The 141,096-nt window shown below is 53.1% G+C and overlaps 3 protein-coding genes and 1 non-coding gene across 9 annotated transcripts; 1 reads left to right on the forward strand and 3 right to left on the reverse strand.

The window, feature by feature from the left end:
* Window positions 1–7,013: 7,013 nt before the first annotated feature.
* Window positions 7,014–32,277, reverse strand: DNAI2 (dynein axonemal intermediate chain 2). Its single transcript, XM_067714370.1, is given in 14 exon segments — window positions 7,014–7,784; window positions 7,786–7,845; window positions 8,421–8,648; window positions 9,463–9,609; window positions 10,283–10,418; window positions 11,890–12,113; window positions 15,258–15,380; window positions 16,501–16,640; window positions 20,470–20,583; window positions 21,583–21,725; window positions 23,851–23,972; window positions 24,955–25,116; window positions 26,614–26,807; window positions 32,202–32,277. Coding segments are annotated over 13 exon segments (1,899 nt in total). The 5' UTR covers window positions 26,797–26,807; window positions 32,202–32,277; the 3' UTR covers window positions 7,014–7,667.
* Window positions 32,278–36,609: 4,332 nt separating this feature from the next.
* On the reverse strand, window positions 36,610–76,554 carry TTYH2 (tweety family member 2). Of its 5 annotated transcripts, none has more exons than XM_067717122.1 (14): window positions 76,359–76,554; window positions 68,870–69,042; window positions 63,439–63,550; window positions 57,976–58,196; window positions 53,015–53,110; window positions 52,453–52,525; window positions 48,003–48,072; window positions 47,678–47,733; window positions 47,109–47,201; window positions 46,799–46,891; window positions 44,865–45,007; window positions 44,038–44,220; window positions 43,513–43,591; window positions 36,610–38,417 (listed from the first exon to the last, which is right to left on the reverse strand). In XM_067717122.1, exons 1-14 carry the CDS (start codon window positions 76,485–76,487, stop codon window positions 38,337–38,339), a joined length of 1,602 nt encoding a protein of 533 aa, XP_067573223.1. In that variant the 5' UTR covers window positions 76,488–76,554; the 3' UTR covers window positions 36,610–38,336. The 5 variants fall into 5 exon arrangements, with proteins under 5 accessions (XP_067573223.1, XP_067573225.1, XP_067573226.1 ...); XM_067717123.1 differs by lacking the exon at window positions 36,610–38,417 and adding an exon at window positions 39,529–40,693; XM_067717124.1 differs by lacking the exon at window positions 68,870–69,042 and having other exon boundaries at window positions 76,359–76,525.
* Window positions 39,084–39,211, forward strand: LOC137213748 (small nucleolar RNA SNORA35). The gene has a single exon (XR_010938369.1). It is a non-coding gene; the product is annotated as a small nucleolar RNA SNORA35 (small nucleolar RNA).
* Window positions 76,555–81,509: 4,955 nt separating the features above from the next.
* RPL38 (ribosomal protein L38) lies at window positions 81,510–85,925 on the reverse strand. Of its 2 annotated transcripts, none has more exons than XM_067714021.1 (5): window positions 85,826–85,925; window positions 85,581–85,614; window positions 85,358–85,418; window positions 82,328–82,450; window positions 81,510–81,584 (listed from the first exon to the last, which is right to left on the reverse strand). In XM_067714021.1, exons 2-5 carry the CDS (start codon window positions 85,581–85,583, stop codon window positions 81,559–81,561), a joined length of 213 nt encoding a protein of 70 aa, XP_067570122.1. In that variant the 5' UTR covers window positions 85,584–85,614; window positions 85,826–85,925; the 3' UTR covers window positions 81,510–81,558. The 2 variants fall into 2 exon arrangements, with proteins under 2 accessions (XP_067570122.1, XP_067570123.1); XM_067714022.1 differs by lacking the exon at window positions 85,826–85,925 and adding an exon at window positions 85,732–85,756.
* Window positions 85,926–141,096: the final 55,171 nt, after the last annotated feature.

A 141,096-nucleotide genomic window follows, 5' to 3' on the forward strand; every position in this document is an offset into this window, starting at 1 on the left:
GACCCCAAGGAGCTCGTGTTAGGTATAGTTATTAATAAACAGTGGCAGAAAGCCGCCGGTGGCTTTGGATTTGATAAATAGGTAAACCCAGTAAAGCTCGGTGGAAACCCAACACTCCAGCATGGGCTCCCAACGTTTTGTCCCGTTCTGTGGCCCAGGCTGCTCTGCGCACGGAGGCTGGCCAGTTTGCAAATGGGCGAGCTGCATGGAGAAGCAGGTAAGTTTGAAGATGTGTCATTTGGGTTGAAAACACCCTCCAGGGAATTCCCTGGAGATCCAGTGGTTAGGACCCTGTGCTTTCGTTGCCGAGGGCCTGGTTGGATCCCTGGTCGGGGAACTAAGATCCCACAAGCCTTGCGGTGAGGCAAAAAAAAAGAGAAAGAAAATCCAAAATTTGTTAAGAAAGGAAGGAAAGAAAACACCCTCCAGGCTTGCATTTCAGACCCCCGAGGCTGATCCATTTGGATCAACACACGAGGCCTCCAATCAATTACACTATAGCTAATTTTCTCTCTCTTTTCTGTTCCTCCTCATGCATAAATCCCACTCAGGATGGCCCATGGTGGTAAAAATAAGAGGACCTTCTAAGCGGGTGGTCCCAGCCCATATTACTTAGATTCTGACTCATCACAAAGTCATCTCTATTCTCAAACGTCCCCCACTTGACTCCAGTGCTTCTGTCAATGACACCCCCGTCCTTAGAGCCCCACACCTCTAAGTCATCTTTGACTTCCCCTCTCCATGTTCCAGTCCTGGCGGTTCTACTTCTGCAAGTGCATCTCCTCTTCCATGTCTCCTGGCCATCCCTGCCCCGGCCTGGCCCCGGGCTCCAGCTTTTACCTCTTCTCACCTGGGCAGCATCATGGCCCCTTGTGCCCCCTGCCTGCGGTCTCCTCCACTTCTGAAAGCTGCAGCTCTGACCTGGACGTAGAAGCCGGTACCTCGCTCACCACTACCCCCTTTTCAGGCCCCCAGCCCCCGCACCCCCCGCCAACCCACACACTGGTCTGCATCCCCCCGTCCTGACTGCTCGTTTGCTATCAAACACATGCTGGTGCTGGGTCCTACCTTGCTCATGCTGGTCTCTCTGCCTGCTACGCCCTTTCCAACTTCTGTTCAATTTGTTTGTCCTCCATATTAGAGCCCTCCTCTCCTGCTCCACAAATCTCCTTTCCATGCCCTCAAAGAGTCGTCAAAGGAGGCTCCCTCAGGGCAGGGGCCCGGGCACTGGGTGAGCGCGTAGTACATGCCCTCCCCGTACTGGAATCCATACACCCTGGGGTCTGATCGCTCATCCAGTCCTGCTGCTTCTGCCCCTCCTCTGCATCCCCACTGCCACTGCCCGCAGGCTGGGACCTCAGAGTGTCCCATCTGGGTGGCCGCAGCAACCTGCCTGCTCTACCTCCAGCTCTGCTCTCTTCCCATCCACTCCCAGCATCATTGTTCTAAGAGACAGATCAGTATCATCAGCTCACTTGAGATCCCGCCATGGCTCCCTATTGCCTTCCACACGGCCTCGGCCCGTTACCCTGGAGTCCCGGCCTTGCCCGCACCGTCTCTGGCCTGTCCCCTCCTCCTGCCCCTGCTCTGGCCGTGCTCGACCACGGGGAGTATCCTGGATGTGCCGCGCTCTTCAATCACCCCTGGGCTTTGTTCCTGCCTTTCTGTCCTGGCTGTCCCTCTTCCATGTATTTTTCTGGCTAACTCCGCCTTCAAAACTCATCTCACGGGGCCCCTCCCCCTTTTCTGGCTTTTCTGAGCTCATTGAGGTCTTGAGTCCTTCACCTGAAGTTTCCAGTGGGCAGAAGCTCCCTCACTGCATAAAAGGCCATCGCCGCCCTCCTGAGTACTGACGCTGGCAATGACTATTATTTGCACGGAGCAACGGTATTTTCTTTCTTTCTTTCTTTTTTCATTTTTTAGCTTGCAGATCTCAGTTCCCCGACCGGAGATCAAACCCGTGCCCTTGGCAGTGAAAGAGCGGAGTCCTAACCCCTGGGCCGCCAGGGAATTCGCACGACGGTATTTTCAATCAGAGGTATGTGACGTTCTCCACTGTCCTCCAAACCCACCCCCGTTGGAACCCGCTGGTTGCAATGAGCCCTGAGCACTTTCTAAAGCCCTGTCACCCTCGAGGGCCCAAGGGATCAAAGTCCCCCCTGCCTGTGAGCTGGACGAGGGTACTTATAGCTTGGGAGGGGACATGAAGGAGAGTCATTGGGAAAGGAAGCACCCATTGAGGATTTGTCTCTTAGGAAGAAGCCCCAGCATCCTCTTCCAGGTTTGGGGTTCAGCTGCTGACGGGATTCCGACAAACCATTTCCACACGTCGTCCTAGTAGGTTCTCTTATTGACCTAGAACTTGCTGCCCATGGCGAAGGCTGCCACCAGAGTCTTCTAAACGGGAGGGGTAATAGACACTAATGGAGCGTTCACGGTGAACCCAGCTGTGGTGTTATGTGGACGTGTTATTTCATTGACTCCCCCAGATAACCAGGTAGGCAACAGAGATACAGAGAGGTAAGCAAGTCTATAGCCGTCGCCTCGCTCCAAGGTGCGACCTTCTCTCACCGGACACCTTGATATCCTCCAACCAGGGTCCAGGCCACCTCCCTCCCGGCATCATCCGTGAGCAGCCCAGTGATTTTGTAAAAATACAAATCTGGGGCTTCCCTGGTGGCGCAGTGGTTGAGAGTCCGCCTGCCGATGCAGGGGATATGGGTTCGTGCCCCGGTCCGGGAAGATCCCACATGCCGCAGAGCGGCTGGGCCCGTGAGCCATGGCCGCTGAGCCTGCGCGTCCGGAGCCTGTGCTCCGCAACGGGAGAGGCCACGACAGTGAGAGGCCCGCGTACCGCAAAAAAAAACAAAAACAAAAACAAAAAAACCAAATCCAATCACACCACTCCCCCGCTTCTCAGATACTAGGAGAAAGGTCAGAATCCTTCCCGGGACCGTCAGGGTCCTGGCCGCCCGCGCGTCCTCCAGGCTCTCTCCCCGTCTCTTCAGCCCTTGCTCACCGCACTTCCGCAACAGCGACTTCTGCCTGCTGGCCAGACAGCAGCTCCAGCAACTTCTCTCCTCGGCCCGACTGCCCCCTCCATCGTACACCTCCACCATCACGCGTGTGTGTCTACGGGCACACGGATGCACCCACACCCGCGCACGCCCTGCCTGGCCGCCTCACGCGCGTCCTGGGTCTCGGCTTCGCTGTCACTTTCTCACGGAGGCCTTGCTGACGGTGCTTTCCCCCCCACCCCCCAGAATCTAGGTTAGTCCCTCCCATTATCCCTCTCATAGGGCCCTGTCACTTTGCACAGCTGTCATTCTACATTTATCTGTGTATTTGTCAGGGCTCCATTTCTCCCACTGCTGTACCAGCTCCGGGAGGGCAGGGTCTGTATCTGGCTTCTTTGCTTTTGCTGCCCTGTGGCCGGGGCCGGGCGCGATGCGGAGCAGAGTCGGCGTCACCCAGACAGCAAGCGCCTCAGCTGGAGGCAGGCTCCAAAGCCCAGACGTCGCGCCTGCCTCTGAGCCCCACACAGCCCTGCTCCTGTCCGCCATTCTCATTCCTATCCTGAGGGTATAACCACCAGGCCCTCAGCACGCCGGTGCTGGGCCTCTGGTTCTGGGAGACAGAGAAGAGCCGAAAGGGGGTGCTGACCTGACCCTGCTGGGTTACCAGCAGCCGCCTTCGCCTCCCCCGGGGGGCAGTGGCATCCCAGGGGCCTCTGGACCCCAGGGAGCACTTTCTTTTGTTTCTAATGAAGGGCAAAGGGGGTTCCTTCTTCAGAGTCCTGCCCTGGGGCCCACGGTATCTGGTTGCCACACAGAAGGGAACGTGGGACAGTGATTCCCCTGCAGCGCATGGGGCTGTCGCAGCTGCAACGGAAGTGTCATCGGTAAGCGGCATCGTAGCCAGTGAAGGCAGCCGAGTGGAACAGGTCCGAGGGGAGCAGCACACTCTCCCCTGGGTGTGCGTGGACGGGGGGGCGGGGCTTAACTGTGCTGTGGAGGCTTGGGTCCGGCCACTGCTTCAGCCACTTTCCGACCCTGCTTGGATGTGTCCCCACATCCAGGCCCTGTCATCCACGTTCCACATTCCACGCCCACGTGCTGGGTCTTTCCAGCAGCGTCTGCGTCTCCAGTGATGCATTATGGTTTTGTTTTGTTCCTTGCTGGGAAAGCCTAGGCAACAGGCGCCAGAGGAGGCTGGTGAACGAGGAGGGGACGGTCGTCGGTGAGGATGGGCAGCGATGGGCATCGCGTTCGCAGAGCTCACGCCGCCCTTTGCCCCGCGATGTCCGAGGGGCCCTCCCCGCCTCTCCCACGCCCATTCCTCAAATGCCATCCGGCACAGTGGCACCCTCTGCACTACAGCGAAGGGTTTGAGGCCCCAGAGGTGGCCCAACCCCTGCCAGCAGGAGCCAAAGGCCCAAATTCTAGTAAAGCAAAAGAATGTTCTCCCTTGGGGCTCATCAGCCCGGCATCTCACCCAGGGGTCCATGGGTGTGCCCGGGGCTAGTGCAGGGAGCTCTGACTTTCTCCAGGACGTTTCATTGAATAGACATTTTTTCTCTAAGTCATGGTGTCTTCACCTCTGCACTGCTGACGTCATGGGCCGGATAATTCACTATGGGGGGGACTGTCTTGTGCACCATAGGATTTTTAGCAGCATCCTTGGCTTCTACCCACGGGATGCCAGTTGCACCCTCCAACCAGTTTCGTCAATCCAAAACGTCCCCAGACATTGCCAAGCGTCCCGCTGGAGACAACAACCACCCCCAGTAGAAACCACTGTTCTTCAGGCAGGACCGGGGCTCCCTGTGTCCTCCCACAGTGAGGGGCCTTATCACAGGAGATCCTACAAAGCAGGAGGCGGGATGTGCCGGCACCCTCTGCCTGGATGCAACCCCGGACGGGGAGTGGAGCCGGGCCGGCCCACTTCCCTTCCTGGGGCACCTGAGAGTGGGGTGCAGATGGGCATAAGCTCCAAGGCCAGACGGTGGGCTGAAGTCCCAGCTGTGCCGCTTGCTCCCATGAGACTTCGCCAATTCCCTCCCTCTCTCTGTGTCTTGCTTGGCACACTGTGACTCAGGGATTGTAGGTGGTGATATCACTCCTTCTGGGGTTAATGCAAAGATCAAGTGCTCGGTCAGTGTGCCCTGCGATGACTGTTTTATCAAGGTCTAGCCACAGTGGCCACTGGATTCTTTTTCCCTTTGGGAACAAGGGGTGGCTGACCCTGTGTCCTTCCCCAGTAAGATTCTTAACACAGTCATTTTTTATTTTTTAAAGAGCGCTTTCAGGACTTCCCTGGTGGTCCAGTGGGTAAGACTCCACACTCCCAATGCAGGGGGCCCGGGTTTGATCCCTGGTCAGGGGACTAGATCCTGCATGTGTGCCGCAACTAAGGGTACACATGCCACAGCTAGGAAGTCTGCAAGCCGCAACTAAGACCCTGAGCAGCCTAAATAAATACACAAATAAATAAATATTTAAAAATGAAGAGTACTTTCGGTCACTGTGGGGGTCACCTGACACCCACAGAATGCACGGCGGTCAGGGATTTCTCCTGGTGCAAAGCTGCCTCTGAATTGCCCTCTTGCCCTACCAACGTTTCTGGTCACCAAACGCTCTGCTTTGCTGTGGTTTCAGGGCGTCCCACTGCCCATGCTGGAGCCCCCTCGGGCCCTGCACAGTGTCAGGAGTGAGCTGCCTGGGCTCCTGTCCCCGTGCTGCCCCTCATGAGTCCGGTGACCCGGGTAAGTCCCCACATGTCTCCCAGAACCTGTTTCTTCCTCTACCGAGGAAGGATAATCAGAGGGGAAACCTTCCAGGGACTTTATCAAAAGAGTGACACGAGATAACATGAAAAGCTCTTAGTGCGGGAGGCATAACAAGCACTAACCATTAGCACTATTATTATTAATTTAATTTTACAAGAATGAAGGAAGACGTCTTAGAAGTGGACAGACTTTCTGTTCCCCAGTCATGTATGGGTGCGGAAGGTCAGTAAGGGAGAAGGAGAGACCGCTTCCCGCACCCACAGGCCTTCCCGAGGCCCGGCCACGGCCACGGCAAGCCCAGCGGAGGTTTTGCGAGCTTGTGAAGGAAGACGCTTGTCGGGAAAGCCCTTGCAAAGCTCAATCCAAGGGAACAGGGAGGGCCGGGGGACCTGGGTGAGGTTGGCTGCGGTGTGGCTGAGACCAGGGGACCAGCTCGGGATTGAACCCTGCCCCTTCCCTCCCTCCGAGGGGTCTCTTGGGGCTGGGCTCAGGGAGTCACCGGGGACCGGGGATCTGTGGGGCATGGGGGCTGGGTTGGGGCCCCTTTGCTCCTCCAGCCCTCCCTTACCCCGGAGACCCTTTAAGGGAGGGCGTCAGCACCCCGACTTGTAAAACCAGGGCAGTGCCGAGAGGTGGGAAGCGGGCACGTGTGTGAGCGGGGCTCCGATCAAGGCTGGCCTTCCAAGGTTGGACTCTCTTCACCGTCTCTTTCTTCCTCCCCTTGTTCCTCTCCCTCCACCTCATCTTCTGTCTGCAGACTTGGTAGTTTCAGCTATGGAAAGACAGCATAGACTTGTTGGTGGAGGGCAGGCCTCCCTGCACCCGGGAGGTTAACCCCTGAGTCTGGGTTGCGGGCACCCAGGAGACCACGCTGCCAGCACCACGGCCGTGAGAGCCTAGCGGGCGCTCGACACCTGCGGGTACGGATGGTGGGCACGGCCTCGGGCACCTGCCGCTTGCTGCCTGGGCCACCTCGAGCTAGTTCCTCCTGAGTCTCCTTGGTCCCCTCCCCTGTAAAGGGGACATGACTCCCTGCAGGGCTGTGGCTGGGATTAGAGATAATGGATGTAAGGACCCAGCAGTGCCTTCTTAGCTCTGACCCCAGAATGTCTGGCCAACTGCGGAGACGCAGAGACAGGCAGGAAGCGTGTGGTGGGCAGAAGGAGGGGGCCAGGTTCTGTAGCTTAACCCCTGAGGATCAGCTTCTCCATCCAGTGTTCACGCTGCTGTGCGGAGCACATCTGGGGCTGTCCAGCAGCAGACACGGAGTCAGTGGCCACATTGCACGGTGTCAGCATCACCTGCTGGAGGGCTGGAGGGCCCGGGGGGATGGGTGGGAGGAGCCCGCGCTGTGGGTCAGAAAGGCAGGACTCCAGCCTCGCCTCAGCCCCACTGTACCACCAGATGGTGTGAGAATAGAGCCGCTCAGATCCGAGTACTCCCAAATGCAAAATGCGCCCAAAGAAACCACAGCCTGTCTCTAGACCCAGCGGGAGAGAGCCAGAAATGGTGAGTAGTCACGGGATGGAGCCGGTGGGCTGCTCTGTGCTCACCCACCTTCTGTCCCCCTGTCTCTCCATCGGTGCCCGAGAACTGGACACACGGGCCGGCTTCATGGGCCGGCGCCCTGAGCGGCCACGCGGCCTTTGCTGACCAGGGCTCCACGCTTGCTTTAGTGTCTGCTGCCACTGTCTTGAACTTCTCAACATTTTTTTTTTTTTTTGGCCAGGAGGCCTGAGGGATCTTAGTTCCGTGACCAGGGATCGAACCCGCACCCCCCTGCAGTGGAAGCGCGGAGTCTTAACCACTGGACCGCCAGGGAAGTCCCTTGAACTTCTCAATACTTTTGAACTGGGGGCCCCATGATTTCCTTCCTTCCCTAACTAGGCAGCCAATCTTGCTTACAAGGGCAGACGCTGGCCCACGCTCGCTTGTTCTTTTCCCTTCTGTGTTGTGCTTTCACTCTTTCACATCTTAGCGTCTTATCTGTGGGCCCCTAAAGACAATGGCCCAGACAGACCATGCCTTTTTCTTCGTCCCCTGGTACCTAAGAGGGCCTGGAAGGTGACACTACCTTTATCACTCCATCTCCTCAGTTTCCAGATGAAAATTAAGGAACCAGGAAGTGAAGTGATGGGCCCGGGCGATACAGCTAGAAGGTGCTTTGGAGCCGGGGCCATGGATGGCTGAGCTCAGGACAAATTCCCCCCCCCGATGCCAGGAGGGGTCATCACGGATCTCACTGCCCCCTCCTCCCGGGGCCTCCAGGCTCCCTCATCTCTGATGGCTCACGTAGCCCGGGTCACATGCACGTTCAAGGTCCCCATCGTGGTGGGGAGAGGATTTCAAGCAGCCCAGGGTACGGCTCCTGCGCTCAGGGAGGGTGTTTGGAGACTCAGGATTTTGGGGTGTTTGGTGTTTGGAGACTCAGGATTCCTCTGGAGGAAGGGTGTTTGGAGACTCAGGATTCCTCTGGAGGAAGGGGGTAATTCCTCCCACTTGCCAGATGCACAAATGAAGGTCCACCCAGTGAGGCCACTTGCTCGCGGTCGCCCGAGGTCAGCAAGCAGGCAGCCCGGGGGCCGCGGCTCCCTCCCGGCCACGCCACCCCGAGCCCGCGCAAGGCCCCTACAGGCTTGGGCTTCTCCTTCATGGCTTCCGCCTCCCTCCTCTTCAGCTCCGTGAAGATAACATTGAAGAACTCCTCCTCGGCCTCGGTGACCAGCTGCTCCGGGCTCAAGGCAGGCTTCTCTTCGCTCGGGTAGCTTTCCCTGCCCTCCGCCTTGCTCTTCTTCTTCAGTCGCATCTCACGGTGCCTGGTCTCCATGATCTTCTCCCGCCGGGTCTCACGCTCAAATATCTGTGCACAGGGACAAAGAGGCCGTGGGAGGGGCGGGCAGGCAGCGCTGGCTCCCAGCACGGGCGCCAGGTGGGTTCTCCTTGCTTGACTCCAAGCAGCCCACACAGAGGCCTGTACTCCAGGCTAATGGCGAGAAAGGGGGGCTAAATATGGGGCTTGGGAGGCAGGAGCAGGGGTGCCAAGTTACTCAGTTCCAAGGAATTCCAAGAACACGGATGCAGGCGTGAAGAACAACCTCTGGGGCTGCGCAACATGGCGGCCTGGGCCCACAGAGGACGAGTTCATGGGTGGGACCACAATCTCAGGCAGGGCCAGGAGGGTCTCCCAGGGTCTCGGCACCAGGGGTTTTCAATTTCTCTGTGTGCCCCACGGTTCTGGGGAGGCACCTCCAGGGTGGATGGCTCTCAGCCCCCAGGGCCCCTTCCCCAGGACGGTCCCCTTCCAGCTGTCTTCTCTACAGGCATTCTGCTAAGCCTTCCTTGGACAGGTTCTGCTGCCCCAAAGGTATGTTGTTTGAAACTAGACAAACGGACCGAGTCAAACCACTTGGATTCGCAGCTGAAAAAAACTGAAGCTTGGAGAGGTAAAGTGACTTGCCCAGGGCCACTTGGCTACTGAGTAGTGAAGCCAGGGTGGATTCAGACATTCCCAACATCCATTTCTCGGGCTCATTTCCTGATCCACCCCCAAATATCCATCCATTTCCCAGGAGGTGACAGAAAAGGGCATCTGTTCTTCCCTGACTGGCCCACTCGGCCAGGGGGCCAGGTCAGAACAGGAGCTGGTGCGCACCTCACCCAGGGCCCGCACCTACCGAGGAAACCATGTTCTTCTCGTTCCTCTGCAGGGTGCACAGCCCATTCGAGACCTCCAGCAGCGTGGTTGTCCCCAGCTGGGAGCCACAGGCAATGCAACATCCATTGTCCTGTACCCGGAGGCAGAAGAGGGCCTCGTCACACACCTGTTGGAGGGTCAGGCAGACCCGGGTGAGGGAGGAGAGTGGAGCAATGTCACCCTTTGTTGGTCTGATTATCTGGCTCCTGGGGAGACTTAGCCAAGCAGCCCCATTCAGACGCCCTTGGTGACTCCCCCCATTGAGGGGGACCCCAGCCTCAACCCACAGGATGAAGTTCACACTCTACGACTGGCTGTAAAACCCTTCACCCCCAGCCTCATCTTCCGTCTCAGCCTGCCCCCCCCCCACCCACCCCTTCAGTCCAGCCCCACTTTCTTTCTTTCTTTTTTTCTTTGCTGTACTGTTGGGCACGTGAGATCTTAGTTCCCTGACCAGGGATCGAACCCGTGGCCCCTGCATTGGGAGCGTGGAGTCTTAACCACTGGACCTCCAGGGAAGTCCCTTCAACCCCACTTTCATTCTGCAGTTTCCCCAGCCCCGCGCTTTTCCACGGCCCTAGCCTGCAGGTCTCTGCTCTGGCTTTGCTGATAGGATAACGTTAGCTCAGGCTGGAAGGGGTCAGCTGCCAGAAGCCTGCGCCCTGGCTTCTGAAGGAACAGGCCTGGCGGGAGGAAAGGCCGGGCATCTGCTTTTCTCCTTTTTTAATTCCCCTCAGGTGATTCTGCTGTGCCAACAGAGTCTGAGGGCCTGGGTGCATGGGGAGGCAGGTGCACGTGACCTTCAGGCTGAGGGCGGGGTCACATTGCTTGAACACAAAGTCCCAGATGTCCAAGGTCCCGTCCATCTTGGTGGTGAAGAAAACCGCTGGCCTCACCGGGCTCCAGGCACCATCAGTGAGATAAGCCATGTGGTACCTGTTGGGAGCCGGGTGCCGCCGGTCAGGGACCTCTGTGGTTGGGAGGGATGGAGAGCCGCAGCCCTACTCATCCAGCCCCGCCCCGGCTCCAGGGTTTCATTGCTGGGCAGGAAGTTCTTTCTTGTGTCTGACTTCTAGCCACGCCAGCCTCGCCACCCACAGCTCACAGTTTGCACTATAAAGGGTTTTGGGTGGGGTCCTTCCCAGGGGCTGGTCACTGGCATTTTCCATAGCCAACTCCAGGGCACAGGCTTGGGCCCAGTCCCCCAGCCGTGAGACTCACTTGAGAGGAGTCGGAGGAAAGAAAAGTTGCCCAGAAAAGTTCATGCTACTGAGATGAAGAGAGTGTTATACTTCCTACTTGGTTTAACCTAGATTTTCAATGATTTCTGCAGTGAAGAATGAAATTGGACCCTTATCTTATACTGTGGACAAAAATCAACTCGAAATGAATTAAAGGCTAAAACATATGACCTGAAACCATAAAACTTCTAGAAGAAGATGTAGTGGAAAAGTTCCTTGACATTGGCCTTGGCAATGACCTTGGCAATGACCTTTTGGGTATGGCACCAAAAGCACGAGCAACAAAAGCAAAAACAAACACGTGGGATTACATCAACCTAAAAAGCTTCTGCCCAGCAAAGGAAACAGTCAACGAAATGAAAAGGCAACTAACACAACATTGTAAATCAACTCTACGCCATTAAACATTTTAAAATAAATAAATTAATTAATTAAAAAATAAATTTAAAAAATGCAGAGGCAACCTAAGGAAAATATTTGCAAGCCATATATCCGATGAGGGGTTAATATCCCAAATATATAAGGAACTCATACAATTCAATAGCAGAAAACCAAATAACCCGATTAAAAAAATGGGCAAAGGACCCAGACATATGGGTCTTCAAAGAAGACATACAGATGGCCAACAGGTATGCGAAAAGGTGCTCAACATCACTAATCACCAGAGGAATGCAATCAAAACCACAATGAGATATCACCTCACAACTGTGAGGATGGCTAAATTATTAGAAAAACAAAAGATGAGAGCTGGAGAGGGTGTGGAGAAAAGGGAACCCTCGTGCACTGTTAGTGGGAGTGTACATTGGTGCAGCCGCTATGGAGAACAGTGTGGAGGGTCCTCAATCCCATTTCTGGGTCTTTAGCCGAAGGAATTGAAATCAGGATCTCGAAGAGATACCTGCCCGCCCATGTCCACTGCAGCACTATTCACAATAGCCAACATGGAAACAACCTAAATGTCCATCGACAGATGAACGTGCAGTTTGAAGCACCTTCCTTTGGGAAGGGGCTGAATCAAGCCACTTCCCAGCGTAAGCTTGGCTGTTCGTGGAGAAGTGTTTTCTCCATTTTATGGGTGGACACAGAGAGGCTCAGAGCACTCCTGGGTTGGGCTGGGCCCCCTCTGTCCCCTCCAACCCCCACATCCCTCTCCCGTCCCCCCTTACTTGGTCCACATGATGGACGACTCCCGGCTGTCTTCTGACCAGATGCGGGCGGTCCAGTCGCCGACGGTCAGAAAGTTCTTCGGGTAAAACGGGTTTCGCTGCAGGGCATAGATGGGGCCATGGTGGCCCGAGAAGGTGCACACGATCTTCTCAGCCGGTGTCTTGGCCTTGCGGTTGCAGGAGATGACGATGCCTTGCTCCGTGCCCACCATGAACTTGGTCGGCTGTGGAGGGGGTGACACGTGAGCGAAAGGCTCCCTGGAACATCAGCTCAGGGTTTAGCTGGCAAGGCGAGCGAGTGGTTTCCTGGAGTCAGGGTGGTGGAGCGGCAGGACAGCTGGGGGTCCAAAGGTGCTGAACGTGCCTTCAGTTTAAGCCTCTGCTCGCGGTGTGCCCCGCCCCCTTCTAGGTAGCTGCGCCCACTCTTGCGCTGGATCAGATCCCACACTTCTTTAAACCTGCCCAAGGGCCCCACAAATAATGAAGCCCCCCCCCGACTCTTCTGGTCCCTGGAGAATCTCATCACCAGCCCTCTTCGTGGAGCCTCACTGTGTCCACTAAGCATTTTGCCATAAAGATCCTGAATGTTTATACATAAAGTAAATGATTGAATCAATAACGTAAAACATGGATCGAGAAGAGCTCCCTCCAGCCTCCAACTACTACTCCCGGCAAAGCTGGTCTACATTGTACACCCGTGTCCATAGCATCTTTATTCACAACACCCAAGTGTCATCGACATGTGAGCGGCATGTGGTCTCTGCCCGTACAATGCAATATTATTTGGCCTCAGAAAGGAAGGAAGTTCTGCCACGTGCTACAGTGCGGATAAACCTAGAGGACATTGTACTAAGTGAAAAAAGCTCATCACAAAAAGACAAACGCAGGAAGTGTTCACTAAAATGAGGTACCCGGAGGAGGTAAATTCATAGACACAGAAAGTTGAAGGGGCTGAAGGGAGGGGGAAATGGGGAGTTTGTTGATTAAAAGGTACAGAGTGTCAGTTCTGTAAGATGAAAAAGCTCGGGAGAGCCCACAATGTAAGTATATTTAACAATGGTTAAGATGGTACATTTTACATTATGTGTATTTTGTTTTTGTTTTTACTACAATTAAAAAGAACAACTGGGCTACAAATTGGAGGGTCAAAGGAAAGTGAAGACCCTTCTACACTGTTGGTGGGAATGTAAATTGGTACAATCATTGTGGGGAACAGTATGGAGGTTCCTTAAAAAACTAAATATAGAACTACCATATGATCCAGCAATCCCACTTCTGGGCATATATTCGAAAAGATACATGCACCCCAATGTTTACTACAGCACTATTTACAATAGCCAAGACATGGAAGTAACCTAAATACCCATCAACAGAGGAATGGATAAAGAAGATGCGATACATATATACGATGGAATATTACTCAGCCGTTAAAAAGAATGTAATAATACCATTTGCAGCAACATGGATGGACCCAGAGATGATCATACCAAGTGAAGTAAGTCAGACAAGGGCAAATATTCTATGATATCACTTATATGTGGAATCTAATTAAAAAATGATACGAATGAACCTATTTAGGGAGACTGTGTGCTCACAGTGCAGGGGGCCCAGGTTCGATCCCTGGTCAGGAACTAGATCCCACGTGCATGCCGCAACTAAAAGTCCTCATGCTGCAACTAAGAAGGTCGCATGCCGCAACTAAAGATCCCACCTGCCGCAACTAAGACCCGGCGTAGCCTAAATAAATAAATATTTAAAGACAAAACAAAACAAAGAAAACCCAAATGAATCTATTTATAAACAGAAACAGACTCACAGATATCGAAATGAAACTTATGGTTACCAAGGAGGAAAGGTGTGGGGAAGTGATAAATTAGGAGTTTGGGATTAATGTATACATACTACTATATACAAAATAGATAACAAGGACCTTCTGTGTAGCACGGGGAGCTCACTCAATGCTCTGGAATGACATACATGGGAAAAGAATCTAAAAAAGAGTAGACATATGTATTATGTATAACTGATTCACTTTGCTGTAGAGCAGAAACTAACACAACATTGCAAATCAACTATACTCCAATAAAAATTAAACAAACAAACAAAAAAACAAAACAAAAAAGGAAAAGAAAGAGACACAGCTCGAGAGTCCCAGAAAAGTAAGGAATAAAGTCAACTCCAGGGCTTCTGCAAGCTAGTAAGGGAGATAAACTGCCCAGGTCCCGGTGGTCCATCATGCCTCAGACTCCTTGGCGGGGCACGGGGTGGAGAGCCTGGGCCTTGGGGTCAGAGCCCTCGGTTTGAGCCCCAGCATCCCCGTGTTCTAGAGCATGGGACTTACCTCCCTAAGATGAAGTTGTTTATCTGCAAAGTAGGGATAATCACATCACCTCACAAGACGGTCGTGGGTGATCACACAAGCTCATCACGTAAGGCAGTGACAAGGGTCCAGCACACAGTGTGGGAGAGGTGAGGGCTAGTGGCACTGAGGTCATTGCACCTAGCACTTGGACTAAATCTCTGATTCGAGGACAGAATGTTTTTCTGAGTCCTCCCCACTGTGACTCCATGCCCAGGGCTGAGGGGGTCAGTAAAACTGTCTTCCACCTCATCCACCACATTGATCCCCCAGCCTGGGGGGTGGGTGGGGGGACTCCCAGGGCAGGGGTGAGGCCAGCACACCTCCACCTCCTAAGGGCCTGGGAATGATGTCACACGGCCTGGAAGCAAACCAGTGACGATCCCAAGGGGGAGCCAGGCCAAGAGCCATCTGGAAAGGTCGTTTTCTTGCTTTGGAGGGAGTCTTCATTTGCAGCTTCTAGAAGCTTCCCTCCTCAGACACAAACACATTACCACTTTGATAGTTCTTTACTGTTCCTTCTCAGTTACTAAATGCCATCATAGGCCCGTGCTCTGGTTTGCCAAGGAGCCTCCTCTGATCTCATTTTCCTCTCCAACACCTCTTCTTTCCCCACGGAAGTGAAGCCACCGGCCCAGGGTCCCACGTGAGGCAGGGACAGAGCTGGAGCCTGGCCTGTGAATGCTGGTTGTGGACAGGGCTCTTCTCATAGAACGGGGCCTCTCTGGAATCCTGTCCTTTCAGAAAGCTTGCCTTCAGATCAGCCTGGACACTAGCCAAATGGCGACTCTTGAGTGAATTAGAATGGCCTCCTTCCTCTGCTCTGCTGCCCCCTGCTGGAAAGTGGTTGTAAAGACCACACAGGTCTAGGAGGACCACAGGAGGATGGTCCAGTGCCCAAGGTGAGAAGCAGCCTCAGGGTCCATCTGACACAGTAGCCACGGGTCTGCCCTTGGCTTTGGCTGCCCTGGCAGTGGAAGTCAGGGAAGGGAGAGGAAGGGACACCCACCAGAGTAGCCTCAAACTCCAGGGCGGTGGCCCCCAAGGCACGCTCCAACAGTTCCTTTTTGGTGATGTCCATGATGACGACCTCGGTGGGCTCGCTCATCTTCCGGACGTCCCACCACATGACCTGATGGGAGGAGGGGCCAACTCTGAGGCCTGAGGTCCCGCAATTCTCCTGACTTTTGCCTTCTCTACCCCCTCCCCCTTTTTGGGGCCAGTCACTGGGGCCAAAGGGGTGTCTGACAGAGACTACCAGCAACCCGAGGGGACAAACATGCTTTGAGAATCACTCCTTTTGGCCACAGTCCCAAGCCTGGCTAATTATCAGCGTCATGAGCAAGCTTCCTAAAATCCAGATGCCAGGGCCTCACCCCAGACCTCCTGAAGGAGAATTGCCAGATGTGGGCCCTGGAGTCTGTATTCTTAAAGTCTCCTCACAGCAGGGCAATATATAGCCACATTCAAAATGCACACATGCTTTGACCCAGAAATCCCACCGCCAGGAACGTATACTTCACATGTGTGCGGTAATCTATATACAAACACACTCTCTGCCACCTTTTCTGGTAACTACAAAATATTAAAATCCACTTAAACAAATTACAGCATACCCATAATTTATTAAGTCCTTAGCAGGCATGGGGCAGCGCTTTACGATATAGGAAATCATCTTCAAGACATGCTAAATGAAAAACGTCAGGGCTTCCCTGGTGGCGCAGTGGTTGGGAGTCCGCCTGCCGATGCAGGGGACACAGGTTCGTGCCCCGGTCTGGGAAGATCCCACATGCCGCAGAGCGGCTGGGCCCATGAGCCATGGACGCTGAGCCTGCGCGTCCGGAGCCTGTGCTCCGCAACGGGAGAGGCCACAACAGTGAGAGGCCCATGTACCGCAAAAAAAAACAAAAACAAACAAAAAAAACGTCAAGTGCAGATGAACGTGCAAGGTGTACAGAAAGAGAGCGAAGACAGACACGCTTGCTTCCGTGTGCAGACGCGGAGCCTGGAGGCTGATGTGGGTGGGCGCCTACAGGGAGGGGGACTGGGAGGCTTGAAGGTAGAGGTGGGAGGAAGGCGTTCACTGTCTGCCCTTTTGTACCTTTGGGATCTTGCTCCATGTGCATGTATTACTTATTATTCAATTTAAAAATGGAATGAAAAGGAAACATGCTTAGGTAATTCAGTGGGAGGCCGGGCAACTGCTCTGATCCCCACCCCCTCGCCCCCCACAGCGCCTGGCTGGTGGGTACCTGCCCGTCCGTGGACGCTGAGAAGCACTCGGTGCCCGTCTTCGACTGCAGCCAGATGGTGCCGTAAACAGGGTCTCGGTGGCTGAACTCAATGGTGGACAGCTCTGCCACCAGGCTGCCCTTCCGGGTGTCCCAACAGGCTGGCGGGGAAAAACATGAAGGGGCTGTGATGGGGGCACAGGCTTCCTTTCTCAGTGCAGGGAGCACGGGATAGAAGGATGCTGCTTGTCTTGGTCTGGCAGGTATGTGGCTTTTTAGAAGCGGGGCTAAGTTCAAACCCGCCTGAATTTCCTACCAGCCCCCGAAGCGTGCTTCATCCATTCCACGGAGCCCCTAACATGTGTTGAGCATCACACTGGGCACTGGGGAAGCCACTGGGATTCAGACAGCCACAGTCCCTGGGAGACAGGAAGGGAAATCTGCAAGTACAGCCCGTGCTGTGATTGCTCCAGGAGGAGACACATGGAGGCAGTCAGGGAAGGCTTCCTGGAGGAAGTGAGAAGGAACTAAGACCGAGGAGGAGCCTCGGGTTGGAGTGAGCCAGGCAAAGGGAGAAGAGCACCTCCACCCCAGGGAAAGGCTCTGGGGAGTAAAAACATCTATGCAAATCGCTCCTGCTGCATCCACTCATTCCCTTTTCGCCTCTGTACCTTTGCTGCATCTGATCGGAAAGAAACACAGAGGGACATTTATCCTTTCTTCTGATCCATAATTAGTACGTCGCTTCTTCTGTTTTACCAAGAAAGACTCGAAGCTTACCTATTATTTTGTCCCAGTGGATTCTGTTTTCATTTTCCCACGAGTGTATAGCGAGGACCCACCCTATTACTCAGAGCTGTTTCTAGCAAAGCTGGTTTTGTAAAGCAACAACAAAAGTCCACGATCCATAAGTCTTGATTTATGGAATCCAAGTCCAAGGCATTTGACCCTGGACCCGTCTGGCCCAGAACCAGGTTTTCTCAGCTAAGCTCGCTCTGCTTGGGCAAAGCAGTACTCCAGGGTGGGTCCCACCATGTCTTTCTTACAGACAGCAGAGCCCTAGAGCCTGGGCTGGTCTGAGCTGGCATGAAGAACCACTGAAAGGGGTTACGAATGATGAGCGAGGCAGGGCTCCTGAATAAATCGTGGCCAAGTGGCTTTGCTTCAGTCTTTTAGGGCCTGGGCACCCAGATAAATTTGCAGGAGGTTTATGGGAGCCCACGTCTATTTCATAACCCAGGAGCTCCCCTGGAGAGGAGGCAGCAGGTCTAAGAGGGAGATCAGAGGCCTCAGGAGGCTAGGAGGCCAGGAGGCAGCCTGGCCACAGAGAGGTGCTGGGAGGAGTCCCAGCCATTCCGGCCCCTACTCCTGGAGTGAGAGGGGAACATAGGAGAGCTCGTGAAGACAGGAGGGAAGGGGAGCCCTTTTCATGTCTGGCTGAGTCTGGCCTGGGATGCAGACAGGAGGAATAATTGTTTGGTTACTTCAAGGCCAGAGGTGAAGGGCAGGCAGAAACCTTCAGTGCCCACGTGGGCAGGTTTCTTCTGAGCTCACCAGGGATACCGACATCAGTTTTCTGGGTGTCCCACCAGCGAAAACGGCAGAGTAAAGACCTCTGAGAATTCTCTCCTCCATAAAGGCCAAGAGAACCTTGGCAAAAATGGTCAGAATCAACTTTTTCAGAACTCTGGAAATTAGCCAAAGGCTGGCAGCAAATCAGAGTGTTTATCTGAGAAAAACGTCTGAATCCTGGTAAGAACAGTAAGTTCTGTTGCATTTTGATGTGCCCTAGTTAGGATCCTATACTCTCCGGTTCTATGGTAGCCTTGAAAAATAACATTCTGCCTCCCTGGTAAGAAACCACTAGCCTGACAGCCAAGGGATGGAGCAGAATGGAGCTGGAGCTCTTTCAAAGTCTCCTATTCCAAGAATTGTCATTATTTGACCTGTCTGTCTGATGGTTCCCTGGAAGACCCCCCCGCTACTTGCAAGGTTGTCTATATTCACCTTGACTTGGAGCTTGGCCAGTGAAAAAGATCTGTTTAAGAAGGCAATTTTGAAAATAATTATGATTGCAGACAACTGATTAACTCTGCAGTGTCCCACAGTGGTGGATAACAAGTGGAGCAAACAATAAGCTAACCGAAAAGCTTGAAAGGAGAAGCTGGAGAAAGTCCATAGGAGTTTTGAAAAGCTCCTGGAACCTAGAAGGTCACATGCATGGGTATGGCTGTGTGCATTCCCAGGGCTGCACACGTACTTAGGAAAGAACTGAGAAGGCCCTAAGCTTTCACCTCTGGCTGGCCTTAAGGCTCGGTGCGGCGGATAAGGCAGAGTTGACAGCTATGCCTGGCTGAGTGTTGAAGGTGTGCACACAGAGCTTCCCAGCAAAGTCTGGGAGATTTATTGGTTCCAGATGACAACAGGCAGAAAACATTCATCTCAAGCGCACAGGGAACATTCTCCAAGATAGACCACACATTAGGCCATAAAACAGGTCTCAATAGATTTTAAAGATTGAAATCATGCAAGGTATCTTTTCTTCCCATAACAGAATAAAACTAGAAGCCAATAACTGAAGGAAAACTGGAAAATTCACAAACATAGAGAAATTAAACAACATACCTCTAAACAATCCATGGGTCAAAGAAGAAGTCAAAGGGAAATTAGAAAATACCTTGAAATGAATGAACATGAGAAGACAACATACTAAAACTTAGGTGTGGCTAAAGCCGTGTTTAGAGGTAAATGTATAACTGTAAATATCTGTATTTTTAAAAACCTCAAACCAATAATCAAACCTTCCACTTTAAGAAATTTAGAAAAAGAAGAGCAAAATAAACCCAAAGCAAGCAGAAGAAAGGACATAATAAGGATTAGAGTGGAAATAAATGAAATGGAGAGTTTAAAAACTGAGAAAAATCAATAAAATAAAAAGTCGGTTCTTTGAAAATAAAACAAGGTTTACCAACCTCTAGCTAGACTGAGCAAGTGAAAAAGAGAGAACACTCAAATTACTAAAACTGGGAAAGACATAGGAGGTGTTACTACCAACCTTACAGAAATGAAATGATTGTAAGAGAATGAACAACTGTGTCAACAAATTAGATTACCTAGATGAAAAGGAAAAATTCTAGAAAAACACAAACTATCAAGACTGATTCAAGAAGAAATAGAAAACGTGAGAAGACCTGTAACAAATAAAGAGGTTGAATTTTCAACTTTAAAACTACCAATAAGAAAAATTCCCGGACCAGATGGCTTCATTGGTGAATTCTACCAAATATTTAAAGAAGAATGGCTATCAACTGTCCACAAACTCTTCCAAAAAAAACCAGAAGAGGAGTAACACTTCCCCATTCATTCTTTTTTATTTTTTAATGTATGAAGGTTTATTTAACTTATTAATGAAAGAACAAGCAAGATGGTAAACTGGTTTTAAACAAGTTTTGATAGAATCAGTTTCTAAACTGAATGAATGCCCCTGTAAATGGTCTTCATACCTCTTGTTTTAGTTCTATAATTCTTTTTTTTTTCCTTTCCCCCCCCGACTCACTCTATATAGCTGGTATTACTTACACCCATTACCGTGTAGGTTGCCCCGACTGCATCTCCTGAGATGGAGCTCCCCAGTTGTCTCATAACCCCTTTGCCTCTAGCTAACCTAGCCTAGCTCAGGGTAGGCATACAGTAAATGTTTCTTGACTTTACGTGGCCCATAATTTTCTTAACTTTTTATTGTGAACTCATTTTAGCCTCACTTGAACTTCTACAACTGAAGACACGGCTGAGGTATCAGCAAAACCTGTCTCACCTTGACGTCTGGAAGCTGCAGGGAGTCCCCACCCCATTTTGTCCTCCATGGCAAGCCTGGCCCGGCAGGTGGGCCCTGGCCAGACAGCAGCAGGGGCCAAGCTGCCTGAGAGCCTGCAGGGGACTCGGGCTGACTCCTGGTTAAGTGCCGGGCTTGGGGGGGGGGTCCCTCCTTACCGATCTGCCCATTGTAGCAGCCTGCCAGGAGCACGTGGGAATCTTTGGGGTTGTATTCCAAGGTGACAAGAGGAGAAGACGGCTTTAGGACAATTTCTGGCCTGTTGGGGTTTTCTACAAAGCAAAACAACAACAACAACTATATATATATATATATATTCTACCAGACCTGGAAAAAAAAGGACAGGGTCAAACACTTTAACCCCTTTTACAGGTGGGCGGTGGCAGGGGGAAGCCTGGAAGCCCCTCTCCAGGCTGTAAGCTCTGGTCCTCAGTGGCCAGCATCTAGCCCTGGAGGCTCTTCTACTGGTTTTATTTTTGGGAATCAGGATTGTGTGTGTGTGATTGTCATTCTAGTCCATTTTCCAGGTTCGGTATTAAATGAGGTTTAAGGCTTTTACAAAAAGTCAACTCTCCCCTGACTTGTGTGAACCAGCTGTCCTGTCTGTACAGCAGGGGTAATGATGGAGTCCAGCCCACGGGGCGGCGCTAAGAGCTCACTGAGCTCCTCAGGAGTGTAAAGTGCTCAGTCCTGTGCGTGGCACCTACACCTGCTAATAAAGGCTAACGTTTATTTTCACAACGACAGCAACGAGGGACGTCTGAGAGCATGGATGGAGACCACAATCACCTGCTACCTGCCGGACTCTGCCCTTGGAGCGAGCCCTTCTGTCAACAGTGGTCCGTCCTCCCGAATGGACACACTGCCCCTACTGGCCATGAATCAGGGGAAAGTGCTAGGACGGGTGGGACAGAGGTGAGTCCCTGCGTCCCTGTGAGGACCCCTTGGGTCACTTCTCAGTCTGCTGGGGACTCTTTCTGATATGCTCTTCAGGGACCCAGAGTTGGGTCTCCATGTGGTCTGGTCTCGAATGCCCTGGGATCTGGAAATGAAGGGAGTTCCTGCTTCTGGTCTGGCTCCGCGTGGCCGCACCTGAACCCAGATAGCAAAGGGATGAGACAGTGGCTTCCTCCTGGGTCCCTGGACATCCCAGTGAGGGACCAGCCCCACGAGAGTCCCGCTGCTTCTACCTTCCTCCCCCCGGGTTTTCACAGGTCTCTGCCGCACTCCCTCATCCTTCCCTGTGGCTACCAGACCCCTCTACTTCTCACCCAGGTCCCAGATGTACGATTCGTTGCTCATGCCCTCAGGTGCCCGTTGAAAATTCAAGCAAGAGTACGCCACTGCCAACTTCCTGTTGCCATCGGGGTGCAAGGAGATGTGTGTGGCTGGCCGCTTAATTTCCTGGGGATCCCTTTAGGGGAGGGAGAGAGGGCAGAAGACTGAAATCCCAGGCTCCCTAAATTTCGTATTTGCTAAAGTTTTTCTTAAAAGAATTCATACATATTTAAACATTCGCTCAGATAAATTTATTTTAAAAACAAAGCTGACAGGACTCCCTTAATTGGAAAACTGATCTCACCAGCCATAAATAAAAACTAATAAACTTTAAGACAATGAAAATAAAAGATTAAATTTCAGCCTGATGTCTTCGTTTGCTGAAAGTTCCGAGCCTGAGGCTTGATTTCTCATTAATATTAAACCATGAGGGAGGGTGAAGAATTCAGCCATTATGCTCCTTGGTATTTGCCCAATTGAGTTGAAAACGTACGTCCACACAAAAACCTGAACACAGAGGTTTACGGCAGGTTTATTGATAATTCCCAAAACTTGGAACCAACCAAGACGCCCTTCGGTAGATGAATGGATAAACTGTGGTACATCCAGACATCATTATTATTCAGCATTAAAAAGAAATGAGCTATCAAGCCATGAAGAGACATGGTGGAAACTTAATGCACATTGCTAAGTGAAAGAAACCAATCTAAAAAGGCTACATGTTGTACGATTCCAACTATATGACATTCTGGGAAAGGCAAAACCATGGAGACAGTGCAAAGATCAGTCGTTGGCAAGGGTTTGGGGGCAGGGAGGGATACATAGGTAAAGTATAGGGGATTTTTGGACAGTGAAAGTATTCTGTATAATACATTTGGAACGTATGACACCAAGAGTGAAACCTAATGTAAACTATAAACTTTGGGTGTGCTGTAGGCATCCCCCCAAACTTCATATGTTGAAGCCTCATCTCCAATGGGCTGGTATTAGGAGGTGGGGCCTTTGGGAGGTGATTAGGTCATGAGGGTAGAGCCCTAATGAATGGGATTAGTGCCCTTATAAAAGAGGGTCCACAGAGATCCCTCACCCCTTCTGCCATGTGAGTTCACAGCAAGCAGACGGCTGTCTCTGAGTTAGAAAGTGAGTCCTGGGAATTCCCTGGAGGTCCAGTGGTTAGGACTCAGCACTTTCACTGCAGGGGGGTCTGGTGAGTCCTCACCAGACACAGAACTTGACATTGCTGGCACGCTGATCTCAGACTTTCAGCCTCCAGATGGGTAAGGGATAAATTTCTGTTGTTTATAAGCTATGCGACTTGAAACGAGTCCTTACTGGTCATGCTGGGGCTGGGTAAACACTTCCCTGGACCCTCAGTGGGTCACGGTGGCAAAATGAACCCTCCAGAGCTGGCATTTGAGGCTAGTCACGTCTGAAATCACAGGCATTCTCTGCATCTATGAGCGCACACACACACGCACACACGCGCACACATATACACACATATACATGTATACGTGCACACACATGCATATATATACATACACACGTCTACACGTATGCATACACACATGCACACATGCATATAGGTGTATTTTAAACAAAAAGTAGTGCTCTCTGCACACTGTTCTGCCCCTTGTTTTGCTTTGGTTTCACACAGTAAATCTTGGAAACTCTCTATAGGCACATAAGGAGCTGCCTCATTCATTCTGATGGCTGCGTGGTATTCAACAGTGTGGGCGTACCAGAATTGCTGGAACCAGCCCCCTACCGATGGGTTTAGCTTCCTTCCAGTCTTTGGCTAGCACACACCCTGCCGCAGTGAATATGCAGTGACTTCACACATGTGTCTGTGGGATAGATTTCTTTTGTCAAATTTCTGCTGTCCTTGGAGGTTATTCCAGGCACACTCCTGAGAGCTTGGGACAAGGGTCTTGTTTACTCACAGTGCAGCCGGATCACTGACGTTTGGTACTTGATACATTCTCTACAGCGTATGAATCAACCACACTTGTACACAGCTTTGCAAATTTGCTTTAGTCTTTCCCCAGACTCTGTCCTCCTTTTCCACCAACAAGGCCTGCCCTCAGGGTAGGTACCACTTGTCTGCTGGGCGTTTTATTTTGCTCTGTCCCTTATTAAGCTCGGATCACAGATGGCATTGTACCCATGGCATGGAGTGACTGGCAAGGGGTCACCTTTGGAAGCACCCACACATAGGGCTGAGAGAAATTGGCCAGCCACCTGCCTGGCTATAGAGGTACCTGAAAACACTGACGGTTTTAGCTGAAGGGGCCTCTTCCATCACCTCCACCGCATCCTCGTCATCAAAATACTCCTGGTAGATGTCAATGGCATTATTCTGCTTGATGCAGTGCTCCACGACCTGAGGAGGATACAGCGGGAGTTCTTAGCAGTAAAGGGAGGTCCTTTCAGCCTGACCAGGGCTGAGATGGAGTCTGGGAGGGACGAGAAATATCTAGTAGTCTTTTCCCATCCTTCCAGCCCATGCATTTTCAATGCGGGCAACATCTACCCCCCAAAAGGGTGGAAATTGGTTCTTGGGGGTAAAATATTATTACTTTTTTATACAAAGTACAGATATACATCCAGTACATAAATATATAGTACACCTACGGTATTACATTTTCATTGGGGTGGGGCGATGTCTAAAAAGGCTTCTTGGGGGACAACAATGAAAAAAAGGTGAAGAAACACCACTGCTCCAGGCAAACAGAATTAGTAACTACCCCATATATGGCATCCATCTCCTGTTTCCTCCACCCAGAAGGCCATTCCCCATTATTCCAAATGTCCAACAAGGAAAAGCTCAAGATCAAGTGCCACCTCTTCCAGGAAGACTCCCGTGATTCCTTCAGCAGGAAATCAACTCTCCCTCCTTATGGGGCAAATGGCAGAGCATCTTTTCTCTTACAGCCGTTCTTTCTACATTATACAGTGATACCTCTGTATTTGTTTTTGGCCCCCAATGGATTATAAACTCTTTGGGGCAGAATATATGTGAATTTCATTTTTGCAATCTCTACTGCACCTGGCAGAGACTAGAAGCTCCATGCAAATGTGTCGAATGAATGAATGATCCCTACTGGCAGGTAGCTGCTGGGTGGGCTTCCTTGGGGTTCTCTTTGCCCAGAGGATTTCCCGCTTTTCGGATTCCTCTTAAAGCCCGTTCAGTCCTTGGACCTTCTGGTCTGCTGTGTGGACCTGCCTGCCTGCTCCCAGACAGAAGGTTCCATAACGTAGCTGGTGTCCTTCCCCGAGGAGCCACAGTTGCTGAGCTTGACACGCAGCTGGGGAAGCAGAGTGATGGCTGAGGCCCTGACCACTGGCGCTGAAGGAAGCCTTACCGAGCCCAGCTGCATGATGGTGTTGACGTAGTTCTCATCTTTCTCCACCTTCTTCCGGAAGCGGATCGTCTGCTCCAGTTCCAGGGGGTTCACATCCTTGGGCCAGCCCCCCTCGATGTGATTAACCCCCCGGGTCTCCATTTCAAACCGCTCTGTGTTGGCCTAAACGGAGAGCCACAGGTGAGAAGACGCCTGGCCCCGGTGGAAGCATCCGACCACTTCTGCAAACCAGTGTCCCAGGGCTCCCGGGTCCCTGGGCTCTGAGTGCTCAGGGATGGACCCGTGAGGTGCCCCTGGCCAAAGCCACTATATTTTCAGGTCCAGCAAGGAACTTTCTGGTCCTCAGGTGGTCACAGGCCGCCACAAAAGTGTCACCCCTGTGGAGTTAGCAGCTTTGCAGATGCTGCCAGTGGCTATGGAAAATCCAGTTCTGACCTGATCTCACCCCTAAAGGTCCGGAGGAGCCCACCCATCGGTTCTGTGAGATCCCAAAGGAAACCGTGACTAAGCTTTCTCCACCCTACCATTCACAATGTCACAGGGATCGAAACATAAAAACGATTAAGAGTGTGGACTTGCTTTGCCCCTTCTCTGTTGTAGGGAGGTTGGCATAGATGTAGTTTGACCCCTTAAACTTACCTCTTTTCCTCCTTCCCAGTTTTCCCCCATCGTTTAAATTGTGGTAAAATACACATGACATAAAATCTACCATTTTGACTAAAATGTACAAGTTAGTAGCATTAAGAAGGGTCACAATGTTGCACAATCATGATCACTATCTAATTCCAGGACTTTCTCATCACCCCAGATGGAGTCTGCATACCCACTGAGCGGTCACTCCCCTTCTCCTTTTCCTTTTTAAGCCAGTTCTCACAAAAGCTAAAAGTTTCAACAGGGTGGAGCTGCTGACAGAGGAGACCCCGACGTGGTGTGGTCTTCATGGCCGCCATCTTGTTTAGGTGGCTACACCATGAACAAAACCACCCTGGTCCCCATGACAGTAGCTTGCCCTGGGAAAGCAAGAAACTCAGTCTGTTTGAACTGTGAGCTAGTGGAGCCGTCCACAAAGTGGATGGCCAAAGCGGTGTGACTTTCACTCCGTTGACTCGGGGACATGACAGTTGTGTTAACCCCTTCGGTCTAATCTTCTCCCAGCAGTTCTTGACATAATCAGGAGCGGATCACTTGGTTCAGACAGACCAGGAGAAACCTGGGAGCTTGGACAGCGACATGACCCTCAGTTCCTTTATCCTGGAGGCACTCTGACCGGCACTTTCTATGGGACCCTTTCCTTTTCCCAAGCTAAGCAGGTCCTATAGGTGTGAATCCCTGGCTCCCTCAGATACCTCTCCCAGATGCACCCAATGCCTAAAACAACTCTAGTAAGAGTCTTAGAGGTGAGGCCAGATTCCCTGGGAGAGAGAACATCTTGATTTACATCCACCCGGCCCAGGGGGTGGTTGGTACCGGGCCTTGTCCTGACCCTGGGCACCCAGGTGGGTCTGGGAGCGATTCTGCCCTCGTACTTCCAGCATCTTCACTGGTCCACTCTAACTGGCTTCCAGGGGGATGGAGTCACCCAGTCCCACTTGCCTACCTTGGCCAGCCACCCTGCCGGACCACACCTCCACTGGCCCGGCCCCTGGGGCAGGGACCCACCTCGTGTTCCGACATGCTAATAGAGCACTGGATGCCCGTGTCCACGGGGTTCCGCTCCACGAATTGCTTGGCCAGCTCAGGGTTGGGCGGTATGTCGATGTTCAGCTCTGCCTGGCGGTCGGAGAAGTTGCAATGCTTCCCGAACTCGCTGCGCTTCTTGACATATACGTACACAATCTCCATGGTACCAGCTGCTGCAGGAACAGAGGGAGGGCGTGTGGTGAGGGGTCCCACCTGGCTGCTTCCCGGTCCCCACGGACCCTACCACCGGGGGCAGCTCCAGGTTCCCAATCTGGTTGCGGGGAGGGTTCCTAACGGATTTATCCAGATGCTGCATCTGCATTTGAAAAAATAATTTATGGAGTGATGACTACAGGCTAAGCATCATCTTGTTCAGTTCTTACTGTTGCCCTCTGAAGTGGACAATAAAATCACCGTTTTACTTTGGAGGAATCCGATATTTGGAGATACCCAGAATGCCTTGCCCAGGATCACATAGCTCACATGTGGTACAGCTGGTCTACCTGACTCCAGAGCTCTTACTCACCAAATGATACAGTTTCTGCTGAGCTAGTATGCTTATGGCGAGGCAGGAAGAAATACTAATGGCGATTATGTTGAACTTAATTCCCTGCCACACACTGGACCTGATCATACAGCATATAGATTTGAGCCCCAGGCCTCTCTGGAAACCCTCCCATCCAACCACGTGATTGCCAGAAAGGCTCACCCACTAGGTTACTGGATTCTACCCTCCATCACCCTGTGGGAGCCCCACTGGAACCTCTTCCCCCTCCACGTCACTCCAACGGGGACAGGGCTGGGAGTCCAGCTGAGAAGGACGGAGGGTCAGACCCCTTCCCAAGCAGGCAGAAGAGTTAGACCTTTGGGAAACCTTCTGACTTGTGCTACTGGTCGTGAAAAGCACAGTGGGAAGTTGAAAAGCAGGCTGGGTTGGACCCTGACTTCAAGTTCTGGCCCTGCCACTCACCAGCTGCTTGACCTTGGCTGGGCCACCCAGTCATTCCAAGACTTGACACACTTAGGATGCCGAGAAGGTGAAATGCAGGATCTCGGGCAGCAGCAGAGCCGGGGTTCACATGCAACGCTAGGCAATGCTTTCTTACTCTGCTAACTGGAAGTCTCAGACAGGCCGTGGGCCCTTCCCACGAATTGCTCTCGACTTGCCCCAAAAGACAAGATTAAGAAAATAAAGAGAGGGCTTCCCTGGTGGTACAGTGGTTAGAAATCCGCCTGCCCATGCAGGGGACACGGGTTCGAGCCCTGGTCCGGGAAGATCCCACATGCCGTGGAGCAACTAAGCCCGTGTGCCACAACTACTGAGCCTGTGCTCTAGAGCCTGTGAGCCGCAACTACTGAGCCCGCGTGCCACAACTACTGAAGCCCGCGCGCCTAGAGCCCGTGCTCCACAACGAAGAGAAGCCACCACAATGAGAAACCCGCACACTGCAACGAACAGTAGCCCCCGCTCGCCGCAACTAGAGAAAGCCCGCGTGCAGCAATGAAGACCCAGTGCAGCCAAAAATAAAAAAGTAATAATAAAATAAAATAAATAAATTTATTTTTTAAAAAAAAGAAAATAAAGAGATAAGCTATAGACTTGGAGAAAATATTTGCAAATCATATATCTGAGGAAGGACTGTGTCCAGAATAAAGACCTACCAGTTCCCAGGTGCTATGAACAGCACTTACAGGCACTCTCATTGCATGCCCACTACAACACCCCAAAGAGGTATCACAATTCTCATTCTACAGGTAAGGAAAATGATGTTCAGAAAGTACCTGGTCAAAGGTCAAAGTTCTTAAGTCTAAACAGAGCCAGGACCCACACACATCTGGCTCCGAAGCAATGATTCTCAACCCTGGCTACCCACTTAGAAACACCTGGAGGGCTCTGTAAACATCACAGTGCTTCGGGTGAACTGCAGATTAACTAAATCAGCATCTCTCAGCAGTATTTTTACAAACGGCCCACGTAACTCCAGCCTGCAGCCAAGGGTGAGAACCACCGATGTAAAGTGAGGGCTCTTACCGCAGTGAGAAGCCCGCGCACCACGCAAGAGTAGCCCCCGCTCGCCGCAAGTAGAGAAAGCCCGCGTGCAGCAGCAAAGACCCAACGCAGCCAAAAGTAAACAAATAAATTAATTTAAAAAATAAAAAAAAATAGGGCCTTCCCTGGTGGCGCGGTGATTGAGAGTCTGCCTGCTAATGCAGGGGACACGGGTTCGAGCCCTGGTCTGGGAGGATCCCACATGCCGCGGAGCAACTGGGCCCGTGAGCCACAACTACTGAGCCTGTGCATCTGGAGCCTGTGCTCCGCAACAGGAGGGGCCGTGACAGTGAGAGGCCCGCGGACCGCGGTGAAGAGTGGCCCCCGCTTGCCGCAACTAGAGAAGGCCCTCGCACGGAAACGAAGACCCAACACAGCAAAAATAAATTAATTAATGAATAAACTCCTACTCCCAACATCCAAAAAAAAATAAAAAATAAAAAAAAAATTAAATAAATAAATAAATAAAGTGAGGGCTCTTAATCTCTCAACCAACGTTTCTCGCCTCTGGGATGTCCATTCAAAACATAGGGATTCCCAGGCCCCCCCCTGCAAACACTGATTTACATGTGTGGGAGGAGGCCTAGCGACGTGTGTTTTACACAGTCACCCCAGAGGACTGTTAGGGCCAGGTATGTGTCTGACTCCACCTCCAGGGCCTCAAAGGACCAGAAAGGTGGGTCCCGGCTGCCCCCTGAGATGCAGGGCCAAGAGCTGTGTGACAGCCTAGAAGCACGTGCCTGGGACCAGGCCTCAGGGCGACGAGGGTGGGAGGTTAACCCCTAGGTCCCTTTGCATCCACCTATGTTGTTCCTTGAAGACAATACCACCCTCCGAACTGCCCAGTCCCAGCCCCAGAACAACTCAAACTGCACCAGACTCAGAGAGCAGTATTTCCTGCTCTTTCTTGTGGTTTGGAAACTCTTCTGCCCAGGGAAGGGTTAAAACAATGGCTTGGAGAACAGAGGGTGGGGACGGAAGCACAAGTCACAGTAGGCTGCCCTCGTGGGTTATTTGACATGGACAAGATAGAGCCCCGTGGAAAAGGATGCACATCCAATTAGCTTCTTCCTGTCTGCCAGCACACTGCTGCAGTACGACAGGGCTGCACCTGCGCCCCCTCCCTCCCCCCCGCCCCCTCCCCCAAGGACTGCCAGACGTGGGCAATTACAGGCTGCCTGTCTCTCCCTCTGTTAAAAGATAATTGCTACGAGGCAGCTAGCTCCTAGGGGACACGAGGGGTCTTAAGAGCACGAGGAAACCCCGGGAAGACAAAAATATCCTTTTAGCCCAGGTCGTATCTTAACAGCTTTATTTCCTTCTTGGTGCTTCCTAAGGCCAAGCTAGGAGCGAGAACAGAGGCATTGTTTTCTATCTGGAGGCAGACAGAGAGGACATTTAAAGGCTGGCTGGGTGATGGGAAGACAGCACATTCAAGGACCCAGAGCGGGCTTTTTCTTGCAAGCTGGTGGAGCGCGAACATGAATGGTGAGGTCAGAGCTGGGGGTCTCAGGAGGTCTCTTCCTGCCCTGGTGAGACGAGTCTCAGAGGCTGGGCGGCCCCAAGCAGCGCCTGAACGGGGGTGTCTGCAGAGGGGGCTTCCAAGGAAGGCGGGAGCAGCAGCGCTGCCCTCTGAGAGTGCAGGGGAGGAGATCGCCCACCCGTGGGAACCTCAGACCCACAGGCATCTCAAACACAAGAACGCACAGAATCGGAGACGTGCCGATCTGAATGTCAAATATGCATCCTGGGGCAGTCAGATCAGAACCTTAACCAAACATAGAAACAAAACTAGTCTTGTGCAGTGATAGCGAGCAAAGTAATTCCTGGAAAAGAACTTCCTTTGGCTTAAGAGAACGTGTGTTTCCCAAGCAAGGAGACGAGGGAGTGGAGGGTGGCTCAGAAGTTCAGTGCAGGGTTTTCACAGGCAGGCAGGTGGGGGGTGGCACCTTCCCTCACCACGGGACTCACTGGTGGTACAAAGGAAACAAGGTCTCCTCTTCCTCGTGTCCCTGGGGCAGCCCCCAGTCTTTGTGCTGTGTCTGGCTGGACAAAGGACTGCAGGGGGAGGGGCTTCCTGCCCTCTTTCTTCTGTCTGTTCTCCTTCTGGAATTTGCGGTCCTAAGGGACTCACTCGCCTTCAAAAGAGGCTGATCTCCCTGAATCCCTTCCTCTGTTTCACACTGGGTCGACCAGCAGTGAGCTCCAAGAGGTGGAGGATAGGGCTTCCCTGGTGGCACAGTGGTTAAGAATCTGTCTGCCAATGCAGGGACACGGGTTCGAGCCCGGGTCCGGGAAGATCTCACATACATGCTGCGGAGCAACTAAGCCCGTGCACCACAACTACTGAGCCTGCGCTTTAGAGCCTGCGAGCCACAACTACTGAGCCCACGTGCCACAACTAGTGAAGCCCACGTGCCTAGAGCCCGTGCTCTGCAACAAGAGAAGCCACGACAATGAGAAGCCCGCCCACCGCAATGTAGAGTAGCTCCCGCTCGCTGCAACTAGAGAAAGCTCGCGCACGGCAACGAAGACTGAACACAGCCAAAAATAAAAACAAATAAATAAATACATTTATTACAAAAAAAAAAAAAGAGGTGGAGGATGAGGATAGCCAGAAGTGGGAGGAGGTCCCCAGAACCGGAGGGTGATGCGGGACTCTGTCTACATCCTCTGCCCACCACAGTGTTGGCCCCTTGAATGAAGACTGAGGTCTTTTATTCATCACTATCCCCAGTGCCTGGTGCAGAGAGGGGCTCCCTACTCCGTGTGTCACATGCTGAATGTGTGATGTGACCCCGATCCCCCAGGCCTCTCCCCTAGAGCTCTTCTCCCTCCACTCCTCTTGCGGCTTGAAAAGCAAAGCACAGCAAGGGTAACCGTTTAAGAGAGGAAAGCACCGGTTCTGAAAGCTGCGAGAAGAGTGCGCTTCTGCGGTTCAAGGGACCACGATGAAGTCTGAACCTGTTGCAGGAAGAAGGAACTAACGGTGTGACCTTGAGCGTGATACCCTAAGGGGCATAAGTATGCCCACTCCCGGGTTGAGGAATAAACTGATACAGAGGGCCTGTCCCCTAGTAGGGGCTCAGTCACTATAATTCCCTGTCTTCTGTTCTTATCAGAAAGCTCTCCTCTTCACGGGCTTAGCCTCCCGGCACCCCAGCCCCAGGCTGTATTTTCTATCCATTCAGCTGTAAACCCTTCAGAGGTCTCCCGTCCCCTCCAGGAGGCAGATCACATCAGGACCCGACTGGCAGCTAGGGGTGCAGGAGGCAGGGTGTTTAGAACTTGCTGGGTCCCGTGACTCGGGAAGCATCGAGGGCAGCGAGGACTGATGGGGCGGGAGACCCTAGGAGAGCTAGTCCAGGAATCCACCATCCGGCAGAGCTAGCCCCGAAGGACGCCCCACGAGGAGTTTCTTGCACTAGCGGTGGTTCTCACACTTGGGGACTCCCCCTCCCATTCACTCTCCACTCTCCTGTTCAGCCGCGGACGTCCTCCTCGCACCCGCCCTTACCCTCGGTCCGTTCCTGTTGCCTCTGGGCCGCTGGGGAAGCACCCGAGCGGCGGTGCCGGCTTCCCGGCTTCTCAAACGGCTCTGGAGTCTTGGAGTTTACCCGTTGCCTAGCAACCCTGGCTGGCCCCGGGCGTGGGGCGGTGCGGCGCAGCGCTGCGCGGAAGGCGAGCCGGAGCACGTGACCCCCGCCATCCCGCTATGTTGGAAGCGCCAAGCGGTCCCTCCCAAGTTAGTCAAGCACCGGTAATGATAAACGTGTGTAGAGTCTTTGCCAAGGCGCTTATCCGAGTCTACAAATATGCATTTGGCAAGATCCTGAGAAAATGCAAATTGTTCTCAGCGCGCCTCCGGGTCCTGCGCCCTGGTTGGGGCTCTGCTATTTATTTGCTCGTAATCCGGCGGGTCGTTTTACCACTCCTTCCTTCAGGTCCTCGTCTACTAAATGGGAATTATAATCCCCAGCCTCCTTTCTGCTACCATATTCCCTGCACATTGTATAATAATCTTAAGTCTGACTACAGCACCAGAATGGAAACTCCTGGAAAGTAGGGACTGGGTGTTTCCACAGCTTAGCTCTTGGTTGCCACGTTGTAAACATGTACTGTTTCTCGAATGGATGAATGAATGAATAAAATGAATTTCTCATGGTTTAAGGCAATGAGGGGAAATAATGTAAACTAAAAGAAGGGGATTTGGGGCTAGAAAATATGGGTTTAAATCCCAGTTTGGCCATTTACTAATCGCATGACCTTGGGCTAGTTGCTTTCCTTTTCTGACTCAGCCATCCTCGTTGGCAAAGGGAGGGGACAGTGGCAGTACTTAGGATAATTGGGAGGGCCAGCTGAGCTGACGCGGCAGGGTGCCCAGGCTGGAGCTGACCGCAGAGCCGGCATCTGAAGGGAGGCCAGCTCTGTACCTCCGACGGCAAGGAATCTAATCGGAGTTCAGGGATGGGCGCTGGAGATTTGGAGTGGGGCGGACCATGTGTCATCCAAGAAGTAGCATTTGAGGTTGGAGCCAAGCCTTGAAAAACGGTTATGAGCTGCAGGGGAGAAAAAGTGGGGAGAGGATTCCAGATTGGGGGGAGGGCGGGGCTGGTGTGAGCAAAGGAGGGGCTGTTGTCATGAAAGAAAGGCATTTGGGGGGCTGGAGTCCCTGCAGGGGGACAATGAGAGATGAATTTGCAAAGGTCAGCTGGGGCCAGTTTGTGGGAGATCCGAGAGGCAGTCTAAGGCGCCTGGCCAGCTTCCCGGGGGTTTTGTGAAAGTACAGGAAGAAAAGCAAACATTCCCTCCCTCAGGCTCCCCAGCTCCTCCATAAATGTGCTCTCACCACTACTGGGCAGGTGCAACAAAATTGCCATTGAGACGGCACTTTGCCCAACCGCACTAACCAAAGGCGAGCCCAGAAGTGACTGCTGACATCAACCGCCCCTCCCCTCGACTCCCGCCACCAGTTTCTCTGAGTCAAGGAGTCCCTCAGGGTGGATGCCGAGGGGGGTGATGGGGGCTGGGTGCTGGAGCATCTGAAAGCCCCACTGAACCGGCTTTGTGTGGTCAGATGTGAATCAGACCCGGACAAAACGTCAAGACTGGCTCCACCTTGGAGCCCTGGCTGGTTGGGACTGTGGTCCCAGGTGCCCTCCTCACCCCACCCCCAGCCTTGGGAAGCTGAGGCTCCCTACACACACGTTATGCCCCGGGCAGGGAAGTGAGGCAGAGGTGGAAAAGGGGGAAATGGGAAAAGTTGAAAGGAAAACTGCCCCCTCCTTTCTCCTATTATTGCAATGATTTATTACAGGCTCCCGATCTGCGCCCCCCCCCGCCGCCCCCCCGCAGAAAGCCTGCATGCTGCCAACCACCAACATGCGGCTGTGTTCACTGGGAAGACAGGTGGCACCCACGTGCAAGCCCGTCTCAGCCACCCTGGGAAGCCAGCAATAGAGCATATAATTAGAAGTAGGCACAAGGATCCAGTTTAAAAAATGCATGGTCTCTCAGATCTCTGCTCAATCACAGCAGAACTGGCAACCGAAATTCTTTGCTGAGAGCGGCCCCTGGCCCTGGACATCCCCAAGGCCAGTCCGCAATCCACTGCACTGCTGTCCCCTCAACCTCTTTTTCCAAGTTTTTATTGTGGTCAAGTACTCATAAAATCTACCACCTTAACCATTTTTAAGTGCACTGTTCAGTGTTATGCAGCTGTCACCACCGTCCATCTCCAGAGCTGTTTTCATCATGCAAATCTGAGACTCTACTCCCGTTAAACAATAAGACCCCACGGCCCCCCTCCAGCCCCAGGCAAGCACAATCCTACTTTCTGTCTCTATGATTTCGACTGGTCTAAGTGGAATCACACAGTATTTGTTCCTTTTTTGTAATTGGCTTATTTCACTTGGGCTTAATGTCTTCAAGGTTCATTCACGTTGTAGCAAGTGTCAGGATTTCCTTCCTTTTTGAGACTGAGTGATATTCCGTTGTATGGATAGAGTACGTTTTGCTTACCCATTCGTCTATTGACCCTAAGGTTGCTTCCACGTTTTACTATTATGACTAATGGTGCTATGAACGTGGGGGTATAAATATTGAGACCATGCTTTCAATTCTTTTGGGAAATGGAATTGCTGGATCATATGGTAATTCTACTTACTTAATAGAATTTATCCATTTTTAATTTTTTAAAAAAGTTATTATTTATTTATTTTTATTTTTGGCTGCGTTGGGTCTTTGTGGCTGCCCGCGGGCTTTCTCTAGTTGCGGCGAGTGGGGGCTACTCTTCGTTGCGGTGCGCGGGCTTCTCATTGCGGTGGCTTCTCTTGTTGCAGAGCACGGTCTCTAGGTGCATAGACTTCAGTAGTTGTGGCACGTGGGCTCAATAGTTGTGGCTCGCTGGCTCTAGAGCGCAGGCTCAGTAGTCGTGGCGCATGGGCTTAGCTGCTGCTCCGCGGCATGTGGGATCTTCCCGGACCAGGGCTCGTACCCGTGTCCCCTGACTTGGCAGGCGGATTCTTAACTGCGCCATCAGCGAAGTCCCAAGTTTTAATTTTTCTGAAGAACCTTCATACTGTTATCCACAGCAGCTGTACCATTCCACATTCCTGCCAAGAGTGCACAAGGGACCACTCCGTCTGCCGCTCCATAGGGATAAGTGTGAACGACAGCCTCAAACACACGCCTGTTCCCGGCAAAGGCTTGAAACACGGTCGATTCTGGGAGCACAGCTGCTGCATGGAAGTCAACAGTAGCTGAGGACCATGGGCGGGAAGCTGGGGTCGGCCTGCCCAGCCCTCCCAGGCTGGCCCAGGTGTTCAGCGGACAAATGAGATGCTGCAAAGAAAGCTGGAAAGACGCTGTGCATCCCCGGCGCCCAGGCCCATAGCAGCACCCCGTGGAGGTGAAGAGTTTAGGAGGAGAAGGCAGCAGGGACCCGCTGCAAAGCTGGGAGAGGTGGCCCGCCGCACGACACCCGCCCCAAGCCCATGTAATGGCACAGAGGTGCCCAGCCGGGGCTCTGGGTTACACACTCCCGGCTCTGACACTCTGTTCTCGACCAGGGTTCTTGGACTTACCTGACCAATAGAAATTGATTAGAGGTCAGACAAGAAATTCAGGCCAGGTTTTATTGGGGCCCCTGCTGCAGCAGGAGAGAGCGAAAACAAGTAACAGGTTCCCTTGCTTGCTCCCCGAAAAGGGGGGAGCTGAGCTGTTTCCTTATATGGGGTGAGGGTGGGGGTGTGTCCGGGGGTCCAGCTGGAAGGGTGGCTTAGGTGGTCTCCGCCCACCCCACTGGTGGTGCTGTGCGCAGGGGGCATGCGCAGTGCCCTGCTTTTGCTCCCAGCTCTTCAGAAGTGGCGGTTGGGTTTTGGGGGTCTTTTTGTCCAGAGTTTGCCCCAACTGCACACGCATGCAGTTATTTTTAGTCCCTTATAGTTTCTTTGTGTTTTGTTGCTTGAGGAGATGTGTGTCCAGGTGTAAGCACTGCAGCAAAGGGCCCCAGGTCCCAGCCTGTCTCAGCTCCAACTAAGTCCTTACTCTCTCTCTGCACCTTTGTTCTTTTATTTACAAAACGACCTCATAAGGTTATTACGAGGTTTAACAATTAATGTGAATACTTGGGACAGTCCTTGGTACACTGGAGATACTCAATAAACGCCACTCGTTATCAGCAACCTTAGAAGCAATGACCTTTAAAGGGAACTTTGGAGACTCGAGCAGGAAGGCCTGTCCTAGGTCCTGAAGAGCAGCAAGGTCACCGCCGCCAGAGAGGCCCTGGGACATTCATTCAATAGCCCTGTCTTTCAATCCTTGATACTGAGACCCGCTCTGGAGCACTCCCGGCGCATAACCCAGCCAGAAGGCGCTGTTAGGTACCCTCGTCATTCCCAAAGTTGAGGAAGCTGGACACGGTGTGCATTTTAGTACCAGTGGTTTATTTCTCCCCCAGGTGAGGGCACACGTGTGTCAAGCAGAGGTGTGCCCACACGGCCCCTTCAGGAACCACCCAAGGGATTCTAGTTTAGTTTACATGCATTAAAAACAACTCTAGTCGCCAACGAGTGTTAAGAAGCACCACCTTGATGTCGCCAAGTCCTGTCTGCACGTGACGGGCCTCACGAAGGTGGCTTCACGGTGCACATATGTACAGGTGAATGGGGGAGACAGAGTCCCAGAGGCCCCGTGGCCCCGCTGTCGTGGGGGCTTGGCTGGGGGCTGAGAACCACTCTGCTGACAGTGTTCTGACCAGGAGGTGGTGCTTCCAAAATGGAAATGGAGCCCCTGTCCACAGCTACACGACCCTGGCGCCCCTGCTGCGGTGTGCCGGGCTGCGGAGGCTCCCGGGCCGTGTGCTCTTCGGCGGCAGGAGGTTGGAAGCACCAAAGACCCTAACCCTGGATCCTCAGCGGGAAGGGTGGTGGGTCATTATTTTCTCCTGGTCCACAAGCTCCTTCTCACCCAGCAGGTGTAGGTCAGGGGCTGGGGGACAAGGGGGTGGGGACGGGATGGTGGGAGAGGTAGGGATGACACCTATCTTCACATCAGGACACAGTCAGCCCATTCTGCTAAAACCTTTTATGACAAACTTTCCTGAAGACAAAAGCGGGGGGTGGGGGGGGTGGGGGCGGGGAGAGCTGACCTGGGCATTGAGCCAGTCTCCTGGACCAGACTCTGTTCCTGTTCAGACTTGCCTCTTAGAGACTTCGTTCTCTCAAAATGCCTCCCTCGGGGTGGGATGAACCCACAACCCCATCAATCAGCATCTTGGGACAGGATGTCTCACTGATCTTTATTTTAGTAGACAAATCAGGTGGGGGGGATGAACCCCACATCTATAGTAAAAACCGGCTGTGCTGTGAGTTTCAATTCTTTGGATAATCAAAACTCTTTAAAACACTGGCAAAAAAGAGAATTGCTTTCCAAGTGTCTGTGAATACCTGAGACTGTCCCTATCCGCGGTGAGCAAACTCACAGCAGCGATTCTGGAATGGAGGTGAGGCGACAGAGGGTTGCAGAAAGACAGGCCCACCCCTGCCACCTGGAAGCCCACCAGGCACGAGGCTCTGGTCCCCCAGCCTCCTATGCAGAGCCTGCCAGTACCTTCCCCTGGTGGCACAGGAAGAGTCCACCTGGCCCCGGGAGACGGATTTGGACAGTGTCTGGTCTCATCAGGGTTGTCATCTCCTGATCCGCCCTTCCACCTTTACCTGTGGGGAAATGGCACCCATCCGAGCAGCCAGGAGGAGGCACAGTCCAGGCAAGGGGACCCTCAAGCCTGAGCCGGTCCTCCTCACTGTCATTCACCACCTGGTGAGGGTGGGGCGCAGGCGCAAACTGAACCAGGCTCCCCCAGCTGAGGGACGGCCAAGCCCCTGGAGGGCATTTCCGGTGTGGAGAGGAGGTCAAAGGAGGGAGAGGCTGGTCCGAGTCATGGGTCTTCTGTCTGCCTGGGAATCTCAGCCAACCCCAGGCCGAATCTCCCTGAATCTCAGCCACTCCCTTGCGCCAGCAGGAGCCTTCCAATCCTGCAGGTCCACGCACAGTCTCTAGGTGCCTTTGGTTTCTATGAAAGAAACACGCTTGCATTTGCCTTAGTTAAAAACCAAAATGCATCAAGGAGGCAGGAACTCCCGAAAGCGTGTTAGGCTGGAAACTCATTCCCATAGTGCCTCAGGTGTTCATCTGCCACGGACAGGTAGGTGGCCCTCATGCTGGGAGAGTACTGTGGGAGAGAGGGGAGGGGACAGTCAGAACAGGGTCACACATCACCCGTTAAACCAGACACCGTACTAGCAAAAATGCTGGAACTTCTGAGGAAGCGCGAGCTGGGCCAGCCACAGTGGCCGGGCGCCAAGTTTCAATGTCAAGGCCTCGTGGCGATTATCAGAGGATCGTCGAGTGGCCTGGGCAGGCTTCGTGTTTGCTGATGCTTCCAACCCTGGGGCCATCAGGACGTCTGGGTCCCAGCCTCGAACTCAAGATGCACACACCGACCAGCCACCCTAATGCAGCAGTGTGCCTAGAAGCCCGCCTAGTGAGCAGGCCGGGGGCACAAGCCCACTGACGCAGAGAGCCAGGCTCAAATCCCAGCTGTGCACCTTACTCATCCCTGACCTCGGCGGAGGCTCTCCAGTCACTCCAAGCCTCCGTTTCCCCACCTGCACGATGGCCCTAAGAACACTCAGCTCTTCCGCTGAAAGGATGGAGTGACATAAAGCAGGCAAGACCCCTGACACGGGGGTTCTCAAACTTGGCTGGGTATCAGAGACACTGCGGGGGCAGGGGTGGGTCTAAAAGCATCCTGAAACCTAGGCCACACCCACCAGTATTGTTTTTTATGTGATAAAACACACATAACATAAAATTAAGCCTTTTAAAGTACCACCAGCAGCACTGGCCGGTGACCCACGAGGCTCCTCCCTGACCAACTGGCATCGAGTAGTGCAAAAGCAAATCCCTCCATAAAGCTGGGAGAGTCACGCTGTGGGCTACACCTGCATGCAGCTGGGTACATATCTCCTGGGTCCTGGGACCCTGCCTAAGGAAAGTGAGGAGGTGGAGAGCAAGTCAAGCAGCTCAGTATCTGCTACTACTAGATAAAAGTGACTTGGGGCTTCCCTGGTGGCGCAGTGGTTGAGAGTCCGCCTGCCGATGCAGGGGACACGGGTTCGTGCCCCGGTCCGGGAAGACCTCACATGCCGCGGAGCGGCTGGGCCCATGAGCCATGGCCACTGAGCCTGCGCGTCCGGAGCCTGTGCTCCGCAACGGGAGAGGCCACGGCAGTGAGAGGCCCGTGTATCGCAAAAAAAACCACAAAAGTGACTATGTCTGAATCAGCTTAATAGTAGGTGCTCAATAAATGTTATCACTATTATTGCTTATTATCATCATTATTACTAGCTGCGTAGCTCTTAGCAATTCACATTAATCCTCTTAGACTCAGTGTCCTAGTTCGTAAAACAAGCTTGACAACTACTGGAATGATCTAAGATCGTCATGGTGATTATATCACAAGATAAACTCATTTAAATTCGCTGGCAAATTGCTCATTAAGGGTTAGGACAGGAGAGATAAGTTGTTTTCTCCTTTTCATGTGAGAAAAATAAGACTATAATTATCTTACAGAAAAAAATAAAATAAAATGCCACGAATATTTTTCTGTAAGTTCTTCCTAGTGCGGCCAAGTTGGAGAAACACAAAGTTTAAGCATTCATTCACAGATGTTAGCCGGCCTCTGCTCGGAAGTAGAGATGCGGCTTCTTAGGTTAGCACATCTCACATCACACGTAGGACCTGAGATTCTGCATTTCTAACAAGCTCCAGGTGCTGCTGGGCAGCTAACTCCAAGTAGCAGTGGTCCACAGGACCCTGACTGTCTCCTAGCGCCAGGGATGTTTCCGGGGTCCAGGTCTAGGCCGTTCACACCAGAGATGGACGAAGGCTTCCTGCTGGGGGGCAGGGAGTACGGGCCTGAGACCCCTTAAGCCAGTGGGTCTCAACCAGGGGCAATTTTGCCCCTGCCCAGGGACATCTGGTAATGTCTGGAGGCGTTTTCAGCTGTCATGGCTGGGGGCTATGGAGTGGGGATGCTACTGGCATCGCGTGGGTGGAGGCCAGGGATGCAGCTAAACCTCTGACAGTGCACAGGACGGCTCCCGTGACACCAACGCTCTGGCTCAAAGTGTTGGTACGCCGAGTGAGGAAGCCTGTCCCCGAGCAGCCTTCAGGCTTTACCTGGGAACAGGTTAGAAATGCAAATCCCCGAGCCCCACCCCAGATATTCTGAATCTGAAGCAGGGTGGGCCCAGCGGCCTGTGCTGTAATGAGTCCCCCAGGTGATGGATGTTCAAGAGTGAGACCCTCCTCCTTGAAGCAGTATTTTCCAAACTTGCTTGACGACGAGGTTCACCCGGGCTACGTCTTCAGTGAAGTCCCTGGACTGGTATTTTTAAACAAGTGCCTGGGTCATTTTTGTCCATCGGGCCCAGGATACGGTGCCTGGAAAGACAGGAGGTGATTCCTAGAAAGCAGAGCTAAGGGAAAACACATTTCTAGCCGAGGGAAGAGGCTGTAGGTTCCGATGGCCTGGCTTGATATCACCCACCTTAGTGAAATCCCCAATGTCCCAGAGATGGGGCTGGCAGGGGGAGGGATTTTCCGTGCACCAAATGCACTGGGTACCGATGAATAATATTTAGAGCAGGTGCAGGGGGAGAGTGGGGAGCGGTCAGCTGTGTCCTCTTTACTGGGGCTCACGTCCGTATCCTCCACGCTGTGGCTTCCTTGGTCAGCAGGCTCAGCCGTCTCTTCATGCCTCTTGCATGTCAGGAGGGGAGGGGGCTCATCTCTGGGGCAGGCTGAGCTGGGCAGGGCAGGGCAGTCAACTCTGCCAAAGCAACTGGAGTTTCTGGGCTGGTCTCAGTTATAGCGGGGGAAGGTTTAGTCCGTCCTTGTCCTTGCAAATAAGGTCAGTTCTTGATCATCTCTGCTAATGTCAGGGAGAGTGGCCTGGATCTTTCAGAGCAGAAGGTAATCCGAAATTCATTTTTATTTGGCATCCCAGTGCCTCGAGTAATTTATTTTTCACAGCAGCGGATCTCCCCTAATTATGTTGTACTGAGATTAATATTAAAAATCAATCTGCATTCCTGGGGCCACAGCAGCTGGCGGGAGGAAAAAAGGAACCCCAGAGGCTTCTGGTTTAGAGAGAAGCCAGCTTGGGATTTCAAAGGTGCCAACTCTGGAAGCAGGCTTGGACCAGCCGCTCTCCCTGCCTCAGGCCCCCAGGGAGCGAGTAAGGCCTGGGTCTAGTGCTGTTTGTAAAAGGACAGCAGGGAGGCGCTCTGGGCAAAAAGCAGCAAGGTGGGGAGAGCCAGACGGTCGGTCTGGGCACGACACTGCACACATTTGGGGCCGGTCATCCTGCGTGGTGGGCGGTGCCCTGTGCTCAGCAGCTCCCCTGGCCTCCACCCACTAGATGCCAGTACCAGCGACCCCCCAGGTGTGACAACCAAAGATGCCTCCAGACGTGGCCAAATGTCCCGCGGGGGAGCAAGCTCCCTCCTGGGTGAGACCCAGTGCTCCAAGGTAAGGCTCAAATGTCACCTCCTTAGACCCCGAAGGAGCAGTTCCTCCCTCTAGTCCTAAAGCACCACACGGCACTTATTACAACAGCCTTCTGAGTCTCTCCCCTCCCCCCCCCCGCCCCTGCAGGCTATCCATGTCCTGAAGATGGGCCTGGGTCCCCATCTCTCCTTCCGGGGTCCGGCACTGTGGTTTTCCCCAGACACACTCGCTGGATTCCCTGAGCGCACGTGAACGTTGCGGTTCTCGGGGCCAAGGTCTATTTCATTAGTCCCCCGTCCTTGGGGCTCCAGGGCTGCTATTTCACCAACTAGACGGCTCCTTCCAAACTACCTGGATGGGGCAGGTGAAACACCTCGCCCAGCCCAGTGAAGGCAGGGGCTCCTTCCCAGACAGACCCCTGGCTCAAGAATGCAGACTTCAACCTGGTCTTAGAGCCCCCTGCTTTCTTACATAGGCCACGCCTCCGTGGAGGAGGTGGGGTGGGAGGAAGCTTGAGTGACAGCAGGAGACGGTGAAATAAACAGGTGGCTCAGTGTCACAGCACTTACTGCGTCACACAAACACGCTTCTGTAAGGATCAGTTTCTCCAATGCTCCAACCACCTATGTGCTGTGCGATTACATCCCCATTCTACAGATGGGGACACTGAGGCACAGAAAGGTAATGTACTCGCCCAAGGCCACAGAGGTCATAAGCAGTGAGCTGGCAATGGAGCCCAGGCATTTGGTACTGGAGTCTGTTTTTTTTTTCTCTTTTGGCCATGCCACGATGCTTGCAGGATCTTAGCTCCCCGACCAGGGATGCAACCTGGGCCGCGGCAGTGAAAGAGTTGAGCCTGTGTTTCTGACCTCAGCTGTCTCTATTCGCAGCTCTGTCTCAGCCAGTAGTATGAGGTGACCCTCATACTTCTCCAGGGGCAGACAGCTGGCACACCCCTCACACCCCGATGTTGCGTCTAGGTCCCCTGGCCGGGGTGGAGGGTGGGTGGGAAGGGCGGACCCCACTTGGGCACAGCCTGGGGACGTCAGGAGCTGCGGCGGTGGGGGGCGGTTTGGAGCAGGCAGGTCTGGTATTAGCCCTCCCAGACCTGCCACCACAGGGGCCCCTGACCCTCTAGCCTAGGGTGTCAAGGTAAACGTAAATTCAAAAAGAAAAAATTTCCCTGGTGCAAAAAGGGAAAGAAATGCTTCTTTGAACAGCATTTCCTTTAGAAAGCTGATCATCATAAATTACTCCTCTGTCCCTCTGAGAGGTGTGTAAAGCTTTTTAAAGGCCAACAAAGGCTCTCAGCAGTTTTACAATCCAGGAACGTTTTCTTCCGGGGCTGGGAGCCATCTCTGAAATGGTAGCATCAGGGAGACTGTCCCCCATCTCCCCGGCACTTAGTGAGCCCTGATGGCCACACGATTAGCAGGTGGATTTAGGATGAACCAGTGTGACAAATGGTGCTGCCGAGTCCTCTTGCTGGCGGACAGGAATCGCTTATCTTGAGGACGGGTACGGAATGCGGTGCCTCTATCTGCCTGGCTGTGTAGGATGAGCTCTGTCTTTACAGTCCAGATAGCCTGCGATGTGCATGGCAGTCTGGTTTAATGCTTATCTGGTAACAAAACTGTTTCATTCTTTTCTACCTCTGTGGCGGGGAGTCACTGGGTCCGCAGGAGGTTTTCTCTTCAATTATTCCCCCCCCCCCACAAGGGCAGTGCCCTTGCCCCGGGAGACCAGGTTACCGTGGGTGGAGGGGAGCCTCTTCCAATGAGCGGCACATTCTCGTAGCGTGGGTTCCCACCGAAGAGCAGAGCTTGGTTCCTGCAGGGCCGAAAGGAGCGGGGAGTGCTCAGGCTGGGGAGGCCGGGTTGGGGGGTGTCTGCTCAGATTTCTACAGGAGGGTCCCGGGGGTGTGCAGATGGGAGATGGAAAAGGACCACGGATAGACGGGAGGGAGTGAGGGCAGGAAGACAGGGAGGCCTGGGGAGGAGCAGATGGGGTGATGGCGCCGGGAGCAGTGTGGCCTGGAGAAATGCAGCTTCTCGGGCTTTCAACCTGCCCTGCAAGCTTGAGGCAAAAGACCTGACGCCTGCAGGGGCTCTTCCTCCAGCACGAGATGCTCCCCGGGGGCCTTCCCACCTGGCATCCTGGCGCTGGCCTCGGATGCCTCCTCCCCACCCGGCTCTCTGGACCCAAACGTGCTGCCCGCAGATCCAGCCCGATGTGTCGGGGGAGGTACCGGGGAGGCCCTGGGAGCCCTGCCGTACATGTACTCCGAGACGGGGGCATTGGAGATCGTCTGGGCCGGGGGCTGCAGGCTGGTCTGGCTGCCCAGGCCGCTGCTGTAGCTGCAGAAGCTGCGAAGCTGCCCGCGAGGGGGGTTGTGGGCAGCGATGCGCCGGGCCTGGGGGTTGAAGGGGTCATCGTCGATGTCGTCGTAGTCTCTGTCCCTAGAATGACACGTAGGATATGGCCAGCTGTGAGGGGCGAGGGAGGCTCCAGGCAGTGCGGCCCCGGCCTGCTTCCCTATCTTTCCTCCCAGGACTCTCCCTCTGGCCACAGGTGTTTCCTTGAGGTTCTTTGATATCACTCTGCTCCATTCCCAACTGCACATCCACCTCCTCCAGGCAGTCCACCATGCTGACCACAGGCACACGGACCCTCCCTACCCTGCTTCCTTTTCTGATCTACTCTGAAGACACTGAAATACCATCTTGTCTCTGTCTATCTCCTCAATGAGACTATAGGTGCCCTGGTGCTACAATATGTCCTTCTGGTATTCCGAGGCACCCCTCCCAGCAGCAGCATCACACCACAAAGTCCTGCAGAGGAAGAGGGGATAAGCAAAGGATGCCAGGCTGTGGCACGACGTTGTCACCATTCTTGACCCTGCTCCTGCCCTGGCCCCCTCCAACCTCCTTTTGGGGTTCTGTCTGGACTTTCAGGGGCGCTTGGGCAGAAATCCAGCCAGCCTCTTGGGGCTGAATGCCTGGCCCCCCTGCTGCCCTTCTCCATCTCAGGTTATCAGCTCTTGGTTCAGTCACAGAGCTGAGCCTCCTGCCTCCTCCCCCAGGAAGCCGCCCAGGCAGCCCACCTGGTGGCAAAGTGCTTCCAGGCCCCTGGCCCCATGCAGATCATGGTGGAGAAGGCGAGGGCAGCCAGGAGGGAGAAGAGGCCGAGGTACAGCAGGCCCTCGAGGCCGTCGTAGCAGATGCCAGCGAGGGCGTCCAGGTAGTCCTGGAAGAGGAAGAGGGACACACAGTTGGAGGGGGAGTGGGACACAGCCTGGGGTTTGCGCTGGTCTCTGAAAGCCCCTCTCCCCCAGCCTGGACTCGGGATCTCTGCCCCTCCCCCATCCCAAGCACCTTGAACAGTCCACGCTCGGGACCCCGACACAATGGGGCGTCTCGGGCTCTCTCTACAAGCCTTTGCTGAATACCTACTGTGTGCTGGGCTCTGAACAGGGCAGATGAGCTTGCAGGGTAGGGGAGCCAGGGGACAGGGGGCATTCAATCTGAGGCCAGGACGGCAAGGAGTGGAGTGTGCCTTGAGCAGCTGAGGCAGAGCAGACAAGCTCGGTGTGTTCAGGAAAGAGGAAGAAGGCCAGCAGGGGACAGGTGAGAGGGCACCAGGTCATGCTGGGCCTCGCAGGACAGGCGAGGAGTTTGAATTTTACACAAGGTGATGGGAAGACATGGGCAGGTTTGGGGATGGAAGGGATGTGATCCTATTCATTTTTTTTTTTTTTTTTTGCGGTACGCAGGCCTCTCACTGCTGCGGCCTCTCCCGTTGCGGAGCACAGGCTCCGGACGCGCAGGCTCAGCAGCCATGGCTCACGGGCCCAGCCGCTCCGCGGCATGTGGGATCTTCCCGGACCGGGGCACGAACCCGCGTCCCCTGCATCGGCAGGCGGACTCTCAACCACTGCGCCACCGGGGAAGCCCGATCCTATTCATTTTTAAAAGACCGCTCTGGCTGCCTGGCTGCCATATATGAAAGGTAAGGGGACGGGAGAAAGTGGGGACCGGCTAGGAGGTCACAGTTGTCACCCAGGGGAGCGGGATGGTGCTCGGACCAAGGCGGGAGCTGTGGAGGGAGAGAGAAGTGGACGGAGCAGGATATATTTGAGAGTATAGCTGTGAGGACTTGCTGAGGGATTGGATGTGGAAGGGGAGGAAGGGTACTGGGGCGACTCCCATGTTCTCAGCTCTGAAGTCAGACTGCTGGGGTCGGAAACCCAAGGCCTTGCATTGATAGCTCTGGGATCTTCAGTAAGCTACTTTTTAGATATACATACAGATAGGTAGGTAGGTAGATAGATACATCTGTCTATCTACCTATCTATATCTATCCATCCACATACATAGACACACACACACATGTTGCTTATCTATAAAATTTCCCATAAAATAACATGTATCTCACAGTAAAACTGTGAGGACTCAATGACATGTTGGATATAAACTGCACAGAACAAGGCTGAACACAGAACCAAGGACTCAGTAAACCGCAGCTGTGAACGTTATTACGAATATTTGCTTGAATTCCACATGGGATGTGAAACATCGACATGCACTGGCTTTCCGCTCTGGGGGAGAGAGGGCCTCACATACTCCCAGTGTGTTCCCTGCACGATTGTCCGACATTCCAAACTCCTAGAGATGACCCTGGCAATGAGAATGGGATGTCCACTTGCAATTCAGGAATTGGTCAGGTGGACCAGATGGCTGGGAGTCTGGGCAATGGGGAACAGCCACCCTCATATAGCTCAGGGCCCCCCAGCGTTCTAGAGGTAAACGGATCCAACTCTCCTACCTGCACCCCCGGGTACCTTTCACTGAGGCTCCCCGGCTCAGCTACTGGAGAGAATCCAGAAACCAGGCACCTCTTCCACCCCATTCCCTGGCCTGAAGGGAGCCCAGGTAATCACTCTCCCAGCCTCTGCAGCCTTGTCTCTGGGAAGATGTGGCCTGCTGGGGTGCCCCCCGCCCCCGCCTTCCACCCGCGCCCCCAGGGCCACCCCGGCACCTTGTGCAGCCCCCGGCAATCCAACATGGCCATCAGCTGGTGGAGGCTGGACTCAGATGAATTCAACAGGAGCTGGATTCTGAGCAGATCTTTCTGAAGCAGGAAGAAAGAAAGAGACAAACATGCAGACAGACAGAGAGGCAGAGAATGAGCGCTGGGGGGAGGGCTTGTGGATAAAACCGCAAACCGCAGCTTGTGCAGAGAAGCCTTTAAAGCCAAAGGAAGCGGCTAGGCTGCCGGGAGGGAACACTTTCTTTCCACAGCCTGGTCTCCGAAGCCCGGCCCTGTGGGAGGTGGCCGGCCACCTTACCTCTGCTGTGGGGAAGAGCGGGACAGCAAACTGCAGCAGTCCCGTCACCTGGATGTGCATGGTGGTCAGCGAGCGCTGGAAGATGGTCAGTGCCTGGGCCAGGAGAGACCGAGGTCCCGCATGAGCTTCGATTCCCAGGAGACCCCCGCAGCTGCCTGATTCCCCTCCCCCGTGTGCAGCTGCAGGGGCTTCCCTGATCATGGCCCTTCCTGCTTACAGGAGGTCTTCCCCTCAGCCCTCAGGCTTCTTGAGAGCTGCCCCATTCTCTTGCTTCCTGCTACTCTAAATGTCCTGCTGGGACAACCTTGCCCGGGGGTGGCGCTTGTGAGAAATGCAGAATCTTGGGCCCCAACCCAGACCTACTGCACAGCCTCTGCATGGTAACCAGCATCCAGGGTGGTGGATGGGCGTGCACGCTGACCGAGAGCACTGTCCCCTGCACAGGACCCCAAAGAACACCCAGCCACTGCCACCCTATTGGTCAGTGCTGGGGCTTGGGGACAAGAGGGAGCGAGCTGACCACCAAGGGGGCTGGGGGCAGCGTGAGGGCTGGGCTGGGCGGGCCGTACCTGCTGGAAGGGGCTGCTTGCACTCTGACTGCAATACAGGTAGTAACGGGTCACCTCTGCAAGGCAAAGACACTGGGTCAGGCAGGAGCTCACACGTGACCAGGTGCTCATTCACCCTCAGCGGCCAAGCCGGTACCCGAGCTCCCGAAGGAGGTAACTTCTCAGAAATGACCCAGTGGTCCAGCTGGACCTGAAGTACAGGGGTGGGGAGGCGATGGGTGACTACCGTGCTGAAAGGGGTAAGTAGAGGCACAGCCTGGCTGACCACGGGCCTGCACTGAGCATCCTGAGTGGCTCTGACCACAGAGGCCCGAGAGCTTGTTACCTGTGCGGAGCTGGCCCTCCGTGATGTTGAGGATGAAGGCGTCGGGAGCCGCGCAGAAGTCGCCGGTGCCCTGAGCCGGGGAGAGACGGGAGGGGTGGAGGAAAGTCACACACCGGGGCCCTGGGAGGAACCGGGTGCCCTTGGCCCCAGGCACGGGGACCCCGCAGCTCAGACCCAGGTGGGCAAAAACAGTCAACAGCCATCCTCCCTGCACTCGAATCCTGGCTCTGCCCCTGCCCAGCTCTGTAACTTTACAGACAAATGCCTTACCCCGTGTCTCAGCGGCCTCCTCAGTCACATGGAGAGAAAAACGCTATTCATCTAATGAATTAATCTACATAAAGTACTCAGAAAAGTGGCCAACAGCAGGCACTACGATCCGTTAACTCTTATTTCCAAATGCCTCTTCTGGGATGGACCTGGGTCAAGGGTAAGCTGCGGGACGTGTCTTGGAGAGTTATTTGCACCATGACCTCGTTCGCTCATCTCTGTTTTATTTTTTGTCTTGCAGTTACCAAGTCCATCCCCGCTCTGGGGCTGTCCATCTATGAAGCCTCCCTCAGACTCTCTTTCTAAAGAACTACATTGGTGCTGAATCCATCTTCGAGCTTTTGGGTGCAGGTCCTGTCATGATGAGATGGGGGAGCAGGAAGCGCACGGGCTGAGAGGACACGGGTTCCGGGCTCTGCCACTGCTGCGTTGGGGGACTGGGACACCGCAGCGCAGCCTGGCTAGGTGACCACCAAAGGCCCACAGGGCTGAGTGCAAGCATGTCTGGGCCCTGGAAGAGGCAGCAGCAAGGATGCCATCCTGAGCCAGGCCCTCGCCAGATCTGGCCTGGGGGGTGCAGTGGGACACTGGTAGAGGGGGACTTCCACATTTCAGAGCAGCCAGGGGAAGCTCTGTTCCTCTGGCCTGTTCCAAGGGGCACCCCTGCTCCAGTGCACGCTCTCCAAGCCGGGGACTCCTCTCCATGGCCCTTTCCTGCCAGTGCCCTGTCCTCCTTCAGGAAGGGCTGCCTCAGGGGGCAATGCTGGAGCATCTCTCATTCATTCACCGAACTGACAAATATTTATTGAGTACCTACCAGGTGCCACACGATGTTCTAGGCGTGAGACACAGTGGCAAGCTGTACTACGGCACTTATGGTCTAGAAAGTGTGTGTCTGGGTGGGAATGGGGAATAAAACGCCCCTCCAGATACAGAGCTTCCACAGAGCCACATCTGTACCCGCGCACATATACACGCTCACACAACCACATGCCTCAGGACCCTGGGAGAACCCTTTTATACTCAAATCACTAGGGTCCATCATCAGACTGATTTATTAATATAAGTCAGAGCTGCCGCACCAGCGGGCCCAGGGGTGCACCCTCACCCTCGTTACAGGAGTGGCAGAGAGAGGGGAGCCAGAGCCAGGCAGGGCCATGGGGAGGCCTTGGGAAACATGACGAGCGAGGCCGCCATCTTGGTCTGGGTCATCCCCAACAAATTTGGGATCCAAAGAAGGACAGGAGGCCGCTGGCAGAGGCTCCACCAGGGATGTGCCCCTCACCCCCCCTCCTCAGGCCAGGTCTGCTCTTCAGACCCTCAGGGAGGATTCAACCTTCCTATCGGTGAAGACAAGGGCCGTATGTGCGTGTGCACACGTGTGCTTTCTTCACGCAACGGGGATGGGGATGGGGGGCGGGGGAGGGTGCACTGGGCACAGCTGGAGTCACCCTGTGACCCTCCTAGACAGGTAGTAAGTGTGCAGTAAACCAATGGACCCTTACTGTGTGCCTCCCAGGGGTCAACCAACCCATCTCTTCCCGACAACAGCCCTTCAAGGCGACTGCTGTTCTCCCCATTTTACACAAGAGGAGACAAGGAGAGGGAGGTCTGGGGAACTTCAGTTATGTCCCCGGGGCCCCCTGCTGGGGGGGGAGGGGATGAGGACCCAGCCAGGGGGGTTCCAGCGGCCAGGCTCCTTGGGCTTGGAGTATATAATTGTAATATTTACCTAGTATTTGCTTTTGTATTTGTTCAAAGTACTGGCTATTTTTATAAAATTCTTTGGAAGTTTTTCCTTTATTGATTGGAAGCAGATTATTTTTTGCACTATTAAAATAAGCTTATTATATGAAATATTAAAAAAAAAAAAACCCTCACTGGGTCGGGGCCCAGTGAGGTGGGCCCGCCGTCCCTCCGTGGCCGATTCTCAGGGAGACCTCGGCTCAGTCAGGGGTGCCCTGCGGCCAAAGCACCTGGGTGACCCTTTCCTCCTTCCTCTCCCGGAATCCACTTCTCCCCCTTCCTTCTCCTTGGGCACTCTCTCTCCTCTCTGCCCCTCACCCTTCACCTCTGCCTTACACTCCTGACTGCACAGGGGGTGGTCGGGCAGATAAGGCTCAGCTACCCGGCTCCCAGCTCCCTCCCCATCACATTCTTAGGGGCAACAGCTCCACTCCTGTCTCATGGAGGCCCTTTGGTGGGGGGGGACGGGGAAGGCAGGGGGTGAGGCCACCCCTGCAGCGGGAAGGCAGTGTTGGAGCTCTGGTCCCACAGATCTCAAAAACAAAAACACCACCCCCGAAAAACAGGCTCAGAGAGCAGGGGCAGTGGCCACACAAAAGCTCCCCACAATAGCCTTTGAGGGCCTGGCTCCTTCACCCCCAACTTCCTATTAAAATGCAGCAGGATCCGTAGCCCCATCAAAGGCCCATTCACTCCCTCACCCTCTCTCTCTCTCACACACAAGGGCCTGACTAATCGAATTAGGGAAATGGCCTTTCTCTCCAGCTCCCTGGCATCCCGGGGCCCTCAGCTGGGAGCTGAAGTCCCCGCTGGGAAGGAGCTGTCTCCCAAAAGGCAGCCCGTGGTGGCCAGCTGGAGGCCATCGCTGCTTTGAGAAGGCAGATGGGGGAAGGGCCCACCATATGCAAGCTTCCCTGCGCCCACTCTTGTCGCTGGAGGAGAGGCTGTCGCCAGGCAGCCGTGCGTGGGGCTCCGGCCAGCAGCCGCTCCCCCCAGACCATGTACAGCCCACCCAGCTCCAGATGAAGGCAGGATGCGCTTGAGTATGGCCTGCGCTCTCCTCCTCTGCTCTTCCCTGTATCTGGAGGGGCCTCAGCCCCGGGGATGTAGGTTCCGCCTGTCCAGTGTTCCCTCCTGCCCAAAGCCATGGGCAGAGGGGAGACAAAACAGGAGATGCCCACCTCCTCCCCCTGCTGGACAAGCTTTGCCCAAAGCTACTCTGAGCCAAGCTGCACCAGGGTCTACTCATTTTGGGGGCGTCATGGATGCAAAGTGGTCAAGGCCAGAGCCACCAGCCAGGCCCCAAGTCACTGGGCCAGGCACGTATTTGGGTAGAGGGGTTCCAGTGAGCCCTTTTCTTTTCTCCCCAGGTTGAAAGGGCAGAACGGATGCAGGTCACGGGGTTACTTTGTGGCCCTTAAGTCAGCTAGGGGTTCCCTGAAATCCCTTGGTACATCCTGCCCCCTGTGCCACACCCACACCCACACACCCACACCCACACCCACACACACACCCACACACACACACACCCACACACCCACACACACACACACACAGTGCTCCACCATGTATCGATTCACACGGGATTGCAGTGATCTGCCTACACGTCTTTCTTCTGCGGGCTGTGACTTAGTCAAGAGCAAACATCACGTCCTCCTGTTTCTGCATCTCCAGGCACCTGCACCATCGAGCGCCACACAGCCAAGCATCAGCTGAACGAACGAACGAATGAATGACTGACACGCACACAGCTTCTCTCGAGCATTAGGTCTATTAAAGACCAAACATACCTGCCCAGGAAGCTTCCCCCCTTACACTCCTGACTCACCTTGTGTGTGTGTGTGTGTGTGTGTGTGTGTGTGTGCACGCTTGGTTTTGTTTTTTTCACATCTCAAGGCACCACACCAGGAAACATACACCACTGCGTTTTAGGTGGTGTGTGCGAGTCCAAGGGCAAGGGGACGGGAAGCAGGTGAAACGCCACCTTCCACGTTCCTGACACCGGGGAAGCCGGCCCAGGAGTGTGCTTCTGAAGCTGGAGGGCTCCTCCAGCCTGAGGTTCAAACCCCACCCACACCCACCAGACCTGGTTAGTTCTTTATACCCAGAGAGAAGGCACCTGGTCATCTGTGCCCGTCCTCACAAGCCGTGGCTGGGAATGGGCCAGCGGGGTGGGAAAGGGATCAGGCTCCACGGGTCTTATCTTGGCTCTGCCCTGAAATGCCTCGTGACCCTGGGCAAGCCCCTTCCTTTCCCTGGGCCCGTGTCCCCATCTGAAGGGGGAGGGGTTGGCACAGATGAGCCCGGCCCCTTTAGTCCTGAGACTCTGCGATTCTATTAGGGACTGAGACTGGCAGCTGGCCCTACCCTGGGAACGCTGGACAGACGGTCCACCTGGTCAGACCACCCAGCACCCCCAGGCCACCCAACTCACCACCGCCGCAGCAGTGTCAGCAGCCAGGGACATCCAGCTGAGAAGCAGGGCCACCACCCCACAGCACAGCACCCTAGGAGAGAGGCAGCTGCCGGTGGGATCCAGGCCGAGGCCGGCAGGCGGGGGACCCCGTGATGGCTGTCACCCCGCCAACCTTCAACGCCCTCCCTCTCGGCTACGATCTTGTCCCCCCGACCCCCAGACTCTTGCAGTGGCCCTGAGGGCAGCCTCAGCCCCTGCCCTGACATCGCCCCGCTGACTGCTGGCGGAGGGATATGGACCGATGCCTGGGGCACAGGTCCCTGAGCCGAAGAGACACAGCAGTGAGGGCGCAAGCTGAGGAAGTGAGTGTCTCTAACGCCTCAGCTGCTCAACAGTCAGGCCCAGGAGGGAGGGGACACGTGAAGAAAGCCTGGTGTGGCTTGGTGTCCAGATGGTGAGCCAGTGGCTGCTGCCCCCACATCCTCCCAGCCCTGCCAGGCCCTCATCTCTCTGCTGGTGGCACTGTCACCCCACACCCTTGGCCAGCTCCTGTCCCAGGCCCAGAGGCGGGGCTACTCACGAGGCCAGGAGGCACCTGGAGCTCTTGGCCAGTCCCAGGCAGGCGAGGAGGCAAAGGACCAGGTCCAGGACGAAGAGCAGGAGGTAGGAGAGCCACCTGAGCAGACCAGAAGGGATGGTCAGGGGAGCAGGGCAGAACTGCCCACCTGGGGTCCACCAGGGAGGCCTGGACCACTGCCCCAGGCCCGCTGGACCCTTCGTGATTCAAACCGCCCACAGCCAGTGGCTAAGCAAACTAGACCAGGGGGCGCCCCTGCCCCGGACAGGAAGAACCCAGCGTGCATGGTGGACAGCTCCTCTGGGCTCTGGGAGCTGCACCCCGCTTCTGCCCGGATAAAGGAGTCACCTTCCCCTGCCCCAGCTGAATGTCTGAACCAGCATGGTCCCCTGAACTTTCTGCAGTGATGCAAGTGGACCACCTCTGCACTGTCCACTCTCTCTGCCACTACCCACGTGTGCCAGGAGTGGGAAACATGGCTGGTGCAACGGAGGAAATAAATTTCTCCTTTCATTTACTTTTTTTTTCCTTTTTTTTTTAACTTTTTTAAAAAAATTGAAGTATAGTTGCTGTACAATATTACATAAGTTTCAGGTGTACAATACAGTGTCTCACAAGTTTTGAAGGTGATACTCCATTTATAGTTATTATAAAATATTGGCTACATTGTACAATATATCCTTGTAGCTTATTTTATTTTTTAAAATTTAATTTTTATTTTATATTGGAGTATAGTTTTTTTCTTTCTTTTTTGGCCACACCCAGCGGCATGTGGGCTCTTAGCTCCCCGACCAGGGATCGAACCCACGCCCCCTGCAGTGGAAGCGCGGAGTCTTAACCACTGGACTGCCAGGGAAGTCCTGGAGTGTACGTAGTTGACTTACAATGTTGTGTTGGTTTCAGGTGTACAGCAAAATGATTCAGTTATACATATACATATATCCTTTTGATTAGTGTTTTTTTTTTTTTTTTTTTCCTGCGGTACGCGGGCCTCTCACTGTTGCGGCCTCTCCCGCTGCGGAGCACAGGCTCTGGACGCGCAGGCTCAGCGGCCATGGCTCACGGGCCCAGCCGCTCCGCGGCATGTGGGATCTTCCCGGACCGGGGCACGAACCCGTGTCCCCTGCATTGGCAAGTGGACTCTCAACCACTGTGCCACCAGGGAAGCCCTTGATTAGGTTTTGATTTCAACCACCTTTTGTGCCAGGCACCGAGCTTGGGGCCAGGGGATTCTCGGATGCGTGGGTTCATCCCCAGACCATCAGGAGCTCGGGGTGGGGCAAGGGAGCCCAGGCCAGGTCATCCCAGGGCACCAAGAACCTCCAGGCCTCCCAGCCCCTCACTCCTCTGGCCTTTTGCTGCCCACCCAGGGCTGAGGTGATGGGGAAAGGCAGTCACACAAGCTGGAGAACTTGGCAAGTTGCACCCCCCCTCCCCCTTGAGCCTCAGTTTGCAAACCTGTGAAGGAGGCCGGAACTCTGTGAGGATTAAGTGCTCGCTAAATGAAAAGGGAAACAAAGAAAGGCAGAGGGATTCCGGGGTCCCTGCTTTTCTGCTTCTCCAAAGCACGGGCTGCAGAGCCCAGGGTACCCAAGTCCAAGGGTGCTGACAAGACCCCAAGCAAAGCACCCTGGTTCGTTCCCTTCCAAACAGGATCCCAAGGTGCCCTCACACCTCAGCTCCAGCCTCGCTGAGCAGCCACTTCCATCGGCCCTGCGCGGGGGACCAGTCTGAGCGCTGGGGACTGGTGGACGGAGACGGCAGGGAGCAGAGAGAAGGGGCTTCTCCTAGTCCCAGAAGAGGGAAGTCTTCTGATCATTATGTCTCTTGATGCAAAAGCCAAGCAAATTCGTTGACTTCTCTCCAGCAAATGTTTTCGGCTTCACTAATACCACAAGGAGGGTAAGAAAGAGCTTGGAGTGTGGGGAGGGAGTGGGGTGGAGCTGGAAGAAAGTGACAAAGAAGCTCCAAGTCGGGGAGAGCACGCTGGAGGCCGCCTGGCAGCCAAACCAGGTTCCTTCCCCCTTTACGAATGGAGGCTAAACGCCTCAAAAAGGGGGCAAATCAAAATCCTCGATTCCCTGCCTGGAGCGGAGCCGGGCAGCCACTGTAGTCTCTGGAGCTCCCAGGAATGGATCTAGCGGCTCTGGGGAAGTGCAGAGCCCGCCCCGCCCACCACTAGGACGAGGCCACCAAGAGCCAGTCTTCCTAGAATCAGAGTCGGAGCTTGAAAGAACCTCAGGAACATCTAGCATTAGAATCTCATTCTACAGGGCTTCCCTGGTGACGCAGTGGTTAAGAATCCGCCTGCCAATGCAGGGGACACGTGTTCGAGCCCTGGTCCGGGAAGATCCCACATGCCGCGGAGCAACTAAGCCCGTGCGTCACAACTCCTGAGTCCGTGCGCCACAGCTACTGAAGTCCACCTGCCTAGAGCCCGTGCTCCGCAACAAGAGAAGCCACTGCAATGAGAAGCCCGCACGCTGCAAGGAAGAGTAGCCCCCTCTTGCCGCAATTAGAGAAAGCCCGCACGCAGCAACGAAGACCCAATGCAGCAAAAAATAAATTTTTAAAAAAAGAACCTTGTTCTACGATTGTTAAACTGAGGCCCGTGGGAGAAGAGCCTGGACCAGGAATTCCAGACTCTCCATGTCTCGGAGCCTTCCTACAAGAGACACAGCCAGCCACCAGGCGCCTCTCAAAGTCCTGGTTTCATGTTTCCAACATAAAGGTTTCTTGTTACCTCTCTCTCCTCTACTCTGCACATTAGCAGGAAATCAGTTAGGACTGCTTCTAACCGACTCTCCACGAGGACTGTGTTTCAAGGCATCCACGCCTCCTTGTGTAGTAAAGGGTTCCTGGAAACAGCTCTGCGAGGCGGATGCATTTTCCCAGAGGAGCCTGGTGATGACCTGGGGATGTGTTTCTAACCAAGAACTTGGCTCTCGCAGGAGCAGCTCAGGCCCCTGCTCTCTCAGCTCCTCCCATATCCGGTGTTGATGCGATTGCTGTTACACCCTTTGTAAATCTCCGGAGAGGAATCTCTTAGCTTTTTAATTGCCTCCAATACTTAGCCAGGCCTTGTGTAAAAGTACTAAAAAGAATTTGCTTAGCTGGATGGCTGTGCTCTAGAACCATTTGGAAAGCAAAGATGTGGAGGCTGTCCAAAGGAGACCCAGCCCCTAAGGCTGGTTAGGTCATGAAGAATAAAATAAGGCTTTTGTTTTAGGGCAGCTCAGGCAAGAGGCGGGAGCAAACAGCAGATGAGGGGAAGGGACAGAACATCACTAATGTTCAGAAGCCACAGGTGCTACCCTTGAACTAGACCTGAACAGGGGTGGAAGCTGGGGATGGGGGCTCCAGAGGACGCTCTCAGTCGCCCACATTGAAATAGATACTGTGCAGCGGTCGCCACGCTTACCCCAGTTTTCCATAAAATCATCTTAAACGTAAGTCCCGGTTGATACATACATTCTGACTTATTTCACCACAGTCATTCTCCAAGTGCCCGCATTAGGCCCTTCGGCGTACATGGCCCCAGGTTAGGTCCACTCAGAGAGAATGGCAGGGTCAAAACAGATACCTAACTTTCCACGACAGAAAGATGTAGGAGGCTCAGGCAATGACTGTCCCTCACGTCACAGGACTAATCAGACGCCCCTGTACTGGGTCACAAGTCACAACCAGTCCTTAGAGTTGGTAGTTTCTTTGTGGTCACTTGGGAGAAAGGTGCTTTTGCACGTGAGCGAAAAAAAATCTGGTGGGAAGTTGCACTGGTGACATCTGGAAAGGCAGGGGCTGGATGGGCGGAAGGGGAGGAACAAGGAGCGCTGTCCAGGGCGGGGGGGCTTCATGAGCTCCCCCTGGTCGGGGCCTGGCCATCTCCTACCCCGGGGAAGGGAGAGCCCTGGATGGGGAGGTCTCTGGCCAGAGGCCACCAGAAGCATTTTCTCTGGGTCAGTTCAGCCTGGGATGAGGCTTTCTCATAAAGGGGAAATGAGCCCAGAGTAAACTGTGCAGCGTTGTGGTAAAGACTCTGACCTTTGCTAATGGCTTGAAGGGGAGGCAACAAAGGGGGGCGGGGGGGGTGGCGGGAGGGGCATCCAAAGAGCGGACACCTGCTCTTCAGGGCTCCTGTGTCCATTGCTCCCCAGCACTGCCTCCGTGCCAGGCGCCCTGCCCTGGGTGCGCAAGGACGTGTACGCCATGAGTGGGTGTCACCCTTCGGCTGGGAGCCCCCCAAAGCCGGGGCTGCCTCCTCCTTTCTTGGTTGTCCCCAGAGTGACCTTCACCAGACCCTGTGCGTGGAGGGAGGGCAGCCGGTCCCTGGTCAGCTGGCCTGTGTCCAGTGCCTTCACCTGGGATGGGGTTTGGGTGATGGGGAGGCAGGGGAGACGTAAATGAAACCCCAAAGGCTCGATGACACAGGTATGAACCTGCATACCTGACATGGCAAAGGTGGGGTGGCGCCCCGCAGCCCACATCACTCAGGCTGGAGGCATCTCTGAGCTTGCTAAGCAGCTGCCGCTGGGGAGAGGCAAAGAGGCTGCCGTCTCCCCGACGCCCTGCACCTCTGGGGCTGAGAATGCAGGTGCAGGGAACCCTGTCCCAGAAACCCGGGCAGGTGAGGAACCCATAAGCCACCAGCACTTCACCCAGCGCCAGCCACAGAGGATGCTGGTCCCGGAGGAGCCCCTTGCTGTGTGCGGGGTGGGAGGCCAGGTCCAGCCTCCTGCGCTGAGATCTCGGCACATCACTGCCTCTCCCTGGGGCTCAGCGCCTGCCTGTACAAGCAGGCTGTACCACATGCCCACCGCTCGGCCCCCACCAGCTCTCATATCCTAGGGATTTCAGTCATTAAGGCTTAAGACCTTCTGGTGCCACTTCCCAGCCCAAGCCCCAAGACGCTGGCTTGGATGAAGGAAGCTGGGGCAGCCCCATCACCCCTCCCCGGGGCCCCTCACCGGTAGTACTCCACGTAGCCAGTCTGGTTGACCAGTTCGGTCAGCTCCTCGGTGACCTCTGTCCACACGGGCACCCCTGCCAACTGCACGATGATGTTGCCCGCCATCTGCTGCATGAACTTCAGCGTCTGGAGGTAATCGCCCCGGGTGGCAAAGATCTCACTGAGCCGGGCCAGGTGCTGCTCGAGGTCGACCTTCATCTTCTGGGTGGTTCCAGACACCTGGGGAGGGGCGGGGCTTCTGAGTCTGGCCTCGGGTGGGAGGAAGCCAGAGAGGTAAACCCTCTGCCTCAAACTCTGGAGGAGAAGAGCTTGGCCTTGAATGAGTGCCCCACGGGCGCCACCCCCAGCCCTGAAGAGTCACGAGGCTGTGGTCCAGACGGAGGATGGACAACAGAGGCTCCCACTACCCGCCCAGCCCATGGGTCCCTCCGTCCAGGGGACAGGCTCGATCTGGCCCTAACCAGGACCTGGGCTCCAAGACACAGTGCTTTCCTAGAAAGACAGACCCAGATGGGGAAACAAACAAGAGAAGCCATTTTTCTTCCTTGAAGATTCTCTTCAAAGTTTAAACACCTTGGGTGATGAATTCTTTTGGGGGGTGAGGAATAAAACGTTTAAACTGAAGAGTCCCTCTGTTGCTACCTGACCTTTTGTTCCCACAATAGGCTTTCTCAGCGTCTCACAAGAGAAAGGCTTTGTTGTAGAGCAAAGGACAGCCCACAGCGTCCTGAACCCCCCGAGTGAGGGCAGAACAATGGAACTTTGAAATAATACAGGCAGACGGGATCCTGCCTCCAAGCAGCCGGGACACGTGACAGGAGGAGGAAATCAGCGCCTTCTCTGTGCTTGTCCACCCGCCCCCCCGCCCCCCCCCCCCACGTTTGTCCTGCCTGGAGCTGAGCAGAGCCTGAAGGAAGCATCTTTCTGCTCAGAGGTAGAGAGGGAAGGGCAATGGAGGTGACTCTCCTGGGTCTGCAAACAAGGACCACAAGAATTAGAAAGGTGCCTCTCGATAGCCCAGATGCAGGGTCCGGCAGGGGCTGGAGACCCAGCCTGGGAACCCCAAGCACCTCCCTGCCAAGCCCGTTCTGAGCCTGGGTGTCAGCACGAGGGGAAGAAGGGCTTCGTTGCTCTGAAACTGTCATGCTATACCAACAAGCACAACTGGTTGGAAGCGGGGAGTGTGCGCTATTCCTCCAGGCAGACTTCAGCTCCCCCAGGTCTGGAAGGAAGAGAAAAATGACCCAGAATGGGAGTTCCCTGGCGGTCCAGTGGTTAGGACTCTGCGCTTTCACTGCCGAGGGCCGTGGGTTCAATCCCTGGTCGGGGAACTAAGATTCCGCAAGCCTTGTGGTACTGCCAAAGAAAAAAGACCCAGAAGAAGGTTTAGGAGTGTCCAATGGGGAGAGCTCTGCAGAGAGGTGATCAGACCCCACTCCTGGCAGCAAACGCTGTTTCTCCGCATTAGGGGGGACTTGACAGCAACTCTGTGGCCTTTCACATCTGCGCTAGGCTAGGAGTTCCTGGTTCCGGAAAAGAGAATGGCCCCCTTTGTTGCATTTTATGTTTTTCAGTGTCAGCGGCTTGTTCCTTTTCCCGGCTTGTTGCTGGTTCTCACAAGCTGGCTAAGGACTGAGAGATACCAAAGTGCAGAGATGCTGGGCATGTACAAATGAATTCAATAACTAAACCTCACCCTAATAAACATTCCTTTTCAATTCAATAAGATCAACGGACAAGTGCTTTGCAGCCATTGATCCAAAGGCACTCAATAAATGTTAACATTGGGAGCAAGACCTGTACTGCTAGGATATAGGATATATCCTATATAGGATATTTTCATATTCCTATATGATACCCAGCACACTTTAGATCACAGGGCCGTTAAAAATGCTCTGTAGGGGGCTTCCCTGGTGGCGCAGTGGTTGGGAGTCCGTCTGCCCATGCAGGGGACGCGGGTTCGTGCCCCGGTCCGGGAAGATCCCACATGCCGCGGAGCAACTGGGCCCGTGAGCCATGGCCGCTGAGCCTGCGCGTCCGGAGCCTGTGCTCCGCGACGGGAGAGGCCGCGATAGTGAGAGGCCAGCGCACCGCTATGAAGAGTGGCCCCCGCTCGCCATAACTAGAGGAAGCCCGCACAGAAACGAAGACCCAACACAGCCAAAAAAAAAGTGCTCTGTAAACTTTTCCTGTAAGAGGACTTTTTTCCCCTTCCATAGCTCTATACGTTTAACTTCTCTATTTCTTAAATTCCTCCTTGGAAAGAAAACCCGAAAGCCAGGCCCTCTCTTTCCTCCTGATGTCTTCCCATAGGAAACGAAACAAAATAGAAAAAATTAAAATCACAGTGTTGACCTACTTACACCCCCGGCTTCCCCACTGCACCTCCAGTCCTTGGAGGTTCAGCACAGAGCTGCCCACAGGGAGATGGCGATGGGCACACTCAGAGGTGGATCAGGCACTCCCACGGGGAATCGGGAGGGCCAGCTCAGCTCCCCAGGCTGGGGTGGGGTTAGGGGCGAGCTAGCAGGTGGTAGAGGAAGCTGCTGCCCCAGAGGATGGAGCCGTGGTTCTCCACTGTGGCCCCTGGACCTGTTATCAGCTGGGAACTCGTTATAAACGCAGATTCTCAGTCTGGTCCCAGACCTACAGAATTGGAAAGTCTGGGGTGGGCCCCCGCCATCTGTGTTTATCAAGCCCTCCAGGGGATTCTGTTGCAAGCGCAAGTTTGAAAATCTCTGAGACGGAGGAAGCTCCCTCCTAGACAGGGAGTTGATGAGGTTTTCTAGACAGGCAGGGGATGAAGGACCAGGAGATGAAGGGTGGAGGCTTGGCAGGCCGGGGGCGGGGCCCCCATCTCAGAGCCTTGAAGGGAAAGGCTAAGACCAGACCCCTGGGTTCCAGTACTCGCTCTAACACAAACTAGCTCCCTACCCTGCAGCAGCAACACGACCTCTCTGTGCCCAGTTCCTTCCCCAGGGCTGCCCACAGGCCTGATGCCAATGCAAAGGAGAACCCAGAGGAGCCTCAGTGGCCACCAGAACATGTGGCTCAAACTCGAGCCAGCTGAGCTCCCAGGGGCTGTAGAGCCCAAGGCCCTGGTTTTAAGCCGAGACCCCAGTGGGTGAGAGGTGTGCAAGGTGCCCTGAGTGAGTCACTGGGCCCAGATCGGGGGCGCTGGATCCAGAGAAAGGACCCACCTGGCCCTCCCAAAGGACCCTTTGTGACCCCCCAAATCAGAGTGTGCAGCTGATCCAGGACCCTCCCGCCGCCCACCGAGGCCCAGGGCTCCCTCAGGGAGGAAGGGCGCAGGCCTGCGGCTTCTGGTCTGGGAAGGGGAGCCTGGGAGGGCCCACCTCGCTCTGGCCCAGGTCTTAGTCGCCTGACTTGTCTCCTGAGTGCCGCCGCCCCCCAGTCCAAGCCTCCTCTCTCTTTCGTGGTGATTACGGTAACACACACAATTACAGTAATTATGATAACGGCACCATTAGCATAGGGTCCCCCCTCCCAATGTGGAGCGTTTTTTGTAGATTACCAGGCACTTTCATGGGCATTATCTCAACCAACGTCATTTATGTGTGATATTTGGCCTTCACCCCCCTCCAATCTGGGGAGCCGTCTAAGATCTGCTGCCTCCCCTGGAGCCCTTGGGACTGTGAGTGTTGGGGGCCCACCCGAGGCCCAAACCAGCCCCATAGGCCCAGCCAAGGACGCAGGTCAACACAGGAGGTGGCCATCAGGACCCAAGCAGCTCCTGGCCGGCTGGACCATCGCCAGAGCCTGGGACGCCTGCCTTCACTTTTCAGAAATGGTGGAGAGAGGATGAGGGGCTGACCGCCAGAGACACACGGAACCCTTCCCTTCAGGAACACGGGGACATTTAGAGACCTGGGGTCTGATGCACAACGTCCACCCCTGACCCTGGGGAGCGCTCAGCTGGGGTGGATGGGCCCAACCTGGGGGTCTCGGGCCCAGCTCATCTACGGCGGATAAGGACATGAAAAGCTTGAATCTTCCCATCAGGGCGGCTCTGGGACTTTCTTCCTCAGCCCTGGGGAGCCACGGGTCATTCCTTACAATGGTCACAAGTCAGCCAGTGAAGGTCATGGCTCTGGGGCTTCCCGGGGAAGGGATTCTCCTTCAGGGGCTGGCCCTTCCTCCAGTGGTTCTGTGCTGGTGGGTGGAGCCCCTTCCCCACCAGGGCAGAGGGGAAGGCAGGGGTCCCCAGGGAGTGAGCTCCCCCCAGGCCCCACCCAGTGCTGGTCAGGCGGCGTTCGGCCCCTCAGCTCCCCCATCCCAGCCGCCCCATCCTCACCCCATTAGAGCTGCTCCAGCCCAGTGTCCAGGCAGCTCTCAGCCCCCAGTGGACACAGGGGGTGGTTGGATGAGCTCAGCAGGAGAGCTGGGCCCCTGCTCTGGTGTGTGACCCTCGGCTCCCCAGAAGGACCCTCTCTGCGGCCAGAGCCACGGCACCCAGCACCCAGCCGTACCCCCAAGGAGCAGCACAGCTGTCTCTTTAAGGGAGTCCCTCCTGGGAGGAGCCGGGCTGGGGGATTAAGGCCTGAGAGGAGCTTAAGGGAGAGGAGGGGCACTGAGGTCGAATCCTCCTGAAGCCGCACCAGGAGGAAGTGAGGTCCACAGGCTCCGGTCGGGGCTGGATTGCGCGGCTGAGGCTGCCTGACACAACTGCTCATTTGCTGAGGTCACCCCTCTACTGGGGAACTGGCCCAGAGGTGATGGCGGACAGGACTGGCATTTCTGAAAACTGCCCCGGAGCCTGGCTCCTAGGGCGCCAGGGGCTGCTGGGAAATTAGCTGCAAAGAGCCAGTGCTTCCAGAGAGAAAGTGACAAGCGCTGGGGGCCATGGGCTACCTTTTTTTGAAGACCCTGACTCTCCCCGCCCTCGAGGCTCAGCAAGTGGACCTCTTCCTTGGGCGAAAACTCCTTCCTCTCCTCTGGCCAGCCCAGCACATCCTTCACCCTTAGCCCCCAGCTGGAGTCACGGCGCCTGGAAACCAGAGCCCAGAGGACACCTTGCGGGGTTTGGGGCTCTTCACTTGTTTTTGAAAAGTGTTGACATCTCCTGGACGCCACCCACCATACTCTACACCCAGCACTGAAAGTGAACACAGAAAACACCGCGGGGCCGACTGTCCACATTCAGGGGCCTCTCGAACAAATGGCACAGTGCTCAGCTCTGCTGAAGATGGACGGGCTCTGATCCCACAGCCGTCCTGGCCCCCAGGACCCCGCAGCCTTTCTCCTTCGGTCCTCACTCCTACCCCTGCCCCCTGTGCCCCCCGCCCCCCAGCCTGGGGAGCAGAAATCGCCGGTTGGCTCCTGGCGGGACCGACTGGCAGCCCCAAGGGGAGTCCGGGCCCCCTTGGAGCCGAGCTGGCTGGGCTCTGACTGGGGCTCTCGTTCCCACCACGCTGACCTCACCGGCTGCCCGCGACCTTACCAGCACGTCGATCCCAGAGAAGGTGTGGTTGGCACTGTCCAGGGAGTAGATCAGCTGGTACACCCCGTCGTTGGCCTCGCTGTTTCCATAGAAACCAACGCCCACCGCAGCACTAGAGGCAAGACCCCAAAGTTAGAGGTGACACCCAGAGGAGAAATTTTGTTAGTATACTATTTTTTAGCGCCGTTTAGACTTCACAACGAAACTGAATGGAAAGTACAGCAATTTCCCATATACCCTGTGGCGCCTCAGACGCCCAGACAGCCTCCCCAGCCGTCAACAGCCCCCGCCAGAAAGGGACAATTGTTACAACTGATGAACCTACGTGGACACGTCATTATCACCCAAAGTCCACAGTTTACATTAGGGTCACTCTTGGTGTCGTAGCACAATCTTATGGGTTTGGACAAATGTATCCGCCATTATAGTTTCATACAGAGTAATATCACTGCCCTTAAAGTCCTCTGTGCTCTGCCCGTCCATCCCTCCCTCATTCCTAACCCCTGCCAACCACTGATCTTTTTACTGTCTCCATAGTTTTGCCTTTTCCAGAGTGTCATATGGTTGGAATCCTACAGTACGTAGCCTTTTCAGACGGGCTTCTTTCACTTAGTAATATGTATTTAAGATTCCTCCATGTTTTTTCATGGCTTGATAGCTCATTTTTCTTTTTTTAAGCGCTGAATAATATTCCATTGTTTGGATGAACACAATTTAGCCATTCACCTACTGAAGGGCTTCTCAGTTGCTTCTAGGTTTTGGCAATTATGATGAAAGCGCCTTTAAGCATCCATGAGAGCGCGTTTTTGACTTTAGCTGAGGAACTCTTTCCCGGGGGTAGGGGAGGGGGTGGTCTGGAGTTCTGGCAGATGGGCTGGCCGGGGGAGGGAGGAAGGTTCTGGGGCAGCGGTCTCTGGCCGGGCCAACTAGCTCTGCAGCACATTTCATTCAGCCAACAAGAAAATGCTCCTGTTCTCCAGTCCCGGGGCTCTGAAGGGTGGAAGATTGCGGGCCGGGCCCTAGGGGTTTTGATGCTACAGTAGGTCTGGGAGGGGCTCAGGAACTCGTACCTTTGCCAGCTCCCCAGGTGACTCTGACACACGTGGGCTTGGGGACCACTGAGGTCTCATGAAATCACACTCGCCTCTCCCAAACCCTCCAAGGGTTGGGGATGCCCCCTCCATTCTCTATCCTTTCACCTCCACTTCCCCACACCACACACGAGGCATCTGTCCTGCTGAAATGTTTGGGCTTCTAGAAAGTCCCTTCTTAGTTTGAGTTAGGTTGAGCTGAAGCCTACCACCTTAAATCACGTACCTGCTGGCTCCTGGCTGTCCTCGGGGCCAGACTGGAATAAGCTTCCAATTCTGCAAGGCACCCTGTCAGACATCTGAATGGGGCTCTGCGTCACCCTTTCTCTGCTCTACGAGTCAGATGTGTCCTCCAGGCCCCGGTCTACATCGCCCTCTGGTTCAACTCTCTCTAATCATGTCACGTCACCCTTAAACGTGGCCTCTGCGTGAAGCACCTAAGCCCAGCTGGTCCCTCCAGCTCCGAGCACAGGGGGCTAATGCCCTGGGGTCCTCCCTCCCTGTCACTGACCTTGTGGTCCATTAATATTCCTGGATTTCTCCCCAGGAACTGCCGCTAAGCCCAGGCGTTCCTTCTTCCTCTAGTGCTGTATTGCTTTTTGTTTTGTTTTAAATAAAAGAGGAACTTTAAATCCATCCCTGTGAAATTTCATCTAGTTGGTTTTAGTCCAACATTCCAGCCTGAACAAATCATTAGAAGTCTCGCCTCTGTCACTGATCATACTTTCTCTGACTCATACCCCTGGGGGTCCTCTCAAGATTCATTAAACAGCCTCCTTGAGTTTTCATCCAAAACGCTGATTTTGCGGGGGAAAGATGAAGACACATGTGCAAACGCTTTCACCCTTTTTCTTTAAACAGGGCAGAACCTGGGATGGAATCCCCTGGGAGACTGTTCTAGAAACCTCCTTCCAGGCTGCCCTTGACCCCCAATTCAGTGTTTCTCAGAAAGCGGTCCATGGACCACAGGACAGAATCACCTGTTAAAAGCGTAGCTGGGGTGGGGCGGGGGCGGGGGGCACACCGCACCCATTTGTTACCAGTATGGTCTGAGAATGTGCATTTTAAAACAAGGTTCCTATCTGCTTCACGTGTCTGACGCACGCACGCGTGCACGCACCAGCTAGTTTGGTGAAGCCATGAGTAAATCAGTATTCTTTGCATTCATCCAGAATTGTTCAACCAGGTTTCAATCCACTTAACCGCACCACCACACAATCTGTAAACACAGCATCCGCAGGGATACTGGGAGGACCTTGGTCAAATGCAGAAATATTCATACATTAAATGTATTGTATTTCTATGAGCTTCTCTTTAGTCACTTCATCTTTTAAATTTCAGTCTGCTCTGAAAAATACCTTTCGGTTGCTCCTTGTGTTTCTAACTTTCTCTGCTAGTTCTCTGTGTCATGAGCCAGTGTTTTCTGGGGACGCGGCCTCAAGCCAATGCTCTCCCAGCCTTTTAACTCTCCCTTTCCCTCTTTTCAACAACGGAGGATTCTACTTTTGCGTCTTCTCATGGTCTATGGATTTATCGGAGATGATGGTTCAGGAGGGGCTGTGTAATTGCACCCAGTCTTCGGAGACAAGTCTGTGGTGCTGCCCCTCTCTGGTATAACAGCACCGCTCCCTTAATCAAATGTTAAATCACTCCCAAAGAGAGGTGCACTGCGAATTCTCCTCATGTCCCTTTTGCCTTGTTCATTCTTTCTTCTACGGATTCAATCTCCCCTCTTCTCCGGGATCCTTGCTGTCAGAGCTCAGCAAGACCCCCGCCTCCTAATCCCCCCGGCCTCACCTCGTATCCCTTCTCCTTCTGCTTTTGTTGGCCCCCCCTCCCCGCTTCTCTCCCTCAACTCACTCCAGCTGGGCTCCAATCTGAGCACGACTCCAGTGAAGGTAACTGTGGGCCTCCACCGCACTTACTGCCTATCCCCCACCCTGCTGCACCCCTACCCCAGCCCCCTCGCCCGCCCCTCTGCTCCAGCCACACTGGCTTCTCTCAGTGCCTTAAAAGTTTTGTGCATCCCACTCCTGGGCATATACCCGGACGAAACTATAATTCAAAAAGATACACGCACCCCTATGCTCATAGCTGCACTAGTCACAATAGTCAAGACACGGAAACAACCTAAATGTCCATCGACAGACGAATGGATAAAGAAGATGTGGTCCATGTACACAATGGAATATTACTCAGCCATAAAAAAGAACGAAATAATGCCACCTGCAGCAACATGGATGGACCTAGAGATGATCATACTAAGTGAAGATAAGTCAGACAGAGAAAGACAAATGCCATACGATATCGCTAATATGTGGAATAATCTAAAATATGACACAAATGAACTTATCTACGAAACAGAAATAGACTCACAAAGAACAGACTTGTGGTTGCCAAGGGGGAGGCGGGGTGGGGGAGGGATGGACTGGGGGCTTGGGGTTAGCAGATGCAAAGTATTATATACAGAATGGGTAAACAACAAGGTCCAACTGTGTAGCACAGGGAACTCTATTCAATGTCCTGGGATAAACCATAATGGAAAAGAATAGGAAAAAGAATAACTGAATCACTTTGTTGTACGGCAGAAATTAATACAACATTGAAAATCAACTATACTTCGATAACATAAATTAAAAAAAAAAAGCTTTGCTCCCCCTCTCCCCCCCGCCCCGCCACAGGGCCTTTGCACACACTCCAATTCCCTCTGCATGGAAGTATCTCCTCCCAGCTTGCCCCCACCTTTGCCTAGTTCACGCCTTCTCATCCTGTTGGTCTTGGTGCCCTTGTCACCCAGTTCACACCCGACTCGAGTGGGCCATCCAACTTCACGCCTATGCCTTGTCTCCAGAATTACCCTTTAATTCGTAAGTACTCAGATCAAACAAGCACATGATCCTCTGTCTCTCCCAACAGACCGAGAGCTACAAGAAGGCAGAACTGGTGGCTGTTTTTCTGATCGCCGGCTCCCTCGTGTCCGGCCCAGGCGACCCGGAGAATTCTGAAGGAGGAGCTGTGCCACATACACTCCCGTTTTGAGTTTTCCTTAAGCGGCAGGTCATGATTACTTATTGGAATTGACCCTCCCAAGTCATTCTTACTGTTCCAAAGTATTCTTCTGTCACTTGCAGTATTTTTTGCGGAAAAATCTGAGTTCCTAGGAGAGAGGGCTGCCTGCGTAGCAAGCACTGCTGGTCTCTTTGGCCGTCTCCATCCTGTCTCTCCCTGCCCGCCCTGCACACCTTGCTCTCAGGAGGAGGCTGTTTAATACCAGGTACTTTGCAGGAGGCTCCTTTCTGCTGGGAGTCATGTTTGTCTTTGAACTTGCGACCATGGCTCAACCTCTCTCCTTTAAGTTTATGATTTAAGCCCCGGCCGCGTGTCTCACCCAGCCCTGGTTCCCTTCCACGTGTTTGCTGCTTTGTCACCCCTGCAAAGCTGCTTTGAGTCCTTGCCTATCTTTTGGCTTAGATGCCCTGACACTGCAGGCAGGACGGGACCTTGAACGTGATCTAATGGAGAGGAAAGCCCGGGGGATGAGGTGAGCCGCTAGGGATGAGCCCCATCTGCCTCTTGTCCCGGGGCCAAGACAGTGCTGTGGGTTCTTGGATACAATGGACAATTAGCCATGAGGCATTCCACCCCTTGGGCAGGACCACCCCCCGGAGCGTTTCAGGAGGAGCTGAGGCTTTTGGAAAAACCTCTGTAGATACAAAGACAAGAAAAATACAACTGGTGAACACAAGGCCCGCGTGTGTGTGTACACTGCCTGGGCAGCGTGGCTCTGACACACAGTTAGAAAGCCTCACTTCACCATCCGAAGCAAAGAAGACCCAGCTGATGGTGCTAAGAGCTATTGATCTTGTGAGAAGATGGCATTGATCTGGACTGGAGTCAGACTTTGATCGCAGACCCCGGGCGGCCGCTGGGAGGGGACAGGACGCAGAGAGCAGCGATGTCGCCGGTCAACTGCTCAGGGAGCTCGCTGCCAGGCTGGAGAGACCCCCCCGGGGCAGGGGCCAGGGATGCACGGGAGTCTCCCCTCGCCACCCAGGGCATCTGATTCCCACTGTTGGGCGAGAAAAGGCACAGCTTTCACCCTGGAGACAGGCCCTCCCATCCAGGTACCCGGAGCTCAGGCAGGAGAACATGGCCAGACAGCTGAGGAGCCACTTGGGGTTTGCCGGTGGTGGGGTGGTGCGGGAAGTGGAGGGCGAGGCAAGACCCAGATGGTCAGGCCCACTTTTCTTCCGCTGTGTCCGCCTTGCAGCCTCACACGGAGACCCCCGCCAGCCCCCGCCCAAGCGCGCACGCCGGGCCCGGCGCAGAGGGACACTCACCAGCAGACGAGCCCAGCCGCCACGGCCGTCCAGGTGATGCAGCAGGGGTGGCGATGCTTGGTCTGCACCGCACTGCTCTGCAGGGAGCAGCACACACACACCAGGTAAGCCGCGAGGAAGACGAGGTTCAGGCCCAGCCCGACGGCGGCCACCAGCCCCAGGAACAGCAGCGACTGAGGAGGGAGAGGCCTGGGGTCAGCACTTGGTCTCATGGGTGGCAGGGGTGTCGGGAAGCGCCCTGCCCTCGGGCTGGGCGAGGAGTGGGGGGCAGAGGAGCTCAGGTGTGGGTGGGGGAGGATACGAGATGAGTGGTGGAAGGAGGAACGGCTCAAGCCTGGCCCCCAGGTCCGGGGCTTACACACCTGGATGCAGGTGCGGACCAGGCATTGTCTGATGGATACTCTGAGCTGCTCAAGACACAAGGCAGGAATCATCCCCAGACAGTGAGGTCTGTGGGCAGTGCTCCGTGTGACTGAGGGAGACAAGATGGATGTCCGTGGGATCAGAGCATCCAAGGCCTCCTGGAGGACACGGGGCTGGGCGGGGTGTCTCAGAAGCTGAGTGGGGCCTGTCGCAGGGCGGGGAAGGGATGCCCTGGCGGATGTGCCCCACGGAGCCTTGTTCCAGGTATTGGGGTACATCCTCAACCAGAGGCCAACTCTGCGCTGGGGGAGGGGGGAGACGTCAGGAGATGCACCTGGGGCGTCCCTCTCATCACATCTTGAAAGGGACGGCGACCCCTAGATGCCAATTGTGGCAGCAAAGCCCAGAATTCTGAAGGGGGGAGGAAATGCCGTCTCAGGCCCGCCGAGCAATCAGGGTCCTACAGAAGGAGCCGCTACCCGTCAGGAGGCCCACAGCCCCCCACTCCTTGCCTTCCAATCTCGATTCAGCCAGATGGACGCCAGATGGCAGCAGGACTGGTGGCCGCCAGCCAGGGCTGGACCTGGCTCTAAGTCAGGCTCCCGAGCTGACAGCCTCGCCCTGCTGCCCACGTGCCCCGGGTCGTTCCCAGCCCAGAACCCCCAGTGCTCCAGTCTGGGCTGTCAGGGCAGGGTGATGAGCAGAGTCGGGGGAACACTAGGGCCCTTCTGGGCTAAGGGGGAGACAAGACTCAGGCAGGGGCATGCGCACACCAGGAGACACCCCTGAACACAGAGGCTGGGGTCTGCAGTCCCGAGGCCCGGGGTCGTCTTGGACGGGGGTGGGCAGAGCCTCACAGGGGAGAGGGTGTCTGCTGAGCCCACGCAGCCGCTCGGCCCGTGAGGGCTTGGGCCGGCCTGCGGACCCCTGGCCTGACCTGCTCAGCTGGTCACCTGGACCGACGGGTTTCTGAGCCTCACGGACAAATGGCCAAAGCAGTGGGGACAGCCCAGAGGAGGACAGGAGAGATGGCTCAGGGTGGATGTGACGAAGTGTGGCTTTCGCCTCCACCTGGGATAAATATGTCTTAGGTACTGCCAGGAACTTGCTCCCCGACCCCCGACTCAGCAGCATGGGTGGTAAGCCCTCCTCCTCCAGGTAACTGGGAAGGCCCAGTGGACCTGACCACACCCCCCTGCGGAAGTCCTCCTGGGTGGCAGGCGCTGGGGCTCCCGGGCCAGGGCCACTGGGCCTGTCCCATGGACTGTGCCAGGAGGCTGGCCTGGTGAGACGGTGGAAGAAGCTGCCACTAGCCGGCCCCCAGCCCATGCCCCTCACTGGAGGCCCTGTAGCCCCAGGCCAAGGGGAAGAAGCCAAGGATGGGGGTTTAGAGCCTCGCTATTCAAAGCGAAGTTCACCTTCTCAAGCCCCACCCTGGACCCAGTGAATCAGAACTGCACCAAGAGATATCCCAAGAGATCTGTATCTCATTGAAGTTGGGGAAACCCTGATTAGTGTCAACAGACTTTCTCAAACTGTTTATAGCAGCTTAACCTTTTCTTCAGACTCGCTTAGCAGAGCGCTGATGTACAGAGAGCCTCTGACTGAGGGGTGGACGTAAATGCCAAGCTTTGTCCTGGCCACCCCCTCGCAGGCCTGAGGCCCCTCTGCTAAAGCCCAGGACCCCCGTCACAAGTTGCAAACCACTGTGCATATACCCCAAGAGCCAGCAACCCCACTCCTGCATGTTCACCTGGCAGAAAGGAGGGCTCATGTCCCCCACAAGATACATGCAAGAATGTTCACAGAAGCCTAGCACTGCGGTAATAGCCAAACACCAGAAACAAGCGAAATGTCCACCAACAAGAGATCGGATAGATAACAGGGATTGGAGCCACACGATGGAATATGACGCAGTTATGAAAAGTCAACTGCGGCGACAGCCAGTGATGTGGGAGAATCTCACAGATGTCACGGTGGAGGAAACAAGCCAGATGACACAGCAGAGACTGTGTGGTTTAACTGACGTAAGATGCAAAGTCAGAGAAACTCATCTGTAGTGACAGAGGTCCGAATAGGAACTACCTTTGGGAGGGAATCAAGTGGGACGGAGCCTCCTGGGGGGTCAGGAATACACTTTGACTGGGATGGTGTCACTCACACACACACACACACACACACACACACACACACACACACACGTATTGAGGTGTACACTTAGGGATGTGCACTTCCCTGTAAGTTAATCCTAATTAAAAAGAAGGTAACAAAAACCTGGATAAACCTTTTGTATAGATTAGAGACTGGTTAACAGCCATATTTCCTCCCAGCTACCCTGGACAGCCTCACCCTCAATCTCCCCCCAAACAGGAAAACCCACTGACTCTATCATGGGTCCCCATCCACCAAGGAAGGACCTCCAAGGAGTAATCTCGACTTGGGTTGGTGCCGTTTCAATCTCTCCAAACCACAGCCCGTCCCCACCCCTGAGCCCCTGCCCTGGCTCCCCTGTTTCATGCCTCACAGCCAACTCCGGCCTCCTGACCTCCTGCAAGCCTCATCTCGTGCGCAGGGCCCTGGGATTCCAAGGCCGGGGGGCAGGGGTGGGGCTCCCCAAGCTGGGCATCTGGTCTCATTCGATTACCCTTGGTGCAGCCCATCCCCGGGGAGGCCCCGTCTGGGAAACCCAAATGCGGAGGCCCTTTTGTTAGCAGTTCCCCTCCAGAACTTTCCTCGGGCGCTGGGAGCACGAGGGCAGGGGCAGAGGTTAGGGTTAGGGAAGGAGGAGTTGGAGGGGGGAGGGAAGAGGAGCCTGAAGAGCCACCTCCCACGGCCACCTGGGTGTCACCGGCCACCTTGGTGTCACCGGCCAGCGGCCAACGGGCTATTATTTTCCGGCTGCTAATTAACACTGCGGGTCCCCGTGTGTCTGGGTGCGGGGAGGGCGTTACAGGGAGGACCTCCCGTCCAGAGGAAGCCAGGAGCTCTGCTCACACGGCCTCCTGCTCTGACAGCGCCGAGAAGGGAGCGTTCCAGGGCAGCTCCTGCGGCCGCCGCCTCCCCGCCCCCGCGTCAGGGCTCGGGCCTCTCCCTCGTGGCAGTGACTTCCATTAGTTCTGGTTTGTCACTTTGCGATGAGAAACCAGAGCACGAACCCAGGACCCAAGCTGGGGGCAGCACTGACCGACTGGCATTCTGGGAACGCCGAGGCTGCAGCTGCATCGCGAGGGGCTCCTGCACTGGGGCGGGGGAGTGGGCAACAGCCCGAGCGCCCCTCGCCCCGAGACCCCAGGAGACAGAGAGTGAGCCAGCCGAGGGGCGAGGCCAGGGCGAGAGGCGCCGGAGGGAGAGGCAGTGACTCGATATGGTGCAGCCCCTCCCCCCCGGGGGCAGGGGGCAGGGCGCAGCGTGACTGTCCAGCTGACCGTGACTCAGGGCTCAGACTGAGTGAAGGGGGCTTCCTCTTCCCAAGCTCGACTCCCCTCAAATCCTGCCGGCGGGCCTCCCCGCCTGGCCTTTCCTCCTGAGGACTGCCCCCCGAGTTGGGGGAGCCCTGTAGTTCTGGGTCTAGCCCCTCCCCCGGCCTAAGGACACACACTTGGGACTCTCTGGGGAGTCTAGGAGCGGAACCACCTAACGTCAACACACGGAAATCCGTGCCTCCGTGTAAAAAATTAAGAGTGTCTCCTCTACTTCCTCACGCGCGTCCCAGGAGAACGGCTGGGCTACGGACGCGGCTGGGCTGTGGACGCGGCTGGGCTACGGACGCGGCTGGGCTGTGGACGCGGGGCAAGGACCGACGGCGCAGGGCGCACACAGGAGGCTCCTGCACATGCGCAGGCAGGAGCAGCAGTGAAGCTTGGCGCAGCACTTGGGAGCCGCCGGGCCTCTCGGGGACAGCACCTCCTCGGTGTCTGGTCTCCCACCTCTCCAGGGAGGCGGCCGCATGCTGACGGTGGCAACTGAAGGAGGAAACTGCAGTGGCTTGTTCTGGGAGTCACTGCCGGGGGCAGTGCCAGGGGCCCTTTCTGTTGTCCCCAACTCTGTCCAATGGGCACCTGGCCAGCTGGGGCTTCCTCCTTGCCAAGCAGGGCTTGTGGCAACTTAGGGAGCGCCGGGCGCTGGCCACATGCTTTACACCCACTAACTGATCGGGTCCCTTCAGTAGCCCTTCGAAGCAGGGATCTGCTCCATCTCCACTCCTTCTCTCCGGGCAGAGGTCAGCAGACTCAGGCTGAGAGGTCTGGGCTGCTTCCTCGGATGGGGCTGGGGGCCCAGCGGGGCCGGGGCGTCCTCCTCCACCTGGGGCTCGCCTCACCTGCCCCTGCAGACAGACTGGGCACGACCTCCCCAAGAGCCTGGTGGATGGAGCCCAGGTAGCCTGAGCGAGGACTCAGGGTCAAGTCCACTGGCAGGGAGGGATGGAAGGACAGCCATCAGGGGGCTTCCATGGCTCCCCAAGACCCCTGAAAGTGACTGACCCCTGGGAGCTCTGCTTCCTCAAGGAAGTTCTGGGAACTGACTTTGCTCAGGATGTCCCAGTCACCAGGCGACCTGCTTTTCACTCCTAGACCTCCTTGCCTTCCAGATCCCCCGCACGGCTCGTCCCCGCCACGGAGCTTTCCAGGACGCACTGCCTGTTTCCAGTTCCATTTAATCTTTGTGTACACACACACACACACACACACACACACACACACACACACACACACACAGAGTACCACAGGACGGTACTGTTCACTTGGACGTTTGGGGCATGAGCTGAAGCCCCCTCTGCATGAGTCTTTCAGTCCTTCCTGATCAGTGACTGTAGACACAGATCTTCCATCTGTTCTCCATGGGTTATGGTACTTGGACACGTTTCTGAACCTCAAGGCCAGTCTGCGTAATGATTTGCGTCACTGGGTCCTATCACGTGCTATGGGACCCTCTACGTACTAAACATGTTTCAAGGGACATCTCATTTAATACTTGCAGAGGAGGAAAGTGAGGCTCAGGGAGGTACAGACACCTGCCATGGTCACAGTTTGAGTACTGAGATGACTGACAGCAGAAGGTGCCCAATCCAGGGTGTTAACTGACGTGGTGCCCTGACTTGGGCGGTGACCGCCGCTCAGGAGGAAGGGGACGAAGGTGGGGACGTCCAGGAGAGACCCACGGTCAGACAACAGGGGAACTTACCAAAACAGGAGCCGCCTTAAATAAACACCCAGAGCCAGACTTCCCATCCAGGCTCACCAGACTCATCTCCCACTCAGAGCCCTCAGGCGGCCTAAGCAGTACAAGGAGGGTAGGGGTGGGGCTGGGTGTTTGGCGGCCGGGGAGCAGCGGCCCTGGGGATGCCAGCACAGTGTGTCAGGGTCTGAAACCCCGGGGAGGAGAGGGGCAGGGGCTCTGAGTGGGTCCCTCTGGCTCATCTGCCACCTCTCCAGGGGACCGAGGGGGGTGGCCCAGGCTCAGGCCCTGCCAACCACAGCTGCTGGCCAGACGGGAGCTGTCTCTGGCGGGGGGAGTGCCCTACCGCCCCTCCCCACACACCAAGGTCTTCTCCACCCAGGCCAAGAGTTTACTTTTCCTCCAGGGGAGAGGAGAAAGCTGTGGTTGGAGGCCCCAGGGGCAGGATCTGGGGCGCAGGGTTTGGGACACAAGGACGTGGGGTCAGACACACACACACACACACACACAGTACGCAAGCAACACAGCTGTCTCTGAAATCATATCCGCCTCTTTTCATGCATTCATTGGGAACGGAAGATTCCCTGGAGCTCTCCCCAGGTGGCTACATTCTCAGGGAACTGCCTTCCCCAGGCAGGGCTCGGGGAGAGGGAGGCCAGACAGACAGGGAAGGAAGCGAACTCGGCAAGCCAAACCCGGCGACGGATCCCTGCCTAAGAGCAGGAAGGGGTCCTGATTCTCTCCTCCTTCTGGAAGGGCAGGCACCATCTGCCTGGGGCCCGAGGGTGACGGGGACACTAGGGGTTATTATTAGACTCCCTGTCACTGGCACCCTGCACACCCTACTGGACCAGGATCCCCGGCGCCCTGCAGGAGAGAGTCCTGGCAGGGGAGAGGTGAACAGCCGACCCCTGCTCAGCCTCCCTGGAGGCCCCACTCTGCCCTGACTGGCCTCACACCAGGAGACTGCAGAGAGCCTGACACACAGGCAGAGGCTGCCGGGGGTCAAAGTCCTGAACAAATGGGCCCCATCTTGGACTTCCCAGTCCCGGAATCTTTGACCCAACAGAAAACTACTCAGCCTGGCTACAGGGGCTAGAGAGGGCTGGGCCACACCTGAGAAGGCTGGGAGATTCTGCAATTGTCTGGGCGGGGAAGCCTGGGGAGCACCCCTTCTCCCCAGGGGTGCAGAAACCGCGGAGGCCAGCAGAGCAGGGCAAGGAGAGAATTGCAGGGATGAGGCGAGTGGCTGGCCAAGCCGCTAAGATCCCAGAAATCCAGGGCCTAGAAGGTGTGTCTGTACAGAGAAGGAGGGTGCGCTGGTGTGAGATGGGGCTGATGGGGGCCACCTTCCTTCCCCCAAATATCCACACGTAGCTGAGGGTCCACACCCCTCTCCCCCAGCTCTGTCGCCTTCCAGGAGGGGCCCAAGTAGAGGTGCTGGCAGCGGCTTCCACGCTGCAAGCAGGGGCTGGGGAGGAGAGTTGCTGCGGAGACGAACCGGGAGACCGGGAGTTTCTGCCCAAACTTCTCCCAGAGAGAGCGCGTCTTGTAACCGCAGAAGGAGGAAAACGGCGGGGCCCTCCTCAGCATCTCCGCAGCTGGTGCGGCGGAATCACCGGGTACGGGCACAAATGCCCCTACGCCGCGCGGCGCTGCCCTCCCCCTCGGCGCTCAGCCTCCCCGCCCCGCCACAGGCAGCCTCTGCGCCCTTCCCCCCCGTGTCCCTCGGCCGGCTTAACTCCCATCTTTCCAGTTGTCCCGGCCCATGAGGTTCCCAGACCGGAGGGCCGTAGGCCAAGGACTCGCGGGGAAAGGGGAGAAGGGGCGAAGAGGCTGCGGGGAGAGTGGGGGACGGGGTCTGGACGCCTGTGGAGAGCGGCGGGCTGGGAGGGCGGAAGGGGTGGCGCGGGGACTTGGGGCGCCGGGTCGGGGGGCGGCGCGGACTCACCTCCTGGTAACTCTCATCGCGGGGCCTGAAGGTGCTGTCCACCGGCTGCAGGCGCAAGCCGACGTGCGGGACGCTGTGCAGCCACACCACCCACCAGGGCGCGATATACTCCACGCGCGCCGCCAGCATGGCTCTGCCGGAGTGCGCCCGCCCGCTGCGACCGCCGACCGCAGCCCACCGCCCGGCCCGGGACGCGCGCCCGCCCGCCCCGCCCCAGGCCCGGCCCCGCCTCGGGCCCACCCCGACCCCGCCTTGCCCTGGACTAGGCCCCGCCCGCTGAGCGCGCGCGCCCTCCCCGCCCCCTCCGGGGGGGGCGCTCCTCGCCCTGTGCTCACCCTCCGGCTGCAAGGGGTCACACCGAAAAGCCTGAAGCGTGTTTTTGGCCTGGAATCTGTCCTGGCCCCACGGGCGAAAGAGGTGGAAGGAGAAGTGGAAACAGCCCCCAGAAGGCTTCTGAATCTGTCTCTGAACAGCACTCTCTAGGTCCCCGGGCTTCTGGTCACTTATCATCAAAGCCAGCATGTAGAGGGTCTATGAGTGCCGCGGGCAGTCATGGCGTGAGAGGCGAGGCCGGCCGTTCCTAGCCCTCTTAGAGGGTAGTGAACTGACAGACTGGGGAAGGAAGGGACCCAGTCCTGGGTCACTAATTCCGTATTCACTCTCAACCGTGATTGAGCATTCACTCTGTAAGCCACGTGGGTTCAAAGACACGGTCCTACCCCGGAAGCGCCCAGCGCATCTGCCCAAACTAACGGGTGCCGCCTGGAAAGCCCCGGGCGGGGATTAAGAGAAGCAGCCGATTCTTACCAGCCGGCGGGACGGGGCGGGCCCCCTGGGGAGAGACCCTGGAATTGTCCTGAGGGGAGGGGAGGGGAGGGAGCACCGAGAGCGCCGGGAAGGGCCGGACATCCCAGGGAGACGCCAGAACCGTCGAGAACACAAGTTTATTGAGCGCCTACTACGTGCCAGGCACTGTTCTGTCCGTGAACAAAAGCGGATGGAAGCTCTGGCTGGGAGGGGATCGCAGTTTAGCGGGAGGTGGTAGCAGTACCCACGTGAAGACGGACAGCGTGCTAGGTTAGCGATGTTCTGGAGAAAAGCAGAGCAGGGTCGGCGCGTCAGGATGCGGGGGATGCGGTGGGGGCAGCCCCGGATCCGACATAGCCTCGCGGAAGGACGCGCGGTCCTGCGACCCAAACCGCGTGTCGTGACTGCGGGACGCGCGGGGCGGGAAGGAGGGGGAAGGCTTGGGACAAGGTCCAGGGCAGGGTAAAGGGCCGCCTGAGGTCGGTGAGGTGGGTGTGGGGCGGTTAAGGGGTCCTGAAGGGATCAGGCTTGAGTTACAGACAGTCTGAGAAGTGGTAGCGAGGCGGGTAGAGACACGGGTGAGAACAGAGACCCGGGAGAGGCTTCTAGGTTTCTGGCTTGGGGAACGGGGTGGATGCGGGTGAAACTCCACCAAACACGCGTGGCTGCTAGAGGGGGAGAGACCACACACGCCCCTTCCCCTATCAGAGATCCAGGGCTGAGAGATGGAGTCCTGTGCTGTGGTCGAGACCTCTCTCTCCTCCGGGAGGTCGCGGTCCGGGTCAAGGTTCCCTGAGCCTGACTGCAGCCGTCCATCTGCGCAGGCCCAAAGCTGAGGCACAGAAGCTGGAGAGCACTGTTCCTGTCACTGGGGTTTCCTTTCATTAATTCAACAAATTTTGATTGAGCACGTTCTCTGTTCTAGGGAATACAGTGATGAGAAAAACACACGTTCCTGCCGGCATGGGAAGTTTAATAGGTGAGGGGAGGCAGCCTTTATCCCACTCAGTGATTAACTACAACCCCAGCCCCGCCCAGCCCCCCCCACCCGGCCCGGCAAAGTGCTTTCAAGAGCCCGGTGTCGGTGTGTGAATCGGCACAGAGTCTTGGGGGGGGGATATTTCCTGAAAAATGACACGTGAGGTGAGAGCTGAAGTTAACCCCCAAGTCCTGGGGGAGGGTGGATTCGGAGCAGGGGGACAGTACACTGTGAGATCAGGGACCAAGGTCCGCAGGGGACGGAGTGGAATCAGTAAATGCAAAGCCCGCAGTGAGGGGAGCGACAAGAAGGAGAGGCTGGCACACCACCGACAGGAACAGACCGGTGGCAGGCTGCCAGGGGCTGGGGTGCAAGAGGGGACTTTGGGGTGGTGGGAATATTCTCTCTGGATTGCAGGGTTGGTTACACAACTGTACACGTTTGTCAAAGTACAGAGAACTGCATACCAAGAAGGGTGAATTTCACTGTAAATTATACCTCAGCCTTACTTAAAAAATATATATATATATAAAATTTATATATATATATATATTTTTTTAGTTCTCCAACCAGGGATCGAACCCGGCCCCTGGCAGTGAAAGCTCTGAGTCCTAACCACTGGACTGCCAGGGAATTTCCCAAAATAAAGGTATTTTTCAAAAGAGAGAGAAACAAGTTGTCAAGGTAGGCCTGGGCCAGACCACACATGGCCCCAGAGGCCCTGGTCAGGGTCTTGGTCTTGAACCGGCCGTGCTGGTAGCTCAGGAAGACGGACCTGAAGCGGTTTCGTAGGGCCCTCGGCGGCGCTGATAACCTGCATGGTCACGCAGCCCCCAGGCAGCCCCGGGACCTCCGGGATAGGCACCGCCTGGTGCCACATACACGTTCCCCTCCCCCTGCCCGTTGTCAACAGCTCTGGCTGCAGCTGCTGATCCCTGCCACAATGACCCGGAAGTTAGGAGGATTTGGCATTCCTCTAGGAAGATTAGAGTCACTACAGCAAACTGCAAGTGTCTTAGGGGAGAAGGGAGGGCGAGGGCATGGAGTGCACCCTGAGCATCGACTTTGCTGGAGCTGGGGCTGGGCCCAGAGACAGAACGGGTCGGGGAAGGGTGGGCCCGCAGCCCACACCTGAAGACGCTGACTGCACAAGCCCACCCTCAGGGCCATCACCGCAGCCACGGGGTGCAGCCTGGAACACACAAACCTGCTGGGCCGGTCTGCACCCAGCTGGACAGTGACCTTTCTAGCTGCTTCCCCGGAGGCCTGCTGACCTAGACGGGACGCCAATGAAGCAGAGAAGCAGAAGAGAAACGTGAGACCTCCCAGGGCCTCGTTAAGGGCGTCGAACAGCCCTCTTGCCTACGCAGCTCCCCATTCATCTGGCGTGGCAGGAACCACTTCACCCAAGCTGACCGGCTGACCTCAGAGAGGCAGTGTCGGCCCTGGGCACCAGAGGGCTTGAACACATACCGATGCAGCAAACCAACTTACGCAGAATCTCTGGAACCAGACCTGGCCTCAGCGAACTTTTAAAAAGTGCCCTGAATGACTGGCAGGCACAGGCCGGGGCTGAGAACCACAGCATGAAAGGATGCCTTCTCTAGACAAATGCCTGCGGGGTTTGTATCCTAGGAACTGGGGCTGGTCTCTGCAAAATGTGCTGGGACAAAGGGAGCCCAAGTGGTAAGCCCGCCCTCTTCCTGGGAAGCTGGACCAATGAAAGGGCGGGCAGGACTGGAAGCCGCTGAAGGCGCCCCATCTGGGTCTGTCGACAACCACTGAGCGCCGAGGACCCTTGTGCCGGAGGAAACAAAACCCGAACTCCTCAGGACTAGATTGAAAAAGGACCTCACATGCCTCGAATTCTTATAGAAAAAAGCCTACGAACGATCTCAGCCACTTGGCTACTTGGGCGTAGATCTCAGTGCAAACCACGGCCAGACCTTCCCGGGCCGCCGGCGCTCATTTGCCGTAGTTTGGCGCCACCTCGTGGTGCACCCACACATCCGTGCCAAGACCCTAACCTCCATAGTGTAGCTCACTGGACTCTGAAACCACTGCAGTGGGGACTTGCCATAACCTTCTGGGAACTTAGTGCTGGGAACAGCGCCCTGGCGACCCCCACTCAGCTGCCTGAGACTGGTCCTCGGGCTGGGGAAGACTTCCTGGCCAAGGGGTAATGAGGCCACAGGACCTGTGCCGGGCTCGTCGTTGTCACCAGTGTGGGAAATTTCCTTATTTCAAGCTCAATGAATCACTTTCCCTGCTTAAAAATGCGTGCCTCCTAAAACACTTGGCCCTCCATACTGCTCTGTGGGGAAGGGATGGGGGTCCTTCCACGAGGCAGGAGGGGTGCATGTAAGCGAACTGCCCTGCCACCGTGCAGACACTCGCTGGCCACAGGGGACCAACGCCCACGACTGAAGGCGATTTTGCCTTCTAAGTATTGCCGTATCTGCGTCTGGAGTCCTCCCCGGGATTGGTAACTGGCGCAGGGGGAGCTGCGGTAGTTTCTCAAGATCATTCATGTCAGCAAGTAGTGGAAGCAGGACTGAATCCCCAAGGAGCCAGGCCTGGCTGGGAGGTGGGATTCGGGTCTTCATGCACCTGTCTGAGCAGCGTGTCCTATCCCCACACCCACCACTGCACTGCCTCAAGGTCCGGGGTCAGATCTCTGGCTCCTCCATTTAAATGTTCAGACCGGTCTTTGGGTTCCAGGGTCTCCTTTCGCTGGGCTAACATCCACTCATCTCCATGCTTAACTCACAGGCTCCTTCTCAGAGCCCCTCATCTAAACTGTCCTCTCATCTGCGTTCATCTCACGGCACCAAGTACCACTCCCGAGCTCCACTTAATCTTGAGTAGCACTTAGGAAACACACAAGAGTGAATTTTCACTCCTGTGCCTGAGAACACAAGTGTCTTAGTCGAGGGAGGGGAGGGAATCACACATCCACCTCCGCATCAAGAAACATTTCAACATGGCAGACACAAAAGCGCCACCACCTCCTGAGGAAGAGACGGCTTCATTTACTGCCGTTTCCAAGAAGGCTGATCAATTCCTCCTTTTAACTATCATTTTCATGACAAGGGAGCTCATTTTACCTAAATGACTTTTACATCCCACGAGTGCAGACTGGCTTCACTTCCACCAATAATTGGCTCTTTTAACTGCCTATTTCCATCTACTTATTTTCAAACTTAGGCTTAAGAAAAAAAAAAAAAAGATGGCTTTATTTGTCCACTGGGATCACAGCCCAAGATTAGGGATGCAACAAGGTAGCAACCAGGACCCCCATCCTATTCCCACCAGAAGCCATTCCAAGTAACACCCACACCCCCCATCCTCAAAGAAAAAGGCCATTTTGAGAATTACAAATTTTTTAATACAGTTCAAATCAGTGTGCGTGATTCACTTCAGCTCCTTCACTGCCAAACCTAGAGGAAAAGAGACACCAGAAGTAAGCCACTCAGAAGATTATTCATTTTATCTGAGCTACTGCTTGTCTGGATTTTGCACTTAAGCTACAGAGGGTTCGCAAAGCTCAGAAATTAAGCCCACCAGGACGGTTTCGCTTAAAACATAACAGTTAGCGTTTGATGATAAAAACGTTCCCTCTCTCAGCCTTTCTAAAGACGTTCCAGTTAGTCTTACAAGGGCAAGTGGTGCTGGCTGACTTCTCACTGTGAAGCAGCAGCCTTTGGAACCCCCTCTGGGCTCCTGGGGCAGTTTCCTCCCAGGTGCCCTTTTGAGCCTTCCACCACCAGGACAGGCCCCTATGCTTAACTAACCTACGCTCATGGCCTGTTGTATTTAATAAGTCCCTCAGCCTATAAACATGGGGGTCATCAATATACCAGCACCTACCTACCTTGTAGGGCCGCGGTGAGGATGAGATGAGTGACAGAATGAGCATCGGCCGTTATGCTGCTGCATTAGGAAAGCACTGAAGGGGCTGAAACAAACTTTCCTGTGGCCATGGAAGCGATTTCTGCTATGGGATCTAACCTCTGAGAACCACACATATTCCCTGCACTACAGCCGCAGCAAGAGCAGATACTTAGACAAAGTACAGAATGGACTTTCCTCATTCTGGGGACAAGTGAAGAAACAAGGTGGTGACACAGGGACCCCCACACTCCGGGCTGCTCCCCCCCGCCGGGGTTCCCGCCTCACTCACCTGGGGGCAGGGACTGCTTCAGCTTCTCCGCCTTCTCTTTGTCTGTGATGACCAAGGTGTAAAGGTACCTGCTACATCGAACCTTAAACTTCACATTATCCTTATTTTTCTTGATCTTGACCGCTATCAGAGACCAGAATTAACAATTAAACTGTATCACAGAAAAGAGAGGGCGCACAGTCCACCGGCTTTGTAGGTCTGCAGGACGTGGCACGTGTGACAGCTGTGCTTGCCTCCCTCCACTGTCCCTCTGTTGAAACAGAAAACAAGATGCCCCCGCCCTCCTCTGAGCTCAGTATTTAAAAATAATGTCAGAAATCTTCATTTCCCTTACATTACTACTCAAGAACCTGGAGCTTAATGTTTATATTTAAAACACAGGTAGTATCTGGTACACTGAACACATCCCAGAACATCCTGTGTCCATCTCATTATTATTATTTTTTAAGGGATGAAAGTAGTTCATAAAGTAAGGAGATGGATTATCTGCTGAGATCAAGAGCTTTCCACCACCCTTTCAGAAATAACTGCATATGAGATGCCATCGGGGGCGATGCTAAGGCTCTTCCTTCAGGTCCGCCCCCCGACATAATGAGCATGTGCTGAAGCTTTTCCTCAAATGCGAGCAGAACACATGTCCTGGGCTCTTTATTGCTTTAAAATTCCATCTCGGGAACACAGCTCAGACCACAAAGAGCCCCAAGTGTGCTCGAAGTTCAACAGCGCAAGGTTTGAAATGTAGCAAACAGCGTGGTTATGTGCAAGCGTCGATGCACCTTCATGAGGCCGCCACCTATTCTGGCGGCAGGAAGACACCCGCTTCCCAGGTTACTCATGTCAGGCACCTGTCAAGTTCCCCGTTCCGACTTCTACAGCACAGGTAACTTGCACTCACAACCCACAGCTCCATCTCTGCCAATAAACTGCTCAAGGGGTGGGACGTGTCACAGGAAGCAGAAGCTCTGTGGTCCTGCCGAAGGCACGGGCTGCCTTGGCTCATGTCTTAATAAATCAGGCACATGGATATTTACTCAAACCAACCTATTTTGCTATCTTAACATTCCTCCCAAAGCTAAGTATACTGCGTCGTCCCTAGCAGCTGCTGTACATCTATAAACTAACTGAACCCTCACAAGATAAGGCAGACGCATCGCTTAAAAGTGTTTATTCAACATCATGTGATGCAACAATTCTACTTACAGGAATATACTCAAAAGCACAGACAGCAGCAACAAGAGATGTTTGTACAACGTTCACAGCAACATTATTCACAACAGCCAAAGGCAGAAACCACCCAAATGTCCATGGACGGATACGGAGAAACAAAATGTGGCGTGTGCACACAATGGACCATTTAGTCTTAAGGAGGAAATCCTGACAAATTCTCCAACGCGGATGAATTCTGAAGATCTCATGCCAAATGAAGCAAGCCAGTCATGAAAGGACCAATACCAGAGGATCCACTTACACGACATACACCGAGAAGAGCCAAACTGATAGAGACGAAGTAGAATGGTGGTGGCCAGGGCTTGGAGGGAGAATGGAGACCTACTGTTTAATGGGTTACAGAGTTTCAGTTTTGCAAGATGAAAATTTCTGGAAAAGGATGATTGCACGACAGTGTGAACATACTCAAAGCCAGTAAACTGCACACCAAAAAAGTTCATATTTTACAATTAAAACTATAAAGAAATATTCAAAAGTGTATTCACAAAACACTCACTGAGCACCCTATCACATCCAGGGGAACGTGACCCCTACTCTCACAGGTCACTGTCTAAACTCAAGCTCCCCAACAGAATTAAAATGCACAGCCATCTGATGGATTTGGTGTCACTTGCTCAACGTGCTGACGTCTCCAAGAGATCATCTGATCTGATCCTTGCACCAATACTAGGAGACAGATGTCATCACCCCCTCTTCAACAGAAAGAAAACAGTGGGATTGTGTTTACCTTGCTAAGGACAGCTACCTGCTGGTAGAGCTAGGATCTGCCCAGGCAGTGACAGCAAATTCCGTGGCCCGGACTAAGGCTGACCTGATACATTTCCTTTGTGCACCACAGTACATACAAAAACACAAGCGCACTGTCACCCGGGGTCCCCACCACCCGTCAGGACAGACATTCCCACCAGATGCTACTTGTTCTCACAGGTGGTCACCAGTTCACACAGCACCAGGGGATCAAAGGCAACAACCTGTTTCAGGTAAAGGGGACACAGACATGACTCTCCCTGAAGCCCCGTGAACTCCCTCAAAGGCTCTCCTGCACGCCACTGCTTCACCCTACCAGTGACACAGGGCATCAGAGACGGCTGGCACCTCAGCCCACCTTAAAGTAAGTCAGCCCGAGAATACTCCACCTTCACGTGTTATCCGATTTTCTCTTTAGCACAAATCTGGGAAGGAAAGAAAGCTATAAGGAGCAGCACAAGAAAGATGACTCCGCATTAAGGCAGTTCAAGATCTAGTATAGAGCACAAGCTCCCCACACCTCCTTCAACTACAACACAGGCACACCAGCAGAATTCCCTCCCAGTGTAGAGAGAACACGCTGGCAGCTGGGGCTGGCACACGTCCACCAAAAACTCGCTGTTTTATGTTTCTGATGCCATCAATTACTTTTCCCTTCGTTTACAGGCTAGGACGCTAACACACGTAGAAGGGAAATGACTTAGTTCCTTGTGAGCAGGGCCTGTGCTCAGCCCAGAGCCTAACATGCAGCACTAAGTCGGGGTTTACGAAACGCGCGTTTCCAGATTTTCACCCAGTAAGGGTTCCGTTCTGAGCACCTACCATACACAGGAGGACACACACGAACAAAACACCTTAGGACTTTTCTTAAACGTTCACATTTAGCTAAGGAAGAGAACACACTGGCCAACCACCTTTTCTTACGCGAGACCTGCTAAAACCACTGCTTCCCGACAGCACGCACAAGCTTAAGCAGCCGCCCGGCCCAGCGCCCGTGCAGGAGCGGCTCCGCGCCAACGCGACCCTTTCCACTCGCTCGTCTAAACCCTCACTTACATTTGGCGTCCTTTCGCCTGGCTGTGAGCAGAAAGTCCTTAATTTCCTCAATTTTGCGAGGCTGCAACACAAAGCAAAAAGAAGCAACTGTAGAGACACGCTTTTCTAGGATGGTCGGGCCCACCAGCCCCTCTCGGGGCTCGGAAGACCCTCGCACAGGCGCCCCTGCCCTCGCCCCTCGCCCCCCAACCCCGGAAAGGCCCCAGGCAGGGGTCGTTCTCACCATGGCGACGAGGCGCGGAGAGCACGGGCAGAACCTACGGGAAAACAAGCGTCAGTGACCATGGGATGCGGGGACCAGCAGCTACCCCGCTTCCCGTCCCCACACCCCCGAAATACCGGCCCCATCGCACTCCATCCTCCTCCCCCCGCACCTGTGATCCAGGCCCTGGGTCCCCAGACATCACCCAGCCGTGGATTACCACGGATAACACCCCACTCCCAACGCAGGGCCCGAGAAACACTCACCGTGAACAGCCAGAAGCGAGGAGAACGGAAAAGAAAGACTTCCGTTTCCGGGCAGTTAAGCCCTCCCCCAGAGGAAGCTGGGTACGGTGTTCGCAACGGGTCAAGAATAACACAGGCGTTCGCCTTTCCCATCGCTGCGTCTCTCCCTGGATTAACAGCGCGGCTCCCCGAAAGCAATGGGCCGCTTCCCTCCACCACTCCCTACCTCCTCTATCCTCCGGTCCAAACCCCACCTTGGCTTTGCTAGGTTTTATTTCAGATTCGGTTTGAAGACCTGTGTTAGGACTTACTATCTACTACTTTCATTAGACCTGTGTATTGGGCATCTACGCAGAGATTTTTTTTTCTTTTAAATGGAGGGACCCTCCTACGTACATTTTATAACCTCTTTCTAGGGGTTCCTCCCTTTTCCTTCTGGTCTCCTTTGCCACGGACATCTAATGTGTCATGGGCAGGGCCCTCTTGCTCGCCTCTTCTTATTGAACGGAGCTTTTCCACTGGCTGCTTCCAATTCCTTTAAGAACTGGTACCATAAAAGCAAGTTAAAACTTGGAATAGGGGCTTCCCTGGTGGCGCAGTGGTTGAGAGTCCGCCTGCCGATGCAGGGCACACGGGTTCGTGCCCCGGTCCGGGAAGATCCCACATGCCGCAAAGCGGCTGGGCGCGTGAGCCAGGGCCGCTGGGCCTGCGCGTCCGGAGCCTGTGCTCCGCAACGGGAGAGGCCGCAACAATGAGGCCCGCGTACCGCAAAAAAAAAAACCCCAAAAAAACCAAACATGGAATAGCTAACGTTTTATGGAACACTCACACCGGGCATCTCCTGTACTAAGCACTTTACCCATAGGGCCTCTGTGATCCTCGGGCGTGCTTGTGATGGGTGGCTCCGGTCGTTTACTCCAGTCTTACCGCAGAGAATGAAGGCGTGTCAGTTGCTGGGAGAGGTGAAGTCAGGACTCGGAACCACGCTCCCAGACTCTTGACCACCTCCTCACTAGGCTGCCCACCTGAAACGGGCTGGCAGCTCTGGGAAGGCAGCGTTCCCTTTGCCCCTTTGGTTCCTCGCAGCCTTCACCCCATCCCTGGTATTATTTTCTCAGCACAAATTTACCCTCAGCTCTTCCAGAACGTCTTTTCAGGCAGGCTCCGGGAAACCTGAGGTTATCGATTTAATTTTCATCCTCCACTTTATTTTTAACCTCCTTACAAATGTCTACATTTTATTATATTTGTTTCCTCCCCAATTTAATAACTGCACAACAGAATGTAATTGCCCTGTGCGCATTATTACAGAGCAGCTCACCTGAAGAGAAAAGAGTCCTTTACCATGAACTTCGCTTTGAACCCACTCCCCCCCGCCCCCCCCCCCCTTCCCTCCCATTAGACAAGCCCAGGCTGAGCATTTTCCTAGAGATGCTGGAGATACAGGGAAGGATAAACCCACAGTCCTTGCCCCTGGGAGATCACGAAATCCTCTAATGGTGCTAGACAGCCTTTTAAAAGAAGGCAAACTATGTTTCTGTGACTACAGATGCTTCTGGGTGTTAACAAAGAGAAAAGTTAATTGGTAGGGCCTTAATGTGAGATTATCTGAAGGTCAGGATGCCTCAGCTCTGACCTGAGAAAGACACTCTCAAATCCCCCAGCCTGACCTGACAGCCCCCCTCCATCTCAGGCTGATGCCTTTCTGGTCTTTTCTCCCCCACTGCACCGCCAAAAGCAACGACCTTTTCAGCCCAGCCAACCGGTATCTTAAGGGCACTTCCTGACCCCAGGCATCGGCCTGTGCCCTCCCCTCTGACCCTAGGTCCTGTTTATCCTCAGAGCTCAGCTCCGCCCTCTCCTCTGGGCAGGACCCTGCACCTCTGCCTCCTGTCACCCGTCACTCATGCAGCAGTTACTCCCACCTGCCTTTCCATAGGCTGTGCAGCAATGTTAAACTTCCCATACGTTTGCACCGACTTTTTTATAGAGGCGAGGACGAGGTTCTGCATTCTGTTGATAACTCCCAAAATGCACTGCTCATACATATACAGAGGTGCTCAGTGCTGACATGCAGGATCCTCGAGATGGTTGCAGCATCCGAGATCACTCACCATATGAAGGGTGGATAGATTGATGGAGGGATGTTTGGATGAATGAACGAAGGGATGAAGAGAGGGAGGGAGTGATTAATTCGGACAAAGCAGTGCCTGGCACATAATAGGTCCACAAAAATATTTGTTGAGTGAATGCCTGCTGCTTCTCCCCACTGGGACCTACAGGACAGGGACAGGGAGGGGGGCTGCCCCTTCCTTTTGGCAGTGATCCCAGAGACAGATGTTTGCCTCTTGAACTGCATAAGAAGAGAACATAGATGTCTAGTAACAAAACACAGAGACCAACCTCCTGGGGGTGCCAGTGGGGGAGCTCAAGGTTTCTATAAGAGCCAGGAGGCAGCGGGAGAGGAGCGGCTCCCCGAATTGCCTTTCCCACTTTATGCTGCGCTGCAGGGCTGGGCTTGTCCACGGCAGGCGTCATCCTGCAAAAACCCATGGCTGGCTCCAGGGGTTTTCCGGGGGAGGTCATACTACCTCTCTCTCTCCTCCCTCGGGTGCTGCTGTGAAGCCCAAATGGGACAACGAGAAAAGCCAGAGTCAGAGCCATCCTGCCTGCCCCGCCCCGGGTCTGAAAATCCCCGCCCGGCCCTGTGTGTAGTTTCCATCAGTGGCCACACGAGGGCGCTGAGGCCGTGACTGGAAATGGAAAGCGAAGATTCTGGCCCCTTTCTGCCTTGCATCCTAAAACCCCCGGCTGAGAGCACTTACATAATTAGAGGTAATATTTGTATGGTATTTCATACCTGACGGGGTGCTCTCATATCTACCACCTTATAAAATTTCCAAGAGGCCCCCAAGAGGCCCACGCCTTTGTCTGGCGGCAGGGCTGTCCTTTAAACCATCTTGGAAGGGGGTTATTTTGAATCTGCTGACTTGGGAAAAGGTTGATGAGGGAGGGAAGGAGGCAGGGTGCGGGCACGGAGGCTGGTGCTTTTTGGGGGGACCCAAGAGGACTAAAGGAACGCAGGTTTCTTCCCTCCTCCAGCCCCCAAGGAGTCCAGGAGAATCTCAGGTGCTCCCGAGGGATGCAGGTTCGATATTCTCCCAGCTGCTGAGCTAAAAGCCACAAGGCATGGCTGGTCGGGCTGGAACAGGGTTTCTCAAACTCGGCACTGCTGGCTTTTGGGATCGTTCTGTTTTTTGGGGGGAGGGGTGTTCTGAAACTTGTAGGATGTTCAGCTCTCCCTGGCCTCTACCCACCAGATGCTGGACCCTCACAACTGTGACAGACAAACGCATCTCCAGACATTGCCACGCGTCCCTGGGGGGCAAAATCACTCCACGTTGAGAGCCACTGGACCGGAAAGACAAAACCAAGAGGATGTTCTTTATTATAATGACGTCTGTCCTGCACCTGTGGCCAGGTACTCATGGGCCCAGGCCTCTGTCTTTGCACCCCATGGCCATTGCTCATATTGGTACCCAGCCCTTGCTCTGGGATGCTCGAAGGTTCAGCATCCTTTTCTGCTGCTTCTCTGTGGGTCTCTGGCTGGCTGGCAAGATGGATGTGGCCAGGTAGTCAGTCACCAGGAGCACGTGCGGCCCCATCGGCCAGAAGCCCTGAACCTTAGGAATGGTGTTCTCCTCCTTGGCAGCTGGAGGACCGTTTCCAGTGGGAGGCCTTGTGTGGGGCTGGGGGTTGGGTGACGGGGGGTGGAGGGGAGAAGGCAGAAAAAGCTCCTGCAGAGCCTGCCTTTAAGGGACCTCTAAGAGAGCAAACACCCACCCGCCCAGACGGCCCATTGACTGATTAAACGGATTCAACCCATTTTTAGAGAGTTCCTTCTGTCGGCCAGGCGGTGAAGATGCAGAAATAAAATACGGTCTGCATCTCTGTCCCCATCTCCAGAGAATCACAGACTAGCAGGAGCGGCACTGATAAGGCAGTAAGTGCTTCTCACTGTGGGACCAGATGGGGACCGTGGGAGATTGATCCGGGCTGGGGACAGGCTGGGCCCAGGGAAACCCGCCAGGAGGAAGTAACAATGATGCTGATTCACAACAGAGAGAACCCACCCAACACACTCAGCAGCCAGCCGGCAAGAGCAAACCTTCAAAGCAAATATGTTCCAGGGGGACAAGAATAAAGAAGCAATTGGATTAGGTGGCCTCAGTCCAGGAGGTCTTCCTGGAGGAGGCGTTGTGATAGGATTTATGGAAAACTGACCCTGGAGACAGATAGTCTTGGATTCAAGTCCTGTGTCTGGCTGGGAGAACTTGAACCAGTCTCCTGGCATCTCTGAGCCTCAGTCTCTGTTGAGGAGGGATATTAATCCCTCCTTCCAAGCCTTTCAGACCCCTATGCCAATTGGGTGTAGCCCACATGACTGTCTGCCACTTCCCTGCCTTGCTTAGCAGAAACCACAACAGAAAACGCTTAGCCCAGCAGCTGGCTCTGGGACTGTGAACTGAATGTAAGTCAAGAGTTGCCAGTGGATTTGGAGAACTACAACCCAGAGAAGAGGAGGTGGGCTGGGGTGGCCCTAGACTTGGTGAGGCCGGCAGAGGGCACCCCTGGGAAAGTCTGCCTGGTCTTGCCCAGAGGGGACACAGCCAGTTTTGACAGATGCCACCTCCTCAACTCCCCTGCTTCCACCAACCCTTTTGCACCGTGAACGGCTTCCACGGTGTCCAACCTGCTACCGTAAAAAGGATGGATTAGACAGCGTCCACCAGCAGAGAGGAAAATAATATCGGGGCAGAGGAGAATCCATCTTGAGCGTAAGGGACAAACACCCCTCCTATATATCAACGTATGCCAGGGTGAGGGGGACATGAGAGAGAGAAAGAAAAAGGGCACGGTCCCTTCAAAGCAAGGGACAGGGGTCAACCTATCGGCTTGTATATATCTTGCATTATGCAGCAGGAGAGAGAAAATCAATACAGCTGTCAGCAGTGTAATGCATTCAGTATTGCAGACGGTCCCATCTCAGGATGCTCCAGATAGATGCTTCAAATTAAAAAACAGGGAAGGGGGAGAAGGGCTGCAAGGGTGGCAGATAAACGCCCTGACAGACCAGAGGGAAAGAGGGGACACGACTGAGGACCTGGGAAAATTAAAGTCCATAAATCATGAGCCTTGGAGAGCATCCTGGGTATGAATGACAGGAGACCTTCATCAGCAGTGGTGCCGGGTCTTGGACCCCCCTCTGCCAGGTGGGGGTCCCAGGGAGGGAGGGGAGAGCGTGGAGAGGCCACTAGTATTAATGGTGTTTTAAATTATTTATTTATTTATTTTTGCCGCGCTGCAGGGTCTGCAGGAGCTTCGTTCCCCGACCAGGGAGCGAACCCGGGCCCACGGCAACGGAAGTGCAGGGTACTAACCACTGGAGCGCCAGGGAAGCCCCTATTAAAGGTGTTAATGCCGGGGCCTTGGGGGTCGGGCTAGACTGGGGTGTGAGGGGTGGAAGGGGTGCGGAAGCAGGATGAAGTGATTGACAACCTCATAACCTGGGCCGTGTGGGTCCTTTGGTCGGGGCGCAGGCCAGTGCCTCAGAGCCTTTGCCCTCCTGCTTCCCTCACGGTGGCCCCCAGGGCTGCATCCCCCCTCCCTTGGAGGGAGTGGGGGAGCCTGGATGGCCCACGTGTCCTTCCCGGAGCTGGCCGGCCCTGGCTTAAGACCTAGGAACGCTGGGAAAGACCTGTGCATAGGGTGAAGAGCCTGCCCCCCGCCAGTCCCCCCCCCCCCCGCCCCGGCAGGAAGCCACGTGCCCCTCCCCCTCCCCCAAGGGGCCACCTGCCCAGGGTGGGCCAACAGAGAAGAAAACCAGTCCCCCCCACCCCCATCAAGGTGTCAAGGGCAGGACGGTGCTGGGTCCGGGAGAGAGCCACTGCCCACCAACACCGTCGCCCACCGCCGTCTGAAGCCACCCAGATCCTGACCGGAAACAGCACAGCAAGACTGAGTGACTGCAGGATAATTTTTTTTTGAATTTTATTTTATTTATTTTTTATACAGCAGGTTCTTATTAGTTATCTATTCACACATATTGGTGTATACATGTCAATCCCAATCTCCCCATTCATCCCATCACCGCCACTTTGATTGGAGGATAATTTTAACCACGGGACTGGGCTTGCAGGAGCGAGCAGCAGGTACACGGAAGCAAGAGGGAGACCTACCCTTGGGCCTGGGGGTGGCTGGGGGCGTCACCTGGACCCGGGACAGCAAAGCTGTCTGGGGGGAGGGGCCGCCTCACTGACCAGGGCTGAGACCTTCCCCCCAAGAACACGCTCAGCCCTCCTGCAGCCTGTCAGGGAGAGACCTGGGATGAGTGTCCCCAGCTCATTGTCTTTCCTCCCTCCATCCCTCCTTCTCTCCAGCTCTCCTTCTTCGCGGGACGCGGAGCAGGCTGGAGGCTCCGACCTGGAGGGGCCAGCCAGCGTATATTCACAGAGCAGGGAGCCCATCGACAACAGCCCTCGGGGTGGCCTCATGACCTAATGTGGCCGTGTCACCGCCTGGCTCCTTCGCGGTCCCGAGGCAGAGGAGTCCCCAGGGCTCAGAGGGCTCCCTTCCGTCCTGTCCATCATCCAAGCGTACTCCACACTCCCTGATCCCCGGAACCCCGGCCACGTCTACAGGCTCACGTGCCGGCAACAGGCACAGACGAGCTCTGCGCTCCGGCCGGCCCACATCCTACGCGCAGGGGAGCCGCGCGCCCCGCACAGCGACACACTGGTCGCGCTTCCCGAGAAACAGGGAGGCCCGGGTTGCTTCACTAGGTTATGTCAACCAGGACAAGTTCTACCGATTAAACTGGTGACCGCATTTCCAGAAGCAACTATGGAGTGCTGCACTGCCTCGCAAGGTGAGGAGATTAAGGAGAGCGCTCAAGGCTGCGGCGGCTGGAAGCGCGTCTACCTGCCTCTGAGCACGTGCGCCCTTGGAGAGGGAGAGAGTCCCGCGGAGGAAGCCGGAGCTCGGGGGAAGGAGGCCGGCGGCCCCACGGGTTCATGGTGGGAACTGGGACTCTGTTCCCCTGTCCTTCCTGTTTCCTTCTCTGGTGTGTACGAGCAGGGAAAAACAATTTGTGCGAATCTAGACTCCATCCCAGGGGGACAGGGAGACGCGTTTCCTGCTTGTGAAGGGGGAGGCGCGAACTGGCCGGGGTCTCCGTGGTGAGAAACCTTTGCCACCGCCTCTTCCCAAAGGCTCGCGCGAGCAGTCGGATCCCTCCCACGTGGCGGAAATCGCAGCATCTTTGGAGACGGAAGGATGGAGACAGAAGTGGCCCCAAGCAGCCTCCTGCTTGGCTGAGTCTCGGGAAAGGCGGGTGTGCACGGGGGTGGGGGGGCTGCTTCCCACAGCCTGCAGCTCCAACGCCTAGCTCTGCTCCCCGCCTCACACCCTCCCCTCCACTTGCTCTCTGGATCACCTGGTGAGGTGACAAGGGCTGTTACCTGTGCTCTGCCGTCGTCCCTCCCCTAGAGTTCGCCTGTGGCGTCTGGAAAGAGTTAGCTTCCGGGGCTGCAGGTCGGGGAGTGATAGAAAGTGGCAGGGAGGGAGGGGGCAGTTGGGTCAACGTCCCCCCTCCCCTACTCTGCTTCCTTCTTACCTGTTCAGAATTTCCCCCTCAGCCCTTGTGGGGCAGGCTGATCTCCTATTAATGAGCAAGACAGATGTAGTTGGCTTTTTTTTTTAATTAATTAATTTATTTTTGGCTGCGTTGGGTTTTCATTGCTGCCCGCAGGCTTTCTCTAGTTGCGGTGAGTGGGGGCTACTCTTCGTTGCGGTGTGCAGGCTTCTCATTGAGGTGGCTTCTCTTGTTGCAGAGCACGGGCTCTAGGTGCGTGGGCTTCAGTAGTTGTGGCACGTGGGCTCTAGAGCGCAGGCTCAGTAGTTGTGGTGCACGGGCTTAGCTGCTCCCTGGCACGTGGGATCTTCCCGGACCAGGGCTCGAACCTGTGTCCCCTGCCTTGGCAGGCGGATTGTTAACCACTGTGCCACCAGGGAAGTCCAAGGATGCCTTGTTACTTGGGCATGGAGTGTTTCCCTGGTGAAATACTCAAAGCCTTTTGCCTCCCTCTCCAGTGACCAACTGGGTCACAGGTTGCTGAGAGAAGACCCAAGCTGAGGTGATTCCTTGAATTTACAAATACGTATTGAGCCCCTGCTCTATGCTGGGACTGGGCGTCTCGACATGAATAAACACATTTTCTGTCCTCATGGAGCTTGTCCTCCAGCTGTGAGGTGGGCCAGTTTCTCAGCTCTGTCCACCCCTCTCACAGCTCCCGCTGAAGACACAGCAGCCGTGTGACCCCCTGCCCCATGACCATGTGACCCCCATGTGCCGTGATGATGTGACCCTGCCCCATGACCTCAGATGATTGGACTGGCCCGGGACCAGAGCTTAGAGACTCTGGCTTGTTATGTGGCTGATCGGTCTGGGGTTTCATGCAAACCAGGGGCCCAGGGGCACCTCTTTGGGGGAAGCCACGATGGGTACATGTAAGCAGGATTCAGGGACTAGGGCTTCAGAGAAAGAGCAGCTGTTGGACATCTTCCTAGTGGCTGTGACGGCAGCTAAACTTTCTGCCCCCGGTCCTGTGAAGTTCACCTCCCCCTTCCCTTCCTGCATATTTCTACCTTTTCCTGAAGCTGCTTTGAATTGATTTTCATTTGGGAAACAAATGATCCCTGGCGTAGAAGACAAGGTGAAAGTCCAGGTTGGGTGCACAGAGGAGGGGGCTGGGCTCCTTCCGGGGCCTCAGCAAATGACCGGGGCAGAGAAGGGAGACAGAAGGGGCATCCCAGGGAGTGGGGGGAGAGCCTGGCAGAGGGAACCGCCCACACAAAGATGGGCAGATACGCAAGTGGGTGACATGCCCGGGGACCTTTCAACGGGGGTATGCTGGCAAATGCGTAAAATCTGGCTTTCTGACCTAAATAAATAAATAAACAAATAAATAAATAAATAGGTCCTCTGTAGCACGTGCTGATTCCCATGGTGTAAATCCTCCCACCATGGTCAATTTCAGGTTGCCAACGTGATGTCAACTTTTGAATGCAGAACAAGTGGCTCCCACGAGCTGGTAGAGCCGATTCCAGGAGACCACCCATCAGGTCAGCAGGTCAGCGCCTAGATGCAGGGGCCACGTGGGGAGGACAGGAGGCGGGAGAGGAGGGTGGAGATGGGATTGGGAGGGGTTTCGAATGTCATGTTTGGGAGTTTGAGCTTCAGTCTGAACTGGCCTTGATTGGGTGCTTTGGGTGGGCGTGTGAATCAGCAGCTCTAGGCTCTTTGTGGTCTGCTGTGGCCTGGCCTCCCCTTCAGCTGGTCCCCTGAACATCCCCAGGGAGTCTGTTGGAGCCTGGTATTGGACCTGGAGAGGGGTGCCCAGAATGCGAGGTGCACTGTTTCCAAAGAGAGAGGGAGAAGAGGACTGACCCGCAGCCAGCTGTGCCGCGGGGCCATCCCTCATCCTAATAAGTCCATCCAAATCTCATTTGCTAATGAGGATTTTAATGGTCACAGGCTGACAAGCGAGACTGAGAGGGGAGACGGGAAGGTCGTTACGAAAATGAAGTATGTAGCTATGTGGCACGCCACTGCTGCCCCACCTGCCCACCCAGAATGCGTGAGACGTGGGGAGCAGGGACTGGCTTGCCCACACCTCGTGCGCCCCTGGCTGGGCCTGGGGGTCAGCACCACGGACAGGGGATGGTTTTGCTCTGTGTTCCCAGTAGTCAGGAATGCAGGCCCCGTCTGCTCCCTAATAACGTTTGCTTTTCCAAACCTCAGACGGGACGTCACCTCCCTTTGGAAATCTTGAGTGCAGCCCCAGATGGTGTCAGCATGGCAACCTTTGCACAGTCTCTTAGCACCTACGTCAGGGTGCTGAAATGCTTCATTTCCTTGGCTGTGCTCCCTACTAATTTGTAAGCAGCTTGAATGCAGTGTCTGTATTATCCTCTCCATACCCTGAATCCTGACCACATGCCCAGCACTGTGCAAGGCATAGGGAGAGAATTTGTTGAGAGATGAATGAGCGAGTGAATGAACCAGTGAATAAATGAGTAGATAGGGGAGTGAGGGAAAGAATGCATGAACAATGTGTTCAATGAAACAATCAATGGATATAGAATCACAGCCAGGCTGTTGAAGGAGTGGGTAAAGATTTGGATATAAAAGAAATATCCCATCCTTTAGACTACACAAGGTGGACGGGGAAGTTAGAACAGAGACTTCCAGAAATTCCCTTACCCCCCACCTCCCATTCTTCCATAATATAGGGCTATTCAGAATAAAAACTACACGTTTCAGCATTCCATGCAGATATCTGTGGTCATGTGACTAATTTATAGCCAATGGGGTGTAAGGAGAAATGGTGTAAAGGGAGGGGGCATCGCCTTCTCCTTCCCTTCCTCCTTCCTATTGGCTGAACTGTGGGGGTGATGGCTGGAGCAGGGGCAGCCATTTTAGACTCGGAATCCAGCCAGTTTGAAGCAACATGATGGAAGAAGAGTGAGTCTTTTGAGGACTCTGCAGAACAGAGCTTCTAGACTAGCCCTGGGCTGCTAACATCTAGATTACCGTTGGAGGGAGAAATGAATCTCTAACCTTTTCTTCTGTTATTTTAGGTTTCAATGCTCACTGAAACTAATCCTAAGTAATATATGCGCTATCGTGAAAGAGAGACTCAGACATAAGAATAAAGGTGCAAATCAGTGCCATGTATGTAAATCATGGAAGCTGGCACTGAGCAGGGTTGCCCAAGGTTCCCCCAGGGTGACATCTGAGCGGGGTGTGGAAGGAGGGAGGAGGCACATGAGGAGGAGTAGGGTGGGGCATTGTTAGAATGACGACTGGGCTCCCAGATCCCGGGCCCCTGTCCTCATCCAGCCTGGAGGAGCTGCTTGCATTTGTCCCTGTGCTCAGCATCCTGGGAAGAAGGAAGGTCAAGGCTCCCAGGTCAGGGCAGCCAGGAATCCTGGCTGGGGCTCGGGACACAGAGAAGACCAGAGATCAGAGGAAGACCACTGGACAGGGAACCAGATTGTGTCAGATCTCTGTTTTCTCCATGTCCTCTCCCAAATGGGAAGGCTCTCGTTCATGGCTGGCCGCTGGGTTGTTTGTTGGGACAGTCCATCAGGCTGGGGCAGGGGAGGCCTGTGGCTGTGACACCGTCCCACGGCCTGGTTCTGTTCATTTGGGGAGGAGCTCCGATGGAGGGTGTGGCGGGCAGGATCCTCACATGACCTCCGATGACCCACACCCTTCAAAATTGCCTCCCCTTGTGTGTGGGCAGGACCTGTGTCTTGCTTCTCGCCCAAAGAATGTGGCACAGGTGGGGGGATTTTGCAGATGTAATTAAGGTCCTTAAACAGTTACCCTTAAAAACCCAGAAAACAGTTAACCTTAAGTTCGTCAAAACTGAGATTATCCTGGTGGGCCTGACCTAATCGGGTGAGCCCTTTAAGAGAGGGACTGGAAATCAGAGACTCCCTTTCCTGCTGACCTTGAACAAGCAAGCTGCCAGGAGTTCTACTGCTGTCAGGAAGAATGCATTCTGCCCTGAACCACATGTGCTTGCAAGGGGACCCTGAGCCTCCGAGGAGACCCCAATCCCAGCCACACCTTGAGGGCAGCCTGGTGAGACCCCAGCAGAGGCCCCAGCTAGACCGTGATCAGACACCGGACCCACGGAAGCTTTACTATCATAAATGTGTCTTGCTCTGAGCCACGACATTTGGGGTAATTTGTTATGTGGCAATAAAAATTTCATACAGAGGGTCCAGGGTGTCTGGATTGACCCTGCTTTGGTCCAGCCTCACCGCCCGCCTCTCTCAAGCTGGGATGTGTGGCTGCAATCACTGCTCATGGCGATGTGATAATGAGAGAGAAAATTAAAATCCAAGATGGAGCGATTCAAAGACCGTAATCTCAGCACACAGTGGCACTTAGATTTCCCATTATTGATCCCCTCAGTGGGTATTCTCCAATCTCGTAATTACAGGAGGACTTTTTCAATTTGGGCTGAATTGCCTCCCCTTTCCCCCACGCCCCTCCTTGATTTCTTTAAACTCACAGTGATGCACGGTAGATTGTAGGCAGCTGTGGAGTCTAAATAAACGGTGCTAATCACTTTAATTGAAATCCAATCGCAGCGGCCGGAAGGTTTCTCTGAGTGGCAGAGCAGGAGGTGAATCCTGTCCTTGGCTTGGGGCCGCTCAGGGACATTTGCTTTCTGGGGCTGACCCCCTGCGAGTTCCTGGGTTCCCTTTTAGTCCTGGGAGATGCTGACAGGTGCTGGGATCTGCTGAGCTAAATGTATCCCCCTGCCTCCAGGTATCATTTAGGCCAGTCTCTGCCAGGATCCCTGAGCAAACACACTGAATCCTTTATTCTCTGCTCTTGTTGGCCACCGAGTGGTTCTCTTTATCAGCTAACCCACTGGTTCTCGAGGAGGGGGTGGGCAGATCTGTCCCCCTCCCCCAAGAATATTAGGTGGTGACAGGAGACATTTTGGGTGGTATAACCTGGGAGGAGAATTTCCACTGGCATCTAGTGAGTGGAGGCCAGGGGCTTTGCTCGACACCCTCCAGGGCACAGGATGGGCCCCAGCACATAGGATGATCTGACCCCGAATGTGAATAAATAGTGTGGAGGTTGGGAAAGTAAAATCAAAATGAAGTCAGGGGCTTCCCTGGTGGCGCAGCGGTTGAGAGTCCGCCTGCCGATGCAGGGGACACGGGTTCGTGCCCCGGTCCGGGAAGATCCCACATGCCGCGGAGCGGCTGGGCCCGTGAGCCATGGCCGCTGAGCCTGCGCGTTCGGAGCCTGTGCTCCACAACGGGAGAGGCCACAGCAGTGAGAGGCCCGCGTACCGCAAAAAAAAAAAAAAAAAAAAAAAAAAAATGAAGTCAGTATTGCTAAGAGAGCTCTCTGAAATGGAGCAGGGAGGCCATCCAGGAGATGTGACTTAGGCACGTCTCAGCCTGGCTAGAGTCTGACCTTTTGCCATGATGAAACCACCCAGACCATCTGCCAGAAACTCAAGATGCTTATTGGACCCTTACGCTAAAATAACTTGCGACAGTCTATCCACTTATCCGACCCCTGTCCAGAGCCCCTCCTACTGTTGGCCAGGAGTATGTAAAGGAGAGATTGTCCCACTGAAGTAATTATCACTGCAGGCACCAGGGAGACATACACTGCTCACTAAAAACATCTTTCCCTAGCAAGTCCATTAAACCTGGCATTTAACTAGGAATCACAAATCTCAGTCCCAGAGAGACCCCGCGGCTCTGTAACCCAGGAACACGGGGAGCCACTGGCTTTACAGTTTCTGCTTCTCACGGCTCCTTTCTCCAGCTTTTAGCAGGGAAAGATGACTCCCTGGCTGCCTGCCTGACTCCCCCCAGCCCGTGAGAAGCCACGAATCTTTGGCTCATGGAGTGTTTGTCAGGTTGGGTGCCGGGAGTACAAAGAATAACTCAGGTCTAGTAGACAGTCTGCAAGACTCTTAAGTACGTGGTCCAATCCTGTCCCCATCTGAAATGGGGGGTCTCTGGGGTCCCCTCTTCGCTCGCCTTGTGCTCTCCACGGTCCTGAAAACTGGCCAAGACTGTTGGTACCCCGGGCCAACATCCCAGCCAAAGAACCGTGCAGATGAGACTTGAGGAAGGTCACCTGCCCAGGAGGTGACTCTGTTCAGCAGGGTAACACCTTCCACCCTTAAAGAAAGTGGCACCAGTGCAGTTTCCCAGGAGGGTGACTGGAACAAGGGCCTGTAGAGGAACAGCTGGGCCCCAAGGGAGGGGACCCATTGCTCTCGCCCTCTCTGGTGCCTGTCTCTCCCTTTTGCCGCGTCCTTTCTGTAGACCCTCCCTGTGACCGAGGTCCCTTGATTGAGGGACCACAGATCCTCATTGGCCAGGCTTATGCCTAGTGTCCTGGCATGATAATTAAAGCCTCCCCCTTTCGTGCGAAAAGATGTTCTGGCTCAGATCTTCAATTACATGGGAGGGGGGCCATGAGGACACCTGGGGACAGCGTGGCCACGAGACAAGGCTGGAGAGGCCATGGTGGAGGGTGTGGTCTGTGGCTGGTGCCAGCTTGAGAATGGTAACTTACTTGTCCACAAGCAAGTGACTGCAGGCCTCAAGAGGGTGCATTTAGAAACTTTCGTAGCAACTGACGAAGACATGTTACGGCTGATGGTTTAATTGTAAGAAAAATTAGGCTGCTTTTGGTGAGTTATTTAAATTTCGTTTTTCTAATAATTCCTTTTTTATTTCTTTTTTTTTTTTGCGGTAGGCGGGCCTCTCACCGTTGTGGCCTCTCCCGTTGCGGAGCACAGTCTCCGGATGCGCAGCCTCAGCGGCCATGGCTCACGGGCCCAGCCATGGGGCATGAGGGATCTTCCCAGACCGGGGCACGAACCCATGTCCCCTGCATCGGCAGGCGGACTCTCAACCACTGCGCCACCAGGGAAGCCCTAATAATTCCTTTTTATATTACTTTTACAGAATATTAATGGCATAGCCATTTGGGAAAAGAGTGTGGCAGTTTCTAAAAAAGTAGAACATATGATCCCTATGTTTAAAGTTACCATATGCCCCAGCAATTCTAGGTATATATATATATATCCCCAAGAAAATTGAAAATATACATCGTACATGAAAGTTCATTGCAGTATTATTCACAGTAACCAAAAAAAAAAAAAAAAAAAAAAAAAGGAAACAACCTAAGTGTCCATCAACTGAGGACTGGGATCTATTCCTACAATGGAATATTCTTCAGCCATGAAAAGGAGTACAGTACTGACACATGCTACAACACGGATGAACCTAGAAGATGTCACGCCAAGGGAAAGAGGTCAGACTCAGAAGGTGTATGTTTCCAAGTTGATAAAGTGTCCAGGATTAGCCAATCCATAGAGGCAGAAAGTAGATTAGTGGTTGCCAGGTTGCCAGGACTGGGCGGAGGAGTGACAGCTAATGAATGCAGGGGTTCCTTTTGGGGGGATGAAAATGTTCTGGAATTAGATCGCGATGATGGTTGCACAGCCCTGCAAATACACTAAAACTCACTGAATCACACATTTGTGAAGAGTGAACTTTATGGCATGTGAATTACATCCTAAATTTTTTTTTTAAGTATTGATCTATTACTGATTGGAAACTAATAAAGCACTGGTCCTGCACCGCAGGGAGCTGAGAAGCACTTCAGAGGAGGGAGCCGAGTTCCAGTCAAGGGCAGGAGGGACCCAGATTCATTCCCGTGGGTGTAACAGCAGGGACCCCAGGGCCCCCCCTCCCAGCCAGCAGCTCAGCATTAGGATAACCAAGCAGGCGTCCCTTACGCTCTGTGATGGGCAGCTCCGGGCGTCGGTCAGCTCATGAGAAACGGGGCACTGGGAGCGTCCCGACGGCCCTGAGAGTTAGTCCCCCAACACCTCGAAATAAAACTTCTACAAGAAGAGACTTTTTCTGGGGCAGTGTGGGTGGACTGGCTTTCCTGACCTTGTCTCTACTCCCACTTCAGCTGGGAGCCGCACGCCGCAGAGACACGGTCCCCACCATCAGGCAGGAGGTGTGCTGGGATCTGGGGCCAGCCTGCCTCTGCCGGCAGAAGCGGAGACCAGGGCCTTGTTTTCTTGCCCTGATTCCTGCTAAATCCGAGGGGCCTGCAGCCATGAATTGTGGGCAGAGCTGACAGCCAGGGCCACCTGCCCGATCAGTACCTGGCCCGCTGGGCCGTGAGCAAAGCAGAAGCCGTCTGGAGCCAGGGTGGATCCTGACAACCAGAGCAGTGATCATTGCCAGAGTCTAACGGACGCCCCCTCAACGCTTGGCTCGATGCTAAGAGCTTTACAAATGCTGTCACCAGATGTCCCCAAGCCTCCTGTGGGTGTTGTTGTCTCTAAGTTACTACCGAAAAAAAGGAATCTTCGAGAGAAGCTAAGTGGCTTGTCCAGGGCCCCACAGCTACTTTGTGGAGGAGCCTTGAATGTAGATCTGCTTGCCCTCACCCCTGCACCCACCGTGCCCTCCCGGTGCCCGCATGCCGGGTAGATGGAGCAGCTGACGGAGAGGAGTGAAGCCTGCAGAGGTGACGAGGGAGGTGGGAGGGGCCACCTGAACGTGGTGGGGTTCCCTCGCTGGTGGAGGATCGCCCACATTTTCCCTGTCACAGCCCTGCTTGGGTAGATGGATGGGCGGAAAGCTGGCCCTGGTGCTGGACAACTGCAGGGCCAGGCTGGGAGGGAGACAGGGGAATGGACAGGATGACCTACAGTCCTTGAGTCTAACGTTGTGTGGCTGACACAAGGGAAGTTCTGGGAGCATCCCAGAATCTGGGCTCTCAGGTGCTCTCTCCTGACGCTTCCATGCTGGCATTCCGGCTACCAGACACGTGTTGGGTAGACCTGGTGTCTTGGTCCAACCGTGGCGAACCAGGAAAGATGTAGGAGACCCAGATCTTCTTGGGGTTTTCAGGGAAACGTGAGGGCACGTGGCGGCGCTATAAGGAAAGCACTGACGACGAGAGCAAGCTGAGACCTCCGAGGGCCTGAGCCGAGGCTCCATGGGCGAAGCTTCTAGAAGACAGCACTTTGGGGTGGGGTCTGGAAGAGAAGGGAAGGAAGCCAGCTGGTGGAGGGGGTAGAGGCTGGGGCAGGGGGCATGCCAGGACACCTCCACCGTCATTTAACTTTCCTTTTGTAACTGCAGGCATCACTCACTCGGAATGCAGATCGTAAAAATTACAACTGATGTTTCAATTAGTATAATTTACAGAGCGATTATATTTAATTTCTCTTTTATTGTGTTTTAATGGCTTCAAATTTCTTGTTGATGAGATTCAACCCCTGCTCTGAAGTCACCAGCCCGGAAGGTGGGGAGGGGGCTTGGGTTCCTAAGCGGGGCTATCGCTCCAGGGCTCCTGGCTGCCTTGGATGTCCCCTCGCTGGCCCAGTGCCTCACACCAGTCTTTGCTATCACAGCTGGGGCGAGGGGCAAAGGAAAACCTGCAGGCGGGGGAGGAGAGGAGGCCTGGGGGCCCTTGCCCTGCAGGCATCCGTTGAAATTATTCTGCTAGTGGAGAAGAAGCATTAGCATCTTCTTAACTAAGGATCTGGGGGAATGAGGCAGAGACAGGAGGCGGGGCGGGGAGAGAGCTGAGCGGGTCTGCGGTGGGGAATCACTGAGTTGAGCCCCTCCTCCGGGCTTCGGGAACCAGAGGCCACCTCGGGAGGGGGCTCAGCGGCCGGCAGCCTGAAGCACAGGAGAGAGAAGCTGGGAGAGCGGAGGTTGTGCCTAGCGCGTTTGCATCGCTTGCCAAGCAGGGCTCCAGCAGCGCGTGGTCACTGCCGGTGTTTAATAAAGATCAGATCCCGCCTGGGTTTTCGTGGCCCCACGCTCCAGCGTGGCTCCAGACGGGAGCTCCTTGGGAGCAGCTCCTTGCGATTTGGAAGCGGTTCCCTGCACGGGGCCCCTTCGCTCTTCCTGCTCTGGAGGGATGGCGGCTGGGGGTGGGGGATGATGCGGATCTTGGCTGCAGAGGCGGCCGTGGATGTGCTTTTCTGAAACTGGGGCCTCCCAGCCCCGGCTCTGTCCCCGATGGACTGATCCCGCACTTGGGCCCCGCACTTGGGTTAGCGTGGGGTGAGCGGCGGCTGTTGCTTCGTGGGGCTTGGTAATTGGAGGTGGCCCAGGGGTGCAAAGCCTTTCCGCCGCTTGGTGACTGTACACAATGCTGCCGGCTTTGTAGAGACTTCACAGTGTTTCCCAGGAAGGCTCCCCAGTCGTGAAAAGCAGACTGGCCTCTGCCGTGTCTGAGAACAAGGAGGGAGGCCGGCTCCACAGGGCTGCCCTCCTCCTAGCTTCCCAGGTGGGAGGCAGGAGTCAGCACATCAAAGTCCCGGGAACCGGGGACTGGGTGCAGATCAGAGGTCCTGAATCAAACTACTCCTGCAGGGCCAGGGGTTTCGAATTTCTATCTAGCAGGATGCCAGGAGGGCTGAGATGCTGAATGCCGCTGGCAGGGGTGAGGGCCGAGGCTGGGCTTGCATAAGCAATGGTGACATCTGCTCCTGGGGCTGGGGGCTGATGGAGAGGATAGAGGAGGGGTCTGACCTCAGCACACCCCCTCCCCCACGCCTAGGGGTGCTGTCCTGCCCTGCCCACCACGGTGAGGGTGTACAGATTGCCAACTAGCGTTTGGAGGTTCCGGACACCTTAGCAAGGAAAGAACGCTGTTTCAAGGAATGGAAATTTCAGGCTGGAGAAGAAAAAACCAGAGGGTAACTGCATTTTCTAACTTCCAAACAATCACATTAAATGAGGAGTAGCATGAAGGCCTTGTAGGCGTTTTGCATCCTCCTGACACTGTCAGAATTTGAGACCAGAAACCCGGCAGCTGTGTCTCCAGCGCTTCACACGTACCCAGAATCATCTAGCTTCCTGACAGTTCCAATGTTTTCGGCAATGACTACTAAAGGCTCCAGTTTTTCCTAATTAATCAGATTAGAAAAAAAAAAGAAATAGATCCTTTATCAGTCTTACTGAAGGATCCTCCCCTTACTCAGCCTCCTGGGTCTGTTTACGTGTAGTGGGGTTGGGGGGTGGTGATGCGGGCATTAAACGTGAAAACCTCTAGGAGCTTCTGCACGGCACACTTGTGTCCTCGTCCTGTACACACGGCTGAGGAAGGGGTCCCTTGACCCGTGGCTCCGGCAGGCAGCAGAACTGTAATCAGTGGCTGTAGTTTTGGGAAGTGATCTGGGCTCTTCATGGAGCACTTTCCAACCCGCAGCCCCATGTACCTCCCAGCAGATGGCGGTGGGCACCTCTTGGCCTTGCTTCCTGTATTAGTTCCCTAGAGCTGCCCTGACAAATGACCACAAACTGGGCAGCTTAAAACAGCAGAAATGGATTCTCTTGCAGATCTGGAGGCCAGAGGCCCTGTTCCCTCTGAAAGCTCTAGGGGAGAATCCTTCCTTACCTCTTCCAGCTCCTGGGGGCTCTGGCATCCCTTGGCTTGTGGCCCCATCACTCCAATCTCTGCCTCTGTCTTCACATGGACTCGCTCCCTCTGTGTCTGTGTGTGTCCTTTTCTGTCTCTTACGGGACAGTCTCACTGGATTTAGGGCCTACCCTAATCCAGTATGATGTCATCTCAAATCCTTGCCTTAACTACATCTGCAAAGACTCTATTTCCAAATAAGGTTACATCTGAGGTTCTGGGTGGAACCAAATGTTTTGGGAGACACCATTCAATAAACTGCACCCCGGGCTTCCCTGGTGGCGCAGTGGTTGAGAGTCCGCCTGCCAATGCAGGGGACACAGGTTCGAGCCCTGGTCTGGGAAGATCCCACATGCCGCGGAGCAACTGGGCCCGTGAGCCTCAACTACTGAGCCTGCGCGTCTGGAGCCTGTGCTCTGCAACAAGAGAGGCCGTGATAGTGAGGCCTGCGCACCGCGATGAAGAGTGGCCCCCGCTCGCCTCAACTAGAGAAAGCCCTCGTGCAGAAGCGAAGACCCAACACAGCCAAAAATAAATATATTAAAAAAAATAATAAACTGCACCCCTCCAGCCTCTCTCCCTTCCTTTCCCTTGTAATGTATCCTCCTTTATTTGGAAAACTCTTCTGTTCCCCCCCCCCACCATCTTTGCCCATAATTCAGGTGGGCAGACAATGACAATATCCTTTTCCATCTGCCTGGCCACAGAGGCAGACCTGAGACCCCTGGGAAATTATACCTGTCTCCCAGGCTGTGGGAATGGATCCAGGGGGCAAGGGGTCTGAGCTGTCAGTCATCCTGAGATTCAGATATTCCTCAGCATCCCTTCAGTGGGAGAGGGAGAGAGCCCTCTGGGCCCCTGAGCTAGGATCACGCATGTCTGGAGGGGCCTTGGCCGTCTCTTTCCCTCTTGCTACATGGAGGAAGCTTGGCTGCAGAAGGGCAGAACAAGGCCAGTGACAGAAAGAAGCAGAACCTGGAGATGGGGATGTGATGGTCAGGATAAAGAAAAACAGACTGAATGAAAGCGGGAAAAACCAGATGCCAACATCCCGAAATGCAGGCTGCCCACACCAGCTCCCTTTCCCTACACAGTCATGGGGACCACCGACTCCCCTCCTCTGCTCAAGTAAGTCCGAGTTCTGTTTCTGCCACTTGCCACGGAGCTCTAACACAGCAGCATATAAAATGATGAACAGCTGTCGGCGACGGTGTTGAGGAGGGCTGGGTGAGCAACCATCAGTGACGCTATTAGGAGGGAGTCGTGCTTTGGACCGGGGGCTGGACTGGATTAAGTGTTTTGATAAGCACATGTTAGGCACCTCCTGTATGCCAGGCACTGGGGGTATAGAGATGAAAGACAATGGTGAAGTTGTCTTGCATCAGTGCAGAGTAGGTCAATCAGAGGAGGGGGTGAGGGTGAGGCGAGGTTCAGGCAGCTGCCAGATGGCCGATGGGGCCCCCCCTGCAGCCCTGGAGGGGCTCCCTATGCTTGGTGCACCACAGGTATTTAGGAAGTATTTGTTGAATAAATGAGTTTAGATTATTTGATGGTTCCCTTGCTTGTGTCTGCCAGTGATTCATGCTGTGCACATCCTCTCCTTCCTTTGCACACCTGCCCTCCAGCTAGTGAGTGGGTGTGCGTGCACACACACACACACACACACACACACACACAGAGTCAGCTGCCAGGTATGACGCTGGGCATCTGGGAGAGCTGAGTAAGCACCTGTGGTCCACATGATGGAGTGGCTGGCGGATGAATGATTGGCAGTAGGTTACCTCCGTCAATCTTGCTGTCTGGGGCCCTCCCAGATGTGGCAGTGCTGGGCGGGGGTGGCCCTGCCTAACTCCTGGAATCTGGGCTTGTGCCCAGCTCCTCTGGCTCACTATGTGGGTTACCCATGGTGTGCTCTACCCAAGGTCTCTCTCCCCTTGCCACTCAGGATGCTTCCGGGCCATCTTTAGCGAGAACCAGGCACCCCATGGCCATTTCAACACTGGTTCTTGATTCTCAGGCTGTCTGGGGAGTCTTGGGGGGCCCTTCGGGGGAGAGGGAGGGAAATTGCAGAACGAAGCATGGAATGGGGCGGGGGATTTCTGTTTCTAGATACTTCTATGGTTCCTGTCCTTGGAGGGTGAGTCTGTGCTGCACGTTCCTTATTGGCACCACTAGATGTCGGTGTTTCTTAATGGATGGAAAGCGGAGCCTGGAGCCGCGGTGATGGAGAGGGGATAAAAGTGCCTGGATCGTGCCCGTTTTAGAGATGGGAAGAGTGAGTCCAGGGGACATAGCTAAGGCTTAGGTAAGGATTCCACGGGGTAATACGTAGTGAATCAGTCGAAAGACCTCCTGGGTTCTGACTTCCTACTCCCTGGTTCAGCCTCTTCAGGATCTGCCTCTCCTGGGGTGCCCAGGAGGGGAGCTGCAGACAGGTGAGAGCGAAGGTGTGGGGCGGGGGTGGGGGGATACTGGAGAATCCACCCTGGGAGGGGTGAGGGCGGCCTGACAATGAGGGGGGTGAGACAGAAGACTTGGAGGGGCCACAGCTGGAAAAACCCTGTTCATCCTTCCTGGGGTTCCTCCTTCCTTTCCCGCCGCCTCTCATCCGCCTCTGTTTTGGTTCTGCTGTCCCAGAAGGCAGCTGGAGAGACAGGACAAGAGAATCAGCCAGGCTGAGAGGCTCCGCTCCTCAAAGGGGACCCGTCTGACACCGAATTGAAGTGCAGGCTGTGTGTCATTCCTGTGTGGAGTTCGCCCTTCCTCGCCCCCTCCTCCTACGTCCTGCAGCCCTGGCACGGTGCAGGGAGCCCAGGAGACCCTCGATCTGTGTGCCTGGAAGGAGTTCTCGGAGACTGAGCGATAGAGGAGGGGGCTGGAGCTCCCTAGTATGTGGGGAGACCTAGGGATCCCAGAATATAGAGCAGGGATTGGATTCTGAGCCCCACTTAGGGCGGCTATAGTTAAACAGCCTCTGTGCCCCTCCATTGGAGGGAAGGGTTGGGGGTTAGGGGGACTGGAGCATCTTGGGGCAGACCGAGCTAGGTGCTTCTGCGGTTCAATCAGAGGTAAGAAAGGTTATCTGCTGCCTACAGTATATTTCCGATGAACTAAAATTTTATCATCAGAGACTGATTTATTTAGGTCAAGCCATGACTCCCCCTAGGAGCGTCCCACAGTTTTTTGCATGTAATAGAGCATTCAGTAAATATTTGTCAACTGCGCTTCCATTAAAGTGGAAATACCCCGAGGAGGGATAAACCATCTGCATTTCCCGACACTTTGCTGTGTTAGTTTTAACGCTCTAACTAGTGCCCTCACATCACTAACTAGTGCCCTCACATAACTAGTGCCCTCACAAGGTTTCTGAGGGGAAGAGACACAGCACAGATGTGTTTTGAGGACCTGCCTGGGGAGACAAGGAGGTTTGGAATTCAGGCACGTGCCTGGGGAGGATGCCTCCCATCCTGGGGAGGATGGGACTTGGCCAACAGGGCTCAAGGTCAGCCCAAGGACATTGCGGGTGTCTGCAGCCAATAAATGTTATCGCGACCCACTTCTGTTGACAAATCTTTAACAAACTCTGTGGTCCTCAAGAAAATGTCCCAACTTCTCACCAGGGTTACAGAGGCCTCCTGATTGGGCCTCGTCTCACCCCTCCAGCCTCAAGTCTCGGTATTCTATTCTTTTCCTTTATTTATTTTTTAATTGAAGTATAGTTCATTTACTATGTTGTATTATTTTCAGTTGTACAGCAAAGTGATTCATATATATATATATATATATATATATATATATATATATATATATATATATATTGTGTTGGCCAAAAATTTCGTTCGGAATTTTCCTTAATTCTTTTTCAGATTCTTTTCCATTATAGGTTATTACAAGATATTGAATAAAGTTCCCTGTGCTATACAGTAGGCCCTTGTTGTTTATCTATCTTATATATAGTAGTGTGTATATGTTAATCCCAACCTCCTAACATCCCTCGCCACCCCCTTTCCCAACCATAAGTTTGTCTTCTGTGTCTGTGAGTCTGTTTCTGTTTTGTAAATAAGTTCATTCGTATCATTTTTTTTTGATTCCACATACAAGCGATGTTTGTCTTTCTCTGGTCTTGACATTCTAGAAGCTTCAGCCAAAGTCTTCCTTGAGTGTAAAATGAGACCTTTATTGCCTCTTCCGTTTGCACTCGCTGTTTGTTCTCTATGCTTGATTCACTATCTCACACTCTACCTGGTTAATCCCAATTAATTATGCAAATTCAGCTTGGATGTCACTTCCTCTGGAAAGTCCTCCACGATCCACTCAATGTAGAGGAGGTTTTCCTCTAGAGGATCCTGCAGCTCTCTACTGCTGCACTCTGATATATATCACAGAATTTTAAGAGATTAATAAGAAGTAGTACCTGTGCAGAGTTAAAACAATTCCAGAGGCTCATAATAAAAAGTTACAGTTGTCTGCCTGCAACAGTCACGGAAATAGAAACTACATCGGTTATTTTAACAGAGAGGATTTAATATAGAGAATTAGCTAAACATGAATTGGAGGACTGAAAAGGCAAAAAGAAAACACTGAAGTAACAAAGATATAGTAACTGCAGTAAGAAGCCATCACTTCTAGGGCTGGCAGAGCAAAGGGGGAGAGGTTGGGATTGTCTTACCCTAGAAGCTTGAAGAAGAGGCTGCATGGACGGAGCTGGCTCAGACTTCCGCTGAGGGGCCCCGGCTGACTAGTGCTCATGTGTTTGAAGGCCCATGATGACGCTGCGGCATAAAAAACTGGATATTGGCGTGACCTGCTACTGCTCAGGTACAGATCTGTTGCTGGAGTGACGTGGACGAGGGGAGCGAGCAAATAGGAAGAGTGTGTCCATTCTCATCCCTCCAGCCTTCCAGCTTCTGTCTAGTCCTGTTGTTGGTAAGCCTAACAGGGGGCCAGCTGACAAAGGATTTGCAAAGTCCCAGCCCGAGCCTCATTACAAAACCGAGTTTAGAAGGATGAACTTGGAGTTGAGCGATAACAGCGTAAGGACTGACACAGTACACCACTTTGGCTAATTAGCTTCCGTATATACCCTTCCACACATATCTGAACCCCATCTAATTATAACAACGCCAGACTTACGCTTTTACCTTGCCAGGTGCAACCTTTGTACAAAGACTCTCATCTTGTTCTCAAAAGGAGGAGACACAAACTCCCAACAGCCACTACATGCATCTTTGGGTGACAGTCACGGTATCCATTTCTGAGTGAAGTTGATTATCCCTCAGATTTGGTCACAGTCCCATCAGAATACTCTGTAACTTAAAGACCAAATAAAAAGTGAATCACCGTCTTCCTTATAGAAAATCAAAAAGAGGATGGAGAGAGAAAAGAAATTAGTTAATATCCACAAATATATATATGGTACATATGTAACAATCAAGGAAGAAAAGATTGATGGTTTCTACAGTTCTTTTTTTTTTTTTTTTTGGCCGTGTGGCATGTGGGATCTTAGTTCCCCCGCCAGGGATTGAACCCGTGCCCCCTGCAGTGGAAGTGCAGAATCTTAACCACTGGACCACCAGGGAAGTCCCATTTCTATAGTTCTTGTTTCTGTGAGGCCATAGTTGATATTTGTAACTTCTGTCTCCCACTGCCCGTTCCATATCCATGGTGCTTCTCTTGGACATGGAAGTACCAGGTAGTAAACTGGAGAATTTCTTGGGGTCCCTGTCCCCCTCATGTAGCAGAAGTCTAGTTTCTCCTTGGTAAGTAGGAGAGTAACTCTCTTCTTTGACTGTTTATTCAGTGCATAAAGAGCCTAGAATGACCGTATGTCAGTCTCAACTTCTAGTTCAGAGGAATCATTATTAAGTCCTGGTGGAAGCATTTCTTTCTTGGTCCCTAAGACCTTGAAACCAGCAGACTTTGTGGGGACAGGAAGCAAAAGTTCCGTGAGAGCTGTGAGCTATAATAGTGAAGGTGGAACTCCCACTTCCGACCCTTGTTTCCCTGGTCTGTGTAATCTGGTCCTAGAAAAACCATCACCATATATTGGCCGTTGAGTCACACCATGTCCAGCATCCTGTAGAACCAACCTTTTGGGATGCTGTTGTCTGGCTGGCATCATAACTGAGTTTTCAGTGGGCCATTTCCCTTTTCCATCAGACCATCTGCTTCTGGGTGGTCTGGGAGGACCACTGATTAACACGGGCATGAGCCCATTGCCTTTCTTCTGCAACATGAGTTCCTCGATCAGGAGCGTGGCTGTGAGGATCTCACGATTGGTGGATAAGACATTCTGTGAGTTCATGGATGGTCGGGCTAGCGAAGACTCGTAAGCAGGGAAGGCAAATCTAGGGAGAGCTAACTGCTGCTCCTTCGATATAACCAACCTTCCATCAGGTGTCTGCGTGATCCTCCCGGGCCATTGCGCTGCATTGAGGGCTCCCCATTGGTCTCTGCTGTCAGCTTAGGCATGCAGCAGAGGGAGCCAGGTGGATTTTGTGAGAGGTGGTCCACCTTGCTAAGGCCACACACAGACTCCGTCTCCACCACCATGGCCACCTGGTGCAGAATTGTATTGAGCCACGACTGGGAAAAAGCAGATGGACCGCTACAAAATGTGTCCTCTTTTCCATGGGATGACTCAAAACCTCCTCCAGAGCGACTCCCCTTCGGTGAGCATTCAGAAGGGTATTTGCACCCTGTGCCCACTCCAGGAGGTCCGTCCACCATCTTCCTTGTCACCGTCTTCCAATCTTGTGTTTTCCAAATCCCGGACCATCTTAGCGAAACAATGGACCGCAGCTCGCAGAATACTGTAGATCTTTACTTCTGGCTAAAACCAAAGATGCTGCTTGAACTTCTGCCCATTGGGAGGATTTCCCTTAACCACTGTCTTTCAGAGACACTGTTGACTGGGGAAGCCGTGTAGCAGTTCACTTCTGGTTGGTGCCAATGTATTACGCAGAACCATCAATAAACTGACCTGATTTCTTTCCTGTTCAGTCAACTGGTGATAAAGAACTTCCTAGGAATCCACATGTGTAGTTTTATCCTTCAAAGGCAGCCACCATGTTTTTGCTTTTTGTGGTCTTTGCTGGTCTCTAATATTGTAATATTTCTGTTTTTCAATTTATTAATTTTAAACCTGTATCGACTTCCTGTTGTGAAAGATGTAGCTTCCTTCCCCCATCCATATCCTCCTATTTTGGGGAATTATATTTCTTTCTTTTTTTTTTTTTTTTTTGCGGTACGCGGGCCTCTCACTGTTGTGGCCTCTCCTGTTGCGGAGCGCAGGCTCCGATCGCGCAGGCTCAGCGGCCATGGCTCACGGGCCCAGCCGCTCCGCGGCATGTGGGATCTTCCCGGACCGGGGCACGAACCCGCATCCCCTGCATCGGCAGGCGGACTCTCAACCACTGCGCCACCAGGGAAGCCCTATATTTATTTCTTATACTAGTTACCTTAACTAGTAACCTGTAATACACTTAAAATATCCAGTTCTTATTCCCTTAATATGAGACAGAAATTCGCAAATGCTTACTCTGTAAGATAAGGATATTAGTATATCTCCTACCCTTCCCGTCTCATCTTCTCCCCACCCCTTTTAACTTCCCAGCTTCTGCCGGCTTTATCTTTACTTTTACATTGTCAAAATTGATGACATTTACATTCCGTTCTTTAACCACATCTGTCACCCTTGTTTTATCTATAGATTCATCTTAAAAGTTGAAATCCAATCAACAGCCTTTACATGTTGACAATGATGTAAATATTGTTCTCCCCAGGGAACTAGGTAATATAGAGGGATTAGGATTTCTTTTCTCTCACTCTTGTACACAACACTTGTACAAAAATTTAAAGGAGACTCACATCAAAATCAAATAGATTGGACTTCCCTGGTGGCGCAGTGGTTAAGAATCCACCTGCCAATGCAGGGGACACGGGTTCGAGCCCTGGTCCGGGAAGATTCCACACGCCGCGGAGCAACTAAGCCCGTGCACCAAAACTACTGAGCCTGTGCTCTAGAGCCCGCGAGCCACAACTACTGAGCCCACGTGCCACAACTACTGAAGCCTGTGTGCCTAGAGCCCGTGCTCCGCAACAAGAGAAGCCACTGCAATGAAGAGTAGCCCTCGCTCACCGCAACTAGAGAAAAGCCCGTGCACAGCAACGAAGACCCAACGCAGCCAAAAATAAATAAATTTATATATTAAAAAAAATCAGATAGATTATCTTTTTGTATTCTCCATCAGTTCTTCAAAATGATGCTTCTATTTAGATCACCATTGTTTGGTACAATTTTTTTCTTGGAGTGTTTAAGTACATATTTTAAATTCTTTTGGGGAGAAGAAAAATTATCTTCCTCATGATTTCACAAATATCTTCCAGTTTCTTATTAAGTCGCTTTATTGCTTAGACTACATTGAGCTCTTCTTAAAGATCTTGTGCGTGAAGTCCACTGATTTCCTGTCCTAACCAGCCATAATCTTGGGACTTCCTCTGCACTGGGAGTTTTGTCTTTTCTTGAATCCAAGTTTCTCTCTTTCTCAGTATCTTGTTCATTGCGTTAGAGTACCTCCTCTAGTAATTTCTGTAGAAAGGGAGGTAAATGTTCTGAGTTTTTTGATGTCCAAGGTGTTATTTTTCCTTCAAGCATAGTTTGGCTGGGCGTGGAGTTGGTAAAGTTTTGGTGAGAGTTAAACTATAAACAAGGAAACAGTTGAAAATGTGAAAAGCACCGATGCTGATAGGTTCTCCGCAGAGAAATAAGGAGGTGATGGGTATGGAGCAACTGAACAGCTTCTTTAGAAAGAGCAGTCGGGGAAGTCCTCCCCGAGGATGTGGTTTTCAGCCATGAGTTGGAAGACAGGAGGAGCCAGTCACATGAGGTCAGGGTTGGAGGGTGTGGTACAGGGTGGGGTGGGAGGGGAGCAGCCCACGCACAAGAAACAGTGGCTGCAAAGGCAGGAAGAAGCTTGATGATTTAGAGGAACAGAGAGAAGGCCAGGAGCCGAACAGGTGAGGGGAGCATGGTGTGAGGTAGCACAGGAGGTCAGCAGTGGCCAGATCATCTGGGGCCCTGGCGGTTCAAGTTAGGAGTTTGCATATTATTCTGAGGGTTAAAGGAAGCCATTGAAGCAATCTTGAGCGGTCAAGGAGAACCAGTAAAGGAGACAGAGAAATACAGAGCAGGAGAGTGGAAGGAAAACCAGGAGAGGGTAGCATCACAAAGACCAATGGAGGCAGGATCTCAAGAAGGGCAAAGTGGGCAAGTACAGAAGTCCCTCTGAGCTTGGCGATGTGGAGAACCAGAAGAGCTTTGCCGACCACCATCTCAGAGGTGTGGTTTCAGCCCACTTGGAGCAGTAATCCCATTTCTGGGATTAGGTTTACATGGTGGGCACCTGTTGGTTAAGTGGCCAACCCCCCCTTTCTGGGAAGAGTGTTTCTTCTCCCTCTTCCACCCCACCCCAACACACACACACACACACACACACACGTGCACACACAGTTCCAGAGTAGGGATCTTACAGAGAAGTCAGCACATCAGAAACTCACTCACGGCTGGAGTTTCTTGGTTCACGCTGATCTGAGTTGAACTGAGTCACCCAGATCCCTTCTGGAGATGATGATACTTTCACCAACGATGATTGGTCTGCGATGTCACCTGACCTGCTCTGGGCCAGATGCCGTCTGCGATTTTGGAACTGGGGCAGGAGACAGCCATCACCAGTCTTTCCCAGGAAGCCAGATCTTAACCTATAAACCCATGGTCTGCCTCAGTGTTCTCGCTTTTCCCCAACGCAGCTGGGAAGAAGAAGATGGTGCTGGCCTGGAGGGAGCAAAAGGGAAAGGAGCCCTTCTCCTATTCTTTCTGGAAACTGCCGCATCTCCCTCCTTGTGTTCTGTGAGAATAAATTCCCCTCTGTGTTTTTCAGCTCATTTGTGTGTGTTTCTGTTACTCGCAGCCAAGTGTCCTCGCTCATGTGAATTTTGTTATTATTGTCCCATTTTTCCAAATGATGGATCTGAGTTTTGGAGACACGGAGTAACTTGCCCGTGGTCACTCAGTGAGGGGAGGTGGAAATTGGAGAGAGCCAGGTGTGTTGGCTGCAAAGCCGAACCTCTCCCCCGTTGTTCATCCCTGCATCCTTCTCCCTGCACCCCAGGGACAGTGACTTCTTCTTTGTCTGACTCTTGCAATTAGGATTCGTGGCACAGTCATGGCAAACATTCATCTCAGAACTCTCCCGACAGCCCCAATTTCAAACCTTGCCCCATCACCCCTGCAAGTGCACTTGAACTTCTCAGACCTTTGCCCTGAACGAGTTCGGAAATTATGGTCACCCTCACTCCACGGCCTCGAATTATTTCTCCATCCTTCACTGTCTCCTTACCTGAGGCTGAAGTCTGAAGGCAGAGTGAGAGGTGTGAGAGGTTGGTGGGAGCCAAGAGAGAAGAAGGTGGAGGGGAGGCAGGTTAAGAAGGAAGACAAGAAGGGAAGGACGCAGAGAGGCGCAACTGAACAAACACAGGCAATGGTCTTCTCTTTGATCTCAACCAAAAGACAAATTTGGTCCCGTGAATTCATTTGAATCAACCCCCGGGTGGCGTCCCACTTTCCTCGGGATGAAGTCCAAACTCTCTGACCTTCCGGTGGAAGGTCCTGTGGGTCCTGCCACCTCTCCACCCTCTTCTCGGGCTACTGTCCTCCAGTCTTAGTATTCTTCTTTGAGTCTTCAGACGCACCAGCCTCTCTCACCCCTTGGGTGTCTGCTCCCTCTGCCTCATGTTCCTCTCTCTCCTCTCCTCCTCACAGCAGGTCCTGAGACCAGGGCTTGTGAGTAGGTTGTTTACTTGGGAAAGTGGTCCTTGGGGCAAGAGTGAGGAAGCACTGGAACAGGGAAGGAGGGGAAACCGATAGGAGTGGGTGGTCACAGCCACAGGGTGCTGGTGCTCGGTGTCATAGCCGGTAGGATGTGTGCCTCACACCTGTCCGCCCAGGGGACGCAGGGGGAAGGCATGGATCTATTGGCTCCTGAACGTGAAGTCCTCTGCCCTCTGGGACCGCAAGCCCTCAAGTGTCCCCTCCACGGTGACAGAGGAGCCTTGGAGCAGGAAGCTAGGAGTCGCAGCAGAGGCTGAGGTGAGACGCACTGCCACGTTGGACCTTCAAAAGGCTGGTCTGTGCAGAACCAGTGGTGGCAACAGGTGATGGAGTTGGAGGTGAGAACAAAGTAGGGCCGGGCAGGTGCAGGAAACACCTTCCCCGACACACGTCTCCACGTGGTCCCTGTGATTACCCACTATCTCAGCACCTCATCTGTTTCCCACATAACACTTAACAGCTTTGTATTTTTTTTAAGTAAATTTATTTATTTATTTTTGGCTGTGTTGGGTCTTTGTTGCTGTGCGCGGGCTTTCTCTAGTTGCAGACAGCAGGGGCTGCTCTTCGTTGTGGTGCGAGCGTTTCTCATTGCGGTGGCTTCTCTTGTTGCAGAGCACGGGCTCTTGGCGCGAGGGCTCAGCAGCTGTGGCGCACAGGCTTAGCTGCTCTGAGGCATGTGGGATCTTCCCGGACCAGGGCTCGAACCCGTGTCCCCTGCACTGGCCGGCGGATTCTTAACCACTGCGCCACCAGGGAAGTCCTAACCGATTTGTATTTATTTTACGTTTGTTCACTGATTTTTAAATTTGCCTTCCCCACTCATATTGGCTTTTTAGGGAGATCACTTTGGCTGCTGTGTGGAAAACAGGCTTCAGGTGGGAAGGGTGGGGTAGGCGAGAGCAGCTGGGGGTCCCTGTAAGAGTCTAGGCGACGGATGATGGTCTGGGATCGTCAGTGGAGTTGGAGGGTGGAGCCTAATTCGGGATGATTCCGGAGTCGACTTGATGAGAGGTGCTCATGGCTTAGGTGTGGGCAGTGAGGGAGGGATGAAGGAGGACCTGTGGGGTTGTGCCTTGAGAGACTGGCTGGACGTGGGTTTGCTTGGTTGTTGATTTCCTCTGGTAGCCTGAGAGCCCATGAACTCAGGGCTGGGTCTGCTGTAGCCCCAAGGCCGGGTGCACAGTAGGGTCTCAATTAATATTTGTTAAATGAATGAATGAATGGAAAAAGAGAACAAGGGGGAGAGCAAGTGAGCAAGAAAGGGCTAAGAAGTGGCCTGGTGGAGAGAATCTGTGACCCTGGGGGATATACCCCCATGGAGGCTGTGTCCCTGGGCCAAACCCCTCCCTGACCCTATTGGCGTTGTTGGCTTCTGGGCTCACGGAGGATGCACTTCCCCACCTCCTTGGAAGGTAGGAATGGCTGTGAGACTCACTCCAAGCAATTCGATATGAACAGAATTGACATATTTCACTTCTGGGCAGTGACTTTAAGAGCTGATACATGGTTTGCTACACATGCCCTTCCCACTGCTGTGGGAAGTACAAGTTGACACCTTCGTCAGCCTGGGCTCCTGAGAGACCACGATGAGCAGGGAGGGGCTGCCGATCTGTGCTGCTCGCATCTTGGGAGTGAGAGAGATATTGGGGAATTTTGTTACTGCAGCCTGTCTTGGGCTATCTTGACTAATGTGCTAGAGAAGCTGTCTGGCCAGGGGTTCCATGAACATTGTGGAGGAAATTCTGCTTTGGTTTTAGTGGCTGCTATTCCATTCTTCTCTCTCTCTCTCTCTCTCTCTCTCTTTTTGGCCACGCTGCATGGCTTGCAGGATCTCAGTTCCCCGACCAGGGACTGAACCCGGGCCATGGCAGTGAAAGCGTGGAACCCTAGGCCCTAACCACTAGGCAACCAGGGAACTCCCAATTCCGTTCTTCTCTTAATGCAACACTCCCCATGCTGTTTCTCAGCTACAGCTGCCTCTTCCCTCCCCGGATATGAGGATTCCCAGGTCAGTTACAGGAGGCTGCAGATCAGCTATCAGCTTTGCTTAAGGCCCTGGAAATCCTGTTGCATTCTTACGTGTGTGTGTGTGTGTGTGTGTGTGTGTGTGTGTGTGTGTGTCTGGGATGCCCTCTAGCTGGTCAGCCCACATGAGCGAGGACAGCCCCTGTAAACCTATCCTGCAATCTCAAATTGGTACCAGGGTCCCTCACCCAGCTTTGCGTGCAGGTGGGGCTGTTTTAGGAAAAGTTCAGACCTTGCCCCTTAAAGAGGGGTTGAGTGTGTGTGGGCAAAGCTGCTTGAGCCCCTCAGTCACAACCAGACATGAACTGAGGGGCCCCCAGAACCTGGTACCGGGTACTGTGATCTCTGGAAAGATCCAAAGCGCAGAGATGACAGACACTCTGTTTTCCAGGTTCTCATGGTCCAAATAGAGATATGACCTCCATCCATGGACCAAAGGCTGGGGACCAGAATGAACTTGTCAACAAACACAGGCCTGGAACATACATGTGGACCGAGGGGTTCAGGGTAAGAGGGGAAACTATTTGGGTGGGTGACATAAACTAAGAAAAACCTTCCGGAGGCAATGATTTGGAGGAGCCTGGTTTCTCTTGCTTATGTGGGCTGAGTGTCCACTGGTGTGGATTCCCTGCCAGAGGGGAAAAGAATCCACTTTGCTATGGTCAGAATACATCAAGGGCAGTTATAGACATTAGCCATGAGGTGTAATAAAAATGAAATTGGACCATGTTCAGAGGGAAGCAACCAGGATGAATGGAATGAAAATCAAGTCTTTGAAGGAATCAGAGCGGTTCATGAGGAGGAGAACCCAAAGGGGCAACTAGTTAGCTCCAGAAACTTGGAAGGTTATCCATCACATGGAGGAAAGGAGATATATTTCCTGTGTCTCTAATGGGAAAACTTGGTCCAACATAGATTTCAGCTCAAAAGAGGCAAGAGTAAGATTTCCAGTGGATTGGACTGTTGTTCTCACTTCTTCATGCCTTCCTTCTGTTGTGTGATCTTCTGGAGTATATTTTCCTGCCCCACTGCTGTTGCTCTTGGCCATCTGACTTGCTTTGGACAATGGAGCTTTGGCAGACATGATTTAAACAGAGGCCTGTTATATGCTTGTTTGGTTTGGTTTACCTTCCTGAGCTCCTGTGATCTGCTCTTAGAAGAACGCTTAGGGTAGAATCTGGTCCAAGGAGAACTTGTAGACATATAGAGCAGACTTGAACCCAATTGGAGCCAAGTGTAAACCAATCCTTAGCCTGAAGAAGAACCATGCAAAAATAAAAGCTTGTTATTTTCAAGCCACTGAATTTTGGGGTTGCTTTGTTACACAGCATTATTGGTATAATAGCTAACTCGTACATCATCCCTGAAGGCAATCAGCCTAGGCTTAAGACCATTTGGTTGGACATTATAAAGGGGATTCCAGCATTAGGCCACTGTTAGGACTAGAATATCTTTAAGGTGTCTTTGAGCCTTTAGATTCTCTACTTTTATGTTCGAATGGGAGTTGTGGTTAACTCTGCTTGAGGCTGAAATCCTAGGGAATAGAATCAATAAAAGAATAAAATTCTAAGCTTGACATGGACCAGCACTGTACCTCCCACCTCAGCCAGCCATTTCATGTACCAGTCAGGGTCCAATCAGGAGCCCATAAGCCACTCTAAACCTTTAATACAGAGGGAATATTTTTATAGGACTTTGGTTGCACAGGCCATAGAAGAACTGAGAAGTTGAGTAAAAGATGGTGAGGCAACCCAGGGATCAGCTGAGCAGGAAGCTGGACTATGTGGGATGGAGGGACAAGGGAGACAGGTAGGGTTAACCCAGGGCTGGGGTGACTCAGTGAAAGCTGCAGCCGTGGAGGGCTGCCTGGTGGGAGCTGGAGCCTCAGAGGAGATGCAGCTGCTTCCGCAACTTCCTTGAGACTCTGCCCAAGGCACAGAGGGAGGGAGAGACATGCCCCAGCTCCTCACTTCCTCCTGCCCTCCACCCTGTGTCTCCCATTGGCTGAACCCAGCTGACCCAGACCCTGGGGTCTGTCAGGGTCAGAAGCCCTGTGAAACAGAGAAGGTCGGGGAAGGACGAGGAACGGATCTGAGGGCAAACAGGCTGCAGACCAACACTTCTTATTCGTGTACGCTGTTGGCCAACCTGCCTGTGTTGGTAAATTGTCTGCTCACCCACCCAGCTGCTCAGGCAGAAACCTGGGAGGCATCTTTTCCATCCTCTGCCACGTCCCCACGTCTACTTCATCAGCCATTCCCAGGAGTTCTACCTCCAGATTATATCTGCATAAATATCTTTCTTGTCATGTCATTTCCTTTGTTACCACCTGGGTCACTACAGCAGCTCCCAGCTTGTCACCCTGCTTCCACACTTGTCTTTTTCCCCTCCGTTCTGCACCCAGCAGCCAGAATGTTATTTTGCAAATTGAAATCAGATCGTGTCATTCCTTTGATAAAAACCCATCCATGGCTTTCAAATCCAGGCTCCTTTGCCTGACATGGCCCCTTTTCTACTGCACATTCAAGCCCATTTATGCCATTTCCTTCCTCTCTCACGGCGTTCCAGGCACTTACTGGCCTTCCCACACTCCTTAGAACCAGGCAGAATCTTTCTTGCCCCAGGGCCTTTGCACCTGCTGCTCCCTCACCTTTTATCATAACCAGCTCCTTCTCATCCTTCAGGTCTCAGCTGACATGTCACCTTTCCAGTGCCCTCCCAGTGTTACTCTCTGTCTCGTCACTTCTCACTTTGTGACATGCTGTGACATACGTTGGTTTGTTTGTTGTCTGTCTCCCAGACTCGAACGTAATCTCTAAGAGGACAGGGCCTTGCCTGACGTGCCCACTGCTGGGTATCCTACTCCTCTTTCCATGACTGACATACGGGTGGCACTCAATAAATGTTGAGTAAGAGATTAATGGAAAAGACAGAGGGGCTGAGAGGGGTCAGGCAGCACAACGATACTCAGCCTGACCTCTGGAGAAAAAAAAAAAAAGAAGTCGATATTTCTGTGGCCTGTCAAGGGTGAGTGACCTGATCTTTGTACAGAAAAATTGGAAAAAGTCTGCCTTGAGTGTTTGTGAACCTGGCTCCCACTGTGACGTCACCCAGGAAAGCTTGAGGTAGGGGAGTGGAAAGGTGCTAAATAAAACCAAAATCTCATTGTCTCAGGTCTTCTGATTCCCAGGTATTTAGACTGCAGTTAACAGTCAGCAGTGATGAGCTGTAATTGCAGACGTTTTCCGTGGTTATTTTTTCCCCTGGAAAATAAAGTGATACCTATAATTTCCCCCAAGATGCACTCCAGTCTCCCATCCCGGGGCGGAGGCTCCGTAGCCTTCATTACCCCATAACCACAGAGTTCCCTTTCCCCTTCTTGGCGCGGAGGTGGATTGGCTGGGAGTTGTGTGTCCTGGTTTAGATTTCGCCACCAACTTGCTAGCTGATTCTGACCCTCAGTTTGGCCATCTGAAAAATGGAGGCTGTGCTGGGGGCTTGGGGAGGTAAGGGGGTCAGGGATCGAATCCCGGCGGAACACAAGGATCTCGAAAGAGGAGCTTTCAAGAACCGAGAGCTGAGCAAGCCAGGTGGAGACCCCAGGAGGCCCAGGAGGCAGCAATAGACACAAGGAGCTGCTGACTGTGCCGTGACCACCAGTCCTCGGGCAGGGCTTACCCCCATCCACCCAGGCCACAGCCATGATGTCACCCTCGCCTGAGTCTCTCCCCACCGTGCCTCCCAGTTTGCGAAAGCCCTTGATCTGGCTCTAGGAATCACCTGGTTCCACTGCCCAGTGGGTGAGGGGGTGGGAGGAGGGGCGCTTCCTGACCTCACTGTGTTTTCTGCGGGGACCCTGATGCTCTGACCCTGTCCATGGTGCCGCGCTTCGGCCCGCTCACTGAGCTTCCCGGGGGCTGGGCTGGGACCGGAGGAGCCATGCACAGTATTGTTTCAATGAGATGAGGTATTCCCAGCTTTCCAGCTCTTACACAGCGGACTTTTCAAAGCACTTTTGGAGCCCAGTCTATTTCCAGGCTGGGGACAGAGAGCCTGTACTCAGAAAGACACACAGGGAGAGGCGAGCGGGGATGTCTGTACCACCTGTCTCCTTCCCGCCAGCCCTGCTGCTGAGCTCTCTGCTCCAGCCCCCTCTGAAGCTGACTGTGGTCTCCTGGTCACTCTCCTGCTCTGTCCCTATGCAAGCCGGCTGGCCCCTGGGTTTGTAACACAGGGAAACAATATAAAAATGCTCAGACATGTACCACTCTCTCTCTCTTTCTTTCTTTACTTAGACTTGGAAGGAGAAGACAAACTCCCCACCTGGGTGTAAGTGATGAGTCATTCCTCAAAGCTCTGCAGGAAGATTTACCTACTGAGCAGGCAGTCGGGTGCCTGACCCGTACCGGTTCTCCCCACCTCTGATCCGAGCCAGGCGGAGACAGTTGCCTGCAGGCCTCCTCTGTGTTCCTAAGGTGATGCCTCAAGCAGGGGCATGCATGCATCCTCACTTCTGCCCCACGGCTGCTCCTTTGCCATGAAATATGCCAGCAGAGCTCTGCAGGCGCGGTTTCCGGCTGGGAAGTGCAGGGGGAATGCCAGAGCAGTGGGTCAGGGTTTTGCCCCGCATTCTGCCAGGGTCCGATCCCAGGAGGCATTTCTCCTCTATTCTCAGGAGGTGCTGGAGGAAATGGGTCCCACGATTCACAGTGGCCATCTCCATAGCCTGCCTTGTGTTGACTTTTTTTTTTTTGCGGTACGTGGGCCTCTCACTGTTGTGGCCTCTCCCGTTGAGGAGCACAGGCTCTGGACGCGCGGGCTCAGTGGCCATGGCTCACGGGCCCAGCCGCTCCACGGCATGTGGGATCTTCCCGGACCGGGGCATGAACCCGCGTCCCCTGCATCGGCAGGCGGACTCTCAACCACTGCGCCACCAGGGAAGCCCACTTGTCTTCATTTCAGTCTCTGCTTTGGGGAGAACCCAGACTAAGACACCCATGTATCAGAGGACCCCCCAAGGGGAACATGAAAATAAGGTTTTGAGGTCCCAGGTCAGGTCTCAGTCCTGGGGGCAATGGGGCAAGCAGGAGATGAAAAGCCTTAAGGGTGACCTTCCTTGCCTCTTCTACTTTGGGCTGGGAGGAGGCAGAGAGGATGTGGCAGTGGACCTGGGCTCAGTGGTGACAGAGGGTGGCCCATGACCTGGTCCCTTGAAGTTGGACAAGACGGGACTCTGGGGAAAGGCAGCGCTCTGGCCGGGACAAGCACAGGAGCACGTGGAGTCCTGTCCATGTGACTTCGTCGTTGGAGCTCTGTATCATTTTCTCTGGCTCCAGCTGGAACCCCATTACAGCCCGAGAGCCCAGATAGAAACCAGTTCCCACAGCACAGGGCGGCAGGTGTGGGTGGGGGCTGTGTGTGGTGCTGGGAACAATGGCTTCATCAGGAGGCCCCGGCAAAAAGGAGATCTTCCAAGGCTAATGTTAATTAACAAGTGCAAAGAAATCTGGGATGATGGGAAAACTGCAGGAGGAGAAGCTGGGCCTCCGTCAGTGGAATGAGGGAGCCAGGGCTGGGCTGCCTGCAGGGTCACCCTAGGACTGCAGGGGTCCCGAGAGGGCCTCTGAGTGTGTGGGTGCCTCACAGTCACCCTCAGAGGCGGGACAAAGTCCAAATCTTTCCTTAAAGGCCAAAATTTGTTCCTCATTCAAGAAGCATTTATTGAGCATCTACTATCTGAAACCGCTCTAGTTGTTGGGATACATCAGTGAACAAAACAGACAGCTGGGACTTCCCTGGTGGTGCACTGGTTAAGCATCCGCCTGCCAAGGCAGGCGACACGGGTTCGAGCCCTGGTCTGGGAAGATCCCACATGCCGCGGAGCAGCTAAGCCCGTGCGCCACAACTACTGAGCCTACGCTCTAGAGCCCGCGAGCCACGACTACTGAAACCCACGTGCCACAACTACTGAAGCCCGCGTGCTTAGAGCCTGTGCTCCGCAACAAGAGAAGCCACCGCGATGAGAAGCCCACTCACCACAATGAAGAGTAGCCCCCGCTCACCACAACTAGAGAAAGCCCGCACGCAGCAAGGAAAACCCAACGCAGCCAAAAAAATAAATAAATAAGGAAATTTATTAAAACAAACAAACAGACAGCTGTCACTGCCCTCGTGGGGCTTGCATTCTAGTGGGGACCTGAACCTAATAAAGATTGTAATAACTTAGTAAGTTTTGTGGTTGTTAGAAGGCTGTAAGTGCTACTGGAAAAAAGGAAGAATGGAAACTAAGAGGAATGGGATGGTTGGGTGGGATGGGCGGCAAGGAGCTTGCAGATTAAATAAGGTCATCGGGGGGGACCCACTGGGAGGGTGAGAAATGAGCAAAGACTTGGAGGAGGTGAGTGGGGATTTGTTGTGAAGCTCTGGGGCTGGCGTATCCTTTGTTTTTTCCTGGCAAATGATACCTCACAGCCCCGGCCCCAGGCCCCCCAGCAAAAGGAACTCAGGTTCAGATCCTTTCCCTGCAGCGAGGTGACTGGTCTTCTGTCCTGGACATCACTGCATCCACCTTGGTTTGAGACCTCAGAGCAGACATCATCATTTAAGGGGTCCCAGACTGGACTCTTGCGGACTCTTGGAAGACAACACTTTCCCTCAGCACAAGTGGCTTTGCCTTCATTCCAGGCGTGGTGCCCCTTCCTTCCATCTCCCCCGATGAGGATATTCTCATAATGAGGTGATTTCATGCAAACACGTTCAAAAAGCCGCAGTGCACTAGGGAAGCTGCCTTAATCCTTTTGTGCAATATCTCTGTTCACTGCATTAATGATCCTCCCCAGATTACCCACTTCCTAACAAACCATTAACACAGAAAGGAGGTGGGGAGGGGAGGAGGGGAGGGGGAGGGAGGGGAGCTGAGGAGGGGGCAACCAGCCGCAGAGCTCAAGCTAACGGCAGACATGGTTCTTCATCCTCCCCTGCTTCCGCAAGGTGGGGTGGAGGCAAGAGCTGGGGAGCTGGCGTGTCTTGATGAGGCAAGGGTCTACCGGTCCCTCTATCACCGGGAGGGCATCCAGGCTCTGAATTTGGCCACCAGCAAGGAGGCTTCCCTCCTCCTCGCTAGGGCAACTTGGATTCTGGGACCGATTTCCTAAGGGAATAAACCCAGATTGAGAATCAACTCAGTGCTTCTCAACGCACGAAGTCAAGTTTTACAATTTGCTCAATATCATGTGGGTTGTGAGTAGTGGGGCTGGAATTTGAACCCAGCTCTCTCTAAATGTGCAAACTCCCCAGTTGATCAGAGCCTCCTGCCACTGCTAGCCGCCACCTGGGGCATGGCGCTTGTTGCCTCCTAACATTCCGAAAGATTCCCTGCTACCCACACCAGTACAAGGTCAGGTCAGTGACGTCAGAGCCATCCCTCACAAGCGGACAGCTCTCTGCGTCCTGCATCCTGCTCTCCTCTCCCATCTCCTTCCAGCAGGAATCTCCCTCCTACCTTCAGGACTCCGCGCTGTGCCCGACAGCATGTGGCCCCATGCGGGGCTCTGTACAGACAGGGGACCCTCAGCCCAACAGGCACTGACCTTTAGGGGAACCGCCTTCTACCGTCCTCCCTCATTTCTGCTTCAGGTCTCACTAAGGCCATTCTTACGAGCCAGGGAAAGCAGTAGCCCTCTTCCCACAGGAAAGCACAGTAAGATCTACGGGATTTAATAAGATCATCCAAGCCTTGGTACGACGGCAGGTTTCTGGTGACACCACGTTCTTTTGGAAGGTAAATTTCCTTCTCTTTAATCCACTGTTTCATAAGCAGGTGACCCGCTCTGTGTTACTACAAGAAGGATATTATTACCATAAATCCTTCTGCTTCTATTTCTTCCATTTACATTAAATATAGTCTCTGTTATGGCGCCTAAGTTAGGTTTCATATGAGGAAATCTCGTATAATTTAAAGGGAATAAGGAACGTGAGTGAGGCTGGGGGAGAGGATGGCCAAAAACGGAATGGAATGAAGGTCTCTCGTCCCAAATAGGAAAGGGATCTGGGCTCACTCCTTCCTGATGTACTCAAAGCCCCCTAGGATGTGGGCATCGCTAAGTCCTGACATCCATTCATTTGTGTATTTGGCAAATCTTTGCGGGACATCTGTAGGGCCAGTCCACAGGGATGGAAAACAATGGCGATGCTGTATGATTTCAACTATATGACATTCTGGAAAAGGCAAAACAATGGAGACAGTAAAAAGATCAGTGGTTGCCAGGGCGGTGAAACTATCCTGTGTGATACGGTAATGATGGACACCTGTCATTATACGTTTGTCACAAAGAGTGAACCCTAATGTAAACTAGAGATGTTAGTTAACAATAATGTCTCAATATTGGTTCATCACTTGAAACAAATGTACAACACTAATGCAAAAGAGAAATAATAAGGGAGACTGTGGGGCGGATAGAAAAGGTATTTGGGAATGCTCTGTATTTTTCCATCAATTTTTCTGCAAACCTAAAACTGCTCTAAAAAAAGGAAAGTCCATTAGTTAAAAAAAAAACAAATGACGGTGAGAATGTACCTGCCTACAAGGCTCTTCCAGCCTGGTGGGGGCGTCTGTGACATACTCACCTACTTTCTTGGGAGTATTTAAGTATTCGTGGGACCGCTCTGCATCTGTTTTAGTAGGAAGCTCTGTTCTAGGCTCTAGGGTTACAGTAATAAATCAGACACGGTCCTTGCGTTTCTGGAACTTACGTTCAGAGGGGAGTAATTTGGCAACAACCGTGTAACCAAGTACGTAAAGAAGATGCGTTTAGATGGTGATATGTTCCACGGAGAAATTAAAAAGGGAATGTGGGTACTTCCCTGGTGGTCCTGTGGTTAAGACTCCATGCTTCCAATGCAGGGGGCGTGGGTTCGATCCCTGGTCGGGGAATTAAGATCCCACATGCCGTGTGGCGTGGCCAAAAAAAAGGGGGGGGCGAGAATGTGACGGAGTGTCTATTTAAGTCAGAAGCCAGGAACAGTGTTTATGCTGGATATCGTTTGCTCCCCCACATCCTTTTTCCACCCTTGTCCAGGGGACTGGCCTGCAGCAAAGGGCTCCTTTGTCCTCTGAGTGCTGGTGAGTCTGTCAAAGGGGGGCACTGGCAGAGTCTGGAGGGAGGGAGGAGAGAAAAACTGGGTTTACACCCTGGCTCCCACCTGGCAGGTCAACACACTTTGGAAAAGGCTCCATCTCTTTACCCGCCATGTCAGGCACGGAGGTGATCGTTCTGCGCATCCTTAAATTATCATAGTATATTTAGAGTGAATATTATAACACTTAACATGAAATGTAAAAAGATCTTACAACATGAAAATTATATTTACTCCTTTGTCCTACTGTTATTACATATATTACAGCTACATTTATACATATATACCAACTTACAATGCTAACATTTTTACTTTAAACAATTAGTCTTTCAGGTTATGAGTTTGTGAGAGGCCCGCGTACTCCCCCCCCCAAAAAAAAGAAAGAAAGTGGGGCCAGGCAAAGCCATCTGTGGCATCTCATCTTAGTTACAACAGGTTGAGGATCTGGGATAGTCACACCTTTCTCAGGTCTATTTTAATCCCCAAGGAGTAGCTTCTGGGTTAGTGGTTTTCAAGATGTGTAGAGTTAATAGGTGGTGTGGTAGCTGGCCTTCAAGAGGAGCCGGTGATCCCCAGCTCCTGGTATTCACATCCTTGTATACTCCCTCCCACACTGAATATGGGTGTAACCAGTAGGATATCGTGGAAATGATGGTGTGTGATTTCCCAAGCTTTGTCGCAAAAGACACTGAAGCTTCCTTCCCTCTCTCTTTCTCTCTGTCTCTTAGATGACTCAGTCTGGGAGAAGCCAACTGCCATGTCATGAGGATGCACAAAAAGTCCTGTGGAGAGGCCCGTATGATGAGGAGCTGAGGCCGCCGGCCAACAACAAGCTCCATGTGAGGGCACCATCTTGGAAGCAGTTTCCAGCCCCAGTCCAGCTGTTGGATGACTACAGCCCTAGCCAACATCTCTTTTCTTTTTCTTTTTTTTTTTTTTGAGATTAGCTTCTGGTTTCATTTTTGTTCAATCTTTAAAAAAAATTTTTTTTTGAGGTATAGTTGATTTACAATATTGCATAAGTTTCAGGTGAATAGCACAGCGATTCAGTTATATATATATTCTTTTCCAGATTCTTTTCCCTTATAGATTATTACATAATATTGAGGATAGTTCCCTCTGAGCCAGAATCATCTAGCTAAACCATCCACAGATTCCTGCCCCTCATTATTATTATGTGAGATAATAAATGTTTGTTGTTTTGAGGCAGGAGATAGATGGGCCCCAAGCTGAACAGCTGGAGTTTGTCCCCTGTGGACAGATACTCCACAGTAGCAGGAAGCAGAAGAGCTGAACCCTGCTCAAATAAGAGACAAAAGACCACGTATTCCTCATTCTTGAATTCAAGGAGATTTTCCCAACTACACATGTGCAGAAAGGCTCCTTGGAGGTCAAAAAGGGAGGGGGTGCCACCCTATAGTATGGGCGTCAACTACCCATAGGCATCTTCACAAGAAGCCATCTTGGCTAAGAGATTGCGTGCGCACACATAGGAGGACCCTGAGATAAACCAAAACCAGGCAAAGCAAGATGATTGGCCAAAGGAAACCCAGAAGAAATGCCCCATGTAAGTGATTCAAACTACCATGAGGGCGCGACTCTTTCTCTGAGCTGCCCATGTGTCTCTCTACAGGTACCCTTTTCCTCCTAATAAATACTTTACTTGCTTCACTACTTTCCATCTCTCTGTGGAAATTTATTTCTACACAGCTGATGGACCAGGGCCTTGTCACTGGCCACTGGTCTTGAGGCTAGGATTCAGTGTTCTCACTGCTGTGACCTGACTTCCATCTCTAGCTGGAAACCGAAACCCTACTTCAAGCCACTGCAGGCCGAGGCCACCCGAGGGTGTATTCAAGCTACCTAGTTTGGGGATACATTTTTTTTTTTTTTGCGGTACGCGGGCCTCTCACTGTTGTGGTCTCTCCCGTCGCGGAGCACAGGCTCCGGACGCGCAGGCTCAGCGGCCATGGCTCACGGGCCCAGCCGCTCCGCGGCATGCGGGATCTTCCCGGACCGGGGCACGAACCCGTGTCCCCTGCATCGGCAGGCGGACTCTCAACCACGGCGCCACCAGGGAAGCCCGGGATAAATTCTTAACACAGTAATATGTAACTAATATAGCTGGTCTAGAGAAAAAAAGAGACAACCCTTAAAGGAACCCAGGATTAAGCAAAGTTTCCAGGTTTCTTTACTGTGAGATTTCTTAAAAGCCTATAATATGTTACTGTGCATCGTGGATATCCAAGAGAGTGACATGATGTTTAGGCTTCCCCAAATTTATTTGACTGCAGATCCCCTGGGCTCTGTGCACCCCCTGACCTCCCCCTGACCTCCCCACTGCCTTTACTTTCTGCAGAGAATTTCCGGCAACTAGTATGTAGGAAACACACTTGGGGAAATGCTGCCTGGGAAGGTTGTAGAAGGAGAGATACTTCATCTCTTCAGGCCTCAGTTTCCTCATCTGCAAAAAGAAAGTTGGATTTAATAACATCAGGACTCTATTTCGGCTCTAACATTTTAAGTCTGAAACTGGGTGAGGTGCATGCCATTCTGCCCCTCCCCGTGCCACCCCTCCCCCCATCGCAGTCACTCTACAGCCAATTAGGGGTGACTGGGAGAAAATTCCAAGTCCGATTAATCAAGGTAGAGGGAAGTTATAGATATGCTAATGCTTTATGTTAAAGACTGATGAGAGTGGGTAATTGGAGGTGGCAGGAGGGTGCAGAGTTGTGAAGAAATTTCGGTTCTTAGAGAAAACATTGCATTCAAAGAGCTTAAGAATGATTAATGGAGGTTCTGGAATTACAAAGAGCAACCAGTAGAAACTGTTTGGAACAGAAATTGCTCAGGGAGAATAACCTTGAGGAGGCATTTTGTGGGACATTTTGTGGATGGGGCCCAAGGAAGGGGCAGGGCAGGGGCTTGAGTGCTGGTGAGGGGAGATGCAGTCTGGCGCAGGAGTGGGCTGTGACCCGTGGAAGGTGACCCCATGGAGATCTGGCTCAATGCCTGGACAGGGTTGAAGCCAGAGGGGCTGGAGGTGATCATAAAAGCTGGACCTGTGTGCACCTGTCCCCCCCTCCTTTGTATATGATTGCATCCCATGCTACTTCCTGCTGTAGACAGCAAAGCCTGACTCAGTGGCTGGGGAATCCTGCTGTCCTGGACAAGACCCAGAGGGGAGACACACCACTGACAAATAGCCACATCTGGAAGGGCACCATTTCCAGAGCCTGATTGGCTGGTCCCTTGGGCGTCGTTCAGGAGAAGTGGTCCAGGTTGAAAAGAAGATGGCGGAGAAACCCTCTCTTTCCCTGAAGGAGGGAAAGCCAGGGTGTCCTATATATCTCCCTCTAAACAGGAGAATTTGGGGGAGGGCTGCATCCAGACACATCTCCGGGCTGTGCGTGCTCTTCCGTAGTAGACCTGAAGCCCGGTCACAGACCTCACAGACCCAGACGCTCAGATCACTGGCGTTTTGCCTCTTCTTGTCACGACCACCATGGTTGAGATGTCGGGCACTGCCACTCGGCATTTATAATCCTGTCAGCTGGCGGATGAAGGATGGGGGAAGCATGTCCACCCAGGGAGGGTCTGCCTTGAACCAGATGCTGCTGATCGAGACCACCTCCCCTGCCTCTCCATCTCTTTCAGTGCCAGCCCCAGGGCACCCATCACCTCCTCCACCCTCCTTGCTCTGGTCAATATCCTACTCCCAGACAGCCTGGCCAGCGAGCAGGTGCAGCATGGCCCCTCCACCCTCCTGGGTCCTGGAGTGATGGATGAGTAGGCTGCTCACCTCCTGTCCCCCCTCTCACCTTACCCCCACCGTTACTTTCAGAGTGCAGCAGAAAGGCGCTGGTTCTCTGGGCCCCATGGAGCCTGGAGTCCTGATGCCAAGTGTGCATGGGGAAGGGAAGAGGCAGAGACCGTGAGTGGTGGCTGGATTCCTGGGGTATCCAAGCTCATTCCAGGGAGCTCGTCTGTCCTGCTCTGGACCCAGAGACTCAGGTCCCCTTTCCTTTCTGCTGGTGGACAGAGCTTTCCTTTAGAGAAACTCACACCCCTTAGGCTGGTTCCTTCCAATCCAAGAAGTCTTTAAGATCATCTTGTCCAGCTGTTTTCAAACTTCAAAAAATAATCTGCAGGACTTCCCTGGTGGCGTACTGATTAAGAATCTGCCTGGAGAAGCAAGAAGAACAACAATCCTGCAGCCTGTGGAACAAAAACCACATTCACAGAAAGATAGACAAGATGAAAAGGCAGAGGGCTATGTATCAGATGAAGGAACAAGATGAAACCCCAGAAAAACAACTAAATGAAGTGGAGATAGGCAACCTTCCAGAAAAAGGATTCAGAATAATGATAGTGAAGATGATCCAGGACCTTGGAAAAAGAATGGAGGCAAAGATCGAGAAGCTGCAAGAAATGTTTAACAAAGACCTAGAAGAATTTAAGAATAAACAAACAGAGATGAGCAATACAATAACTGAAATGAAAACTACACTAGAAGGAATCAATAGCAGAATAACTGAGGCAGAAGAATGGATAAGTGACCTGGAAGACAGAATGGTGGAATTCACTGCTGCAGAACAGAATAAAGAAAAAAGAATGAAATGAAATGAAGACAGCCTAAGAGACCTCTGGGACAACATTAAATGCAACAACATTCACATTATAGGGGTCCCAGAAGGAGAAGAGAGAAAGAAAGGACCCGAGAAAATATGTGAAGAGATTATAGTCGAAAACTTCCCTAACGTGGGAAAGGAAATAGCCACCCAAGTCCAGGAAAGGCAGAGAGTCCCAGGCAGGATAAACCCAGGGAGAAACATGCCCAGACACATAGTAAGCAAATTGACAAAAATTAAAGACAAAGAAAACTTATTGAAAGCAGCAAGGGAAAAACGACAAATAACATACAAGGGAAATCTCATAAGGTTAACAGCTGATTTCTCAGCAGAAACTCTACAAACCAGAAGGGAGTGGCATGATATACTTAAAGTGATGAAAGGGAAGAACCTACAACCAAGATTACTCTACCCAGCAAGGATCTCATTCAGATTCGATGGAGAAATCAAAAGCTTTACAGATAAGCAAAAGTTAAGAGAATTCAGCACCACTAAACCAGCTCTACAACAAATGCTAAAGAAACTTCTCTAAGTGGGAAACACAAGAGAAGAAAAGGACCTACAAAAACAAACCCATAACAATTAAGAAAACGGTAATAGGAACATACATATTGATAATTGCCTTAAATGTGAATGGATTAAATGCTCCAACCAAAAGACACAGGTTTGCTGAATGGATACAAAAACAAGACCCATATACATGCTGTCTACAAGAGACCCACCTCAAACCTAGGGACACGTACAGCCTGAAAGTGAGGGGTGGAAAAAGATATCCATGCAAATGGAAATCAAAAGAAAGCTGAAGTAGCAATACTCATATCAGGTAAAATAGAATTTAAAATAAAGAATGTTACAAGAGACAAGGAAGGACACTACATAATGATCAAGGGATCAATCCAAGAAGAAGATATAACATTTATAAATATATATGCACCCAAAATAGGAGCACCTCAAAACATAAGGCAACTGCTAAGAGCTATAAAAGAGGAAATCGACAGTAACACAATAATAGTAGGGGACTTTAACACCTCACTTACACCAATGGAAGATCATCCAAAATGAAAATAAATAAGGAAACAGAAGCTTTAAATGACACAATAGACCAGATAGATTTCATTGATGTTTATAGCACATTCCATCCCAAAACAGCAGATTACACTTTCTTCTCAAGTGCACATGGAACATTCTCCAGGATAGATCACATCTTGGGTCACAAATCAAGCCTCAGTAAATTTAAGAAAATTGAAATCATATCAAGCATCTCTTCTGACCACAACGCTATGAGATTAGAAATCAATTACAGGGAAAAAAACACAAACACATTGAGGTTAAACAATACACTACTAAATAACCAAGAGATCACTGAAGAAATCAAAGAGGAAATCAAAAAATACCTAGAGACAAATGACAATGAAAACACGATGATCCAAAACCTATGGTATGCAGCAAAAGCAGTTCTAAGAGGGAAGTTTATAGCTATACAAGCCTACCTCAAGAAACAAAAAAATCCCAAATAAACAATCTAACCTTACATCTAAAGGAACTAGAGAAAGAAGAACAAACAAAACTCAAAGTTAGCAGAAGGAAAGAAATCATAAAGATCAGAGCAGAAATAAATGAAATAGAAACAAAGAAAACAATAGCAAAGATCAATAAACCTAAAAGCTGGTTCTTTGAGAAGATAAACAAAATTGAAAAACCATTAGCCAGACTCATCAAGAAAAAGAGGGAGAGGACTCAAATCAATAAAATTAGAAGTGAAAAAGGAGAAGTTACAACGGACACCGCAGAGATACAAAGCATCCTAATACTACAAGCAACTCTATGCCAATAAAATGGACAACCTGGAAGAAATGGACAAATTCTTAGAAAGGTATAACCTTCCAAGACTGAACCAGGAAGAAATAGAAAATATGAACAGACCAATCACAAGTAATGAAATTGAAACTGTGATTAAAAATCTTCCAACAAACAAAAGCCCAGGACCAGATGGCTTCACAGGTGAATTCTATCAAACATTTAGAGACGAGCTAACAGCCATCCTTTTCAAACTCTTCCAAAAAATTGTAGAGGAAAGAACACTCCCAAACTCATTCTATGAGGCCACCATCACCCTGATACCAAAACCAGACAAAGATACTACAAAAAAAGAAAATTACAGACCAATATCACTGATGAATATAGATGCAAAAATCCTCATCAAAATACTAGCAAACAGAATCCAACAGCATATTAAAAGGATCATACACCATGATCAAGTGGGATTTATCCCAGGGATGCAAGGATTCTTCAATATATGCAAATCAATCAATGTGATACACCATATTAACAAATTGAAGGAGAAAAACCATATGATCATCTCAATAGATGCAGAAAAAGCTTTTGACAAAATTCAACACTCACTTATGATAAAAACTCTCCAGAAAGTGGGCATAGAGGGAACCTACTCAACATAATAAAGGCCATATACGACAAACTCACAGCAAACATCATTCTCAATGGTGAAAAACGGAAAGCATTTCCTCTAATATCAGGAACAAGACAAGGATGTCCACTCTCACCACTATTATTCAACATTGTTTTGGAAGTCCTAGCCACAGCAATCAGAGAAGAAAAAGAAATAAAAGGAATCCAAATTGGAAAAGAAGAAGTAAAACTGTCACTCTTTGCAGATGACATGATACTATACACAGAGAATCCTAAAGATGCCACCAGAAAACTACTAGAGCTAATCAATGAATTTGCTAAAGTTGCAGGATACAAAATTAATGCACAGAAATCTCTTACATTCCTATACACTAATGATGAAAATCCTGAAAGAGAAATTAAGGAAACACTCCCATTTACTATTGCAAGAAAAAGAATAAAATGCCTAGGAATAAACCTACCTAGGGAGACAAAAGACCTGTATGCAGAAAACTATAAGACACTGATGAAAGAAATTAAAGATGATACCAACAGATGGAGAGATAGACTGTGTTCTTAGATTGGAAGAATCAACATTGTGAAAATGACTCTACTACCCAAAGCAATCTACAGATTCAGTGCAATCCCTATCAAATTACCAACAGCATTTTTTACGGAACTAGAACAAAAAATCTTAAAATTTGTATGGAGACAAAAAAGACCCCGAATAGCAGAAGCAGTCTTAAAGGAAAAAAATGGAGATGGAGGAATCAGACTCCCTGACTTCAGACTATACTACAAAGCTACAGTAATCAAGACAATACGGCATTGGCACAAAAACAGAAACATAGATCAATGGAACAAGATAGAAAGTCCAGAGATAAACCCACGCACCTATGGTCAACTAATCTATGACAAAGAAGGCAAGGATATACAATGGAGAAAAGACAGTCTCTTCAATAAGTGGTGCTGGGAAAACTGGACAGGTACATGTAAAAGAATGAAATTAGAACACTACCTAACACCATACACAAAAATAAACTCCAAATGGATTAGAGACGTAAATGTAAGACTGGACATTTTAAAACTCTTAGAGGAAAACATAGGAGATCAGTCTCTGACATAAATCACAGCAAGATCTTTTTTGATCCACCTCCTAGAGTAATGGAAATAAAAACAAAAATAAACAAATGGGACCTAATGAAACTTCAAAGCTCATGCACAGCAAAGGAAACCATAAACAAGACAAAAAGACAACCCTCAGAATGGGAGAAAATATTTGCAAATGAATCAACAGGCAAAGGATTAATCTCCAAAATATTTAAACAGCTCCTGCAGCTCAATATTAAAAAAACAAACAACCCAATCAAAAAAATGGGCAGAAGACCTAAATAGACATTTCTCCAAAGAAGGCACAAAGATGACCAAGAAGCACATGAAAAGCTGCTCAACATCACTAATTATTAGACAAATGCAAATCAAAACTACAATGAGGTATCACCTCACACCAGTTAGAATGGGCATCATCAGAAAATCTACAAACAACAAATGCTGGAGAGGGTGTGGAGAAAAGGGAACCCTCTTGCACTGTTGGTGGGAATGTAAATTGATACAGCCACTATGGAGAACAGTATGGGGGTTCCTTAAAAACTAAAAATAGAATTACCATATGACCCAGCAATCCCACTACTAGGCATATACCCAGAGAAAACCATAATTCAAAAGGACACATGCACCCCAATGTTCATTGCAGCACTATTTACAATAGCCAGGTCATGGAAGCAACCTAAATGCCCAATGACAGTCGAATGGGTGAAGAAGATGTGGTACATATATACAATGGAATATTACTCAGCCATAAGAAAGAACGAAGTTGGGTCATTTGTTGAGACGTGGATGGATCTAGAGACTGTCATACAGAGTGAAGTAAGTCAGAAAGAGAAAAACAAATATCGTATATTAACGCATGTTTGTGGAACCTAGGAAAATGGTTCAGATGAACCGGTTTGCAAGGCAGAAATAGAGACACAGATGTAGAGAACAAACGTATGGACACCAAGGGGGGAAGTGGCGGGGGTGGGGGTGGTGGGATGAATTGGGAGATTGGGATTGACATATACACACTAATATGTGTAAAATAGATAACTAATAAGAACCTGCTGTATAAAAAATAAATAAAATAAAATTCAAAAATTAAAAAAAAAAAAAAAAGAATCTGCCTGCCAATGCAGAGGACACGGGTTCGAGCCCTGGTCCAGGAAGATCTCACATGCCGCGGAGCAGCTAAACCCATGTGCCACAACTCCTGAAGCCTGCGCGCCTAAGAGCCTGTGCTCCGCAACAAGAGAATCCACCGCAATGAGAAGCCTGTGCACCACAACGAAGAGTAGCCCCTGCTCACCACAACTAGAGAAGGCCTGCGTGCAGCAATGAAGACCCAATGCAGCCATAAATAAATAAATAAATTTACATATTAAAAAAAAAATCTGTAGAGTCTTCCACTCAAATGAAACCTAATCCAGACTGCCAGTAGCTTAATTAGATCACGAGAGAGCTTCCTGTTTACTCGCCCTTCCCTCGACCTGCTCCTTTCCAGGCAGCCTGGAGGAGTCGTGATGAAGCCCTGGGTCTCCTCAGAGGCCAGTTTAAAAACCAGTGATGCAGGATGTGGGGAAAGGGGAGTTACTGTTTAATGCGTCTAGAGTTTCAGTTTTGCAAGGTAAGAGTTCTGGAGGTGGATGGTGGTGACTGTTGCAGGACACTTTGAATACGCTTCATACCGCTGAACTGCATGCGTAAAAACTGGTCAACGTGGTAAATTTTACGCTGCGTGTATCTTACCAAAATAAAAGCAAAAACAAAACACCAGCTCAGTGATGCAGATGGGAAAACAGGCCGAGAGGGGATGACACGGCCAGGTTTACGAGCTGCTCAGTAGCCAGGCTGAGCTCATACCTTTGGTCGCCCTCCTCCTGGGCTCTTTCTACTAAGCTTTGTTCAGTGCGGGCCCCTCGGACGGGCTGAAGTCCCAGAAGCAGCTCATTCAACAGAGGGAGCCCAAGAGGAGAGTGATGAGCGAGCATGAGGGCGTCGGGAGCCCAGAGGAGGAAAGTGAGACAGAGAGGGTGCCGTTCTTTGAGGTTCTTGTCAGGAGGGCCCAGGAAACCTCACTCATTTTAGGTGGGTTTCTACATTTTGCCAGATGAGTTTTTTAATTGCTTGATTTACTTCTCTTGTCTTGGATCTGCTGATCTACTCTGTTGCCTTTTAATTGTATGAAAAGTTGAGCAGTTTTTCATGTTTTAAGGAGTGCTGAATTGTATAATTAAAACACTAACAGTGTAAATCAGCAGTGCAGAAGAAAGACAGTGGAGAATTAAGCAAGTGTGTTGGCATAATAATAAAATCAAACGGGCATGAAGAGGACCCATTACCAAGAGGATGCTGAATACTAATGGTACCTGGGCCTGGGTGGGGGAGTGCAGTGCTCACAGGACCTTGCCCCGCCTCTTCTCTTTCTGGGGAGATAGGGGAGTTGAATCAAGAGATTGCTGCGTGTGAAAGCCCTCGTGGCTAAGGCACAGGGCAGAGATACGACCTTGGACTGGGAGATGGCTTCGTGTGCGCCTCCTGGGTGGGCTGGGGGTTGGGACCCTGGGGTGGAGGGAGGGGAAGAGTGAGTGGGGAAGATGGAAGAGGCACAAGGGCGGGCGAACGTCTGCAGAATCTCCTCTTCTTCCTGGGGTTGGCAGTTTGCTTTAGCGGAGGACGGTGGCAAGTAGGAGCTGGAAACATTTCTTCCCTCCCTCGCTACCTTCTCAGCAAAGTAATTCATGCCCAGTGCGATTCTTTCAGACAATATAGAAACATTTAGCGGAAAACAGGAAAGCGCACTCTTGGCTTCTCTTCTTCCTCTACCAGTAGGTAGACGAGGTTGGAAGTGGGAGTGAAGGATGGAGAAGAAGGCTCGGGTATCCCTCCTGGCAGGACTTACTCCGACCTGGCTCAGAAACTCTCAAGCTAAACACTCATCAGCGTTTCCTGAAGGGTAGAAAGTGGAATGTTGGCCCAGGGAGATGCTCTGTGGAAAAAAATAAAAACAGCGTTTTGTGGCCAGTAAGTTTGGAAAACTCTGAGCTAAACAAAATCCAATAGTTTTTTTTTTTTTTTTCAACTGCAGGACTTCCCCGAACCTTGAACATGCTGATATACCTGGTCTCCTTGCACCCCAGCAGGGTAAGCTTTGATGACCTTGAAGCCCATTCTCTCAAGGCTCATGGATTCACGGCCCATGGAATGTGGGTTCCAGGGATGACACTTTGGGAAACGTTGGGTTCAGGTGAAAAGAGCACATTGCTTGTGTCATTGAGCTGTGATCACATCCCAGACCCATCACAGACTGACCAGCTGTGTGACCTGGGGTAAATCTCATACCTCTCTGGGCCTCGGGTTCCCCACCTGTCAAATGAGACAGATGATGCCCAGCTCTCAGGAGCTGGTAAGGAGAAGTCAGGTAACGCTGTGGAAGCACACAGCCTAGGGCTGACGGTGGGCGTTCTCTCACAGTGATGCCCACATGGTGGGATGTGCCCATCCCCCAATTCTTACACCACCATATACAGAGGCAGTTCATGATCCCCATGGGTCCTGGGAAGACCACGGGGGCTGGGGGTGGGAGGAGAGATGGAATCAGGCTCTAGAAAATGAAATCAAAGACAGAAAACTGGGAAGACACCTGAGCTGGGTTGGAACCAATTGGAAATGGGATGGATGCTGGTGGTGAGGAGGGAAAATAATCCAGGAAAATGCAGTCACGAGCAGGGCGGGCATTAGGGTGAGGCAGGTGAAGCAACACCTGCTGTAAGGGTGTGCCCAAAACTCTGTAACCAAAAGGAATAATATTTTAATGCAATGTTGTTTTTAAAAAGCCAAATGAACACACACGCACAAAATCCTGAAGAAAAAAATACCAAAATTTCAATGAAGACAGGATCTGACCTTCACTTGCATAACTCACCTCACTGGCCTGCGCCCTAATCCCAGCCCTGAGAGCTGAACCTTTTCCGCCTGTGCTGAGTGTCCCCGGGGGGGCTGGATTTGGGGACAGGCTCCCTGAGCTGAGCAGGGCCAGGTCGCCCCCCACTGCCCCAGGACTTTCATACGTGCAGTAAGTGCTGCGTGGACAGAGGTGGACTCGGGGCTCAGGCTGGGCGTCTCCTGGTGGGGTCACTCCTGGCTCCCTTTGGTGGATACGGGGTGGGGAGATGAGCTCCCTCACAGCCACGGGCCTGGCTTCCTACGGGGTCACCAGGGAGCGGAACCTCCCTGCCAGCTCCCGCTCGGCGTGGACCTAGGCTGGAGAGCTCGCATCCTCTCTCCCTTCCTGGTGCCCATTCTCAGCTCACCTCCAGGGAACCCCTCATGGCTCCCCCTCAGCTGGGCGTGACCTCATTTTCCTTCAAGCCCCCAGGGCTTAGGCACTTGTCAGGTGCTCATCTGTCTCCCCATCTCTAGCTTGAAATCCCCGAAGGCAGGGACCACCTCAGCAGTGCCCACTTCCCCAGCCCCCTGCCCAGTGCGTCCTTGACGTAGAATCAGCCAGGAGAAGGGAGCTGGGGAGGGAGGGCTAAGGCTGGGGCCAGGCTGCTCCATCCGCAACAGTAGACGCCACGTCACTGGGCAGCCTCCTGGGGGTGGTGATGGAATGCCTGGGACTGGAGCTATTCTGTATTATGTCCTTAATGTTGGGACAGGTCTGATGGGGCTGAGAGCCCCTGGCTGCTCTGTCTCCGTGACAACAACCATCATGGAGGTCTACTTTATATCTACTTTGTAGACATTGTCCCGTTTAGTCCCCACAACAGCTTTGCACATTGGTATCAACATTCCCATTTTACAGATGAGTAAACTGATGCTTAGAGCAGTTAGACTTAAGAAGTTTGCAAAGCTAGTAAACAGCGGGGGCAGGATTTGACTCCAGGTAAGCCTGATTCCAAGCCCATGTGCTTAACCTCTGAGCTCTTGTTGTCTCGGGGTAAGAGGAGATGGGACCCCTCCTCACACTTGGACAGGCCCTTTTCCAGGCTGGTAGACCCTGAGTGAGAGATTTCAGGAGCTCTGATGGCTGTTCTTCCTGCCCACAGAGAAGCAGGAAAGGGGAGGATTTCACTCTAGGGTCCCTGTGCATGTACATCTCCCTTCCCCTCCTAATCCCCACACACTGAGTGGAGCCCTGGAATTGCTCTCATTAGTAAAACTGCCTCAGGGCCTGTCCCAGCCGTAGTCCACTTGTATTGATAAGTCTCGGGCTGCAGACTTAGTGTTTGATATTTACAACACCCCGTTCCTCACCCTCATGGTGGATGGTTCGCACGTTGGGATCAATATGGCCCTTGTAACATTTACATATTTATATTATTAATAAACAACAAGTCACCCAGGCAGCCCTGTTCTACTGGGTTTTGAGGCTGTTCCACGCAGACAGCTAACCTGGTCCTCTGTCTTATGGGCGAGGTACGCGGGTACGCGGTACGCGCGCCTCTCACTGTTGCGGGAGAGCCCACAACAGCGAGAGGCCCGGGTACCGCAAAAAAAAAAAAAAAAAAAAAAAAAAAATTCAACTAAAAAAAACACCCTGGCCTGAGACAGAATCCCCTTCTCTGGGGAAATAGTTCTTTAGATTCCTTGAGTCTTAGAACAGGAAAGCTAGAACATCGAGGCTAGCACGTCCATGGATCACCACGTTTATGCTGCCCGTGACAGGCGTCCAGTCCTTGGCCAGAATCCACAGGGATTCAGGAGTAGCTCAGCTCACGTGCCCTGCCTGTCATGGGCTCACGACCCAACAGCGGAAACGCCCCCCTCAGTGCGGCATGGATCCTCTGCAGAATCCCGAACCAGCTCTGGAGGAACCCGGAGCTCAGGGCAGAGCGAAGGGACCGAGTGTCTAATGGAGAAGCCTCTGCAGAAGGAGTCCCTATTTCCCACAATTTTTCCTGGGCTCGAGCTTTGTCAGACTTTCCCCTCTACCAGGAATGTCTTCCTCTCTCTTCTCTGGAGAGTTCCGTGTTCTGGAGCAGACATATACCAGACACGGGTCACTTTTCTGCAATGCAAT

The sequence above is a fragment of the Pseudorca crassidens genome, chromosome 19 (genome assembly GCF_039906515.1).
Source record: "Pseudorca crassidens isolate mPseCra1 chromosome 19, mPseCra1.hap1, whole genome shotgun sequence".
Taxonomy (NCBI): Eukaryota; Metazoa; Chordata; class Mammalia; order Artiodactyla; family Delphinidae; genus Pseudorca; species Pseudorca crassidens.

Excerpts from the sequence above, each read along its gene's own strand:
- TTYH2 (XM_067717122.1), bottom strand. The coding sequence starts at position 76,487 with ATGCTGGCGGCGCGCGTGGAGTATATCGCGCCCTGGTGGGTGGTGTGG. Across the intron at positions 58,197-63,438 it reads TCTCTGGGATCGACGTGCTG|GTGTCTGGAACCACCCAGAA; the intron begins GTAAGGTCGCGG and ends GCCCCTCCCCAG. Across the intron at positions 43,592-44,037 it reads GCCCCCGTCTCGGAGTACAT|GAACCAAGCTCTGCTCTTCG; the intron begins GTACGGCAGGGC and ends TCGGCCCTGCAG.
- RPL38 (XM_067714021.1), bottom strand. Across the intron at positions 82,451-85,357 it reads CAGGCGAAAGGACGCCAAAT|CGGTCAAGATCAAGAAAAAT; the intron begins GTAAGTGAGGGT and ends GGTCTCTGATAG. Across the intron at positions 81,585-82,327 it reads GAAGCAGTCCCTGCCCCCAG|GTTTGGCAGTGAAGGAGCTG; the intron begins GTGAGTGAGGCG and ends CTTTTCCTCTAG.